At 43.2% G+C, this 144,179-nt stretch overlaps 1 protein-coding gene and 4 long non-coding RNA genes across 6 annotated transcripts in view; 1 reads left to right on the top strand and 4 right to left on the bottom strand.

The window, feature by feature from the left end:
* LOC134159673 (uncharacterized) overlaps positions 1-773 on the bottom strand; it is a 23,323-nt gene extending 22,550 nt beyond the window's left edge. Inside the window, exons 1-2 of the long non-coding RNA XR_009963246.1 lie at positions 528-773; positions 44-333 (exon numbers count right to left, since the gene is read on the bottom strand). This is a non-coding gene — a long non-coding RNA (uncharacterized LOC134159673). The remainder of the gene's footprint in view (positions 1-43; positions 334-527) is intronic.
* Positions 774-64,699: 63,926 nt separating this feature from the next.
* Positions 64,700-78,216, bottom strand: LOC134158203 (uncharacterized). Its single transcript, XR_009962645.1, has 3 exons — positions 78,013-78,216; positions 65,703-65,799; positions 64,700-65,002 (listed from the first exon to the last, which is right to left on the bottom strand). It is a non-coding gene; the product is annotated as an uncharacterized LOC134158203 (long non-coding RNA).
* A 3,687-nt stretch (positions 78,217-81,903) lies between these two features.
* Positions 81,904-103,664, bottom strand: BTBD3 (BTB domain containing 3). Of its 2 annotated transcripts, XM_062610772.1 has the most exons (5): positions 103,559-103,664; positions 91,584-91,848; positions 90,953-91,043; positions 90,363-90,481; positions 81,904-86,236 (listed from the first exon to the last, which is right to left on the bottom strand). In XM_062610772.1, exons 2-5 carry the CDS (start codon positions 91,724-91,726, stop codon positions 85,204-85,206), a joined length of 1,386 nt encoding a protein of 461 aa, XP_062466756.1. In that variant the 5' UTR covers positions 91,727-91,848; positions 103,559-103,664; the 3' UTR covers positions 81,904-85,203. The 2 variants fall into 2 exon arrangements, with proteins under 2 accessions (XP_062466756.1, XP_062466749.1); XM_062610765.1 differs by lacking the exon at positions 103,559-103,664 and having other exon boundaries at positions 91,584-93,078.
* Positions 103,665-112,080: 8,416 nt separating this feature from the next.
* Positions 112,081-113,308, top strand: LOC134158201 (uncharacterized). Its single transcript, XR_009962644.1, has 2 exons — positions 112,081-112,157; positions 113,164-113,308. It is a non-coding gene; the product is annotated as an uncharacterized LOC134158201 (long non-coding RNA).
* A 26,569-nt stretch (positions 113,309-139,877) lies between these two features.
* LOC134158198 (uncharacterized) lies at positions 139,878-142,637 on the bottom strand. The gene is made up of 2 exons (XR_009962643.1): positions 142,547-142,637; positions 139,878-141,404 (listed from the first exon to the last, which is right to left on the bottom strand). It is a non-coding gene; the product is annotated as an uncharacterized LOC134158198 (long non-coding RNA).
* Positions 142,638-144,179: the final 1,542 nt, after the last annotated feature.

The following is a 144,179-nucleotide window of genomic DNA, read 5'->3' as shown; positions in this document are numbered from 1 at the left end:
GGATTTTTACTTGTGCTAGCTAACAAATAACTCAATTACTCACCCAGCACTAACGTAAGGGCAGAGAACTGGAGCGTTCCCTGCCATTGGCACAGGGGAGATTTGGGTGGGTGATTCCATTAGCACCGTGGAAGTCCCTTCACATCAATCTCTGTGGCATTAATGAGGAAATGAGGCAGCAATAATAGAAGTTTGGGAACAGTTCCTTGGCTCCACTTCTGGATCTCAAGCAAGGACATCTCAGGTTTCCCATCTCTGCCAGGGCACAGCTTGTGCATTGCTAAATCTTCACATTGGGCTCCAATGCTGTGTTTTAGAGGTCTCACAGTGGCCCTGGAAGCAGGGAAACATAAACCAAGTAACAATAAACACTAGTGCTTTTTCCTTAGCATTCACAAATTTGGATGCCTTTAAAAGCTGTGCATTAAATGACATGGTGAAGGAAGAGAAATAGTTAAGCATTCAGGAGTGAGCAGATTTGCTCCTGCAGCAAAGGCACAAAGCACTTGACTCTGTAACATCCTCACCAAGTAATTGTGTGAAGGCTCTCGGTGTCGCAGCTATTGTTTCATCTCCTTATCGGCACTGCACACTGCCTCGGGCTCTGAAGCTCTTCCCTGAGAGGGCTCCCCCCGGGATGTTCACACACACGCAGAGCCCCATTAAGATGAAAGCGCTCCTGGCCTCTGCCCATCTTCCTGCACTGTGTCTGCAGACTCGCACGATGTGCAGCAAAGGAACAGGTTTTGCTTTTAAGTTAGGAAAGTAGCACTGCTGCTGGAAAAAAGAGAAAGGGGAAAAAAAACCCTGGCTGCTATTCCAGTGGTGGCTCTTCCCAGGAAAGCCTGGTTAGGCCAGCTAGACCTAGAGATAGGACCTGTCAGATAAATCACTTTATGTGTCCCAGCAGTTCCTGCTGCTACATAATCACACCAAACGGGTTTATAAATGAAAACTCAAGTTATTCCAAATATTGCTTTTATTTGGAAACAAAAAAATAATCTCTCTCCACCACCTAAAAGGAGGAAAATAGCAACTGCACTGGGGACAAGCACCCGCCTTTCTGAAATCACTGTGTGGCAAGGCCACAGGGATCACTGCTCATGGGGAGATGGGAGCTCACTAGACTGGAAAGGAAAGCACCTTCTCAACCAGGGCTATGGGGACAACCACAGAACACTGCACTTCTGATTGTCACAGTTTCGAATGAACTTCTGATTGAGCCTTTAATTTAATCAAGGGTTCATCAACCCCTCAGTAGCACATCACTACTAGGAGATGTATTGGCCACCTGGATCACAGATTAATACATCTACATTATCAACATACCAGCACTTTGCTGCTAGGCTGTTAACTTTAAAACTCTGATGCTCTTCTCAGTGTGAGATGCAAGGGCAGTCAACAAAGGAAAACCTCTCCCCTCTGACCAAATCAAAACCCCTTTCCTGCCAGTTAGGTATCAGTCCACATCCCAACCTGGCAGGCACAGCTTCTCCACATTGTACTAAGATCACTGAACTAAGCCAAGCAAAAAGTTGATATGATGCCTCCTTTTCTACTCAGCTGACTTTGGAGGGTGAAGACACAGCATATATGACTATTTTTGTCCTCCCAATGCTACTATTTCTTGGAAAGAAAAGCTTTTCAAGGGTCCCAGAAGATGCAACTGAAGCATTCACGGTCCATTTTTCCCCTTTCCCAACCAGGCCTTTACACTCAAGCATTAACAAAGTCCTCATGCAGCAATTACATGCCCTTTGCTTCACACAGGTAACATCCAATTACACACACTGTGGCTGTATCTGTCTTGGTCCCAGCTTGGTTAAAGACTTGGCTAAATCTGATTTGGGCAGTGCTGTGCCTCTCAGTAGATATCTAGAGCTCAGCTAAAGCAGAAGCAGTTGCAGCAACTTACACCACCTGAAAGCCTGCTCGCACAACGTACGCATTCCACCCTGGCTTTACAAACCATTTTGCAACTGTGTTGGCAGCTCAGGAATTTAATTGCGAGTCTCATGATATTGGGTGGTGGTTTTAATGAAAACTCCAGTTCCTGGGGAGCGCAGGAGTCTCAGCTTTCATTTAAAACCAATTAAGTCTCCTAATTGCAGCAGCAACCCGAGAACACCCAGCAAGAAAGTCCTAAAGGATGAAATCTGAAGGTAAATAAAAAGACCCTGTTCCTTCCCTGTACAGTTTTTATTTAAGAGAATGCTCCCAGGGTTTTCAAACAGATGACACAGGAGGCCCGACTCCTATGTACAAAGCTTCAATTCAGAAATACTAACATAGTACAATGGGCCTGCAGAAAGAGAAGATAACAATTGCTTTAAGCATTAGCAATGACTTATTTTTATACTAATAATAAGATAAAAGCACTTTCACCATAGCTTGGAAGAGGCAAACACATACATTGATAGCAGCCATTAGAAACAGGGTGACACAAGGCAGTTTAACAGCCAGGCAGAATTACCAGTTGCATCCCTTTAATGTGTATTTATCACCAGGGTGTGAATTCAGCAGGGCTCAGGGATTACAGGGCAGCTCTGGAGTGTATCTGGAATAGAAGAAAAACACAGCTGAAGTTTTAAACAAAACTAGAGCATTGTGAGTTATGTCCAGTTTAGCTCTGAAAATGTATCACAGCCTTTCCCAAATCTTGGAGCCTAGGAGCTGGAAAGGGATAAAGCCTGCAATATTTACAGGGTGGTGGGAAAGGCTGTGTCTGTTTTCACAAATCCAGCTGGCTTGCAGAGGAAGGGAATAAGGATAGCCAGAGTATTCTAACTTGTATTCTGACTGTAAATGATGATTCTTTCTTCTCACTGTTCTCTGGTTATTAAGTTCAAGTTGAAAAAGCAGCTTTCCTTATGTTTACACACCCACACAGTTAATTGGAAGTAAAAAGTATGTCTGTTTATGGCCAGAAGTGCTACCCCTGTTTGGGAGAAACAGGTTATTGTGCAAAATTCATGTAATTGGTTTCCATAGCCCAAAGCAAATCAGCAACAATTTCTTATAGTGGAGGAGCAGATTTATACTGAAGTGTCCCTTGAAATTTCTCATTCAAAGGCTGAGGGTTCTAATGACTGCCTTCAAATTGCTATCAGTAAATGTCTACGCAAAAATGAAATTCAGTGTGCAATTTGGCAAACAGCTGTACGTTCACAGCCTTCAGCGACTAATCTAATCTGGGCTCTAATTTCTCTTTGTGTAGATTCCTAAAGTGCACAGGCTTGAGCTTAATAAGGCCATTAGCACAAGTACATTTACTCAGGCCCATAAGCACCCGCAGATGAGATCCTGCTTATAGTCAGCTGGCACTGGGCCAGCCCCATCCCTGACCAGTGTTGTATAGGAGAAAGGGCTACTTGCATTTTTGCCCCTTCCCAACAGGTTTCTTATTGACCCTCATGGTAAAGACACACAGTGGGCTTGAAACCAAACCATCTCAGGGCAGCCCTATCAGAGGCACAAACCTCAGGTCCTGGATAAGCCCGGACCATGCCTGGATGGCTGCATCAAGGCAAAACAAAGACCTGCTCCCAAAGCCTGGGGAGGGTCTCCTTTTCCCAGAGCAACTAGTATTTATACTGATCCCTTCCCAACGGGATGGCAGTGCAGGAGTGAATTGCCTGCTATTTCATTCCCCCATCACCTGTGGGTGAGCCTTCTGAATTCCAAGTGAGGGACTGCCTCTGATTAAACTGAACCTAATGCGTGTGTTTATGAGACATTTTGACTGACAAACCATTTTCCCTGTCAGACCCAGATACAACAATGATGATAACTCAAATGTTTGGAGTCACATGGCTTTGGAAAGCTTTCCTGCCATTACACTCCATGAATGTCAACAGGTCTAGCTAAGTGCAAGCAAAGACTAATGGCAGCACTTTCCTCATCTCCTTTTCCCACCAGAGAAGTCTATGGAACATTGGCTGGCAGGTCTACCCCAGAGAAGGGTGAACAAAGGTGCTGTATATTATTATGATGATTTGCACTATAATGAGTTTAGCTTTGCTTCTCCCACTAAAAACAGGTTGCAAAAGATACCACTGAGAGTTAAACACTTCACTGGTTTCTTCCTGAAATAAGAAATCTCCCCGAAATATTGAGGTGCATAAAAAGCTATAATATCTTTCCAGAGTAAGTAATAATATTACCATTAAAAGAATATTCAGAACAACACCAACAACCCCCCCCCCCCCCCCAAACCTATTTTAGAAACACAACTCATTAAAGTAAATAAGTGAATACAAATCTTAACTTAAAGTCTGGTTTTCAACCTGTTGTTTTCAGGACAGGAGCCCCAAAATTCCTCTTTGTACCCCTGTGGGAAAGCCCAGGAGCTTGTCACTACTGCCTCCTTTAGCCTGCACCATCCAGAGGTCTGTACAGCTTTGATTTACACAAGCTAGAACCGGCTGGTTTTGCTGCGTGAACCCTTTTGTCCATCTTCAAATAGAGACAGAGTGGCACCTGTGCTTAGCACAAAGCAACAAAACAGGTAAGGACTGCTCAGATACTGTATGTCAAACTATCACCCAGCTTTCCCATTTCTACAAGTGTGGCCATACTGCCTCTGTTCCTGGCTCCCCCTCTGGTTATTATTTCCTTCCCAGGAGGATATCAGGGGGAAAACATGAAGAAAACAGAAAAGGAGAAGGAGCAAAGGCACAGCACAGATCACACGTGTGGTTAGGGCTCCTGAGCTGTTCTGCACGGAGGAGGAAGGAAGGGGGAGATAGGGAAAGAAAACCTGGGAAACAGCATGAGGCAGAATAACTGAATGGAAAAACCATAGCAGCTGGATTTGCTGGGTGAGAAAGCAATGAGGGAGCAGACTGAAAAATAGCCCCAAACAGCAGGTCCTGGAGGAATTTACTGGAAACTTGAGCAAACTAAATATCAATGAGAAAACAGTGTCGGCAAAGCAACAGGGTGAACAGGCAGAGCTACAGTGAGAGAACACAGATTACTCCCTATATTAAAAAATCACACCGTTTTTGCTGAAGGAAAATAACAAAGACTGTTGAAAAGCAGTTTCAGTTGAGCGCAATACTCACTGAAACCATTGGAAGCTTTTGCATTGTCTTAAATAGCCAATATACCAGATCCTCAGCCCTTAAGCAACTAATTACGGGATGAACTAGTCATGCAGACAGCCATGGGATGCTCTTATGCTCTTTAGCAATGCAAAAATCATCCACAAAGTAGAATATAAGATGCATCATTCATGCCAATCACAGCATTTGTTCACATGATGAAAACTGGCCCAAACCTACATTGTAGTCAGGAAATTAAAAGTTGGAATCAATGCCCTTACAAACAATAAGATTTGCTGCAGGGAAGGAAAACATTAGAGAAATCCAGGCTCTCTCTGGCACTGTGGTGGTAGGGGGGCTTTTCTCTTTTGTTATACCTCCAGTGCATGACTGTATAAAGCAGGCATCTGATAGATGAGCTGCTTGGCAACTGCTGGCAGGCAGATGAAGGACCAGCACAGTGCTGTATTGGTGAAGGCTGGAAACATGCAGGAAGCACTATTACTCTTCAGTAGCTATCCCTGCTTTGACTTAATTGTGTACAAAACCTTCCAAATGAGTAACCTTCCTCAGGTACCTTCTGTTTAAGGTGACCAGCAGTTTTTCCTCACCCCATCATAGCACCTATCCTTATCTGCAGTAAGAAGGGCCTAAGACAGACAGAAGGCTTTGTTAAACTATGAGTTTTTGCAAAGGGAGAAACTGGAGCTGGACAGGTGAGAGAAAACATAACAATAGCTCGTGGATCAAGGTAAGGACAGAGAGAGATCACTCAGCAGTTACTGTCATGGGCAAAACAGACTTGATTTGGGTAAATCAGTTTAAGTTATTACCAATCAAATCAGAGAAAGGTAATGAGAAAATAAAACCCAAATCTTAAAACACCTTTTCCCCTCACCCTTCTTCCCAGGCTTAACTTTACACTGATTTTGTGTACCTCCTCTCCCTCAGCAGTGCAGGGGGATGGCAAATGGGGGTTGAGGTCAATCACACACTGTCTCTGCTGCTCCTTCCTCCTCAGGGGAGGACTCCTCACACTCTTTGCCTCCTCCAGCATGGGAACCCTCCCATAGCAGACAGTATTTTCCCCTTCTTAAATATGTTAACCCAGAGGCACCACCACCACTGATGAGCTCCAAGGTCTGCCTTGGAGCCGGCTGGCGTTGGCTGTATTGGACCTGGGGGAAGCTTCTAGCAGCTTCTCACAAAAGCCACTCCTGTAGCCCCCCTGCTACAGAACCTTGCCATACAAACCCAATACATGGATCACGACCTTGATCAGCCAAGGAGGGCCCGATCTGGCCACACTGCTCATCTCCCCTCAGTGCCATAAGCCTCACTGCCTGCTCTTGAGAGCGCTTTGGGGGTCCATGATACCCTCAGTACAGAAAGTAGAATTAGAAATCAGATCCCAGGTTGAATGTTTTCTATCACTGCTGTTACAGTCTTATTTATAAAAGAGTTTTAAAAACCTTTGCCTTGAGATTTCACAAACAACAAATGCATTTGCAATGGCACAATAAGAGAAACTCTCGAGTGCTTCCAGAGCCGGAGAAATTGATGGACTTTTCCATGGTGTGTGGGACCTTCACCCTCATTAAGGTCAAGCCAAATTACCTTACGAATAATTCAGCTACAACCCACAGCTCCCTGATTCTGAACTGATAGATTATGCAGCCATTAATCAGCTCAAGGTCTGCTTCTGCTTTTGAAGGTAACCTTACTCCATGCTGGTCCTTTTATTGGGTTCCCCAGACACATTCATACTCGGAAAAATAAATCTCATTCCCTGCTAAGCATTGACGATTCCTCATGTTTCGTGAAAGACTGAATTCACCCTTTAATAAATTTGTTTGTAACGCACCAATTTCATTTTGCCTGCTCCCAAGGAAGCTGATTTCTATTCGATGGGCTAGAAGACGTGAGATATTATATATCACTGTACGTGTGCGCCTGTAGTTAGTTGCAGAGCCATAAATTTGGGAGACAGTAACTGATCTTCAGTTAATTTCCTGCAAAGTCTGAAAACTTTGTCCTGGGTGATCGCTGACAAAGATACAACAACAATAAAATAACCAGAGATGGCCAAACCCAATTTAATAGTTTCCATAAAGATAATTTTTATTAGAGCTCTGCAGGACTTCATTCACTGGTGCAATATCACTCCCCCCATGTAACTGTGATAGTGAAAATGCACTTTTATATCCTGCTTACTATTTTTTTTTGGCTAGGATTCCTATAGCTATGTTTAGCTCTCAGATCCATATCTTTAATAGCAACTACCTGTATTTCCAAGGGCTGAATTTCACCCAGTGAGGACATCCAGCGAGGTTTAATTTTGACAGATGGATTTAAGGGCATGGCTTTACCCTTCACTGCGTGCTTCAGCTCCCAATGGATGGTGGGTATACTCTTGAAATAAAGCTCTGGCTTTCCATTACTGTCATAAAGCAAGCTGTAGTACCACCCTTTCTTCATTTGTCTTAATTATAAATATATCTCCTAGCTCATGAAAAAAAGAGAACTCCTTATCATAAGTGATTAATGAACTTGCAGGCTCTCCTGCAGATACAGTCAATAGCCTTCCCGAGCTCCTTATGCTGAAAGTCCTGCTTCAAGTACTGCTTATTTACACAGTATCTACATTAGCTGTCAATTAGATACAGCTTTGGTTGGTTTAATCACTTTCCCATCTAACCAACATCAAACCTTGAATGAGCCTGCAGAACATCAGGTCCCAGGCTTGCAGCACTGCTCTGTAAGGGCATGATTTTGAGGCAGCTGTTGAGAAAACCTTTGTTAAAGACTCTCAAAATACACAAGTGTCCTGAATCAGCAGGGCACCATGTCCATTGCAGTGTCTCACCCTGCAGCCAGGAAAGGAAGAGGGCACGCTAAAGGATCAGGTTTGCATGCAATTACCTTCCTATTGAACACCAATACAGGAAATCAGAATTAATTACAGCTTTCCCTATTAAGGCCCCAAAAAATCCTATTAACCACCTCCCTCTCTTTACTTAGTACTATTACATTTACCTATCAGGTGAATGAAACCCCACATCTTGGCTTGGCACGTTTGACTGTTCTTAGAAAGATAGACTACAAAAAGCACTCATTTGTAAACTTGAGTTAGGTCAGCACATACGGTGAACTCAGCATGTAGAAGGGTTTGTTTTAAATACTATTTAATTTTAAATTACTCTTTTGTATTAAATACTACTTTAAAATACCCACAGTGCTGTCCTGCGTACTTGTGCATTAGTTACAGCAAACCAGGCAGCATGAAGCAGGGCACCTTTTACTGCTGAGTGGGTCAGTGAAATGAAGGCTTTTGGTTTCATCTGCTGCCCTTTGCACTATCAAATTTTGTGATCTTTACATTAAACCTGAAGTGTCTGACACAGAGAGGGGGTTTAGGTATTTTCTAAAGAAACAATTTTCTGCAGGACACAGGGAAAATACTTGATAGATACTTCACATACTGGGTTAAAGTATTTTATAAGAAAAACTCAAAAATAGTATTTCAATTTTTCATTTCTTAACAGACATTTCTTGTTCTGTTTGACTTGAAGAAATTAGTATTTAAGCAAGACCTTTATACTAACCCCAGCTGTTTCCTCTTCCTTCATATGGCAAACTTTCATAATAATAAGTGAAACATTACCATTTGGTTCTTGCTACTCCAATTACTCTTTTCCTTATTAGATCCAGCTCTAGCCTCACAAGACCCTTATTGTCTTCTGAAAATACATCTCACACAACTCATTGTAGGGAAAAATTCAGGCTTTTAAAGGTAAAACCGGAAGACAAAGAGCAAAAACAGGAGTGAGAAGAAGAAAGAGTTTGCTATTCTGAATTTTTTGTTATTTGGGTTTGGCCGTTTTCTCTTTTTATTAAATGAAACCCTTGTCATTTCTGAGGGAAGCTAGATGATGCAGTGCTACACTTGCCTTTGCTTGGCTCATGACTGGGAACTGCTGTACAGTGCTGACTATGTGCATTCAATATAACATCACTTGGGCACTCAGCTGCTCAAATAGCTGCAGCCCTAAGCAGCCACTCAGCTGAGGAGCTTTGCAGCTGTGGGTGTATCTCATGTATCCATATCTATCTATATGTGTCTGTATATATCTCCAAATTTGCACTACTTGTGTGCAAGGTAGATTTGCAAGACTTTAAAATCATAGAATCATGGAATCACAGAATTGTTTTGGTTGGAAAGGACCTTAAGATCATCCAGCTCCAGCCCCATGCCATGGGCAGGGACACCTCCCACTAGAACATGTTGCTCAAAGCCCCGGTCCAACCTGTCTTTGGACACTGTCAGGGATGGAGCATTTACCACTTCTTTGGGCAACCCATTCCAGTGCCTCACCCCTCTCACAATAAAGAACTTCCTCCCTATATCTAACCTGAACTTCCCCTATTTAAGTTTGAACCCATCACCCCTTGTCCTGTCACTGCAGTCCCTAATGAAGAGTCTCTCTCCAGCATCCTTGTAGCCCTCTTCAAACCCTGGAAGCTAATCTGGGGTCTCCACACAGCTTCTCTTCTTCAGGCTGAAGATCCCCAGTTTTCTTAGCCTATCTTCATAGCAGACAATGTGAGTGACACGTTTCCAGAGGAGGTTTCTGCTTCTACTGGAGAAACTCCATAAACAATAGATTTTAGCACACAGCAACACTTCCTGGGACATTTATGGCCAGACCATCAAAGCTGCTCGGCACCTGAAATAGTTTGCCTAGAAGCCCCACCACTAATTTTAGCAGCTAAATGAGAGCTGACCTCAATCATGCAAGTCAGCTCTTTGGAAAAGTCTGGCTAACAAAGCTTTCATCTAAACTGACTGCTCCCCAGGCAAGTGCTAAATATCTTCCGACATTGTCCTCCTACTTTTGTGTCCTAACATATGCAGCCTGCTTATTTATAGAATGTGTGAGCTTCATATACAGCGGGCTGAATCCCTCAGGACAAAGTCTCACTTGGCTTTGCACAGGGTGAAAAGGCTTGCTCTGCTCACCTACCTCTCACACAGGAGAGGGCAACAGGACCCACTCACCCAAGATCAAGAATATTCCTGTGAACAGTAACAACTGACTAGAACAAGAGTAGGAGGGGAGAAGCTGATGAGCAGAGTTTGAGAGCTCCAGGCCCACCACGCATAAAGGGGAGGGGAGGGAAGATCCCAACACATCATCAGCAGAAGTCATCCTTCAGCCACCTACAGGGATTGCATAATTTGGAAAGATGTGCAACATGTCCCTGCCTGGCCCGAGGGCTGGAACATGCCAGGGCTGAACAGCGGAGCCCATATCCACAGTATAGGATATTGAATGTTGGAAACACTGCCCCTAAGCCCTATACTTTTACAGTGAAACAAAGGTCCACTGATGCTCAAGTAGTAAAAACCAACAACAGCTACTGTTCAAAAAACCACTCACACCACAAACCATTTTTGTCCAGTTTAATTTAGTGAAACTAACAGATGAGTCATCAGAAACCTAAGTTGATGCTATTATATTTGGATATTGGTAATTTGCTATTTCTTTCGTACTCTATGCACAATAACATAAAGTTATGTTATCGCCCGTAGAGTTGCACGCAGTTGCGCACAACCCTCTGATGAAAATGCATCAGCCTCCAGTCTTAGGATGGACACACCACCTTTTGCAGGTGCAAAGAATTGATCTGAGATGTGTAACTACAGAGAACAGTAGCCATCATCATGCAAGCCTCCATCATCATCAGATGTAGGCAACGCAAAAAATTCCCTTCATCTAAGGCCACAGTGTATCCTGGTGGGCACTGAGCTCTCGGGCAGTTCAATCATCATATAAATAAGCCTGAATTGGCATTACCAAATGCTTTGAAATTATATTGCCTGCTGCTGGCACTCTAAAAGGTATCCTGCTGGAGACAGGAGAAAAAAAAAGACAATAAATCAAAGATCATTTGCAATTAGATGCAACAAACCCATACCTAACTGGTGTGCATCAGGGTAAAAACAGCATCAGCCAAAAGCCAAAATGGCAAATGCCTTTTGGTTTGAGAGGAATCGAATGTGTGGCACCAAGCAAGCAATTATTACAGACTCTGATCAGCGAAGCAGACAACCATTTGCCTTGTTATCTTGCTGCCTACCCATGTGAACAGCATCAAACAACTATTAAAAGACACCCCGCTCCCCCCCCAAGGGGAACACCGGTGGTGAGTATCTGAAAACCTCCTTGTTAACAAGCTAACCTTTGATACTGCTGACAAGACAAGAAAGCATTTACCAGCCACTGTATTGATAATTATGGAATAGAAAATGGTAGCTCATTGTCTGTCCCAGTGGGGAGAGAAATAAATAACACATGCATGGTTCACACCGGGCTTATGGTGACCAGCCCTTTCATGGCATGTCCCAGCCATGGGCAACAGCTGCCAAAAAGGGGTTGTTCAATGCAGGGGTGATGTGTATTTGGAGATTACTCCAAAGCCCTTCTGCTGGTAATAGGAGGCTCTGTGGCACACAACCCTCAGGGACCCCTAAACACCCTGTTCAAAAGCAACCTGAAAGGCCACACGCACGGATGGGCAGTGGTATCGTACGTCAGGGCTGAAACACTCAAACACAGTTTTTTTTGGAGCTGTGAGGTTTCCCCGAGGCCCTTCAAACATGTAATGATGGGGATCCAGCTTTAAGCAGAATATCTAATAGTAACCCAAGAGGCCTTAAATACCTAATTATGCTTCAGCATCCAGGCACCCAAGCTTGTTAGGGGTATAAACCCCTCTCCCATTTTTACCCTAACTCTGTTTTGTTCCCAGTTACATTGCAAGGAATGAGAGGGGTACACCGGATCCTGCACCAGGCTCCCAGGGGGTTGCGATCTTACTCAGGCGCAGGCTTTGCATCAAACTACCAGTTATCTTTTCAATTAATTGTAGGTATCATAGTGGTTGACAGGACAGCCTTACTACTGAGGGATAATTTAATATGACTAAACTGTAATCAAAGCGTTAATAGCCTCAGAATTTAATCTGTGCAGAGAAGAAGGATTTATAAAAGGGAAAGGACGACCAAGGCTAAGATGAATAATGTTAGTTGTAATATTACAGCTAGTTGTAATAGTATAATTAGTTGTGATATCCAGAAATAAAAATTACTCTGCTTTGAGTTCCAGGACGTGTGCCAAAAAGGAGCCGTTAGTCACAGAGCTGAGGAACAGCTACCCAGTCCATTATCTCATACACCGCAAGGCCCAGAAATGAATCCTACATGTCACAGGGAAATTAAGACTCTGCATTTTATGGCAGTATATTGCTTTTAATTTTAGCCCTTAAACCAGATCCTTTCAGATTATCAGTGTGCTGTGCTTTCCCATTTCCACCCTGAACCAAGCTTGGAGATGGGTATCCTCAGAAGCCCTCCTGGCTAACAACAGCTGCCTGGCTGAGCTCCATTCGTCCACCGGGCATGGTCCCAAGTTGTCCCTCCTGGACAGGCTGTGGCAAAGCAAGCTCAGCTCTAGCATCCCAACCTGCTTCCTTTCTCCTCCCTCGCCACAGTCTTCTGGAAGGAAAACCTTCAATCCAAACACATAAAACCCCAGCCTTATCCTGCCTTTTCCTTGCAGGGTAAGGATGCTGGGTGATGGTTTGGCTTGCCTCCGTCAACAGGTGCTGCTTCCTTCTGGGGTTAGCTATCCCCTGCTGCTCCCTGGCTCTGTGTTCAGTAACACACATAATCACTTCTAAACCCAAAGTGCAGAAGGCATCAATAAAGCCCGTATTCAGCATCATAATGTATAGTCAAGAAGCTACATGAAAGCAAAAAGTGATGTGACTGAGACTCACTCATCTTTCACTCCTAATTATGATGGCAGCCAGTTTTTACCATCCCATGGTTATTCACTCACTTGTATGACAGACACAGAAGCAATTGCTTAAGCTAGTAGGGGTCTTTCAAAAATCACTTTGAATGGCCTCTATATTATACAAGTTATTTTAAAACCATTTCCTGCTTTTAGGCAGCAATAAAGAAATTGACCGCTTTTCCAGGTTGTGCTTATCCTTTTCTCCTTCATTTCCTGCTACGTACTTTCTTTTCTTCCTGTTCTCTCAGTGCCAGCGTGCTTATGAAGGAGGAAAACAAACCAGGAAAGGAAAGAAAACTCACTCAAGGGAAAACAGACAGGAAGAAGAGAATAGAAGTAAAAAGTTGTGATCTATATGTTTTGTTTCGAAAGGGAAATCACCTGGGATTGAAGTAACGGAGACTTTTGTTCTCTTACACACCACCCCCTTTTCTTCCTGGTCCTGGCTGACTTGCACCTTCTGGCAAGCATGTAGATGCTTGTTTTGCTGCTGAGGGCTGCTGCTCCACAGGATGGAGTCACCAGAAACGACGCTCCCAGGAGATGTTTTGTGTAAGGGATAAAACAAGCACCAAACTGCGGCTCTGCCGCCCCTTCCTTTGCACACACAAAAGCGATGCTGAGGTCTTGCTAAGGCTCTGCTCTTGGTGTTGTATATAATGGGAAAGACACTGCTTAATACATCTGGGGGAGTACTTCCCCATGCACACACAGGAGCCCCGGCGCAGAGGCAATTAAACACTCCAGGCTGCACATGCTCACACAATTACCTTTTGTGACTGTCACTAAATAAACGCTGCACTGAGCCAATAAATCTTACAATGGCCTCGTTTTTCTCGCAATGACGAGGTCTGTGTGGCCCAGCAAGGAAAAAAGGTTAACTTCTGCTGAAATCCCCTAATCATGCTTATCTGCTGCTTCTCCCTAAACATCTGCCTGCTCCAGACACCTGCTATAAATACCAGTTTGCCTTGCAGTGGTTCCTGGAGTCTATCAGCAAACCAACCAATTAGTACTGTCAGCGGATCATTCATTAACTGAAGTCTTTGGTTGCAGCTAACCTCAGACTAATTGCGGGTTTAGCTCCTATCTAGCAGGATCAAATCAATCAAAAACCAGAAAGAAGCAAAAAAAGAGACCATGGGTAAATATCAAAGATCAATAGGTAATAAATTAAAACCTTAATTAAAATCTTATCGGAATGCTAACAAAAACCACGACATGAAGGAGATCATTTCCCATCAGGTTATTCTGATTCTCGTCGTGCTTTCTCCCCAGTTCAAACTTGGAACTGCTTAAATACGTGGTCAAAGAGTCAGAGTAAATTTTGGTGTCCTAAGAAAGACTCTTTCCCTCCCTCCTGGCAAAGACGCCGTGCAGGCAGCTCAATGACACTTTGAGGGTGAAGAGTGACCGCACGCAAGTGCAGGCATTTTCCCTGCATGCTTTCCCCCGTGGATCTGGAGCTGTAGGTACTGACCTTACTGGCAAGGAGGCAGTTTTACTGCTGGTTGCTCTTGCTATCTGTGCAGAAGCATCGCAGCTATTAAAGGAGGAGCAGGAGCTAGTTCCCTCTTGTGTGTCATCAGCAGAGGTAAATAACGTCTACGCATCTCTGCTGTGCAAGCCACAGAGTAATTAGGGGGAGCTGCTCAGGCCGTTAAGTTTACAAGCTGGTAGCTGTTCCTACCTTGGAGGTGCAGGGCCTGTGTTCTACTCCATTCCTACTATTGCTTTTAACACTGCTAGGCCAACAAGAATACGAGACAAAGAAGGCGAAAGAGACATGGCTAATTTTAAACTATGCTCAGGTACAACGCTGTCAACAATATCAAGACCAGATACATCAACAAGTTAATCTCTACAGAGGCCAAGAATGAAAGAGGGAAAAAAAGATCAGTAAATCAGTTTTATCAGGTTGATACATGCAATCTTAATGTGATCCATTGGGCAGGTTTTGTTCATAGAATCATAGAATAGTTAGGGTTGGAAAGGGCCTTAAGATCATTCAGTTCCAATGCCCTGCCATGAGCAGGGACACCTCACACTAAACCATGTCACCCAAGGTTCTGTCCAAACTGGCCTTGAACACTTCCAGGGATGGAGCATTCACAACCTCCCTGGGAAACCCATTCCAGTGCCTCACCACCCTAACAGGAAAGAACTTCTTCCTTATATCCAATCTAAACTTCCTTTACCCCTTGCTCTGTCACTGCAGTCTCTAATGAAGAGTCCCTCCCTAGCATCCCTATAGGCCCCCCTCAGATACTGGAAGGCTGCTATGAGGTCTCCACGCAGCCTTCTCTTCTCCAGGCTGAACAACCCCAACTTTCTCAGCCTGTCTTCATACGGGAGGTGCTCCAGTCCCCTGATCATCCTCGTGTTGGCTGGAAAGCTCATGGGCTCAGTCTGCAGGAGGTCTGCACACACCCCAACTTCAGATACTGCCGAACAATAATCTCTCCCTCCCTTTCTGCCTCCCTGCCACTAGCTATCCAGCCTCTGAACCCTCATCACCAATGCTGGTGTATGAGCACAAGCAACATGGGATGATTCAGACCCAAGATCGTTTGACTGAAGGTTTGGCTCCAAGCACTCACCTGTTACTCAAAGTGTCTGCTGCATTTGCAATGGTAATCATAACAAAGATCACTTTTAAACTGAGCCATGCAGGACATGGGTGATCCCGGAGGAACTGTAGACTGCTGCATCCTCTAGATTGGAAAATGTTCTATGGGTTACCTGATGTGCTGTCTTTATCCTAACCCCACCCTTTGCTTTGGGGGGGGGGGGGGGGCTGATGTTAAGGCAAGCAAATTTTGTTTTATGCATGTGTATGAGATATCCCAGCTCTTTGGATATCCCCTTTTGTCCTCCCAAACCCTGGATCTGATTCTTCTCACTGTGCCACACTGCAGCCAGACAGGAACCAGGTCTCCTTTTATATACTGACTTCCATAGCGCTGGGCTGGAAACCGCCAGCAAAGTGAAGGAAGGAAGGCAGAGGCATTAGCATCCTGTAGGCATCTGTTTCACTGCCCAGCTCTCAGTTGCAGGTGAGGCTGAAGCCAGAAGACCTAATGAAGCAGAGAAGAACAGCTACACTCCTGACATAAAAGGCACGGCAAGCTTTCATCTTCTGAGAGGTTAAAAATAAACAGTTTAGCTTCAGCAAAGTGGTCTGATTAGAGGCAAAGAAAACTACACTGATTTCCATGGAAATGGAATATTTTGTTGCTGCTACTTGATCTCGTTGAAATGTATTAAGAACACAAAAGAGTGCAATTCCAATATCTGGAGAGTGCTGGCATATTTTAAAATCTTAAATTAAATTGATTTCTTTTAAAAGAAAGCTGGCTGATTTTAGTTTCTTAATTACTTCATTACCACTGGAAATGGAGCGTGCTTTTGTAAGGCTATAGCAGGATATTACAGAAACAGCTGCAACCCACAACAGAAGAGATACAGACGTAGGCAATATCTCTACAGACAAATCAGGGACTTAAGATCCTCTGTGTGTGTCTTGTTTCCTCCCTAAAACCAACAAAGAACTGTTCCTTAAGTCATGAATCTTTGTAAATTTAAACCAGATACTAGTTTCTATGGAAAAAGGATCAATCCCTAAGTTTTGTTCACTTCTTTTAACGTGTAGGAATACTTCATAAGGCCTGCCTACGCATGCTTGGGAAGCAAAATAACTCAATTAGTTTGAGTTCTCATCTCATTACTGTGGTACATATCTCCATAGGGAGGTTTCTTTCAAATGAGCAGTGTCCTATTTCAGTTTAACCCATAGTAACAAAATAATCACTCAAAATAGAGCACCATTGTCATGACCTTCACTGTGATAAATACTAAAGATAGGTGTGAACAAAATGCTGCTTTGCTTTATAGCCGTACCCCAGGATGGGATCATCTCCAACATTTCCACACGTACCAATGAGATGTTGTCACAGCAAGGCCCAATTGAAATAAATTTTCTAACAAACAAATGCTAAAAAAAAAGCCCAAATCTGTGTTCTTGGTTAAAATAACACATTGTGTGATAGCGAGGAAAAAATGAACCAATTTCTCCTTCCATTTCCTCAAAGTGAAATTTCAACAGAAACAATAAACTCTTTAGGTTTTCACTTTAACAGTGTGACATTTTTTTGACAGAAATCTTATCTTATTGTAATTTTAGGTGACAGAACAACTTGGGCTTCGAACCAAAAGGCTGCTGTACTTTCTATCTGTATATTATGTTTTCCTACATGCTTGCAACTAGCACGTGCTCTGGTTCCAGTGATAAAGACCCAGGAAAGACTTCCCCACAAACCACAGACAGCCTTATCCTGATTTAGGACAGCTTACCATTCCAGACTAGTCACATTAGGTATTGATCAGTATAAATAATCATTAATACTGTGGCTCAAGGGGCTTGGCTCTTCTCACATAATGGCCTCATGAAAGCAATTCTTTGCATTACACTGAAGACCTTTTTTGGCTAAGGTTTACTATACATTTAACATGAAAGATTGTCCATGAAAACATTTGGGAGTGGATCCACACAACGATGGAGGCACTGAAATACATAATTTGTGGTGCCTACTAATTTTCACAGCCCTGACCCAGGTCCCAGAACTCCTCATTGAATGTGTGGGGAAAACCACAACAGACAGCAGGTATGGCAGATGCTCAGTGAGAAACACTGATGAGGAGAGTGGACATAAGTCCCATTCCTGTACGTGAACATACATGGCTGATGAGAAAGCAGACAGAGGCTATTAAGTGAAGAGCCTGATAAGTACAGGAGATGGGGGAACTATTTGCAAACAAAACCTGGGTAAGGGTGTACCTACCCTCTTATGGCCATTACACTCTTCCTTTTTTAGCTATTTGCTGATGATTCTCTGTTCTCAAATAGGCTACTACTGCACTTTCATAGGCTGGGTCAGCTAAAAGCTCCTCAGTGTTTGGTACTTGCAGCCACATGGATTCTCTGTGCAAACTTACTTGCATTAAGGAATGTATTTAAGAGCAGCAGATCAATGCTCCAGAGAGTTGTTAGGGTGGAATACAGAGACCTCATCCAGAGATGAAAGGAAGAGCAGCATGCAATAATGACAGAAAAGGAACTCATCAGCTGTATTTTCATTCATTGTGCTGCACCTGGCAAAAAAAAAAACCCAACCAAACAATCCCAAAATGAAAAAATGGTGTATTCAATTCCCCACTTTAGTAGTTTTGCTTTTAACAATACCTGAAGGTGTATTCAATCAGCAGATCCTAAGGGAAGTAATTTTTGGACACCTGGTGATTTCGACTGTGTATGTATTCTTCAGTTCCTGGCCAAATACATTTCTGCTTCACTGCCTGCAGGAAGATCACCTGAGGAGAGCAGAGCAGAGCCTGCCAGCCCCACATGTCCCCTAAACAGAGCTATAGGTATGCATCAGCAACTTCTATATACAGTCCTTCTTTGTGCATTAGTTTCCCCTTTATATCACATGTTCAGACCACGCTGCATTTTAGCTAGTGTGGGCTTTGCCATCCCTTGTGCTACCCACTTCATGCAGCTTAACTGAGCCTGCTGGTTGCTCCCGTGCAGTTGGACATCCTCATTTCAGTGTTACAACCAAGCTGGAAGTCATTGCCATTTGGATGTTGCTTTAAACACATAGGCAGGAGAATTGTAATGAGGCATTGACATGTAACCTCCAGCACATACAGCCAGCTCAAGCAGCAGACCATTCCTTTGTTATGCTGGGTTTCTCTTACAACCTAACCCTGTTTGAAATAAGCCCATACTTCTTTCTTCCAAAGTAATGATAATTGATCTAGACCGTCCTGAAATGAATTCAAGCTCAATAAAGGTTGTGGCCTGATGAAGAGGTGCTCCTTTGCTGTGGAGAGGAATCCAGCTTGCTTAGGAACCTGCAAAAGCCGCAGATCTGCAGGTGGGAGGTTAATTTCCAACAGCCTGATTCAGCAGTAAAGGAATACATACTAAATCCACCTCAAACCTTCCAGACGCAAGCACTTCACAGCACTGGGAATAGATTAGCTCATTATGGGCTCTTTTTAAACAGAAATCTCAAATCCAACTGTTTTGCTCGAATCAGTCTGTTTTTTACTAGTTATATGTAGCACAGAGCTATTTACATGCTTATTTAGTATAGCTGGGGGACCAGCAGGGTTTTGGGGTTGCTCAGACATGGGCAGCACCAGCATGGTTCAACAGGGGTGATAGTTTGAAGCTCCCCTGCTTCCTCCTTCCTACCCCTGGGGCAGGAAGGGACTGAGTGATGAATCCGCTGGGACACCGGGCAAGACTGGCTTTTCCTCTGCCTTTTCTGTTATGGAGGTAGGAGGAAAAGGGCTTCTCTTACCTGTGAACAATGTCTGTCCCTGCCACAATTACTGCTTTTCAGGCCACCTTCTCTGAAGCAGGAGAGAATTTGGCTTCCTATTTCTTAGCAAAAGAAGAAAACCTACAAATAAGCAGTATTTGGGTCAGCGGGATCACATTTATAAGCCATAAATCAAATCCAACCGACCTTGAACACTTATTTGTATCTTACAGACCACAGCTTTAAAAGTCCTGTGAATCCCGATGCTGAACTGCTGGATTTTGTTTCTGCAGCATGTAGAAGGCTAATCAGGAAACTCCCCTGAAGGGGTCTGTCATCCACCACAGTGATGCGCAGTGTGCTGACACATCCAGCAGCAAATAGCACATGCAGCGTTCTGTTCACAAAATCCCAGCTTCTGTCACATAAAGCTGTATAAATGATTGCATTGAGTTGCTGCTGTATTCCCTGGGTGCGGGACTTCTGGCCTTCTGCATGTAAGGCTGGCTTCATGTCTTACGTCTCTGTTTTGTCCTCATTACGTATGAGCATTTTGCTTTACTGGCTGTATTACCCTTCTCTTTGAATCCCTCAGTTCTCTCATATGATGCTTTCTGCCACTCCTAAAGATGAAGTCTGGTGAGTATCTTTTCAGTTAGAGAAAGAAGGAGGTGATCCTGCCCCTCTACTCTGCTCTTGTGAGACCTCACCTGGAGCATTGTGTGCAGTTCTGGGGTCCTCAACATAAAAAGGACATGGAACTGTTGGAACAAGTCCAGAGGAGGCCACGAGGATGATCAGGGGACTGGAGCACCTCCTGTATGAAGATAGGCTGAGAAAGTTGGGGCTGTTCAGCCTGGAGAAGAGAAGGCTGCGTGGAGACCTCATAGCAGCCTTCCAGGGTTTGAAGAGGGCTACAAGGATGCTGGAGAGAGACTCTTCATTAGGGACTGTAGTGACAGGACAAGGGGTAACGGGTTCAAACTTAAACAGGGGAAGTTTAGATTGGATATAAGGAGGACATTCTTTACTGTAAGGGTGGTGAGGCACTGGAACGGGTTGCCCAGGGAAGTTGTGAATGCTCCATCCCTGGCAGTGTTCAAGGCCAGGTTGGACAGAGCCCTGGGTGACATGGTTTAGTGTGAGGATGATCTTAAGGTCCTTTCCAACCCCAGCTATTCTATGATTGCTGCACATGATCAGATTTTCAAAACAGAAATAAATTGAGCTTCTGCGTGAGAGACAAAACAGCCTCCATGTGTGGGAAATAACAATTCTCATCAACAAAAGGATGAGAAGCTGGTCATCCTCCCTTAAAAGGTAGTGAGGTGTTTGTCCTTTGGTTAGCACAGGAAGAGATGGGCTTGAAACACATTACTGGTAAATCCACTGAAATAAACTTCCCACAGAAATCCACTACCATGCAAATGCTTACATTCAAGAGTAAATATTACTCAAAAATTACAATGTGCTCATATGCATAATGTTTTGCATAGTTTGCATGTGCTTGAGTTTCTCCTATTTGAAGACAGGCAAATCATGACCTTCAGATCTTTCCTTTCCATGTTATGCTTCACCTTCTACACAGCACTATTTCTGTCTGGGTTCTTATCAGTGCACACTGTTTTAAAGAGAACAGTAATTGCTACCTAAATGAAAAACAAAAAAAATGCACAATTATTTGCCCTTAAATGAATAAGAATGATGAAATTTGATCAATTTCTTCCTTTGAAGGAGCTTCTCAGCTGATGCTGCTTTCCTTTCGCAGTGAATCTGTGCTGATGTGCCTGTGTGAGCCATCCCCAGCTCTTCCCTTCTGTTTCTACAGAGATTATGTCACTGATAGCTACACTGTGTGCAAAAGCAACACAGCTCTGGGTACAGGCAGGTAGGGCTGCAATTCCTTCTATTCACTGCAGCAATGAACCTCACTTTTCCAGCTGTTCATTCACTATTACAGGGAGGGAAAGAGATGACTCTTGTGAGAGCTTTGCCGTGTCTGCCTGACGATCAAAAGAGGGATTTGTAGCTGCCTGGGGTTCATGAGGATGCTGGGCTGCGGTGACAAACAGCCTGGCCAAGGTACAGGTAATGGAAATGTGTTTATTTAGCCATCCACAACTTGAAATCATTGAACTTGTTGAGAAAGGGCAAGTGCACATTCAGTAATCACCCCAGTCAGGAGGAAGATCCACTTCCAAAACTCATAAGAAAGAGGAAGAGTTTGCTCTTGGGAGGTACCTGGAAAGGAATAAAACGTTCCTGTTTTACACTGCCTAAAATGTCCATGAGGTGCACAGAGATCAAGTAACAGAGGCAGCGTGTGATGGAGAGATGGGCAGAGGAAAATACACTGAAAACCCAGCACCCTTCCAAACAAACATGTATAGAAAATGGGCAGCTCACAGCCTCTCCCATGGTGTAACACAGCAGTGGGTCAGAAATAGGAGCCTGTTTGGGGACATCAACCAGCACCTTTAAAATAATGGAGAAAGAGGGATGGAAAAGGGCCCCTGCTGTGCTCTGTAGAACACGCAGGAGAATAGCAAACATGGCCCAACTGTGGATGGCAAGAACAAGAAAGGGCAATATCTCCTTGCTATCCTGCTGGTGGCTCAGCAGTTGGGGAGCTGGAAAGGTTTGGGAGGGCAGAAAGTGAATCCCAAGGGATCCGTCAGGAAATCACCGCATCTGCCTTCTTGGAAGAGGAAAGTGTAATTAGATCATTCAGGCCTTAATATATGATTGCCTTTCCTAATAGTAAGTCTAATAGAAGTTACACTGGATTTTTCACTGACAGTATCAGGTCAAAGTTGGCTGTGTCCCTGCTCTGGATAAACTTCTGTTATCAGCAAAGAAGTAAACACCAACCTCTCAAAGGGAGCTTCCAAGGAGTCTTACTTCCCTCAAAGCATAGCTGGAAAACTGGGCTTGGAAAGGCTACATACTTCAGGCACTGCAGATAATTTAGCTGAGCTATGGTTGAGGCTGCAAGTAAAGGGGGCTGGGGGTATGAGAGTGGCAGGTTGTGGAGCACATGTGATGGCAGAAACATACTGAAATACCAACTCTGCTGCCTGTAATTGCATAAGCGGCTTCTGAAAAGGATGGGGAGAAATATCCCAGGAAATTGGCTGTCTGAGGTTACCAAGATAATAAGTATTTTCAGAAATCTGCGCCAGTGCCAGAAAATAAAGTGGAAAACCTCCTCCATGGTAACTAGAGAAGGCAGAATCAGGAATGCTGGAGCAGGGAGAAAGCAGAGTGATGAGAAAGCCAGATAAATGGTAAGGGAAGACTCCTTTCATAGGACAATGTACTGTGGGGAGCGTGAAAATGAAGTTGGCTCTTGGAAGAGAGGAATCCCACCCAAAGCTTGGTTCCCTACCGCTTGTAAAGGCACAAGGGAATTTAATTAAGCATTGCTACTTTCCTAATTGTTGAGGCTATCCTCAGAGGCCTCAAAGACTTTCCAGGCTCTGCAGTGTTGGTCTGGAGATGGGATTTCTCAGTTAACAGTAAGATATGGCAAGCAGTGAGGTCTGGGACTCGGTGCCCTGGTCAAACAGCAGCTCCATCAGTTTATGAACAGCGACGTAGCTCTGCTGAGATGGAGCCAGCTGAGGGATTTATTTTGCTTGTTCTGCTCCTGCAAATTCACATGGAGTTTTCCATAGGGTATGAGCACAGGCTTTGCTTGCCCTGTGCCACAAACCATCCTGCAAGGCTGTTGGGTGTTCTGCTCTGCAGGGACCACATTTCACAGGCTATGCATCCCTTATATCTCAGCCTGTAAGTGGGAGGATGCATCAGCCAGCTCATAGGTTAACAGCTTTCAGCTCCTCCGATGGAAAAGCCAAATTATTATTAATTAAAACTAGCTTGGCACTGAATGCAGGCTTATGATCTAGTCACAATCCAAGACTTGCTGATGTTTGGGGCACCACTGGTCTGTTCCTGGGACTTGCAAGTGTACATCTCAATACATAAAAGGCATCTGATTTTTCACAGGTGTGACTTCCAATTGAAGCAAGCTGACAGAGTAAGTGCTCAGAGCTTTCAGGGCTTGTTAAAACAGTCCAGCCTTGAAATTACATAAAGAAGGGGAAAGGAAAAAGCAATTAAACCCCCCTTAGCCTCATTGCAAGCTTTTGCATTTTTCTATTCAGAAGTTCAGCCAAGTGAGCAATACAAAGTGACCACAGATCCAGGATGAGCAGAATAATAATACATCCTTATGGCAAGATGCAAGGCTTAGCCTCCTTCCCCTGCCTCCCCAGCTCCAGCTGCCCTTCTGACTCTCAGATATCGTCAAGAGAACTGTCAGCTTCTGGACTTCAGATAAGAAACAAAATACTCATGCTGAGGTTTTCATCACATCTGATGCCTTCTGCCATAGCAATGACTCTCTTTTAGCAGCGTATCACCCCAGGGGACAAGGCTAAGCATGGAGATGTCCTACCATTCAACTAAGTGGGGTAAGCAGGCTATTTGAGTTCAGGCACCTCACACTGAGGGGTGCTGTTATCCAAACCACTTAACAGCAGTGTTTTGGGTAACATAGCAGGTGAACAGATACCTGAACCCAGCAGCAAGCTCAGAACAGAGGAGATGTCACTGAGATTTATGTGCCAGCTGATGCTCATGTGTAAAATGTGTCTCAGAGGTGTGTTCTTCAGCCAAGTGGGGCTGGTGGGATGACATGGACACACTCTGGATGTTGCATCCGACACCACTGGTACTGCTCAAAGGCAGAAACACTAACACTACCCAACAAGACCACTGCAGGGTCTCTGACTTCAGTGCAATCTCACTAGTGGGTATCTACTTTTGTAAAGCAATGGGCTATTCTTGCTGAGCCCTCCTCTACCTCATTCCTCCTCCAAAATGACTCAACAACATGAAGCAAACATTTGGAACTGAAATGTCTGTTTGAACAGTAAACTTATTACAATATGAATAATAAGGGATGGAGACTGTTAGACAGATACAGGTATCCCTACGAGCCCTTGTGATAACAACAACAGATTCAGACCAGTGTACCACGTCTTACACACATACCTATATTAATAGCTTGGACCTCTTCTAGGATTTGGCAGGAGATCTAAAGTTATCTCAATATCTTTTTGTTGCCTTGTCAATACCCCCCCCCCCCCAATAACCATTAAGCAAGGTCCTAAGCTGTCATGAATTCTTACTAGATATACTGTAATTGCTACTGCAAAAGGAGCAAAGTGCAGAGACTACAACTGTAGAAAAATGAAAGAGAAGCTCTTCTGGAGATTGAAAGCAAACAATACCTGCGTTATGTCCTCTCCCCTCCACATGGCTCATGCCTGAATGGCTTTCTGCTATTGCTTTGGTTTTGCTTTTATTAGACCTGAGTAACTTACTGACTTTTTTATGGCATGACGTGATGAAATCTGAACTGATGTTACATTTCACTAATGTACAACCTCCTTGAGCCAATAGCAATTCTGTCTGCTATGGCTCTGCACGGGCAGGGGTTAGGTTGGGGGAACTTCCCTTTAGCTCTGTCACAACCCCTTGGGTTTTCAGGACAGCAGTGAGCCAGATTGTGAAGGGTTTCTCCTATCCCATGAAAAGTAGTTTTTACTGGAATGGTATTTCAATCAAAACTGATCAAGGATGACCTGATCCAGTCCTTTAATAGCAGTAGAGCAGGTATAAAGCCTGGTCAGAGTGCACTGGCTCTTTTCCAGAGTCTGGAAGCATGCTACAGCCTGTGAACTCACCCCCCATGGCTACACTCATTCAGCCATTGCCCCTACCATCAGCTTCATTTGGGACTGATTTTCCCCACATGAACCCAAAAGCCAGTGGGATTACCCCTTTCAGCACAATAACCTGACTTATAGACACCGTTTAGGGGGAAGACCATATGTATGGTGTACCTTAGCTGGCTGACCTTTCCTAACTCTCACTTCTCAGCTTTCCAGGGTAGCACAGGCTAACCTGCAGAACTAGGGTCATGGTCTTTCATCCCTTCTGGACTCCTCCATTTGGGGCAAGAAGGAAATACAACCTGGGACTTCTTGGGAAAGAGTTTGCTGCTGTGACAAACCCTCCCAGCTCCTGAGGGGGAGGCTGAGCTTCCCAGAGCCCGCCCATGAGGACAACCCACCCCAAGGACAATTTTGGCACATTAGTGTTACCACAGGACTGGGCTACACTGGCAGCTCATGGCAACTGCAAGTAACTTCCTTGGAAGGATGTCAGCCCAGGACCAGAAATCACAAACAGATTTCCATATGTTGTCAGGATGAATTTAATTTATCAGCATCTGCAGCAATGTGAATTTGAGCTCACTTATGTGATGGACTAGGTAGAAAAAGCTGTTATTGTACAAATATAGGACAGGCTAGCCCATGAACATCCCTAATCATGGTTATTATGATGTTTTACTGAGTCTGTGGACTCCCACACTTCCTTGTAGCCCACCCAAATTCTATTATCTGAGGTACTTTTCCCACACAGCATCTGCTAGTTCATCCCTAATAATGCACAAAGGTTTTAGCTTGACAGCACTCCCCTTCCTTCATTTTCTTGGCTCAGAATATGATGCAAAGCAAACCGAAGCCTTCTCTTGCTTCTGCCTCTGAAGCAAAATCATCCTTTGGAGGCAGGGCTCAGAAACAGTATTAGAGCAGGGGGGAAATGCAGACGAGCTCTTTAGCTGGGCTGTCAACAGGGCCATCAACCCCCACTACATCTACCCCCTTTTGTTTGCAACTGACAGCTCCTTCCCACTATTTCTCTATATTTATATAGGGTTAAATGAGTATATATGTGAAGCACATCTGGCACACATCCAGAGCAGCGCCTTGATGTGCATGCAGTTACAGATGCAAAATACTGTATTTCTCACCCAGAGTGACCCAGCAGAGCCAGCCTTGGGTTACATTTGCGCTGGGACAGGCCAGGAAGTCACTATATATTGCTTTCTGCCCCAAAACTATGAGGCTGAAGCCTCCAGGTAATCACCTCAACTAGAACCATGAGGTCCAGAAGAGGTCCAGCAAGATACTACAGGACAGTGTAAAGCTACATCAGGTCCAGCAGTCACCCTTTACGTGGTCAATATTCTTATAGTCTTCACTATCACTCACCCCCAAGTGAGTCTAAGAAGATGGAGAGTAGCACAGAGCACAATCCCTGTGGTCTTCCCAGAAAGGATGCTCAGAGAAGATACTTAAAAACACATCTAACAGTGTGTTTCACCAGGAGTGAAAACATTTGACCTTCCCTACACCTCTAAGTTAGAGAAATTAAAAGTATATAAAAAAATATAAAAGATATCATGATTAGGTCTTCAAGAGTAGGGAGAAAACTCCATACACTAAGCTCTGCGTTTTCTTGGGGCTTTTTTCCCTCCTCCTCCTCTCATTACTCAGCTCTAAAATGTCATGGAAACAACTTCTTTCTTCTTTTTCCACAGCCATACTTACTCATTTGAAGCTAAAGCATTATCTTAAGAAGGAAGCAGTGGGACTGACCTTGATCCTAGGCTTAAACTACCTTAAATTTAAATGCCGGTTCTCCAAGAGACCTCAAAAGCATTACTCAGGCTCTGAGAAGTTAAAAGGGGAAAAAGGTAACTTTCTACTTCTCTTGCAGTCATGAGGATTAAGACGCTGGGGATTATTCAGTTCTTCAGTAATGTCCTTCATCATCAAGATCTGGCAAGATTAGGTGACTAATTTACTTGCTGATGTGAGAAATGTTGAAGTTCAGAGGATTTTTCTTGTCCTTACCTAAACTCTCACAGAAGAGTTTTTCAACTGAGTAATGATTGATTCACAACCAAGTTACAGGTCTCGAGGGAAGGACATTTAGGGTTTTAATTCTCAACAGTCACATATAATTCCTCTGTGAAAGATGCTATGACACCGAAAGAAGGAAATCAGTTACTTCAATTAAAAACAAGCCTAAAATTTGTCAAAAAGAATAGCTTAAATAGGTGGGTAAAAAAGCCGACATGTTATAAAGTAGGAACAAACCCAGCAGCTAAGAAAGAAAAAAACCCTGAAGTCACAGATGTGTGGGATTCATTTCTCTGATAGATTTTCTGCTTCCATCCACTGCAATTAATTTTTGGTCAGATGGTTTGCATCAGGCTGATTTCACTTGATCCCCAAGAGCCTGAAAGTTATAAGGCTGGGTAATGATCTTCAGCCCCTGAGAGGCTTTAACACAGTAATGAGTAGCCCTCTCTGGGAAAGCAGCATGGGTTTCATCACTAGCTTGACTGGTTTGAATCTGCAGAGATTACTTAAAATCAGAGACCTGGAACCTCTCAGGGGTTTCTCAACAGCCTCTTCTAAGCCCATTGTTCAGCTCAAGAATGCTTGTTTTATGGGATTTCCCTTGGAAAGTCTAACTGCAGGTAACATCATGAAAGCCAATGGAGGATGTCTGAGCCCAAGAAATACCCCTTTCTCCCATGTCATGCTCGAGCATCCACACTGAACAGGAAACTAATGACTCTTCTTGAATAGCTTCTCTAGATGGGAATTAGTCATACTCTCTAATATTGCAAATGTAATAACTTTGATAAGAAATTGAATAGAGAAATATTGCTCCAAGGCATTTCCTTGTATATCCCAAGGTACTGAACTGGCCTCTGTGTGTTTCTTAGCTTTCTACCCTGTGCGTAATGGATTTGCGCACCCACAAATACCACCAAGTGACAGCTACTTTATTGTTTGGCTCACAGCACTCCATGGCACACAGAAGGACACAGCAGAGGTTGCCACTGTCTTTGTGCACCCACCTCACTGCTGCTGCTGTCTTCTTCAGCACTGTTCATCGTACCTTTTTCAAGCATGTTCTTGAAAAACTCCCCAGGGTTAGCTTTATGCAACACAGGTAAACCTTTCGGAAGTACTGCACTGATGTCAGGAGCCAGCACTCATTCCCAAAGCAGATTTGGGCCCTCATCCAAGGAGATATCTAGGTGCCAAACACCCATTTGGTGGAAGCCGTAGGCAAGTATCTTTGTGCTTGAGGCTGTAAGTGCAGCGATAGCCCTGAGTGCTCCCAAAGGATCACAGACGTGGGCTAACTCTGTCACTGCAATGTTCTCGACAAGCACGTTGCTGCAGCTTGGTGGATGAATAGCTCTCATAAGAAACCCAGGGTTATTTTGCATTACTCCTCTTTGAATAAGACTTTCATCCAATCCCAAATGTTCACTCCACTGAGATGAATCACACTCCCATTCCTTCTCTATTGTTGACAGAGCTCATTTCCCCTATTGTTCTTCTATAAATCAGGGTAATTCATTCAGAAATGAAATTCAGCCTGATACAAAGGCCCTGGCAAACCCAGATGCTCTTGAAGAGAGAATGGGAGGTGCCAGCCTTCCTAAAGAGGGAATTTCACTGTGACTTCTTTTGGCCAAGTTTCACGATGAATTTTGAAGTGAGCTCTTGAGAAACACAGAATCAGTGCTTTAGTCCAACTTAGCTATAAAGAAATACATGAAACATGATTTATTTCCTCCTTTTCCTTGCTTATTCCTTTCTGTTAATAATTTTAATTAACACCAGAATTTTTCAACAGCACGTCATCTCCTTTTTCATTACAGGTGTTAATTGCAGACTCAAATAAAAGGTGAAGAAGAAATTGAGGTAAACATCAAAAGCAGCACAACACTGTTGGATGTGTGGAAGAACAATTAATTGCACAGTTGTCTTCAGAGGGCTTTGGCTGATTTATAAGAAAGTTTTATAACCACTTTTTCTGTATCCTCCTGCCTATATGTATTTTTTTTTTAGTAATATATACATGTCAAGCTGTTTTCTTTTTTCCCCAAAGAAATTCCTTTTACTCAGATGTACCTTGCTCAGAACAGCTCAGTCAGACCCAAAGCACACTCAAAACCTAAAACCTGGTCTATGTTTTTACTTTCAATACTGATTTTCAAAGTTTTTATCAGTGAGCGCTACTGTTCGTACCAAACACTGAAAGCTTCTAAAAGCTTGACTCAAGGAATGTCAGTTATCTCTGTGTACATCCATACATAGTTACACAGATGTTGTATGCACATATAGGCACAGCAATGCTTCCCACTTCCCAGAACCAAAATACCTTATTGAAATACTTAAATATCAAAGTGAAGAATACAGAGTTCCAGACCTTTATCTCACAAAGTGAACCACCTGTAGCATCCAGTCCTAGTTCCCAATAGCAATGATTTCATATTAGTTAAAGGTCAGAAGACGCAGGCAAACAACTCAGCAAGACAAAAATCCCTGAGGCTTCCCAGGACACAGGGAGGTGGGCAAGTAGGTGTTTCTTTCCCAACAGAAAGTAGGCACGTTAGCACTGTAAGGAGGAGATGGTAACCAGGGCTGCCTGAGAGCATACAGAGAAAGGCAAGAGCAGCGCTATTCATCTCCAACACTTTCCTGCCCAGGGATTAGATAGAGTTGCAGCCCCTGGAAGCTTAACCAGCAAGGATAAGGAGGTTGCTGGTCAGCGGCAGTAGGAGCTACCACCTCTTTAGTTGATGCAGCTAAATCCACAGGCAGGTTGAGTGGCACGTCTGAGCCTTCAACCCTCGCTGCTCACAGTCCTGCACATGGACACAGCAGAAATCACTGCAACAGAAGAGCAGAGCAGACCGCTCAAGGTGAAAATCTCTCATTTTCTCAGCTTCACCTACGACAGCTTGTGGTTCAGAGCATCCCATCCTTGTCCTCAGGCATGCCAAAAGCAGGAGTACAGCATAACTTGGTTGCTGGTCTGATCCGCCTTCAGGGTGCATTATCCCCAGTGTCATCCTTCCTGCTTTCCCCCCAAACTCATAAGCTCCTTAGCTACCTCACAACCAATAGAAGGCACTGGGTGGCTTGGCCAAGAACCATTCTACCACACCAGTGCTGCATAAGACATGTCTAATGTCCTCCTCCGAAGAAGCCCTGTGCACCCTGGTGGGTTTAGGTAGGGTTTTATCTGGCCACTAGGATGAAGAAGGGCACACTCCATTTCCTGCCTGCCAGAGAGCATTGGAAGGATGGCCAAGGGTGGCCAAGGGTTGAGGACACCTATCCATGTTGTTATTAATAGAAAAGATTAAAGCCTGTAGCAGGTAAAGATATATCTTTAGGTAATAAAGAAAAACAGGCATCTGGTAGATCATAACCTGTCCTTTTTCTGCCCAGACCTGACCCATGAAGTGCATGAATATTTACAAGAGCTTTGTCCATACTAATTCTGAATGATATGGTCATCTCCATTTAATAGCTTCCATATGTCCTCCTACTGCCTTACATCACACCATCCTTATGAATTACGACAATTTAGAGAATTAAGACTTCTTTATTCTCACCTGCAGATCAGATTTTCTCTCAATAACATCCAATTGCACCCATATTGGTAGTCCTAATCCTTTTTATTCCTCTTTGAAACCCTTCCAGCTTTCATTCCTCACCTCATTCCATATCCTGGTGCAAAACAAACACGTGTAAGTCCCAACATGAGGAGCTTCCAAACAGTGCTGAGAGCTCTCCCAGCAGACGGACTGAAGCGCAGCACAAACTGTCACTTCCACAACCGCTGTCCCTGCTTCCACACAGCTCCTTGGAAAAGGCTGTCTTCACTGCTGAAGCTTAAGGCCTCTCAAACATCCTTTAGCATCTGGCGTATTCACTTGTGTTAGAGAAAGGCTCCTGCATTACAAATTCACACTTGGGCTACACGGAAATGACATGTCTCTCTAGGCCCCTCTTTTTCTATCACTGAATTGCCCCTAAAAAATTCATTGCTTCCCATTTTCCAGGTCAAGAAGTTCCTTAATAGCTTGTATATATTTGCTGATCTTTCTGGATTTTTTTGTACATCCTGATTTGTGTTACTCGATGAGTATCAGCTTCCTTTGTAGTGCATTTTTCCCCTCATTTATAGTTTCAATTAAAAATAATAAAGAGAAGACTAAAGGCTACTTCTCTTCCCAGTCCAGCTCTCCCTCCCAGAAAGAAACAGTGCAATAACTTGCTGGGCAATCCCTCAGGAGGGGCTCACTTGATATAACTACAATATCTCACAAACCTCTCCAGTTTAAGCCCTCAAAGGAGCCTCAGGAGGAACACTGCTGCACGCAGCTCCAATGCTTCATTTTTCTACAGAAGTCCTTGTTGGCCCATTAGATACTCGCTTCATATCGGTTCCGTCCCTGATTGCCCCTTTACAGCCAGCACCCTCTCCTTTCCCTCTGCGTTTCATATATAACAGCAGATTGCTTATGCCCTTCAGCTCCTTTACCACCTCCTTCAACCAGGAAAGAGGCAGGACAAAGTCAGATTTGGGGGGCAGTTTGAATGGGGCTACTCAAGCTTTCTACTGCGTTGCTTCCCTTATTTCCTTGCCAACTTCTCTCAATTCCCAGCACTTGCTTTCTCTTTCAACTCTTGCATGCTCCCCTGTGAAATGTAGCTCTCCTCTCTTGTGGATTTTCTTCTTCTTCAGGGTTTATTTTCTTTTTCTAATTTCCATTTTTACCAACAGGAACTTAGACCTGTTCTGCTTTAATTACTGCTCCCCTTCGCATCCTCCAGTCTTCTTCCAACCCCTTTCATTTTCCCTGCTTCCTCCCAGTGGACCTGGCCCACTCAATTTTATAATTCCCTATAATTTACTTTCTTAAATGTAGTGCTATGTGCATAATTCATTCATAAATGGCTTCTTTTTTTCTACCAGGATAATCACACAATCTTATGTAGCACTTTGTTTACATCTGTTTTTATTCTCTCCTTCCTGGTAATTATGTATAGAAAGATACATACTTGGGGCAGGAAGGTAGAAGACAGCAGTTCATGCTTCAAACCCACATTTCCTTCTCCTTACTTCCCCCCCCCTTTTCCCAGAACCAAACCCTGTCCATCTAATTCAACAGGGATGACATTTCTAACACAAAATAAAGCAGACATTGCTTTATGGCAAAATACAAGTGAGCCAGAGCCAGATCAGGAGCCGATGTAAATCAGAATAGATCAATTGTCTTCAGAGAAAATGCATCACTTTCTAGCAACAAAGCACATTTTAAGGAGCTCACTGGAGCTGTGCAGATACAGGACTCAGGGCTACCTTTAAATCTGTTCTTTGAGGCCGTTTTTCTTTCTTTCTCTTCAAATTATGAGCTAACTGACTTATCACATTATTTTTTGATCCATTAATAGTGTGCAGTCTAATTTAGAAGCAAAGCTAACGCACATTAAAACCAAGCAGCACAGATGACAAAATTATCACACCTTCCCTGGTACTGGCAAGCAGAATGAGGGCTGAACGCTTGCACATGTGGCTGACTTGCATTAGTGTGAAAACTAGTGTGCTTTGGGGAAAAAAATACTGTATTTTATTATTCAAATCGATTCCTTTTTCATGTCAATTCGTGACATGACATCCATTCCTGTGAGTCTTTCCTGGCAGGAGCGAAACGTGCCCACATGTATCTTTGATGTGGTTTTATTCTACGAATTATCACAGGACAAACAGTGACGAATAGCATCCATCCAAATGTGTTGCCTTTATATGTGCTTACTACGCACTGAGGAGAGAGCAAAAACCAACCCAAACAGACAGAAAAATATACAGAGCATGGCTATTTGTAACATATATGCAAAGAGTTTCATACAGCAGAGACATATCCCCGGGCTCCTTGCTGCTCCTATAATACAAATAAGAAACATATAAAGTACCTCATAAAGCAGCTTGTTGGATTTTATTGCAAGAAATCCATCAGCCATCATATTACCATGCAAATCCTCTTACTGCATTGTCTGACAACAGCATTTCAAATAAAAAAAAAAAAAAAAGGAAAAAAAACTAACAACCTGGAAATAAATTCCTTCTTTCATGCGTGTCACCAGCTCCCATTAACAGCAGTGGGAGTTTCTCTGCAGGGGCCTGCCAAGGTGAGAATGGACTGCCCACCCATCTCCCCTGCTCAGCGCACCGAGTTGTGAATTGCTGCCTATGTATTCTGTTGCCCTGAGGGATCAAAGCAGCAAGTCAGCAATAAAAGAGATTAAATCCCAAAAATCAGGATAATTTGACAAAATAAAGGTGCAGAATTAGGGATTTGCTTGCTTTTTGAATTAGTGAGACACAAACCTCCCACTTTTCTATGCCCTGTGGCTCTTAGAAGGCGCCCATCAGCCCACATCTGGGCAGCAGGACAGAGCTGCAGCTTGCGGGTTGAATATGCTGGGAAATATTAGAAAATTGCATTCATTCTTTTTCCCAGAAAATTTAATTTCCTCAAAAATGTCATTTCCTGATGAAAAATTGGAAATCTTTTCCTCCAGTACAAGCTTGCATGAACCAGATTTCTTCTGAATTCTGTATTTAAATTAGAATCAGTCAGCTCCAAGTAGCTTCAGAGGTAAAGGCTATTTGTGGTTTTTTCTTTCTATCTATCCAGAAATCCTTATAACTTCTTTCCTTCTTAAAGAATGCCTGTCAGCATTAACCCCCATCAATCAAATATGATATAAAACATCAACCCTAGAGATCCTCTGCCTTTGTTTTAAAGAAAACTACTGTCACTTTTTCATGGTTCAGGGTTTTCCTACCCTTTGCCACTACTGGAGACCCAAAAGAAGATCGACAAACTTCAGTCTGAAGAAAGAAGCTTCAATTTCACTTAATCTCATTCAAGATGACAGCAAGATCCAATGCTAAGTGCCAACATCAGTTATAACTGGTTACAAAGATTTCACGTACCTACAAACACCATGGGAAATATGCCACTAGCTGCACTGACAGGTGGTTCTTAAAATGGCTTGCCCCAAGCAAGTTTTGTGTAGCTCTTGATGCTATAGTTTCTCAGACCTTGCGTATTATCTTCACCACAGTGATGCAGCTCAGGGAAGTAATATTCTCCCTGTTTTACAAAGGCAAAAAGGGAAGTGCGCCGGCAGTTATCTGCTTCGTGCTTTTGAAAAAGCCTCCAAGGGATTTAGCCTGAGATTCCTCTGTTTCCCAAAACTCTGGCCTCCACCATCACAACAGAAATGTGTTTGGAAGCTGATCTTAGCTGAGGGAGTCCCACCACCACTCTTAGCCCATCACCTCCTCCTCCTCCAAACAGCCCTGGCCACAGATGTGTGTCACAATCAGCATCAGCCTTTCAACAGGGACCATCTCCACCTGAGCAGGACTAGGAGCAGAACTGCCCCGAGCAAAAACTCATGGCCTTCCTCTGATCCATCCCTGCGAGCACTCATCTTGACCAAGTCAGTCAAGCTGTGGCGTGGCAGCCACCCCACCAAACACCACCTCAGCAGCTCCCTTCCCTTGTATGATCAAAAGCAGCAGCACTCCCCTACCCCTGTATCATTTGATATACTGTATGTATCGAATTCATCAGTCTTTCATATTTGCCAGTTCCTTCAGATCTTTGTAAACAGGAAATAGCTTTTTAATCAACAGTGCTGAATAAACAGAAGCAAGAGAGGAAGAAACTGGCTTGCTGCCCTCCTTGAGTGCCTATGGAGCTAGGGACCGCAGAGGGAGGCTCGGTTGTCAAGTACATCACAGGGTCAAGCTGTATTTTGAATTTATCTTTCAGTAGTGGTGGGAAGATAAAAGGCAAACTTATAACGTTGTATAAGAGATAAGAAAGTTAAATGGTGCATAAACAAATCTGATGCTATGTTTGACCTGTGGAGGAGGGAAAGAGCTGGATATACCCCCTGCTGTACATCTTCTAGGAGACAAATGAATTGGTGATAGGAAACATATTCATATACTTCATAGGCTTCTGCTATTCACTAAATGGTAGGTAATAAACCTTATTGGATTTCATGTCTTGTGGGAAATGACTCTTTCATAGCCTTGTCCCTTTAATGGGTACTCATTTAGGAAAGTACTATATAGGTTTTATTGCATCAAAAGGAATCAAAGATTTTAAATGAATCTTAATGCTCTCTCAAAGTGCTAGAGTCAGGGACTTCAAGCTAAATTCACAGCTAGAACCAGATTCTTTCATAAGCTTTTAATGTACAGAAGGAAAACTTTGGGGATAGAAGTATTTTACTTTAACAAGCTTGAAGTCTCCTTTCTTTTATTTACACAGGTAGCCTCTTTCACCTTTCCTGCTTTCTCTGTCTCCAAGTTTCCCTTAAACCTCCTTACTCTCCTCCTCCTCTCCCCCTGTTCCTCTTCCCTTCTGGCCAACATACCAGCTCCTGCAACGAACATACACAGTTTTCTTCCCCTCCTGTTTCAGAGCTGTCTCTCAGGAGCTTACTGTTTGTATATTTTCATGTCTTGTATTCCCCCACAGGCCGTTTATTGACACATCTGGGAATCATAAAATAACATGGTCTTGTTTTCTGGCATTATTGCCCTGAATAGTGAAAATGCCATAAAAGCAAGAAAAACTTTCTTGCTCCCCTGCTTTCTGAGGCTCACACTTATGTACCCTGAAGCAGGTCAGATTGACAACCTCACAAAGATTTCCCACAGGTCTAAAGACATGATCTGCTCTAATACTGCTGACTACAAAGACAATCATAGCAGCCAGCATTTATTTGTGTGTTTGTTGCAAACAACCTCATTTTTTGCAGGTATATTTTACATAGGCAGCTACTTCCTGCACATCCATCCCCACCATGCCCAGCACCCTGGGAAAGACCAAGGATCCAACATGAATGAATCTTCTCCAGGTGGTGTTTACTCCTCTTAGACTACTTGGTTTTCCCCTTTAACCATTTGCAACTCATTCCCCATTCCTTCTGCAAGTTTTCCTGCAGAAAATGCAGACATTCATGGCAACAACTCCAGCTTCCTCATGCACCTACCTCCGAGAGCAGATCATGGAAAATGAAAGAGCCAGTACTTCTGAGATGCAGTCTAGGTCAATGTACGGTTGAGGAGAGCAAACCCTTTACATTAATTTCTTAGGCCTGCACTGTTATCTTACAGCATGCCAAGCACCTATGACATGAGTTAATCAGAGGTGAGCATACCCAGACCCTTGTAGAACTGGGACTAACTGTAGAGACATCTTTGAACACGCACGATGTCCCTGGGATGTAACCATACAAAATGGCATTTTTCTGTTTCAAGATATGGGTATACAACCAAGACCCGTTTAGTTAGGAAAGTGTTGCAAGTCACCACCTGTAGATGAGCCATACCTGCTAACTGAGCTGCCCTTTGAGTTGTACAATAAACCATCTGTGCTCAAATCACTGTAAAACACAAGTTCAGAGCATGCACCTCTGCCTGTATACACAACTTCACAGCTGAGCAGTTTTAAATGGCTCACATAGGCAGCAAGCAGTGAGCCTCTAACTAGGTGATAAAACTGCTGATTTCTGTTCTTATTCAAATCTTTTAATTCCAAATCAGTAAGAAACTTCCCTTTCAGTGACTCCAGGAATGATTTGCTTTGTCTCACATATCGCAGCATCTAAAGAAGCTTTGACAAGGAACATACCTAGAGTTTCTGATATAAATATATAATAAATCTAATGTTGTCAAGCGTGGTGGCATTTTTATTTTATTTTCAAAGAAAATTTAATCTAACTTCCCAGGGGATTCTTCCCTTGTGTCATAACAAAGTCTGACTTGTAATGGATTTCCCATTTTCTTTCTATCTTGAATAATGACAAAATTGCTGCACAGAGAAGTAGTGTTCTCTAATATGTCACACAACGCAAGCGGGAAGTGACAGTTGTCTTTGAAAGGCTGGGCTCAGCCCAAGTCCCCATTTCCAGATTCACAGGCACTAAATTATTCAGTATCTCCCCACAATCAGTCTTCAGCCAGACTTGGAGACAGGGTAAGTCTGAATGTAATATGGAAGAAAACAGACAACAAGAGGGAAATGATAATAAGAAATAAATAAATCAAAAAGTAGCACTTAAGGGCCAAACTTCCAGTTGCTGCAATGTTGATATAAATCAACCAAGAATCTGGCTCATAAATATCCATCTCTACATGTCATTCTAAATAAAGGACTTCTTATATTAAAGTTAAGGAAGTAAGAGGAATTCATGTATCCTTTGGGGAAAAAGGCCTCTATTACACTACATTATAAATCCTTATGTATCAAAAGACTAAAAGCCACTTCTCTCTTCATGGCCATAATTTTCTTCAACAAATTCTAGAATCCTTTCATTGCTATTGAACATCCTCATAAAAGACTAATGTTTTCTACCATAATTTGGATGACTGGACTGTCGTGGTTTAAGCCCAGCCGTAAATCAGAACCACGCAGTCTCTCCCTCACTCCCCTCCTTCCCCCCCAGCTTCCAGAGGGATGGGGAGGAGAATCAAAAGAATGTAACTCCCACTGGTTGAGACAAGAACAGCCCAGTAACTAAAGTATAACACAAATCACTGCTGCTACCACAAATAATAATAATGATAAGGGAAATAACAAGGGAAGAGAATACAACCCCTCAACACCCGCCGACCGATACCCAGCCCGACCGAGCAATGATTTCACCCTTCGGGTAACTGCACCCAGTTTTACATCCTGGGCATGACGTGCTGTGGTATGGAATACCTCTCTGGCTAGCCTGGGTCAGGTGTCCTGTCTCTGCTTCCTCCCGGCTTCCCCTCCTCCCTGGCAGAGCATGAGACGCAGAAAGCCCTTGGTCAGACTAAACGTTACTGAGCAGCAACTAAAAACATTGGTGTTATCAGCGCTGTTCCCAGGCTGAAAGTCAAAACCACAGCACTGCACCAGCTTCTAAGAAGGAGACAAATGACTGCTACTGCTGAACCCAGGACACTGGACCTATTTTGCTAGCTCATAAACTGCACTGGACCTTTCTGTCAGAAAGATCTAGTGCTCAGTATACACAAAGTTGTATTTGTCACCTAAAAAGATAAAGTAATTTTTTGCAGTATGTTTTGCATTGCAGACCTCGGGCAGGAAGTGCAGAGCACAGCAATTAGTTCGTGAGCAACCTTGCACTTACAGTACCTTGTGTTCTGTAACATTCATTGTAGTGAAAAGTCATCATGGGAACCTGGAGGTAGTAGTTCCACTCACATCCCTGATTGCATTTCACTATGCTATTACACAAATGCTAATTTGCTGCATTGGCTCTACCCTTGAACAGCACAGACCTGTTATTTAAGAGAGGTCATTCCCTGTCAAGCCTAGTCAAGACCTGAGGTTCTTTCTGTGTTACCCCCAGAGGCTGCTGTCTTTTCTCCCTACTTAAGTTTGATGATACCTGCTGGTCTTCTCTGTAGCTGATCCCAAAGCACTCTGCAAGGAGCTTGGGATCATTATTTCCTTTCAACATGTGAAGAGGCTGAGTCACAAACAGATGACTTGGCCGTGTTCTGCCACATGCTGATGACCAAGGGAGACGCGGAACTCAAGTCCCTCAAAGGTTTAGATATCCACCCCAAAGCCCATTGGGACAATGACAGGGGCTTTCTCTAATGGCTTTGGCATGTATGCCTTTAATTACAGACTTACAGAATGGTTTGGGTTGGGAGGGACCTTAAAACTCATGTAGTTCAACCCCCTGCTGTGGGCAGGGACACCTTCCACTAGTTCAGGTTGTTGCAAGCCCCATCCAACCTGTCCTTGAATACTGCCAGGGATGGGGCATTAAACATCTTGCTTTAAAAATATCTAGCCCATGCATCCCATCAATCATCTCTTATTTATTCCCTGTCTTGACTATGGTCTGCTTTGCACAGCTCCCCTCTCTCCTCCTTCCTCCACACAATTCAGTCCTACCAATCTGGTACATAAGCTCAGGGGCCATGCAGGGTGCCCCTGCTTTGCACACTGGCAGGACAGAGGCTCCCATCAGACATCCACCATGAGGTGAGGTGGATGCTGTTGAGACTCATCAGCTTCACAGCAGAGCTGCTCTTGACAGTATCCCAGAGAGAAGGAGAGGGAGTTGTGTAATTGTTCTGAAAGCCTGCCAAGCAGCTCGTTTACAGAATTAAGCAGTCTGTAGTATAATTAACACAGGGAAAATGGTATGGCCTTTTGTAGCTTGCTACACAAGATGGCTCATTTCCTCATCCTAATGTGACAGGAGGACAGGGACCATGTGGATGGGACAGCCACTGAATGCGCCTGGACCTCTGCCCTGTCTCGTACCCCCTGCTATTCAGAAGCATTTGTGTTGCTTGTATAGATGCACAATGTCTAGACAGATAACTCATGGGGCTCTAAAATAGGAGGAAAAGGGATTGCAAAGCTGATCACTGCTAAACCCAACTTCAACATATCTTGGTGCCGCAGTCCCTGTTTAAGAGACCTCTACTGTACCTTATAAGATCCTCTCCCTTCAAAAGCAGCACTGAGCCATCAATAACCACAGCCCTGGGCCAGATTTAGATACTCTCAGTTTTCAGCATCTCCTTCTGTGGTGTTTGTGGCAGATTTCTGTTCTGTACCAAGGAGCACTGAGTCCTTTTCAGAACCCAACCATCAAACTGGTTTCCCAGCTGCTACAAGAGCTGATATAAAAGCTGAGAGGGAGCTTTCCACAGCCTGTGGCAAGCACTAGGTCACTCTGAGCTCATCCACACCTATTGTTCCTTCTGCAGAGAAGGTCTGTCAGGAGGAAGGAAAGATGGTCTTACCAAAAGGGCATCCCACCACTGTGTTTGTGGTCCGCCACCGAGCAGTGAACAGAACTGTGTCTCTTCACATGACCTCACATTCACCATTCCACATTAAATTCTTTCCTTTGTCCTGCTTCTACTTTTATATTTCCCTGCTAGTTGCTCACCTTCCTTTTCCACCCCTTTACTGGGAAGCCATTCTGAGCCATGGTCCTATGCTGGGCCAGCTCAGCAGCCAAGAAGAAGTTCCTCTTGCCAGTGACTGCTGGAAGATGCTGCCACGAGTGGTTTCAAGCCCCCCTTCTTCCCATCTCTCCCACCCCTATACACCACTTTGTATTTGTGAGAGGCTGGAATATCACAGGATAAAGAGACTGCAGCTGTGTTGGGGAGAAAAAACAGTCACGCCTCAGCAATTTACGGACAATTTCCCATTAATAAGAGATAATGGAGTGCAGTTCAATGGATCTGCAATTGTACACTCGCTCTTTGAGGATATGGAGGGGAATCTGACAGCAGTTTGTTCCTCTCAGAAATGGCATTACCATTGTACACAAGAGAAGAGTTGGACAGTTTGAAATGGTTTGACAGCCTATAAAGGAAAGCACAGGTGTATCAAGCTATTGAAATGACCTCAAACACTTCTACTGAAAGGGAAACATCCGATTCAAATGACCCATGGGCTCACACTTCCCACCTGCATAGCTCAGGAGGTCAGCAAAGGTCTGTTGGATTTGTGGATGTGGGACTCAATTCAATTCTCCTTGCACAGGAGACAAGGGGATTCTCAAGGAGACACTCAAGGAGATGTGTTTAATTGCAGAGCATGCGTTGGCATGCATGTTTCATGGCAAGTCAGCTTGATTGACTTCCATACATCTCACATGAGCTTAAGGGGAGGGCTAGCCTGATCACAGGCTCTTGCTGCCCTGTCACCATGATGGCCTGAAGTTATACTTCCACTTTACGCTCTAGACCAGCACAGGAACAAGAAGACTCAATTACTGCAGGGGGACAGAGCTCTTAGGGCTGAGAAACATGGGTACTTAGCATCACAGAATAATCAGTTTACATGGCCAGATAAATCTGCTCACCTATATAAAAGGTTACTCCCTTTCAGACTTGCATACAGAGTCCTGGAGAGTCACACTGATTAATAGTGCAGACTGTTCCTCTCCATTTCAATTTGTTGTCCTCCAGGATAATTGACTCCCTCTTAATACCTTACGAGCAAGGGCAGGCAGAAGCCCATGTTCTCCATTACTCATATATCTACTCATACCCTCTGATACATCTCCGGCTTAAAATTGACTTTTCCACCCCTAAGGCTAAAGACAAGCAGAAAATTTCCATTTAAAATTCACATCTCTCTCATTCTGTAGTACTGTGCTATTTTGGAGATAAATAGCTTGAGTTCCCAATGAAGATGTATTATGAGTTTTGTTTTACAAGGGTGTGATTATACCTTCTGTTTTCTTCTAGTCTCTCACTGTACTAACATTTTGTTTGCTGCAGCTACATGACTGCTAAAGCATTTCAAGCACCACTTCAATGTGACAGCACTTAAGTGCAAGACTTACTTATTCTTCCACTTTATTCCCTTTATAGAATCATAGAATAGTTAGGGTTGGAAAGGACCTTAAGATCATCTAGGTCCAACCCCCCTGCCATGGGCAGGGACACCTCACACTAAACCATGTCACCCAAGGATCTGTCCAACCTGGCCTTGAACACTGCCAGGGATGGAGCATTCACAACCTCCCTGGGCAACCCATTCCAGTGCCTCACCACCGTAACAGGAAAGAATTTCCTTCTTATATCCAACCTGAACTTCCCCTGTTTAAGTTTTAACCCATTACCCCTTGTCCTGTCACTACAGTCCCTAATGAAGAGTCCCTCCCCAGCATCCCTAATGAAGAGTCCCTCCCCAGCATCCCTATAGGCCCCCTTCAGATACTGCAAGGCTGCTATGAGGTCTCCACGCAGCCTTCTCTTCTCTGGGCTGAACAGCCCCAACTTCCTCAGCCTGTCTTCATACAGGAGGTGCTCCAGTCCCCTGATCATCCTTGTGGCCTCCTCTGGACTTGTTCCAACAGTTCCATGTCCTTTTTATGTTGAGGACACCAGAACTGCACACAATACTCCAGGTGAGGTCTCACAAGAGCAGAGTAGAGGGGCAGGATCACCTCCTTCGACCTGCTGGTCACGCTCCTTTGGATGCAGCCCAGGATACGGTTGCTTTCTGGGCTGCAAGCGCACACTGAAGCCGGCTCATGTTCATTTTCTCATCAACCAACACCCCCGAGTCCTTCTCCGCAGGGTTGCTCTGAATCTCTTCTCTGCCCAACCTGTAGCTGTGCCTGGGATTGTTCCGACCCAGGTGTAGGACCTTGCACTTGGCATGGTTAAACTTCATGAGGTTGGCATCAGCCCACCTCACAAGTGTGTCAAGGTCCCTCTGGATGGCATAACTGATACTGACATATACTGATACAGCACTTGCTTATGAAGACAAGAGTCCAACACAGAGGGCATTAGTATCCGAAAGAAATGAGTCCCTGTTTTCCCCCTGCCACTGGACTAGCTGTATTGACAGATACCAGCTCACCCATTCCGATTTTAATGAACTGTAAGAAAGGAGTTTCAAGTCGCAAGCTTCTATAATGAACCTAAATCTCATCAAAGTCTGCAAGCCAAACTTTTTGCCAAATCCTTTAGAGTCGATTATTATTATCTAGCTTGAAATATTTTTTAAAGAAAGAAAGGAAACCATGGGAACTGAGGATCTACACCAGCTCATAACAGGACTTCCTGGAGAAATAAACCAGACACCACCAAAGCAGCACCTTTTCAGATGCAGGTATAAGTGGAGATGCGTGAATTCAGCACACGTTCATGCAAACCTTTAATCTGAAATCTCTCCTCAAAGCTCAGGACAGACTCTTTTCACAACTTCCCAACATGATCTAAGTTCAGCACAGCCTAAAATCAGTCACATTTGACGTGGTTTCCAGTTTTAGTGTAGGTCTCTCACAGTTACAGGCTCTTCCGAAGGACACAGATTATGGGCTATACCAGGAACACCTACATGCATCTCCTGTGACATCTTATCCTTAAAAATTGAAGCACAGCATTTCCTAGACAGAAACACTACTTTCCACTGGGAAAGTTAATGACCACAAATGCATTCATTTTCTCTGGCAGGCTCTCTTCCTTCTTAGTCCTACCTCCTGAGACCAAGGCAGACATTGTCCAGCCACTCGGTGGGAGACAGATCAAGCCTTTTTAAGTTTGCGTTTCCAAAAAGGACAAGGGACAACAGTATTATCTTTCATGGTTTATACAGAGCAGTTTGGTGATCTACCCATCACTCTGGAGAACTAACCCCTGTACCAGCCTTTCTCCCAGCCTGCCACACACCAGCCCATCCTTTCCCCATGCAGAAGGGGTATTTAAGAGTAGATCAGGACACTAGGGCTCCCCAGCAATGCAGATTCAAGCCCTGCTCCTTTCAGACCTAAAAAAATACCTAGCATGCACCAAAACACAAAACTAAGCCCAGAGAGGTTGAAGTCAACTGGTGGAAAACATGTGTTTTGCATTCCATAACGTATCAAAGGACATCTCCTTTACCTTTCAAACAGCCTGAATTTCAGGAGGCACCTTTATGGATTTTTAAATAGCTCAACTGAAAACCAGCTCTCTAATGAAAACCAATAGCAAATTACTCAGCTATTATTAATCTTATGCACAGATGCAATTATTTTCCGACTGAGACCTTTATATAAGAAAATACTCATCTAGATTATTTTGGAAAGACGACAAGTCTCCTTCTTGGCCTCCCTTTCTCTTGTTGTGTTTTCATTTGCATAAACATGACATTAGAAACTGAATCACTTTCTGAAACAATGACTCCATCGGCAAAACCTGACAGTGCAGAAATCAATGGCACCACAGAGATCATCTTGGTAAGAAAAGATCATTTTTCCCTTTTACTACCGCTAAAACATCTCTTGCTTTTGATAGGAGTGCGGCTCAGATTTATGTTTTGGAACCTGAATCATAACTGAACATGTGTAAACATCATGATTTTTAGTGCGCTGCAGCAGATAGTGAGGGAATAAAAATGCCCCAGTGAGTCCCCTGACAGGCCTGTTCAACCCAAGGGGGAAGGGAGGAAGGGTTATAGAAGATCCTGCCACGTTGAGAAGAAAAGAGGTAGACACCTTCCTATTATCATGCTGTGCTTGTCTCTGGGAGCTTTTGTTCCATTAGAAACTTGTTAATTGCTGCCTTAGTAACAAAGGAACAACATGCTGTGGTGGGACTATTAGGAGCCTACATGGCTTGTTCACCCTTAAGAAAGGCAGAGGGGATTAATTGGCTGTGTGTTCTTAGAAGATGCAATAAAGCAGGATAATCAATTGGTGCCAGCATCTAATAATGGAGGTTCTTTACAAAATGGAAGAGAAAAAAAACCCCAAACCTGGTTCATCAAAAGCTGTAGCATCCAGGGCTGCAAAAAAGGAACTGGATGTAGAATTTGTGAAGAAGTTATGCACAGCCAAAAAGAAACATTAAGAATTTTAGAAGGCCATCATCACTTTGTCTATCTGGTGAGGCTGTGCCTTCAGAAAAGAGCTCTGCAGACTCACATGAAACCATAAAATAACTCCGTTTACTCAGAACACCAACTGCTCTATTATATCAGCTTGCTAGTAAATAATTCCCCTACTACACCAGTACAAGGACTGAAATGCTTTTTCAGTCCTCCTTGGCAAAACAGAAGCTTTTTGTAGATCTCCTTTACCTAATGCAACATATTCATGCTATTTCTCTGGAACTGCTACTTGCTTTTCCTTTTGATTTCCTTAAGCAGCACCATACAACACACTTAAAAAGCTACACACCTAAGTATTAATCTTATGGCATGTTTTCCTGAAAAGAAATCAAGTGGGTGCCTAGTATAGCCACTTTGCATGAGGTCTGAGGTCTTCAGAGCTTTCCCCATACGTGTCCAACTCAGATACCCAGTATCAACTCCAAATGGTATATAGCAAGACTGGCTTCCTGGAGCTCAGTTTCAGTCAACCTCCATTTCCGAGTGGGAAGTTAAAAGAGTCTGTAGGCACTGGGAAGCTGCCAGTCTGTTGTGGCACTGCCAGGCAAGGAGAATTTAGCCCTTATTCAACTGGAGTAGTAAGTTTTGGGGGAAAACTGTGGGACCATAATGGAAGGAATAAAAACTCATATATGTTGTACGTAATTCTTAGATCTATTAAACCAGCCTATTAAAACACCTGACCTAAAAAAAACCAATAAATTCAACCACTTCGCCTTCCCCATGAGGTTGCCCATGATGGACAATCTTGTCTTGTAAACATGAAGTAGTCATCCTCTCATCTTTACTATCTCATAATATTCACAAAGCAAAAGAGCCCCCAGAATTAGAGTGAAACAATCAATCAGAATCATTTGTTTCTTTGTTTTTTGAAAAACTATTTTATGTTTTAAAAGTAACCAATAGCCTTTTCAACAAGAGACAGCAGACAACAGATATCATGGCCTTTTCCCCACCCTCACGGTAAGCATCCTCAAACAGAGAGCTGTCAGATGGACTCAAATTTAACCCTCATCTTGAACAAATACCCTTTGTTTATTGACAAGTGGAGTCTTTTCTTCTTCATGTATACTCCCCAATATTTGCCGTGAGGCAGAGAAGCAGAGAGGGATACAGATGACCACAAGGGCCATTCTTTTCCCACAACATAGACCCTTTGTGCAAAGTAAATGCCAACTGTAACAACAGTTATGATTGCAGCTTGCCTGCAAACCCTCTTCTTCCCTCCCAGACCCCTTTGGGTACAAAGACAAGCTGCAATATAGGTAGCTTTAGCTGTGTTTATCCTAAGAGACTCCAGCAGGACCAAAGATACTTTCCTGTTATAAGGAGTCCAAACTGTTGGTTGGAAGCAAAGGGCAGTTCAGCAGGCACAGATTTACCCTCTGGACCTTAGGCCTGGCACCTCCCATGCATTACTATGGAAGGACCATTTTCTGTTTGCATCTTCATATGAATTCAAATCAATAATGAAGTTGGGAGCATCACAGGGTTTTAGTGGTATATGGGATTAGACCAGGCTTAGATAACTGAATAAATGAACTGACTTAATTAGCTCTCCTGAAACAAATTATTATACAGTGCTCATTTCCAAGTCTTGTACGAACCCCAAAGAGTTCTAGAAATGCATTAATTCCTTGAATAATAAATCTTAGAGTTTTGCATACCTACTGCAATTATGATGGATAATGAGATTTTAATTAATCAGGCCCAGATTTTTTAATGCTGTTGAAGAATGGAGATACATTAGGGACCTATTTATTTGGTAAATCTTGGAGGGAAAAAAAGGGCAGAAGGCAGCAAGAATAACAACAAAAAAAATTCTATGTTAACCTAACCTACATCTAACAGGCTCTTTAACAACATCCATCCTGCAAACATCCCTGTATTAAATATGCACTCTGTAAACTGTCAAATCCTGGTCAAAGCATTAACTTCAGTACCTCTCTGAAGGCAAAATACAGTTATAAAACATTATGCCACCTGGAATATGCTCTTGGCTTTACACAAATAAGATCTTTTTCTAGTTTAATATGAATGTTCTATGTACAAAGATTATTTTCTTGCTCATATATTCTGTGCTTCCAGGTACTTAGGAGTGAGAGGCCCTTATTATTAACATGGCAAAGCAGCCATTAAATCTGTCTCTCATTTTTTTCGCACCCTTCTGAGGAGTTAGCTAAAGATCTCTCTTATGCAAAGGCAGTGGAATTACAGTTGTCATTAATTATAAATCAGTTTCTAATATGACTGAGAGCACAAAGATTGCAGGGGGTCTCCTTAACATCAGATTAGCATTTTTGTGAAGTGTAATTATTTTGCAGGAGAGTCTCGGGCTGGGTTTCTGACACTGTATTGCATCTCTGCACTTACAACACAGACGAGAGATTTTGTTCATCACAAGGAGAGTATCGATGCTCACCACTTCCCTTGGATGGAAATTCTAATTCCAGGTCCTCTTTCTTTTCAGCTTCTTTTTGATCTAAGGAAAGATGTTGCTGGATGTGGCAGGAAAAGCCAAGAGAGCAGCACCTTGGTAGTGCAAAGTCAACCCTTGCACACATTTGGAATGGGTGGAAAAAAGGTAGTGCTTCCAGTATAAACAGAACTGAATTTCAAGTCTTAATGTGAAACTTTGAGGTTTCGATTTTTCCCCCCTTCTTCAGTGAACCTCGTTGGATTTGACATGGTAAATGGGTTTGGGCTTCCACTCCCTTCCTCCCCCTTAAAAGAACTCTAAACCATCTCCTCTGAGAAGCCACTTTCCTTGGAAAAATAAGGTCAAAAGTATATTTTTATTAAACCTAGCTATTGGCAGTAACTTACTCAGGCTCATTTCCCCTCTCTTTGAATTGCTAACCTTTGCACCAAAAGAAAGAAAACCAACTCTTACTGAGGCACAGAGAAGGGAAGAGGGGAGCAGAGCCCTCCACAGCTTTGGCGCAGCTGCAGGAGTCTGATCTCAAAGCCTGAATTTACAGCAGCAGTTAGAAGCAGAAGTCCTTTTGGCTTGAGGAATTAGGAAACCAGGCACTTCCAGCCTAGAGGAGATTTTCTTTCCAATCTGTATCTTGAGGCTCTTGCATAACTTCAGAAACCCGGGCCCTGTAGGAAACAACCAGATGTGTTCTCCTTGGCACCTCTTTGAGGAGAGCTTAGGTTAAAGAACACATTTGCTTCTGTTCTTCATTTCCACAGAACTGCTCACAAACGAGAGCCAGCTCCCTGGTTTGAAAAGCAACCACCAAGCCCTGAGTTGCTGTCAGGTTTCCCATTGCATCGCTTCTCTTTGGCAGCTATTGCACCCATGCCAGAAAACCCGTTTCAACAGAGGACCGAAACAACAGGGACGCAGAGGATGCTAAATGTCATCTGACCCAGAGGAACTGAGGGCACAGTGGTCAAATATTGCTAGGAAACTCTGGTCTGTATTTGCAGACACAGTAATCACCTTAACAAAGTGGCCTGTCCCAAGACAATGTACGTTTTTTGCTCGATCTCTACAGGAGGAAACTTGCCATTTATTATTAGCATCCGTACTGCTGCAACCCACCTTGTTAATTCTAGGATTCATTTATAAGCCGCTTTGATATGTTGAGCTTGGCTCTTTGAGTACTGAAATGCTTTTTTGTGCAGCTCCCCTCCAAGTTTGGTTGCCCTCCCCACCACCAATCTAAATTTGCTTTTATGTGCTAGGAAAACAACAAAAAAAAGTGTGAATTTGCCACTTCTGAACATCTTGTCCTCTTAATTTGTACAGTGCTGGTTTGTTCAGCACAGAGACAGTACTAGGAACAGAATAAATTTAGCTGCAAGCAGGGTGGGGGACGGCAGAGCCAGAGAGGGTGAAGCACAGAGGGGCTCTGCAATGGTGCTGCTCTTCTCCCATTGCCCTGTGGGCGGGTTTCATCATGCCCCTGCCCTCCTTCTGCAGCCTTATCTTTGCCAGCTGCAGACACTCAGGTTGGGAATGCCAAATCCATGCACAGCCTCTGCATCGGTTTCTCTTCCTCCCTTCTCCCCACTTTCCTCATAGATTTGCCTTTCTTCAAATTAGCTTTTTCTCGTGTGTTTTTGTTCCTCCCCACTCCTTTCCTCTTTCCAGCTCTCAGTTCCCTGGATGTCACACACCCTCTTGGGGTCTCTCACCCTCCTTTGGCACCCTGTGCCCTCCTCCCAGCCCATCCTCTTCCCTCCCCTGCCCTGCTCCTCTCTTCAGGCACAGCTCCTTCACTTCCTATTGGTTTCCCCTAGACCCTTTATTTCCCATTTATTACCTCCATCCCAGTTTCCTCCCCAGACTCCTCCACTTGTCCCTTGCTACACATTGCTCATGCTCTATACAAGGAGGAAGCCAACGAAGTCACTGAGCCTTAAGACCAGCACTACTGAGACTACATAATGAATATACACGCCAGAGGCACCCAGGAAAACAACTAGGGACTGAGATGAGATGGAAAATTAACTGAAAGCAGAGAGCAAATACCTTTGTGCATCTGGGCCTAAAGGCTACCTGGGGGAACCCTGGCAAGCTGCTCTGTGCAGCATACAGGCAGCTTGGAGAAAATCAGTAATGGCAAATCCACATGTTAACCCAGGCAGCTTTAGGAACCTCTTGCGTGTTCAATTTGAACCATCATTTTGGTGGGAATAAATAGCAAGTTTTCCTCTTTTGAAATGAAAAGGGCATCAGGGAATCAGAGTTTGTTCTTTCATAATATCAAGCCTTAACATTTTATTTGTCAACATAATGAGCTCATGGCCTTCAAAAAGGAGAGAGGGAATGGCCAGCTTCATCTTTACCGCATTTATTTTATGTAACGACTTCCTTGGCTGAGAAGAAGACAGAAAAGGACAGATCAATTATTAGCCCAAGAGAGTTATGTCTCCTTACGCTTATGGAACAGAAACAGGCGTGTAAACCATGATAAGTGGTTATCTCCAGCCAGCTACAAAGCAAAAGCAGGTCAGTATCTGCAATGATAAAAGGCACCTTGCGCTATCTGATGATCAGCATCATAATTCGGGGTGTTCAATGTGTTTTCTTGGAGTGAGAGCCTGTCTGTTCTTTGGGGTCTGTGGAAGATTGTCACATTGGTAATCGGCAAATAAATATATTAATTTAGCACCAGCAATTCCAGAGCACAGCCCTTCACCCCAACAACATGAGTAAATGTCTGCCTACCACCACCTGCTGAGACCTTAAATCACCCTCCAGTGCTCTCTAGAGCCTGAGGTGCATTGCTCTGAGGTGCTCAGGTTTTGCAATCAGTCAGAATGGCACCAGGATTGCAGTAATTCATGCCTCCCCCAGGAAGACCCCAGATTGCGCCGGGGAGTCTCAGCACCAGCACCAATGAGGGGTGAATATAGAATCAAGGAATGGTTTGGGTTGGAAAGGAACTTAAGACCATCCAGTTCCAACCCCACTGCCATGGGCAGGGACACCTCACACTAAGCCATGTCACCCAAATGGGTGGCAGAGCTGTGATGCCAGCACAGCCTGATGGCTGGGGCTATCTCCAGACTTTTTCCCCAATCTTTACAGGAAAGCTGAGGACAGTCAAAGGAAAATTGCATGCAAACAAAGGGAAAATTACTTTTGATATGGTTGATGGCTGTCCAGATCAACCCCAAGCCAGAAACCCTGTATTTCATTAGCACAATGATGGCCTAATGAATCAGCGCAATTGCCAGGCATAATACTATTACAGATATTCCCGAATCTGTCCAGAAAAATATACACACTTTCTCAGTATATGTCCACAGAAAGCAGAGTTGTGAGTCAACAAATGCATTTGTGTCATCAGGCTTCTCTCATGGCAGTGAATGGTACTGGGCTTGGAACAAATGCTTTTTCTTCTGCTTTCAACATCTCCAGCACCTGTGTGAATAACGTAGTTCGCAGCTGTATTTTCACCACAACCATTCTTAAATAAGGTTTTATTGCCAAGCACCCTGAACACATTCTATTCAGATGCTGGTGAAATAATGTCTATCCAGAGATCTCTGTAACTGCTTAGGGAGACCTTGTGCATACCTGTTCACACGGGGCCACTTTGCCTGTAAAGCACCCTCTTGGTCAATCTCTCTGCTTGTGATAGATGCATCAATGTCTCCTGTCCCCACCAACCTCATGTTGATGGGTAAGAAGGTTAACCTACCAGCTAACAGCATTTGCTCATCTGCCACATGGGACCTGCTCCAGAAATTCCTACCCCAAATCACAGTCACTGACAAGCCGTGTCCCCACATATCCCTCCTGAGGAAGGCAGCTTCTCAGCCACAGGAAAACAGTTAATGACTGCATGGTCGAACATGTCTGATACTGAATAAGCCCAGGTATGGGACTTCTGGTCTATGGCAGATTGATGTCGTGATACCATTTTTTAATTTTAGCTCGATAGAGAAATAAACATATGCACAGACCATGTTTATTTCACTCTATCAAATATCATTTTAACAAACATGACACAATTTTTACCATGTAACAGAATGCCTCTGTTAAATATTATAAGTTTTGGTGCTTCGTAATTCTATTTCAATAGGCACAAGAAATATTTTGCTGCACAGTGAATGCATTTCATTAAATAGTATAAATTTGCACTTTGTTGGAAATGAATGTTCATTTTATATTGTAATTTCTTTTTACTGCAGAATGTTGCCATTTTAGCATTCGCTGTAATCACTCCACTGTGTTGCAAGCAAATGTCATTTATACGATATGTAAAAACGCAGAGGATTCAAGGGATCTCAGGCTGAAGTATAAATACATGCAAGCCACGTAACACAAATAAACTTACTCCAGATGGTTGCTTAGAGCAGATAAAATCAAATCTTGCCATCCTAAGAAATTAAATTCCCAGTACAAATATAGGCAATTGAGTACAGTTTCTGCTGACCAAAATGGCCAGAAAATTATCACTAATCCAAACATAATAAATGTAATGAAGTTTTTGACACTAATAAGAGACCAAACGTTATGTTTTCTAGGTGATTTAACAGCTTTTCCACCTGAACGTTTGAGAAACCTCAGCAATTCCCCCAACTATCTGCTGCAGAAAATACCTTATGTGTAAATATCCAGAAACTATTGGTACAATAAAACAAACGATTCTAAAAGCAACAATGCTTTATTTGCTCCTTTAGCATTACAGCTGCCCGGAGTACTTACAGGACAGCCCAAGAGCATTAACAAACAGCCAAGCTATTTCTTCTATGTTGATAGCCACCTTATTGCTTTCAGCAGCTAGCAAATTAAACCTTCAAAATAATTCTCATGTGCACTGACTGTAAAGTGAATTTAAATTAAAGTAATACATTACAAGAAAAGCGGGTACCTAGCCAGAGTTCTCAGTACCCTCCTTCTTCTTCCAAACCCATCCTCATTGCGCGCAAATATAGTTACACGGTTCACACCTGCCAACATACATCTGCACACACCATATGGTGCAGGACACACCTTATCCCAGCACTCACACACATATGTATTTGCAAACACCTCCTGCCACTGGGAGACAGATGAGTCCAGCCAAGTGCTACTAAAACCAAACAAGAGATGCCTCGCTGCCCGTTTCTCCTCTGTCAGGTACCCATACATCTTCCCCAAGGGCAGTTCAGAGCACAGAGCAAGCTTTAGAGCTGCAGTATTCACCCCAGACATGTTAAGCAGATGAAGGCTTGTGACTGTGCCTTTACAGATGAATATGAAGCCAAAGAACTGAAGTTATTCACTCAACATCACAGAACAAACCTACTGAGGACAAAGATTCAAAGAGAAAGCTTCTATAAACGTGCTGGCGCCCTTGTATTTAGTTCTTCTTGTGTTTAGTTAGGACCTGGCAGCATTCTGCAAGGCTGTCTCATACTTTTCACTTGCTGGCTGCAGCGCAGAGCTAAAAATTACACTGAGAAGTTTGCAATTGTTCTGTTTTCCTGATGTGGTGCAAAAAGGATGGAGGTGAACTGATAGATCTGAAGTGCCCTAAAACAGGCTATGCCCTCAAACACAGCTGCTTTGTTCTCAGGCTGATGGAGAGGTCCAAGCCTCAGAATGAATGGACATCATCATACTAGTAAGACAAATTACATTTATGAGAGGTAGCTATTCTTGGTAGTAATTCTGATGAAAGTCAGCTTAGATAAGAATTAGGGAACCCACTTATTACCAAAATATTCGTTAAACAGTAAATTAATAATACATTGTTTGAAAACCTGTTCCTTTGGTTCTTGTGCACATATAGCTCAGTTCTAGCTACTCCTGTACCTCTTGCTTGAACATTTTAGGTCACACTGAAGAACAATCCTCAGAATCTCTGCTCTTATCCTAGGTCAAACTCAGGTTAAAGTTAGCTACCTGCAAGTAATCCCCTGCAAGTGTCTCAAGACCATCACGTCCGAAATTGCTCCTTAAGTCATGCACTAGGCACACCCGGGTGGGGACAGGGATGTAAGCAGATTTAAGTAGGCAGAAAACACTGTGAAGCCCAATAAGCATTCAGTACAAGTATACAGCACATAGCAGGAGAGAAAGCCAGCAGCAAAATGAAAGCAGCCCTTCTCATGAGAGGTATTGCTCTTCCATAGGACCACAAAAATGCCAAGAGACATTTTCTTGTGCTGCTGCCCAGCCCCTTGGAGAGCAGGGCAAACACCATTAGGCTGCTTTATGCAGTGGAGATGCCATGAAGCTCTCCAAAGCTGCCCCAGAGCCAGCAATTCTTTGGGGATAGATAACACAACTTGCAACTCCAGAGACCCTACCTGTTAGAAGACAGTGCCTGGTCAGCATCCCAGATGTTCGCAGTTGGGTTTGTGCTGGCTGGCGACACTCAGATGGGAAAAGCTTGGGGCTCTTCCACCTCAGCTAGATCAGGATTAGTGCACTTTCACCAGCTCCATGTCTGCAGTAAAGGCCAGCTGCTATAACACTCTATTACTGATGCTCACACTTTTCCCATCCTGCAAAAGTATGTCTCACCTCTTCATTTACTTCACAGTTGAGCATGACTTCAATTATTAGCTCTTTTGGTTTGAGGTGTAGAGTAAGTAACAAGCTTTCTTCTGTAACCTCAGACACTTCAGAGGATTGGAATTCAGCCCTGCAAACCTTAACAAAACAAGGTCTGGCTTAATTCACTATTAATATTCGCTCGATGTCAAATAAGGAATTCCATCATCACAGCCAACACAAGTCCTCAAGGCTCCCTTTCATGCAAAGTTGTAGCTCATGACTCTCCTTACCCTTATCCACTAACACATATGAAGCATCAGCTCATTTTATTACCCCGTGCAGCGCAGCTTTGATTACCCAAATCTGTTCTATACATTCTTGAGAAACATCCAGTAACGTTCCTCCTGGATTATTCCTCAGCATTTTAAAGCTGCCCATGGTGCCGTCTGGTACAAGATTGGATTTACAAGCACTGCATTTCCCAACTCAGCTTTCCAGGTTGGAAGTTTCCAGCCACAGCACCTTGGAAGCCTGTCAGTTACGCATGGGTCCAGCATCGGAGCAGTTTAGGCACCCTTTCACAGAAAGAGACCGATATTGCTGGACAGGAACCGTGTTATCTGCACTGCAGGTCACCGAGTGCTCCGTGTTTGCTGCTAATTAAATTCACTGTTGGAAGCTCCTTACATCTCCACGTGATGCATAGCTGCAGAGCTGGATGTTGCCCCTAATTGCTTTTTGTAGCAAGGTTATAAAAGTCATGCTGTTATGTCCAGATATGTCAGGGCCCTGACTACAGTACATGATTATAAATGACATTAATACTACACTGTGTTGTACCAAAACTTGGTGTTAATGCAGAAGTTTCAATCCTCTCTCAGTATGTTCTTATTGTGATCATTTAAGAGCTGTATTTACACAAGTTAAAGACCATTAAAATAGAACTCAAAGTTTGGGGCTTGCTATATAATCTAAAAGACGTGTTAAGTTTAAGACACAAGATAGTTGTATGAGCAGTAGCATTAATTGCCAGGTTACATGATTTCCCTAATAGCATATTACCCTTTGTTTTCTTCAACTGAGCACTGAAGTAAACTGGATGAATGAGCACATACCAATGCAGCTTTGCTTGCAATGACTGATTACGTTACTTGGCAAGGAGCTAAGTGTCAAGCGATCACTATACACAACACAACCAGATGCCTTTTTCCCACTCAGAAAGAACTGCTGCACGGTTTGACATTTGAGCAAGATGGATAAGAGGGACAGAGCTCAAACTACACAAAACCGTCCCAGATATCACCATTTTTGGTCTCAACCATGAATGAACTGGGGAAAAAAAGCAAGTTAACCCAGCCTGAAACAAGCCTCTTGGCACCAGCATTGTTGCTATTTCCATATAAAAAACACATTCCTTGGGAACCTGACTCCTTCTCTGGGCATAATCTCTTGTGCTCCTGGGCAAAAGATTAGAGCTACTTGTCTCACCAGATGTCAGAGGCAGAATCCATCCATAGAGGTTTTGCTGTGTGAACTGGAAGTCTGGGTTTGCTTTACGTAGGGATAGGGGCTACTGGATCATGGAGTATTTTTCTAAGGTAATTGCCTAAAATTGATCTGGGAAATTGCTCCTTGCAAGTGCTTATGGCCCATATCTGAAAACAGAACACCAGCTACCAGTTCATATGGAGATACTTCCATACAAAGGGTAGAAGTGCCACGCCAAATATCGCCTGCAAAACAAGCACGCATGGCACACACTTGCCTAAGACCAATAGCAATTGATTCTTACCTAATTAACCAGTTAATGACATTCAGATATGCATTTGGCCTGGAAAATGTCCACTAGCCCTACATATGTAGCACATTTACATTAACCTTTTGGAAAGCTTAGCATCTTGCAAGTTCTTCTATGTTTGCATACAGCAGACCACCTGTATGGAAACAGTCCTAAGGAGAGGCAACTAAAATCACTTTACACATAACTTACTTGCTGCTATCTCAGCAATAAATAAAGATATAATGAGTCAATAAAATCCAATTTTGTCAAGCATTTTAAACAAAAAATAAAGGACATGGGGCAGTCTTTTCCCAAATGGCTTCCTATTTAGACATGATCTTGTCCAGGCCAGGGTAATAAAACACGTTAGCCCTTTCCAACAGCCAGGTCTCAACAGAATTGAAACCGTCAGCAGCACATCTCTAACTAAAAAGCACCGTGGAACAAAGCTTGCCTTGCTCAGGAGCAGCAGCTCACACAACATTACATCAAGCTTTTCAGCTTACAGACAGAAGAAAAGATTAGGTTATCCTGTCTCTTCCAGTCCCTTACATTCCCACCAGGAATCCAGGTAGGGCTCCAATGGCTTTGGTTTGTCTGAAGCCTGTTTTTAAAGAAGGCATTCAGTCTCAATGTGATCATGAGAGTGAGGCCAAAGAGGAAACATTCCCACAACTCACTGAGTGCTCCTGTTTCAAATGCATGGCAGAAACTTGTTAAATGATTTCTCAGATGGCAAAAAGAAAACCTTGGGGGATCAAGGCATTATTTGTTGCTCTGTGCCTGGAACATCTGAGAATTCCCTGTAATGGAAGAGGAGACCATGGGGAGCTGCAGATGTTCCCAGCAGCATCTCTCTGCAGCAGCAAAGGCAGTCCCTTCTGGCAGCTCCCAGCATGACAGCTATGTCACAGAGGCCTCAGTAATACTAAAGCGTTAAGATCCTAGTTAAGCTGCACTGGTATTCACCAGTAGATGAGGGGAGATGATACCCAGCTGCATATTCATGTTCTTATAAGATAGTTGCAAAAACAGTAAGCACTTGACAACACCAGCAGCTTAGCACCATTCCTTAGACCACTACTAGTTTCTTATCATAATATAAAAGATAGTAACTGGTTGTATACAGGTGCAATGGAGACTTGCCGTCAGTGATTGTGCTGATAGGAAAGCAGAGCATCTGTTTCCAGAGCGTCTACAAGTCAAAAAGCACCATTTTACTGGATGAATTACATACAGTTTCACACATTCTCACATTTGCTTACAAGCAGTATAGAAAAACGCAACAAAAACTAAAAGTGAGAAAGATTTCAGCATGTACATTATGAAAAGAGTCACATGAGAATGACATTAGAGGGCTGCAGGAAGCTCAGCAGAGCATCATTAGAGGTTTGTGGGAACATATTTTCCGAGCTGGTTGCTGATTCTTATTTGCAATTCAAGAAGTCTGTGATTGATCAGACCATTGTTCCTTCTCCTCTGACTAAAGTCCTTTCCACCCTCAGGGAAATACCAAAGAACACTTAGTGAATAACCTGTGGCATTTGGGGGCTATTTGAACCAATGCTGGCATTTCCTTTAATGATATCAAATAAAGAATGATACCGCTTGATTTCCCTCGTACCACTCCAATCAGCAGCAGTTGCAGTCTGGGTCTTGGGTTGAAGATTATATTTGCAAATTCGATTTTGGGGGGGTGGGGGAAATAAATCTGTTAGTTCATGGTTTGATCAGAAGTTTGAAAGCTAGTCTTCTAATGAAAGGGTGAAATCTTGGCTGCGAAGTCAACACGAGCCTCATACAGAATTTCTCACAGCTCTTTTAATAGCATAAATGTTTCAGGCTAGTACATCTGGGTCCCTGAAACAGTGGCAGCAGTATTTCAAATATTCTCAAAGCCAGCTACTTGGATGGGCTTGAATTGGTGACAATAATGGTGAAGATTAGCTTCTCAGGCCAAATAGAAACAAGCCAGGGCCACGCAGGCAGGCTTAGTTCTCTCACAGGAAACACTTGAGTGAAGCAGGATGCCAGGGCTCCAACGGGGAGAAGCTGGAGTGTGTACCAGCACACGTGCTGAGTGGCAGAAAATTAACAGTTTTGATACTGCAGCTACTCTGAAACACGTATCGCTGACTACATAAAGGAGAAGAAGAGAATCGCAGAAATCAGGGCAAAACTAGAAAGTATCTGGCATGTTTTGGCCATCAAAGAATCAAGATTTGTTCCCCAAATTGTAACTGCTGCACCAAAACTTCATTTAGGCCACAGGAGGCACCACAAGGGATGCATTCAACAAAGCAGCACATTCCAGACCTTTCCCATCAACATCAACAGGATTCTCCAAACGGATCATTTAAGGCAGGTCACAAAATGGCAAGGTACCAGCTGTTTGCATTTACTTCTTTCTACTTACTTTTGTAACACAAACTTCTTCTTAAGACAAATCTGACTGAATTAAGAGACCATGATGCCTCTTGCTCCAACCATTTTAATTTGATAAGCAAGCCAGATTGTATGCCAGTGCTTCCAACAATTAACTTGCAAGAAATGCTGTGTTGAACCTTAGTCTCTTTCACACTGATTTTATTATACTGCAGCTCTTTGCACTTGTTCATATACAATTTGAAAGTAAAACACTGCCAGGCTAGCAGGCAAATCGGTGACCTAAATGTTCTAGAAAATAAAGCAATATATGCCTTAGCCATCCTGCAAGGCTTGCAGAAGCAGGAAGAAGAATCACCAGATAACTGGAATTCAATAATTCCCCAGAAGCACCGGTTTCCCTGACCTTAGGATATTCTGATGCAGCTACTAAGGACGAAGTCATTTCTCTAGCAACTCACTACAAAAGGAGAAAGGGGGATGCTCAGGAAAAAGCAGACTCTGAAAACAAGATTTAATACACTAGAAACTATTTAGGAAGAGAAAGGGCAGAAGAATTCTTCTCTGCCAAGCAGTACCCCAGGCCAGAGGGTTACAGATCCCTCCTCTGCTGATGCTTCCTTTCTGCTTTGATCACGACCACCTTGATTTTTGTATTTGTTTTAACTACTGGCTTTGAAGTTGTTGGCTATGGGAATGAAATAAAAGGATTTGTTACAAAACATCTTGTGATTAGCCATTTGGTCTGACCAGCTGAGCTTCTTCTGAAGTTAGGCAAGAGAAGCTGAGCAGGCCCTCAAGCACAGGATGTTTGTGGCCTCAACTAGACCAAAGGCAAATCATTGTCTTCCATTGAAAGATGAAGTCTTGTAACCCTGCTACTGAAATGGTGCTTTGATAATACCCTGTGGAACACTGGGAAGAGCAACCATTTAATGACATGTTTCTACCTTTATGTACAGCTCTTATTACTTCATATACATTAAAAATGCATAGCTACTTATAAAACTTTGACTACACTACAGACTAGAACAGTTACATTTTTCAACTCCTTTCCAGGATAAACTCTATAGGATGCATATATGCCATACAGGACATGGTATACTTAGCAAACAGACACACTGGCATTCATTCAGTGGAGAGCAGCAGCTGTTCCCAGGATTGGTACCAAAAGCAGGAAGGCAGAATTTGCCCTATTCAGCAAATCATTATGTTGGAATTGTGAGAGGCAGCCTCAGTGTTACAGGGTGGTGTGTAAGAAGCCCTCTTTCTCTTTTCATTGCTCCTTCTCTTACAGCCCTGCTGTGAGACAGAGCATGACCAGAGACTTCTTAGGAGCTGATATGATTGTGGTTTTACAGCTCCAGGCATGAGGGGATCATACCTGACAGGATAGCAGTTTCCTAAAAAACTGAAACAGTAGCCTACAAACCTACCTGTTAGTTGGAAGGCATTGCTCATAAAAGATGCATAGCAGCTATTGACTAAATGCATTGATCCAGCCTCCTAAACCAGCTACTCTTGACAAAGCCACCCATATATTGCCCTATTTACAAGCATTCTCCACCTCACATGCCCTTAAAAGCCCTAAGCTTAATATCTTCTCCTGCAGCCCCACTTCTATGTAGCCATCAGAGTCCTTAACAATCAAGCATTACCATCACAATACCTGCTGGTAAGGCCAGTCAGCCTGTATGAAACTTGCTGCAGAAGCAAGAACACCCCTGAGGAATCTCTTTACTCTCTGGGAAATGAGAAGTACAAATCATTCCAAGGACCATGATGCTGCAGAGGCATCCTAAAAACAGAGTTTGGTTAGCCAAGACCTTAGCAAGGGCAATGCTGAGAAGAGGAAAAAGCAGAAATAAGTATCAACACATAAAGCAAAGATTTTGGAGGTATACCTCACACTGCCTGAAAGAGATCCCATCGTAGTTCTCGCCACGCTTTGAGACTTACCACGATAAAGTGGATGTGCTGCCTTTCTGTTTAAAGCTGGTTTTGGAAGGAAGTATTTCCCTGCCCATATGCTTTTCCAAGAGGGGCAGCTTTACTGCACTTAGGAGTCTGAAATCACAAGGCAAAGAAACCCCCGTGACTTAAAGGAAGGGGTGGTGAAGAATTCCTCACTCAGGTGATGGTGAGGGGAGATTTGGACCCATTACTCTGCAGTAGGTCCTTGTGAAAATGCACCACTCTGCTCTTAACCCTTGCAGCACCAGCATTCCTCCAGGCCCTCTTGGTGCCATCTCCTTGCTGGCTGTTTCACCAGCCTAACACACACACACACTGCTGCATTACATGCCTTGAAATAATCTCCTAGTACTTAGGTATTGTGCAGATAACAGCTAGCAGGCTCTATCGTTTTTCAGCCTCTTTTCATTTCCAAGGCAGTATCAGGACAGCTGCTCTTTGGAACTGCCTGTTCCATGTATCAGGAGATTATGAAGAAAATGTGTTATTGCCATGAGGGCTGACACAGCCATTTTTTCCATCTATACTTACTGATATTTTTTCCCCCTGATGCGCTGCATTATATGAGCTCCTCTCTCAGTTTCATTTTTTTTACAGCCATTTTTTAATATCCTTTCAAAAATGCATGCATTATTTAGCATGCTGCAGAGTGAGGGTAGGCCAGGTGTGAATCATTTGACATTGCAGGAAAACAAGTTCTCTTTGCTGTATAATTACCAAATCTGCTTCGACAGAGAGCTTTTCTCCACACATACGCTATAACACTCACTCACCTTGTGTCACTCCATACTCCAACAAAGGTCACCACACCAGGATTTCCTCTAAAAGGCAGAGCCCTTAGAAATAGGGGGCTAGTCAAAATTAGGGGAAAGAGTCATATGTGAAGCTTGGAAGATCAGAATTTCTCAATAGAGCTGAACACTGAGAAAAGGAAAAGCTTTGATTTCAGTTCCAACACTATCTGAGGAATACTGACTATCAAAAAAGGAGAAATAGACAATTTTACCAGGAGTGATGATGTGTTTTAAAGCGACAAATACTTCCTTTTTTTTGTTGGGAGGAGGGACTTGGTGAAACATAGCAGATACAGAAACCATTTGGATGGTAGGTGATACTATGCAATGTTACTATGCAGGCACAGTATTACCCCACCCATGCCAAATTCACCTTAGATGCCATCTCCTTTTCACCAAGGCTCAGAAGCTTTTCCCTTCAAAACCCACTTTTTCACGTTTTCCTTTCATTTAGACCCCAGTTAGCTTTTCCAAGAGAGTTAAACTGGAGGCTAATCCCTTCAATTTGAAGGTTGTCTACATGAGGGTACTTGAGAGCAATCAATTCAAACTAATTAAGCGTTTAAATTGAAGGCAGCAGAGTCAACCTCCATGAGTCCACCTTATGGATACCTGCTCACAGCAGCCTCACCACAATTAAGCAGTTCGTTTCCACAGTGGATGATGTAGGCTGTGTATGTAGGATGCATTCAATTCGTCCGGGTGCATTAGCTGTCAAACTTCCATGAAACCTGAAATAACGTTAGCTCAGGACATCCTCCCAGTGATAACACAAAACCCCTCCAACCACTGCTTTGTGCACTCAATGCAGGCACATAATTCAATTACTTCTAAACCTAAATCAAACTGCAATTACTTTAGCTCCCAATGAGCATCTACTCAGAGCGCTGCTTTACTACAGTGTAAGACTTAATTCAGACAAAGCATCTCTGAGCAGCCAGGCTATGCTCTCAGGTGTCACTACCTAATGTGATCAGGAGCAGCTGGGTTGCAAACTGCTGCTTCTCATTCTCCTAAGCAAGGACACAGGCTGTGAGTGCAAACTGATCTAGAAGTTCAGATTGACAGGGCTAAGAAGGGAAATAAGTGTGTGTGTGTTTTAAAGGACAGATTTAAGCTGCTGGTCTGTTTTCCTTGACCACAAAAAAGCCCTCACAAACTGTTTCAAAATGCCACTCCATTATTTGCACAGAGGAACCAAGATCACATGCACTACCTAAAGCTTTCCTGCACAGTTCTGCTTTTGGGACATTCCAGTGCCACAGATCACAGAACAGTTTGGATTGGAAAGGACCTTTAAGATCATCTAGTTCCAACCACCCTGCCATGGGCAGGGACACCTCCCACTAGACCAGGTTACTCATATGATGACCATATGAGCTCATGAAGACTATATATAAGGTGTCTTCCAACCATCACCCTTTCTTCCCTTTACTGGGGGGGGGGGCTCATCCCTGCCCACTGTAGCTGGTCTTTGCAGACCACCCTGTTACAAACACCCCATCGCCTGTTTCCTTCCCTAAGGAACTTGGCTTTCAGGCTCTGCTCACAGCACTGCTTCCCTGATAGTGCTGAGCGATGCAGACATGAGCAGACTGCTTACACATCCTGTCCTGCCCCAGTAAGCGTCTTAGCTGCCAGGTTACAGAATCACACACCAGCTTGTGCCCTAGTTTTGGCCTGGCGTACCTGGCTTTCCTGTACAGGAACTGAGCTTGCACAAGAGGAGGCCAGAGCTTGCACACAGCCTGGGCACCTGACTCACAGAGACAAGTTCCTCTAGACAGGAAGGGAGCTGAACGCAGGTCCTCTATCTCCTTGGAAAGAGCACTGAGCACCAGGATATTTTATTTGGAAGTACTACCCCCTCCATCACCCTCAGCAAATAATAATGCAGTTACATGTAATAATTTAGTGTTGTAACAGGAAACATTAAACCTGCCAACTCCTGTTCATGCAACACCTCCTAAAAAGAACTCCTGTGCTTTTAAAAATCAACAACCCGAAAACTAAATGGGATGTTACTGTGATCCTCTCTGTGCAGTTGTGTTTGGTCCATATGCAAGTGCTGTGTGTCAGCTTTCCGTAGCAGCATCAGCATACGGCATCAGGCACAGATGAGGAGTTCTGACCTGTCCTGCAGACAGATGAATGAATTCAAGCTGAAGCAGCAGCACAGATCTTGCCCTAGCCAGCCTCAAAATGGTAAAGAAACCAGTTTTCTACATTTACCTCTGTGTGGAAGGGTTTGTGTGTTCATTGGTGAGCTCCTAGGCTAAACTTTCATTAGAGCTATAGCTCTTTATTTCTACAGTCAAAAGGATGTAGGACTTTTGAATATTAGCATGATATTATCTTCCTTTTTGCTTTCACTGCATTCAGCAAGGCTGGCTCCACTAAATAGCACATAAATCTTAATTGTCTGTAATCTGTAATAGAAAGATGTTTTTGTAAAAGGATTCCTTGGCAGACTACTATCCATTCTGTACCACTTTTTCTTCCCTTGTTCTCTCTCTTTTTTCTTCTATGAGAAGGAAACAGAGATTTTTCCCTTTCTTTTTATTCTTTGGCCTGATCTTATTCTTGTAGCTGATGTGTAAGAGCACTGGTACAATGTAGTTTTTCATTTGGGCACCTTTTTAAAGATGGATTCCATTGCATGATCAGACCAGTGAGAAATGACCCAGTACTTCCCCTTGGAATACTAACACCGAATTATCTGGCTTCCTGGGGCCTGATGGAGATGCAGGGAGAATTAAAAAAGATGACTGCACAAGAGCAGTGGTAGCTGATGTAGGGTCTGCCTGCTGAGCTTTTGACCTCAGCCGTTTCTACAGTAACTGCACGATGTATTGTGCTTTCTATTCTCAGACTCACATTGGAAGCCAATTAAATTAAAAGGCTATTCATTTCATTACATTTGTCTCCAGGACGCTCAAATAAAAATGCAAACGATTCCTATTCAAAGTTTCCCACATCAGAGAAAGTGATATTGTACTGCTAATTTGTGATAACAATATAAACCAATATGCAATCTGCACTGATTTAAAAGATGTGCATAGGATGTACATTGAACCTACAAAACACTGATTAGGGAGATCATGAAATTAAATCTTGCAAAGGGCACCTCTTTTAAACCCTCAAGGCAGCTCTTTTTCTTGCTTTAATCAGATAGCTAATCATTGTAGCTCACACTTTCCAAGAGCCAGATTCATCAATACTAGGAAACACGGATTTGCAATATTGAACACTTACAGTCTCGGGAAAGCTTGGTGAAAATGAAAGCTGTAAAAAGGTGGTTGGTAAGCACTTTGCTGCTTTAAAAAAGGCAGTGGAAGAAATGAGAGAATAGTTCCTACTAAAAATAAAGCAAAAATCATTTGAGGAATGATCCCCCAATTTGAACAATGAAGAAACATATTCTGGAACACGCTGTTTTCTTAAGATCTGGTTGTAACTCCAGCTCAGTAAGAAATTAACATCACAGGAAAAGGATTGACACGGAACATTATTCTACTGCCTGTATTTTTATTCTACATAAAGGCGTTGGTATGGTTCCCTGTGTCACTTAGAGTGATAGTAATTTCTGATCTGGAGGAATGACCTTCACATTGAAGGGAAGAGAGAAGACTTGAACACCACCATGCAGGATACAAAATAACAGCCTGCAACATGCCATTTACAGATCGTTTTTGCAGGCTAGCAACTCCAAATTGAAACTTGCCTATCATCAATGGCAGATCAGATCTTAGGGCTTCTAGAATGGTCATGGTACTGAAGGCTTGTTGATAGAGTAGATGTGGCTTATAATGGAGGCAGCAGCCTTCATTGCGGCTTATCTAGACATGGTTGGCAGGACATAATAAGCTAAAAGAGGTTGAAATGACAAAAATGTCTCGAGGTTTATGAAAACCTGGAACACTATTTAAAGGAAAACCTGGCAGTTTAGATACAACTGACACACACTTAACTCCCCTTTCAGGTGGATGAAATAGTTCTGGGCCAGAAGCATTCACCTGCAGTGCTGAAACTCATGGACCTTCCACCACGGGTGAGCTTAAAGGCAGCTCTCTGGGTTGAGAAAATGAATTTGTTTCTCCCTGATATGAATAAATCAATTTTGTTTTCTTCCTTTCCTGCCTCTCAAGACGATTTCAATCAGTTGTTGAAGTACTCAAGACAGAAAATTTGGAAATGAAAAACTTAAAAGTAAAATAAAGGTTTCTTAAAATGCCTTGGAAATAGAAGCGAATATGAAAATTTCATGAAGGTCACACAATCAGGTCTAAGTCATCCTCTACTACAGTAAGTAGAAGGCACTCGATAAAATGAAAGGCAACTGCTTTAGAAAACACTGAAGGAGAGGCTCTTTTCAACAGTGTGTTTATTATTAGCCTGAGGATTTTATGCTGCACAGGAGCAAACAGGTCAGCAGCTTAGCTGCCTTCCAAAAAGCCTGAAAAATACCCAATAGTGTACTGCAAGCCAAAACACCTAGAGGGGGTTTTGTGCGTGCACGCATGCATATGTATCCAGTGTAACAGGTAGAACAGCAGAAAGCAAGCTTTATAGAATAAGGGCCATAAACTCTGTGCAGGCACATTTTTCTATAGATTACCCTGCTGTAAAGTTTCTTGAACCATCTTCTGATATGGCTGGAATGGGCCTTGCTGAAAGAGACGATAATGAATTAGAAAATGCATAGGTCTGTCAGATATGGAGCTTCCAATCTTTCTGTATCCTCTGTTGCCCAATTTCCTTTCTTTGAGGTAGTTTTCCTTATTATTGCAATTCCTTTGAAGAACACTGACCTTGAATTGGATGCAACAGTGATGGGGCAATATTTTTCACTCCTGTCCCAGTTTGGCAACTTGGATGATGATGAGGTCTTCAACAAGCAAGCTCTGTCTTTGGTGATTTATTTTTGTTTGCTTCTCTAACAACCTAAGGTTCTAATAAAAAGAGCAATAGCTCTTCAAACATTTATCTTTCTGTATGACATCTTCCAAACTAAGCCTTTCCTGAATGTGAGTTCATTTGAAAAGATAGAAAAGAAGTCTATCCTGGAATTTTTAATCCATTTTTCTTAAATGAAAAAGCTGTTTAAAAATGCAAAATTTTCTTTTTCAAAAAAAAGGTATTTTTGGTGATTAAAGAAAAAATGAGGGAGAAACCTTAAGTAGAACTCATTGCTGCAATGTAATTGTGGTCAAAGGCTCAGCCAGATTCGAAGGAATACTTGGCTTTATAAAAGAAACATTTAATTACAATAGCTAATGATAAAGAGAGTATAAGGGGAAGGAAAGAAAACTTATTTCATAGGAGGACTTGACAATGCATTCAGGACAAGACCCAATTAGGACAGATTACCTCATTTCTTTCTTTTTATGAAGTGTTCTGCACAATCACTTCAGGCATGTTTACCTGTCCAGTGGTATGAGAAGACCTAAGATCTGGAAGTCTGTTCCTGTGAAAGTAACAGAGAAAATACACTATTAAATATGAAAAAGTATCTGACCATCCTGATGATGGTGGATGTCGATGGTGTTTGCAGATACTGTACCAGGCACATATTCTGTTATGTTACTCTCCTTTGGTTTTTTGTTGGGACAGAAAACTGAGTACTTTTTGCATGAGAGTGCTGAGAAAAAAAGAAAGTGAAAAATAGATTTGATTTTCTCTGCAAACTTGAACAGTTTTAAAATGTAGCTCTTTCCAAAAATAAAAAGCATTATAAAGAAAACAATTTTTTGGTGAAGAATAAATCAATGTGAGTTTTTCCTGGCACACTCCAGCAGAGTGGCTCACGTGCCCCAACCATGAACAGACATTCAATGCAAGATACCAACTAGCCTACAGGAAACCACTGTGAATCCCAACATCATGGATATGGGGTTCCCAGCACTGCCACAGTCTCACTCCACCCAAATACTTCTGCTGCACTTCAGGACTTGCTAGGCACAGCTAAAGGTGACTAAGGAGTTTCCATGGTAAGGGCAGATGGGAGAGAAATTGAGGATGGGACACCCCAGCCCCACAGAATTTAATAGAACCAGAAAATCCACAAGGCAATCTTGTGCTTATTTGTTTCTTGTGGGTTTGTTGTGGTTTTCTCCCCACTCCCTTCTTTCATCACCGCTGAGTGGCTTGAAACTCAGTATTGTGGGGCTTGTATCATTGGTATCCAGGTAACATTAGGATATTCAGAGCAACATCTTGATTCAAAATTAAGTTGGATCACATCTCTAGGTGCACTCTTCTGCCCTCACCCTGATTTCCACCTGCAGCAAAACCAAACCCAGATGAAGAGGAAACCAGCAGTGAGAATGCACCTTCTCCGTGGTTTATTACTTCCACTGAGAATGAGGTGGAGACCACTTATTCTGCACGTGTCCCAAAGATGTTCCACTGCCTTTGTATATATGGCATAAAGGCAACTGTGAAAACCAGGACCTGAACTGCAGGACAAGCGGAAGCAATCAGGGGGATGCAATACATCTGGGGAGGGCAGAATGCAAGACCCTTTAAAACCGTTAGGAGATAAGTACAAACATAACCACAACATGGTAAACTTAGATTCTGAAGGGCAACTATTCCTCTGGATGCTTCCAGCTACTAAAAAACACCCCCAAACCCCCTAATTTTATGCATAATATGGTGCCAATAGAGACAACCTATTTCTCACTAAGAGTAAATTCAGCAGACTAAGTTGTCCAAAACACCAATGTTCAGTGCTACAGAAGTAGGACATCTCTAAAATAAGCCTTCTTGTAAGGAACATTAAATAAATATATAAATAAGTAGAATCTCAGAGTCACATTTTCAATAAAGCTTACCTAAGGAAAGAAATAAGTCCTCTGAGACTTAAACCTTCTGGTGTAAGCTTATACTGAGGCCTTTCTTATTAAAGTTATGGTGCTTTCCAAGGAAAGCCATGGAGAAAAAAAGGAGTATCACTGTAAAGAGACTTTTATTAGTTCATTTATATAATTAGAAGTTTAAGCCATGAGGATCAGCCATGCTGTGACTAGAAAGGTCAAATGTGAAGGTCTTGAGTATTCAGATTTTAGGAATTAGGCCAAAAGAAAGTTTCAAGATTAGAGGGTATTTTGACTGAACCTTTAGTTTAAAGTCTCTCTCAAGTAAACCTAAGTGAATTACATGTAATTTTTCATGACTGATTAGAGGGTACATTTGACAATCAGTTGCATCTCACATTCTGCTACCTGCCAGCTGGAACATTGATGAGCCTTTTTATAACTTCATTAAAGCTACCTTGTGGAGCCATTCAATCCTATAAAGTCTTATAATACAGATGCACAAGTAAAACAATACCAACTGCTGGCTTCTGGTCTTGTCATGTTGCTTTACCCCTTTACTTCTCCCCATACCATAAAGCACATCCCCAGTGCATAGAGCCCATCTTGAAGGATGCTAGCTGCAGGAACAAGCTGATTAGCTGATTCTTTTCTCCCTAACATCCAAGATCCAGCGCCCCTGAAGGAGCAGCAGGGCTTCATAGGGCCAGATCTTACTGAGGGACCCTCCTGAACAAAGAGGTCCTCTGATAATGTAGAGGGTGTTGTGGGTTTAGGGTTTTTTGTGAACAGGTAAGTTAACATGGACAGTATCCACCTATCTAGCTGCTTGAAGTGATTCTCCTTCTCAAAGAGGAATTCTGTGAAGCTCTGGCACAGAGCTGTCCTCTTTAGCTCAATAGCAGAACAACCCTTGTCTAAATTAAGAGTTTGGATTTTGGGGATAAAATGGCTTAATGTCATCTTTGTCATTGGCTCTACAGCAAAACAATGGAAGATGAAAAAGCATCACGACCAGGCAAGATGACGCAGCTCATCAACATGCAGCACTTCTTACCATGCGGCAGACTTGCAAGTGCATCACATTTCAGTGGTACCATTTATCTTTATATCCTTTTCTTGATAGACTGTATTTCATTTCTTTCTTTGTCTGACCTCCAACTCCTCTGCCAGAAAATAAGCAGCAGCAATGAGAAAGAGAGCAGGGAGAAGTTAGCAATTTATACCAGACTTTGTGACTAACTGCTGAGTAGCATCTCTTCAGAATTAACATAATCTCTGAAAGGTTCCCATATGTTGGAGGCTGACTGTGTGCATGTATGCTAATCAGCTTCAAATTATAATCAAGGTATTAGAACACAACTTTGCTAAGGCAATGGCTGAGAAGATCAGCAAATTTTCCTCGGTGAGAAGAAAACAGAGCTTTGAAGGGGAAAATCTGATTCCTATCAGCTTCTGGCTGATCAGTGCACAGCCTGGGGAGGGAAAGAGCCCTTGCAGGGGGACCACCCTCATGTCCAAGGAGTGTAGTAGCTAGGCTACGTCCCTCCTGTTTCTCTCCAATAACAATGCAAAGAATTACCTGCAATGCAGAATGGATGTTGTCTAGATTAAGCCTCCTTGCCACGGCTGGTGAGAGGATTGCATTGAACCGTACAAGTAGCCTTAGAAAGCAGCAAGGTGCTGAGTGATTCAGCTCTTCTGCACAACAGCAGGTCAGTGTGCTTCAGTCCTAACAGGGGGGCATCAGTCTGTCTTCTCCACCTCTAGGCCTGAGGACTTTTCTTCTTGCCTCCAGCAGCCCATCCTGCCGTGGGCATACAACAACACAGATAAAAGTGCATGCATGTTGTTCGGGCTCTGTTTGCAACAGCAGCTGTATGCAGCCTCTCTCACACGTGCATGCCTTACATGACACAAACAGAGTTAATGATGATCATTTAAACCTCACATTGGTTCTCTCCATTTGCTCCCTTTCTTTGATATACAGCCTGGAGGCCTCTGCATAGGAAAGAGCAGGTGTGCAAGCTGTAATAAGATATTCATTAAGACCAGATTTTGATAGAGATGACAAGCCAAATCACCCCTACACTTCTGTTTCTCAGCATCCAGCTCTAAGAATCACTTTATTTACAGCTAGAAAAATCACCTGCAGCAGTATTGCTGGAGAACGAAAGCCTACAGTAACGTTTAGTTTCCATTTCAGCTACTCTGACACTGAATATTCCCTTTGGAAATTCAGAGAGCAGTTACATTGCCTGGTACATGTGTTATATAGAGACAATCAGAATGAGATATTTGGGCACTGACCTGCCTGATTATTTTTGGGCATCCTCTCCTTCCCACCCCGAACATACTTTTGTGAAGCATGAAATGCGTTTGCCCTTCCTGACTCAGTTCTATTCTGTTTCAATCCTGACAGAACACTTGAGGTTGGCAAGTGAACTGTGCTAGGCTGGGTCATGTTTTCAAATGAAGACAAAAAACCCACAGCCCTGGAGTAGATTGATGTAATTTTGGTTTCATAGCTGACAATCATTTTTCATCATTGTTTCGAGCATGAAAGATTTAGCAATGGCTGCATAAAACTTTAGTGGCACAAACCTTTGATGTTCTGTCAGGCAGCTTTGCTTTTCTCCCCATCACACACACTGCAACCACAAATTACTCCCTGGCAATCCTGGGTGAGGATTATGAAGATTATTAAATAGAAAGCTGAGGTTTAAGGAGTTATTAAAAGTACTTTTGCGTTTCAGCAACAACAGCGAACAAGCAATTGTGTCTTTCACAAAAAGCCCGATTCTCTTATTTTAATGTGCTGCTGATTTTTCTCTCTCTCAACTGGTCTCTTTGGCTGGGCATTTTCACCTCAAATTCCAAGTAAACTCTCATGAGCATTGCCTACTAAGAGAAAGCACCGAAACAAACAAACCAGGAGCATCAGCAATCTGCTTGTGAGCTGCAAACACAGGCACCGAAGCTGAGCAGAGCGCATGTTTGTCTGAAAGCCCACTGGTGCTTCTTGGAGTGTGAACCCTGCAGAAGAAAGCTACATGGCAGTATGGAATTAGAACATAGAAATCTGTTCTATTTTAAACTGCCTTCATAAATGGAGGTACCATCTATTTCACTACTAATAAAAGAAAGCAAAGCCAAGTTCTCTGAATTCAGGACTATTTCTGCCCTGGCTCAAGGTCAATGGGGCTCTCCAGAGGTTCACTTCATGACTACAAGTGATATCATCCAAGCAGGCTTTAGCTGCAAGATGGAGATAAAACTTCTCTAAGCAATTGATCTGCCTCAGGTTACAGAAGGTGGGGAGGTTAAAGAGTATCAGCATCTTCGTGAGAGCCTTGGAAATTAATACTAAAGATCATTATTAAGATCTTTAAATATGAGAATGATGCTTAGGCTCTATTGCAAATATTTTATTGGAACTGCCTTTTTGAATGAGCTCTAAGGCAATCTAGGAGGAGCACGGTTTAATGAAGGGATGGGAAGGAAGTAACAGTAGTAATAAGTCAATGAAATAGGCTTAGCTGTCTGTATAAGATTTGCAGATGAGGGTTTTACACATAGAATCACGTGCAGGCAGATAGGCATTCAGATCCCCAAAACCTGGGTTTATCCAGTAATGATAGGACTAGGTAATTCACTCCAAATGCCTAAAATTTCATTGCTTTCAAGATTTAAAGTGACCTCTTCAGAGGCAGTGAAGGAAGATCAACTCTAACAAGCTTTCCCACTCTTACATCTTAAGAGTCAATGAGACCATGCACACACAATATATGGGATAACTTTTTGGTGTGCTAGTACCACTTCTTCCTCAGAATTCAATCATCAAATGCCCAAATGAACTCCTCAGGATACAGCTACAACTCCAAAATGATTCACTGAAAAGAGCTGGTAAATAGCATTCGATACGCACACACACAAAACTATTTGTAGATAATCCCCAATCAGCAAAATCGATTGACTAAATTATACGTGGTCAATTATTCACCCATCCCTCACCACACAAGTTTCTCCCTCTCCCCCTTTGACAAATGATCAAATTGCTGCTCACAGCCCAACAGTTTATCCAGCCTCTTGCCTTTATGTCTCTTTTCCAGTTTGCTCCCTCTGGTCCTTTAGTAAGCAAAAGCCTTCTGGTTCAGTAATTTGGCAAACCAGTGAAATTTTTACTTGCAATTATATAAGTGCTGCAAGGCATTCCAGTCAGCAGGAATGCCATCCAGGAGATTCACAGCTGTAAGAATGCATAAACAGCCATCGTTCCCTACCACAGAGCTTTCATTGGGTATGCAGTCTGCAGTTCGGAACACTTTGATTTATTGGAGTGAGAGGCAATGTGAAAACAGTCAGGCTTCTGGAGCTACTGGGATATTAGACTGCTCTATTCACGTACATGAGAAGGACAGGAATCTGGTGGGATATAAATTAGAAGATCCTGGAGGTGTGGGGTGGGAGGAGGAATGATGTGGGCAAACTTCGCTTGTGATTAGCTCTAAATCCTGAGAAACATTAAACAAATTCTGGCTGTTTCCTGACTTACACTTTCCCTTTCCCACTGTATTTGTAATTTTCCAGCAGAAGTGCAGACCCATGTTCCCCCCCAGCTCCTGGCCACTTGGGCCAGCAGGATCTGCCTGCTCTGTTGAGACCTTTTTGCTACATCTTCTTTACACACCACTTACTAAGGTCTTTGACCTGATGCGTTTGTAATTCTGCTGCTAAGGCCTTACTTACAGAAGATGCTGCTTTGGGTAACAAGGCCTTCCACCCAGCTGTGGCTTTGTACTGCTCTCCTTTCTTCCCCTTACAGCTACTGTAATCTCAATCTCAATTCTGAGGAATCTCTTTTAGGCAAGAGAAATGAGCCTTTTCCCACCCATTCTGCACAGTCCCTGATTTATACTATTCATGTGGTGGCTCTCTTAACTATTAAAGGTTAAACTGCAGCTACCCAATTCATGCTGCACAGATTTCTTAACCTGAATTAGCCTTCTATCACTAGTGACAATTCGTATTAAATCCCCTGGGCTTTGTAGGCAGTTTTCAGTCCTGAACTAGTCCCATAACTTACTTCATATCTGATACCCTATTTCTGGAGTATAAGATTCTGTATATTATACATCCTCCTCAATTCTAATCCTGTTTGCAGGTGATCTTCCTCTGCACTGACTCATTGCAATTAGCCTGAGAAAAGCCAGCCCCCGTTTTTGCTCACATCCTGCACAGAAACAAGGAACCACTGACATTACCCTGCTTTCCTATCCCCATTCCTGCAGGCGTTACACAGCCAGATACGAGATTTCCTTTCAGCTTCCCGAATTCAATGTTAAATCCAGCTGGTCCTCTTGCAGTAGCACCAGAGGAGCCAAACCAAAGTCAGAGCGTAGAGCCAGGATGCTCTACTACAGTCACTGCTTACATAAACTGATATAGCAAGGCAGGCTATAAGAACATAAAAATCCATATCAGTAAAACATCTTTTTACCTCATTTCCTTCTGACTTGTTTTAGAGGTTTCTCCAGCAAACATTATGAGCTAGTTAATCCTTGTTTATTGCAGCTATAGAATATTGTTAGAGCATTTTTCTTACTCTCTTTTTTTTTTTGCATGAATATCACTATTCCTAGCTTCTAGCTCCTCAGACAAAAGGACCCTTTCAACAGAGCACATTGCACTAGGACTCCTTACTGCAGGGTTGCCCTTTTAAAGTATTTTTTTGGGCTCACTCCTGGGTTGATGAGGGAAGGGAAAGCAGGTGAGCCTGCAGTTTTGGGACGGGCAATGGGCTGCAGCCCTGAACTAGTCATTTTGCAGCTAAACCCTCTGTAAGGCAGCTCGCTTCCACGTGGTGAACAGACTTATTTATTCTTCTCACATCTCATACCTAATGTTTTCAATGTATCCTAAATAGAAAAGCAACCAGCTTCTGTCCTTGGATAGCAGCCCAGTTCTCCTTGACTCCACCAGCATGCAGGGACTATCCAAGTAAAGAATTCACATCAGTATTTACACTACATGCTAGTCATTAAAACAGCCACCAGGTCCTGCTTCATGACCAAAAATATAAATTCCAGGTCATTACATAAACCAGCTTTACAGTGCATTTGCAGAGGCCATTAACTCAGCTACAGCCTTCTGCTCACCCTTCAGAGGAGGAACGGGGATGAAATGCTGAAACACCAACACCTTCCTCTCCGCTCCTGCAGAGATGCTGGTACGAACCCGCAGAAACATTGCACATGTCACTCCCTGCCTGGTCCCCAGTGGGAACTTGACCTAAATTCTGTGGCACACCAGGAAAACCAATTTGAGATCTTGCAGCTAATCCAGCTAACATGAAAAGCTGAGCTAGTGCCTTCTTGTGAGTAAGACTATGTAGCAGTCATTTCCAGGACTGCCTCAGATGTCCTGTGCCTCATTTCCCTATCTCTAAAATAGGGCTAATTCTTCTCCCTCACTCACAGGTGATAACGAGAAGAAAGATCTCAAAGATTACATATGGTCCATAAAAACAGTTTAATTTGGTATAAATTGGCTGCAACTTTAAAGTTTCAAGAGCAATTCAATTCACAGTTTTTTAGTGCTGTTTCAAAATGCTGCTGTCTGTTCTGCTACTGCAGTTTGCTTTGCAAATCCACAGCTGTCAAATACAAGTCATTAGGGAAAGGGGGAAGAAGGTGGAAGGTTTTGTAAGGAATGATCAGGAGCAAATTAATTCATGTTGGCTATGAATTTTGCATCAGTAGCTTTCAGTGCAAATCCAGTTGTAGTAAACAGTTTATATTCCTCCTTTAGGTGTTGTTTTGAGCTACCTTCAGATGCATGTTGACCTCCTTGAATCGTTTTATAGGCTGTTCACACTGCAGAGATTTTCTTCATAGCTGATACCCCATGGCTGGTATCTTCAGGCTAAAAGCTGACACTGCGCAGAGCTCAAGTATAATAGCTATGAGGAGCTGGGCTGACTGATTGCTGAGGGTCTGATTTGTAATTAAAGAGTACAAAACTTGCCTTCTGAACACAGTTCTGGGATGAAGGTGTAGCCTGCTATGAACGCCATGGCTCTAGACTTTCAGACAACAGCTTTTAACATCTTCTGTGCAGAGAAACAGCTGGCGAGAGGTATGTTTCATCGCATAACCAGTCACAACTCACTGCCTACAGACCTGGGCCACCCAACAGGATCATAGAGTGATCCTATACATGAAATCAGTAAAATATTCCAAGCTGAAATGAAATTATTCTATGTAATTTAGTTAATCCAGTTACAGGCTGTCTTTGGGGGAAAAAACCACTTTGGGTGGTTTTCCCAGCAGCCAGTCCTCACTGCTGCCACCAAGAAGCAATTGACGAGAGCCTTTAGCGTAGCAGTAACCGGTTTAAAAGAAGGAAAAACCCCAAAGGGAAGGCATAATAGAGGCCCTCCTGATGACACTCTTCAGGGCTGCATGTCCATCGTTGATAGCCAACAAAAAATTCCTTCCAGGAATCCTTTGTGCCATTTCCACTGTCCCTCACAGTGCTGGTTGGTGTCACCTGAAGAACTCTTCTTGCCAGAGCTTTAAACAATGCAGACATCACTTCAGCTCAGATTTGACACTTTTCCTCAGGATTAAATAGGCCACTCGCAGACAGACAACTCACTAACTTCAAAGCATCCTGTCTTAGCTAACAAGAAACAAATTGCTTCCCCAGTGACTCCTCTCAAGGGAGTAACGCAGGATAAACCTGTGATATTTGCATTAACTCATCTTTAAACATAAAGCGGAATAGATTTTGTTTCTTTAATATATTTCCACGTTATTTAAATGGACTTGTTTTAAAAGGCAGTAACATGTTTGCTTTGGGGATACTTTGCGTTTTTATTTACCTTTTGGCTGGCAGTTCATTTCATGGGAAGAGCTGTCGGAACTAAAGCAGTTGAGGATTACACAGGTTTTAGAAAGCATTTACATCAGAGGCCACTTTCATCCCGATTTTCAGTAATGCCACTTTTCTCAGTTTAGTGACATTTAAGGCTATTGGAAATCTTTCAGCGACAGAGCACACCAGCGGTCTCAGCTGCCTGAGGAAAGCAGGGGCTTCACTGAGCTTGTCCTGATACCTGCTGCCTATAGAGCAGTTTTGATGAGCAGATATCAAAGCACTTTGCAGAGGCGCTTGATTTTATCCTCCCATTTTTGCCGCAGGGGAAATGGAGATATGGAGGAGAGAAGGGAAAAGTACTGTTTGAAGGGGAACAGAAGAATGGGTACTTGTTTTTCCTTTTTACTCACAAAACAAACACCATAGATTACAAGGTGCTCACTCACTGTCCTCTCCAGTCAAGTCAAAGTACTTTGAGACCATTCTTAAGGTATTTGTATGTTACCTGGCCTTGTTTCAGGACTCACTGTCCAGTTACCTACAGTTCCCTTTGCTGCTGGAGGAACTCTGTAGCAGATCAGATATAAAAGGAGACTACACATCACCCCAGTGCACAGTCAGCATCTTTTGCTGACAGTAAAAATGGACTTCAGTAAAACGCTGCCAACAGAAGGACCAAGAACAACTCAATTCTGGATGGAAAAGTGCATGTATGTGCAAATCTGTAAGACTCTAAGTTCAGACATATATCAAAGCAAAGAAAAACCTTTCTGGGGCTCAGCCACCAGCTCCTCTTCAGCCCAAAGAGCTTCCAGGCTCCAGGCACACACGGGACTGCTGCCCTGAGAAGACAGAGCTGTTGTGCTGTTTTCATTGCTGATCTAGCCCAGAGCAGTGTCACGCAGTGTCAGCAATGACGCCCCGTTGCCTGAACAGCTGCATCACCCCAAGCCTTTGTTTTATCTTCTGATTAGCTGCAAGAAATCAGCTGTCACACAGAAATCAGACTGATTCTGATGTAATTTACACTGCATTGTTTGGGACCAGTATTTGTGCAAAGATTCTCTTAAGGCAGACACGAGGGTCTGTATTTTTTAATGAAGTTCACAGCTGAATACTATGAAGTGCTGGGGAAGGGGAATCAACACCTTGATCTCTAGGTAAATATGTTTGAGTTCTTCACTGGTTTTGGGATTTACTGTTTAGCCGCTCCAATTCCTATCACGTGCAAATGTTTCCTATATTAACAGGAGAAGAGTGATTTGTGGGCAGTGAATGGGAAACAGGACATCAATTTAAAGGGGCCATTTGGGGTTAGCACAAAATGACAGAGCAGCAGGAAGCGGTTAAAAGCTTCCCCCTCGGCAATCAAAGCCCTGCAATTTGAAGTCTTTTCCTCCGATCAAGCAGTATATCGATGAGAAACCAGTTCTGATAATGACCTTTGAAAGACCTCGTTCTGGCCTTCTGGGGTCGCTCCTTTCTCTTACTTTGGTGTCCTAGCAGGAGCTAGGCAAAAGCACATAATCTACACAATCACTTGAGCAGCATGACAACGGCAGAAACCAAGGGAGGGAGATTTCTTCGTCCTTAACTTGGCTGACTTTTCTTCCTTTGAAGGGTCCTGATCTTACCCTGACTGTGCTGAGAGTACTTTCAATGTGCACATCTTCCTCTCCCTTACCTGCCTGTGCCAACACATTGAAATTATGGATAGCTTATCCTTACTAATTCATCAGTCCTACTGTAATCCAATGCACTAGTTCCGTCCTGTGCTGCCTATATTTAAATTGCAGTCTGTAAGCCTGCCTCCCAGATCAGCTCACGCATCTCATTCCAAGCTCTAGGTCACTTAATTCCACTCTTTTTTGGCGTTGCTGAAGTGAAACCCTCCTTCTTACAAAGGCAGACATGGAGTACTGAATGACAGCTTCCCTTGATGGGGAACAGGAGGTGTCTGCTCTCAGCCCTCCTAACGCTGGGAGTCACGCTTCATCACCTGAAAATACCCCTCCAACCAGTGACAACAAGCCTGCCAGTGCAGCCTGCACTGCTAGAAAGTGCTAGGAAGGAATCAGAACACCACAGTATCTTTCAGCTGATTATAGTGACCATTCCACAACTCACCTTCAGGGCTCTGCCTTTCCCCCGTACTCAGAGCTAGTGATACCCATGATTACTGTGACTGCTCTGTTGGGGAGCATTGCGTGTAAAATGGGGAGAAAAGTAACTGCCATTAGCTGGTAGGAACCCCAACTTTTACATATCTCATGTTGCACTTCAATGATTTCTAAAGCTCCCAATACCAGCTCAGAAATGCCATGAAATGCTGACCCAGTATGAACTCACTCTGCCACTTCATATTCGCTCGGAACACCAACAGGCTTCACGCCGGATATGGGATCATCCATCTCCCCCCCACAGCTGGCAGAAAGGTGACACAGGAATCACAGAACTTGCAAAGGCCATCCTGTGTGCTCCAGGCTAATTCACCAGAAAGGCACCATGTTGAGCCCCCGCTCAATTCACATTAAATCTGTATAAGTATTTGGTAAGCGAACACAGCACCCTGCTACTGCCATCCTTGGAAACACCGGGGTGCAGGGAAAGCTTCCTCACCCAACTGTGTCTTAGGACTCCTGCTCTCTGCCATCTTATTACATGCCAACAAAGACAGTGCATGGAGGGATGAAGGAGAGTGCTTGATATGACAATTACAGGTTACATTTGAAAACTGTTTCCTTAAGCAGGGTCAGTCAGCCTGCTCATGCCCTAGCACTGAGGAGGAAAACCAGCTTATATAACACATATATAAGTAGTAAAGAAACTACTGTATGAAGCATGAAGGACAAAGGCAAAAACTTGTACAGGCTTTATTCTAAGGCAGCAAAACAACTTCTCCCTTTGTAGGGTTGAGGAAAGTCTCAAGCATAAGCAAATCTAAAACCCCATTTAAACAGTTGTCATGACTGTATTCCTACCTGAGGTCTGTTGATTTGTCTCCCATGATGCCTGAATAGTTCTGAAGCCAGTTTACCATCTATTGTCTGTGCCCGATGGGAGCTGTGATTTCTGATTAGACAATGTTCCTCTGTATTCCAGATCTCTGACCTTCATCTCTCTCCCTCACCATCACTTCTCCCTAAGCACTAATGGTGTCTCATGCAAGTACCACTACCAGCATGCCTTGGTGGGGAAGAAGAAAAGCAAGAACAGGTCACACCATAGCTTAAGACTACAACCAAAGGGAAATCTGGAAGTGTCTTTGTATTGCGATACCTCCACACTCTGGACATTACACAGGATTTAGTATTTCTAAACTAAATACAGTCCCTTGGTTCTTTTGTTCATAAAAAGTCCCTTTACAGAAACAAGCCAGACACGCCAAGCTCCAGCTCACTACGTATTTATTTTATTGCATCACAACTTCCTAAGAACAAGGTGTTAGAGAAGAAAGCAGGTGTTTGCATGTATGCTTTTAAGGTAGTCATTGAGTCCTGTCCCCTGCCACCTCCCCTGAGCCCATTGGGACTGTTGACTTTGTAAAGACAGAAGCATGAATTAGCCTTTGCAGAATCTCAGTTCTTATACCCTAAAAAAGTGAATTAATGCTCATTTTCCATTTCAAGCACAATTGGCTGGAGAAAGTGAGGCTAGGGAACACTGAAATACATATACACATATAAATGTGTAAAAATTATCCTGCCCTCTCCTGCCATGCTAGTTCAGCATGTCCAGGAGAGCTTGCAAGCAGCTCACCAAAGCACTGCTAGGATATCCACCCTCACTCAGACAGTCCTTTCAATGAGGTGCTCCAAGTCCCCCCATTCTCAGCACACAGGGACTTTGTTCTTGCTCTGGGCCAGAGGTTTGCATGTGATCAAACAGCCCAGGGTACCGGAAAGGTGGACAGTCTCCCAGAACAGTAAAATGCAGAATGGGATTCACAGTTGGGAAAAATCACAACCACATGCCATTCAGCAGCCCAGCTATAACCTTCCATCACTGAGAGCATTGTGTTACAGGATCCCAGTTCTTTGGCTCATGAAATCAGCTTACTCACAACAGCCCTGGGACCTTCCACTGCTGCCTTCACACAGTGGTCCCTCATTGCATGTTATGCCTTCAAATTCTACATGGGGCCTGAATTGTTAGACATGATGTTCAGCATGTGGTTGCTATCACATTAAGGCAAGACAAGGTGTTTCCCCCTCAAGGAAATGGAAACCCTTCCTCTGTACTCAACCACAGCATCACTGCTGACAGTATCTCTCCATGCAAGCCCTTGTTTGTTGTTAGGCTAAAACCAGACACTACGATTTTTGAAATGCTGATGCTCCCCAAGCAGCACTTAACATCACTGTGAAGCTTTAAAACGAGATCTAGAAAATTGCATTTGCTAGTATCTGCTGAAATGCAAACCCCATTGGAGCAGGATAGAGGATCCCTGAAGGCCAACTATGTTATCTTTGCCCATAGAAAACAATTAGAAAGCTGATTTTAAAATGCTACAATTAAAGGCTTAATATAAATGCGTTTCTGATGCTATCAACAAGCTCGAAGACTTCAAGAAGCTCCTTCAAAATACCAGTGCCTTCAAGCAAAATAGCTGTGTCTGTTTTTGCTTTGTGCTGAACAGACAATGGACAATTTACACACACTTTCTAATCTTAAAAACACTTCATCCATGCTATGCATTTTATGTGCTATGAATTCCATACACAGACTGTAAAAATCTACATAAAACCTCACACAGATTTACTGTTCTGCCTATAGATTCATGGCTGAAGATAAAGCATATAAAACCTGATGAGCAGGAGTTTGGTAAGATTTAATAGAAAGGTTTCCACCTGTATTTTAGATAATCAGATTACAGAGGGATTTCAAAATTAATTTCCCTTTCTTGGGCAGTTTTATGTTGTGTTTTGGGAATAATCACACAAATGGAACATTGCAAATGAAAATCCTGGGTTTACTGAGGTCACTGGGGCAACTCCTACTGATTTCAATTGGGCCAGGGCCTCACGTTATGGGGAAGTCTTGGGGAGAAAAATAAATCCAGACTTCTGGAAACAGAGCAGCATGCCAAAAGGCTTTTTAATTTTATTTTGAACACGGTCACAGTGCCATGTGAGAAAGCAGCTCCTTTCATTGCCCCCAGGAAATCAGCAGGTATTCCTGCTCCCACTGATTGCTTACATGCATGGTGGAATAGGCGGGCTTAAAAGCTACTGCTTTCCAGGGGCCAAATCCTGCTGGTGGGCTGAAGTCCCCATCTCACCCCTGTGCCAGGATCTTCCGTGGAATGCAGAGCTTGGGAGGTCCAAAAAGACCCCCCTGCTTACAGCAGTCCCAGTCAGATTCCTTAAGGAGGTACAGACTTGTCCTGGGCTGCAGGGTAAGCAGTTTTGCCTATCAGAGGCCAAGAAATTTTGGGTTCCTGCTCCCAAGAGCTGAGCACTTGCAAGGAGCCTGTTTCAGATGGGCCCTTGCCTTTGTGAGAGGCAGTGGCTGTCAGCTCCTGAGGATTTTCCAACTGCGTGGGACCAGAAAGCCCTTCTCCACCAAGCAGGATTTTACCTGTGAGACAACTAAGTTCAGCTCTTGAAGTCGTCTTCCTCCCAAACCCAGAAATACACTATCTCTTTTTCTTTCCACTCCAAACTCCATTTTTTTTCTGGTGTAAATACACACATGCTTCTCCGCATCACTGAACACAGTGCAAGAGACAGCTGTACCTAACATCAGTTTCCAGAGTAAGTGTCATAGAGCTTCTGTCAGATTTCAGCCAGAAATAAAGAATGTCCCTTAGGATGAGATTTGCCATCCTTTGTTAATCTTGTCCACTTAATTCTTACTTATTTACCAGAGGTAATAGGACCTTAAGCACCAACCGTCTCTAAGATATCTAGCTAGACTAACGCCATTGTGGTCCTTCCTGCACCAAATCACACCGATAGGTACCACACATTTATGAGCTGGTATAATTAGTACAGAACAGGGCATACACAGCTCCTGTCTGAAGCCAGCTCCAGCTAATGAGAAGCACTGGACACATAAGAGAATTTGGATCAAGAACATAGCAATGTGGTACCAAGTAATTCTAGAAGAACAACTTACCAAAAGTGACAAGTCTGATGCCTGTAAACATACTTTCATCAGAATCTTGGATGAAGTCTGAAGGTATTGTTTGTACTGGGAAAGACCTCCTCAATTAAATTTCCATGTTTCTATATCACACTGTGAAGTATTTCTTATCGTTAGCTAGTAATACCCAAAAGGTCCTGGAGCTGGACATCATGGAAGTGGGGCTTCAGCTTCACTGACCATGAAGCATATTTAAAATGAAGTTTGAAATGTCCTGGAATAAAATCATTAAGTAAGAGAATAGTCAGAATTTGGAATAATATTACATAATTAACTTTTCAGCACAGAACAGGCTCTTGGCACTAACCATGTCCTTTATTCTGATCCATCAGAGACTGAAAACCATGGCCTTTCCTGTGCCAACTGTCTTCTGGAATAAACATGAGACCCTCCCCCTTCATCTTCACATACTTAATAATATTAATAGAACATTGAAATATTAATGCTCATAGACAAGGTCTTTCATAAAGCACATAAATGAATTCATTCACTCTGGCTCATTAGCTTAATCGCCAACCTTTTTACAATGTAACTGATTAACATTTTCATTGTTCTTCCTTGTTTTTTCCTTAGACTTCTACTTCTTTGGGGATCAAAAGATCTCTGAATACACAAGCTCAACAAATATCTGTGCACAACTGTACAACAATAGAAATCGGATGAAAGGGATAATGAAGCAAAGGCTTTCACAATTCATGCTTCAAAGATACTGCAGGAAACAACAGTTTAAGAACCATTTTTATTTGTATGTTTAATGCAATTATACACATTCATGAGTCCAACAAGATCTGCACTGTGACATTAAAGATACAGTACAATAACATTCAACATGAGGTACTTCATATTTATATATATCTGTCCTTTATAAATAATGCTGTAAGCCTGCTATGGTCAAACACTGCTCCAGCACAAATGGGCATTGGGACCTGAAGTTAGCTGAGTTTATCACAAAAAACCCCAACAAAAACAAAACCCCCAAACATTTCAGTGCAATAAGTATGTAGAAATCAAAATGTTTACTTAAATACTATTTTAGATAGGCAGAAAGTATATTACATTATACTCTCTTATCACAGATTCCCCTCACCAGGAAAATCAAGCATACAAGTAGCAAAGATGGCCAGGAACAGTTTAAGACAGAATCTATGAAAGGATCTCTATTGACATGATGTTTACATTCCAGGTTGATACAGCTGATGCTTTCAAAACGTCAATCAACATATTCAAGCTTAGATGCTGATGCTAAACCAACCAAATCCACATTTAGACACCTACTTGAGTGCCCTCATGTGCCAAGGCAACTGGTGCTAGCACCTTCTTAAATACCAGTACTTGTTAGCATCAAGCAGTGCTTAGAATCAAGTCACGCTGTAAACATCGATAGGTGTTTTGGGGGCTTACATTTATTCACCCATATTGAAAAACTTTACATGCCCCAGCTCCTAAAACCTGGAATGGATTCAGAGGAATCGTTTTCATCCTACTTCGTCAAAAAGATTTCAGAAAAGTAGCAGGTAAAATAATAATTAAGTAACAGCTCACTTTCTACATATTACAGCTACACAGGATTCTGATCTCCCAACTTCTGCTGCAGCCAGTGAATGCAGTGGATACCTCACCTTTATTTGCAGAGAAGTAAAAACCAAAAGATAACTTAAAAGTGAGCACCCAAGCCTAGTTCTAGAATGCATTACTCGCCAATTCATCTCACCAGCTGAGGCACCTGATTTTTTTCCAAACAATTCAGAATGCAGCTTGCTACTGCAAGCAACTTGTCAATCTGATCATCACTCAGAGTAATTACATCTACATCAACTGCTCGCTGCAAGAAAACTTAATCAGTTGATTAGCATCTTTTTCTGCTTTCAAATGTATTTAAATAAATGGAACTGCTGCTCAGAGGTTGTCTAAAAGCAGATGACCATTACCTCATCACAATCTTAAATTCCTTTTAGCAGTTTCTCCAGCAACTTTTCCTGCAGTCCATACAGTTTATACTCTTTGTCTATTTTAGGCTGCGGATCTAAATATAATTAACTGGAGGTTTTTTAAATCTCTCTCTCTGGGAATTTTTCATGGAGCATTCTGTTTAGATCTCACTAACAGTCTGGATTATGTACATCTGTTACAAAAAAAAACAAAACATTTTTCTATATATTTTGAGGGTATTTACATTTCAGAAAGAATGTCACTTATACACACACGTGTGTTATGCATGTATATAAAACATTAAACACTAACATGGGTGAAAAGCATAGATCTTGCAGGGAAGTTTTTTACCTGGCTCTCCTTTTATTACCTAGAGAGAAGATCTGGGCTTTGGCCATAAAGTGTTTGATGCCTATGCTCCAGTTTTCCTTACTTCAGATGGCATTTTGGACACTGCAAAGATGTACTGGCACTTTACAATGGCCAGGGGCCAGGATTCCAACTGTCAAGAAACACTCAGAGTAATAGTATTAAAATGGTAAGAAATCATATGAAAAAAACATTTTTATTACAAAACTGGCAAGTGAATTTAAGGTTATGCTACATTAATGCGTTGATATACTGTTACATTAATCTGCAGTCTGACTAAAGAATCATTTGGTCCTCTCATTTCATTAAAACGTATGTAACAAACAGAACCCACTTCAGAAGTGAAATAAGAATGAGATGCTTTACAACAGGTAATGTGCCTCTCTCTGAGAGGCAACTGTCCCAATACAATGGTGAAAGAATTTATGTTTCTACAGTACCTATACTTCTTGTTTATACTGGTTTCCTTCCCTGATAAAAGGAGTCATGATCCCTAATACTTTACTAAAAACGATACAGACGTATAACAGGAAACTTGGGAAAAATAAAAGAATATAGGAAAAGGTTCTGTACCACATAATCCTCTGATTGACGTGTAACCATAAGCAGTTGCAAGAGATCCAACATTAACACATTAGAGAAGACTTCCTCCTCCTCACTTCTATCTGATGATACATTAAGTGTAATATGACCACAGTTGGGAATCTTTTGTCTTTGTTTAAATTTCCACTCATAATGTATAGTAAGAAAAAGAAGCAATCTCATATTACAGAAAAAAGTCCAAGTCAGGATTGCTGCATTCTTTTGCTCCTCTATAATCCGTCTCTACCATGTTTAGGAGGAAGAAAAATAACCCACCCAAAACAAACAAAAAATCACCCTGCATCAGAGGATAGCTATTAATTCTCGTTTACTTAGCAAGGGTTCAAAGAAAAGCCATTTAAATAGCAAATCAACTTAAATGTAGTAAAAACTAGGTCATGGGAGTAGGATTTCAAGAGCTGCATACACAATTCGAACATGTGCAAGTACTTCCTTGCCTGTGAGGTGAGATTCCTAGAAAATGAACTTTCAGGGATTTTGCCAAGCCCACATCCCCACCGCACTGTAAAAACGCCTGTGCACTGTGGAGTCAACATACTGCATAGCTTCCTGAAGGTTGTTTGCTTCTCTCCATCTTCCCCTGCAGCCATCCCAAACAGCTGGCCACAGGAGAGTCTCACAAGATGAAGGTTTAAACCTGTGATTTTTCTGCTTACAACTGAAGCACTTCTTTCAGCTCCCATGATCAAAAGCAGCTCAGTTTATTGAAAAGCAGACAGAAGAGTGAACTATAAAACAAGGCTCTTAATCTTCTACCCCAACTTCCCCAAATAATTACAAGCAGAAAATGGAGAAGGAGAAAATGGATCAATGAAGACAATGTTTAGTGAGATACAAGAGGACATCCTCTGGTGATTCACAGGTGCATCAAAGAAAGGGTCAGCATCACCAGCAAACAAGCACCCCTTTTACAAAGCCTATAAAACTTGCTTAAGAGCTTCCAGTTTTAATATTACACTTAAACTTTATCACCAACAATGGTAGAAGTATAGCAAGCCAGTAACTTGCCCACAGCGTTTAGTTATGTATTACCTGTACTGACCACGTATCTGCAGATAAAAAGCTAAGCATCAGTAGGCCTGAACCAGACAGACTCTTCATAGCAAAATGCTTTTTGCTTTCATTCAAGCATAAAATATGAGTTCGGGAATTTGCCCTCCCTGTACCCCAGTGCCATTTGTACTGTCCGAAGAACACTGAAACTGAACAGTCACCTTCCCACACTGAACTTCTGTCATTCCTTCTTGTCCAAAATAGCTGAGTTCATTGCCATCCAGAATCACGCTGGCTGTGTAAAAGGTGTCAGGCTCAATCTGCACTGGATATTCAAACCACACGGGAAAAGTGTTACTAGAACCGTCTGAGAAGTATTTACTCAAGTTTTGGCCTAGGATAACTCCTTGTCGTTTGAGTTCAATCTTGGCACTGTACTCTGCCGATCCACAGCTGGACCCGTACAGCCCAAAGCCAGCAATAAACACTCTCTTATCAACAGCAAACTGGATGCTGTCACACCGGCCCCGGTAGCGCCACTGGTTGCTGCGGTAAGCGCAGGACTGGAAACGGTGGCATCGTTGGGGAACGAGGCCTTTCCGGGGCTTGCTCACAAACTGCAGCTCTGGCTTCTTAGCAGCCGTGTACCAGAGGAAGATATCATTGGTTTCGTTGAGAGTCAGAATCCCAGACTGAGCAGCACCGTTGGCAAAGTCATCGAGTGCCATGGTGGGGATGCGTATCAAGTACAGAGCCTTCCCGAGGACTTTGCGCTTGTTCTCTATGGTAGCTGTTAGCTCTTGTCTCTGACACTCCACTTCAGCCCAGTTTAGAGCTGCTTCGAAAACAACAATTTCTTTGGCATTCAGAGTCTCCCTTCGGAGAATGCTTTCAAGTGTCTGAAAATCAATGTCACAGAAACCCTCAGACTTCAAAGCTAGCTCGGCTTGGGCATCAATCACTTCCCAACAGCGCTGGGTCAGGTCAGGTTCCTCGAATAAGCAGCTCTGGGAAAGCAGCACACAGGCATTCTTTGCACTTAGACTTGTCTCTAGAAAGTTGACGCAGGCGCGGGCAAGATGAGGGACGATATACTTCTTGGCAGCATAAAGAGTGGCCAGTACGGTATCTGCAGCCAAATCAATTTCATCGCAATATATGTATCTGAAATAAAACACATGGGTGTAACAATGCTGCTTAATGCAAACACGTAATTTGTCAACAACATCTGAAAATTTGGAACAAAGAATATTTAACTGGCTCCACACGAAAACTAAGCAGTGCTTTTGGAAAATATTGATTAAATCAACAGAGAAAGTACAAACCAAATTCATCACTCATGTTAGGACCAGTAAGACCATGGAAAAAAACAGGCTTAAATCTACAGTGAATAACACTTCACATTTGGGGTACATGCTATGTATGGTAATGTTTACAAACTGTGGCCCGTCCAGCTCTTCATTCCTTCCATGCATGCTTTGGCTAATGAGAGGCTGCCTGCCCCAGGCAGTAGCTCCTCAAGGGCTACCTCACTTGCCTAACACAACAGTCTGTAACACCTGCTACAAAGGGTACTTGAATGGGTGTCATGTGATGGTGAATGGAAACTTATTGAGGTGTATAGATAAATACATAAATGAAAACAAGTTTGCTGGGAATAATTAGGTAGTCTAAGCAAAGAAATGCCATCAAAGTATATTAGGTGCTATCTATTTTGCATAACTACTGGGTTGGGGCTTTTTAGGATAGGGTAGGGTAGGGTTTACACAGGGTGATGAAGCATACAGGAAAAGGAAAAGGCACAGAATTATAATTTTAGGTTTCTTAATGCTTGCAGCATCCTAGCTCCACTAGCACAGTGGAGCTGGAGTCTGAGAGCACTCAGTCTAGAAACCAAGTGCTCTCAATCTCATTGCATAAGGAGGAAAAAAGCTTTACTGCTCTGCTACTGCGGTGGAAGAGATGAAGGTGGAATTCTATTTATGTGACTAAACTGCTGGGGTTCCTGCTCAGAGAAATGAAGCATTGTGCAGTTTGTTCTTTTTAATAGCTCATGCTCCAGGGCCCCTCTGCAGCTGGTGAATGCAATGTGCTAAAACCATGCCAAATACAATTTTCCTCTTCATAGGGATAAGCAAGTCTTGATGGTTATGGTTGATAAAGTGACTTCCTCCAGTAAAGCTGCAGTTGTATGCAACCCTGTAGTAATTATATTTTTCTAGATAGCAGGTTTCCCAACACAATGAATTTTGTGCAGAACAGATGAGCTTATAAAGTGGAATTAGTACCCACACTGTTCACAAACCATGTAAACAACACCCTTAGTGACATGGTTTAGTGGCGGCCTTGCCAGCGTGGGGGAACGGTTGGACTTGATTATCTTAAAGGTCTGTTACAACCTGGTTGATTCTATTATTCTGGTTGTAAATATCTTTGTATTTTTGCAGGTGTAGGGTACTATTCTCCGAGCCACAGTTAGCAATAATTCTTGAGCAGGTACTGCTCAAGCAATAGAATAACATCTAAGAGGTTTCAGAGAAAAAGAAAAACTTGCACAGACCCAAACCTTCTTTTTTTTCCTTTATTACTTCATTTCAGCTGGGCTATTGTAATAACAAAGAGTACATCTATATATCACTGGTTACAGGCTTAGTTCCTTAGTCCAAAAAAATTTCAATGTAACAATTCATTCGTTTTTATGATTCTCCTCACTGTTCTCCAGCTCTTTTCTCCTCTCTATTGCATCTCTTTGCCTGCTAATACAGTGGAGAATGATGACATCTGTTTTAAACTGAAACAGTACAAAAGTAGCTAGTTTAATATTCATGAAAGCAAAGAACTAATATCACTGATTTACAACAGACACAGCACAGATTGGCTGTCAGCACTACCCCACACTTCTCACTCTGCCAGTGCACCTCCACTCTGGTCTGCAACTACTGATATCCCAGTTTCACCCCGTTCTTAAAGGGGAGTCTGCCAGACCACAGGGTTTGATGGTTTAGTAACACATTCATCCTCAGATGAGACCATGGTTCTAACCTGAACGGTCAAGATTAGGATAAAATACAATAAAGACAGGAATTCAGTCTGTCAACTAGACTATGTCTTTAACCCTATTTTTAAAACTGGAGAGAACAGCCAAAGCAATTTTACTGGGAGAATACGAAGTATCTACCAGTTACTTATGTTAAACATGGCAATACCTCATCTGGTATTTGTTGGCAGCCTGCCCGCTATATAGAACAAGTCAAAAAGCATTTACGTTAAGAACTTACTGTCCAGGGAAACTAAGCAAAAAAGCTTCAAAACCAAACCCCCAAAACCAAAGTCAAAGTGTTTTCTGACAAAGATTATGATGCATCCCTCCTGACTGAGGAAAGAAGCACATGAAGGACAGGGCTGCTTTGGGATAGGTACAAAGTCTCTTCCTTCTGTATAGCAGGAGCATCAGGAGCCTTCTGTCATCCACTGCTCACAGCAGTTGCAAGCAACACTCATGGGGCTGAGAAGTTAAGGAGACCATGGCTCCCCCCAAAATGCAGCACATGCACTGGCTCCTGTGATGAGAGGAATGCTGCACTGCTGAGCAACATCCCTTTCCCTTCCCTGCACCATCCCTGGCATTTGCAGACAGGGGAGCACTCTGCAGGTTCAGGCACACTGCATCAGTGGAAGTTAGCACTGGCAAGGTCAACTCAACATCCACACAGACTTTTTGCGTTTTTCCTTAAACTGGGTTGTTGGTTTCTTGTTTTTTTTTAATAAAAGCTGAGAAGATGAAAACTTCCATGGTTCCAGCCACGCTCTCAAAGAGTTTCCTAAATTGCCATGGGCTAAGTAACATGTCAAGACCTAGATGTCAGTACTGATACTCAATTTTCTAGATTTCCTCTCTGAACACATTTTTTAATGATAAATTCAGAAAGCATTCACGTTTTCTATGGCAAATCATGTTTAGCTACAGTGAACTAGATTTGCTGTTCAAAAAGAAAGGGGGGTCAGGGGAATCTAAGTATCTTAGATTTATGCCTTTGTAAAATTCTGCATGAAAGTAAAGCTCAAGTCTGAGTTCTGCAGAAAACACCTGCAAAACCAGAAAGGCCCAAAGCAAGGATCCATAATGCAGATACCTACATAATGTCACATCTAACTTCATATTCCAGGTCTATAGAACACCTGTGTGACTTCAGCTTTTCATGGCAGTTACTGACATTTGCACAGCACATTTCTGATGCTCATGTATAAAAACTCCGCACAACAAACTCTTCATACAACTTTGAGCATTCATCTATAGTGCCACTGAAATGTAAACGAAAAAAAGGAAACCATTCTGTAATCACAAGCTAGTCAAAACAATCTATGAAATACATAAAATTGCTAGACAGTGATTATACCTTTACCTGCAAGAAAATCTGCAGCATATTAAAAGGATCATTATTAGATACTAATGTATATTCGTTATCAGAAAGCAATGGCAGTTGCTAAAGCTGAAGGCAAAAAACCCTCAAAGCCACAGCATTTCTGTGATGGGGCATTTCACTTTAATAATTAATTTATAGATAAATTCAAAGACAATTCAGCAGGAGAGCTGCTTCATTATGCTCATTGAGGAAAATCATGGCATTTCTTATCTTTGCAAGAAGAAAAATAATGATCATGTAAACTGACTGTTCTTCTTCCATTAGAATAAAAACCCTACTCATATAAACAGCCTTTTTATCATTTTCCAAATGCATTAATATGATAGATGAGGAGAAATTTAATTTGCAGAGGCTATATTCAATAACTTAAGGTCATTTTTCTAAGACAAGACCTGAACATAGCAAGTTTATATTAGAGCTGGAACAACATCAATAGACAAACCCAGCAATTCTAGGTTTGAAGAGCGGTTTTTGGTGTGTTTTTAACTTCTCCCTATGCTTGCAAAGTAGAACAGGGTTTTTTTTTGTTACAGCTGCCAATTCTTTTTAGTAATTCCATTCCTTTGTGTAACGTGTGTAGTGACAAATCAGATCAATAGGCATTACAGTATACAATGTGCCCAAAGATCCCCTGTCAAAGTCATTATTTATAACTGCCTACATTAGTCTAATATATGCGTGCCTGGAAGTAGAGGGGGAGAGCAAAATGAGGTAAAAGTTTAAAACACTTCAAACACAAAAAGAGGAATCTTTTACACAACAGTTTCCTTTTTGTTTACATGCAAGTCTAATAGTTTAGCTATGATATTACCAGTGAATGTATACATCAGAAAGGAAAACACATCCAGGAGATGGATGATGCTTACTTCAGCATTGCGAGAAAAGCAGCAGGCTCAACATCTGGTATACGGATTTCATCTTTGTCCTCAGCAAGCTCTCCGTAAAACATTGCGTGGAATACAGAGCTCCCAACAGCCAGGACGTACTGTTGAGAAAGGGAAATCTTATTTCATGCTTTAAACTGAAAGCACTGCCAACAAAAACAATGTGGGAGAGCCACACTGAGCATACTGGGCTTCACTGACAGACTCTATAGACACACTTCAGTAAGTAATGAAGTCAAAGTTACGAACAGAATTACACGTTTTCCCTGCATTAGCTACTGGAAAACCATCATATCCACCACAGAAGTTAACTATTTCTAGAAAATCTCAGGAGTAATACAAATCAACAGCATAAAGCAGCACACCTAACTTTACAATGACAGCATTAGCCCAACAAGTGTACTGTTTAACTGAAAACACAAAGAAAAGCAAGGGATAGACTATTCCATTGCATGTAGCCTCTTAAAATACAGAATTAGGGCTGAGCCAGACTTCCATGCTATGTCCTGGTGTAACCGTGGGAGCTCTCCCTCGCTATCCCTGCCCAAGCTGATACTGCAGCTGTTGCTTACTTTGTGTCCTGGCAGCCGCTGGGTCCCACCTGGTGGCCCGACCACAAAATGAACATCTGCCATCAAGTCATTGTTGAACATCACTGCATTTCTACAAACAGAGGTAGCGTGTTAATTCAGGGCATCCAGTAACTTCGTGCTTTCCCCAGACCCATGACATTGAATTTCTTAACAACTTAAAGTTGCATGTCAGTAAAGACAAGCAGGTCACGCTTTGTTTTAAGCTCCTTTCCACATCATCACACAAATATACTAGAGAAAAAACTAAGAGGGGGCTGCAGAATGTGTGTTGTATGTTTGTGCAATAAAAAAAAACGCCCAAAGAACCCAAACTTATGAGAACTTTTCAAAGTCAGGAGCACGTATCACTGAAAATCCCTACAAAGGTCTAAAAGCAAATCTGCTGCAGCTTCCAGCAGCATTTTATTTACTCAAGATAAACAGCTGCACTGTCTGGAAAAGAGATACTAAGATATTTTCCATTACCAAAATGCTTGTTTCACACACACAGGAAAAGAAAGAGAATCTATGTTTTCTTCAGCAAATAAAGGAATAACTAAATATTTGCACTACAAACATTTTGCTACTTTTTCACCATTTAAACAGTAAAAATCAACTGCCTTGCACTTACCTCTCTCTGATGGTTGGATAAAGTCCTTGCCAATTAGGTGCTGGAATAGTGTTGTTGTTATTGAGATTTTGCTGGTGGTACTGCTGGACAGCAGTTGTATTAGTGTTGGCTGGTTTCTTTCGGGGGAAAATATCAGCAGCCATCTTCTTCTTCTTTTTGGTCTTCAAAGTAATGATTTCATAGCAAACTGGAGGCAATTTGCTGCTGCTACTGCTGCTGCTATTTCCCTTCTTAGAGCTCTTCTTGGACCTGTTCTTGACCGTCTCTGGAAGCATCAAGAAGAAGGTGAGACATTTCATGTTCTTTCCTTTCTCATCTACCATGAGTATACTTGTCTGTAAAGCTAGACAGCCTAACTAGCTAAGAACATTAAGAAATGCACACAGAAGCTGTTAAACAGAGAGCAGCAGAGCTGAGAGTTTACTTCTTTTCCGGCAAGACAAGGTGACCTTTTCAGCGCACCGAGCAAGAAACTGGCTTTAAGTTTGATCCAGTACTTGAATTGTTAAATACATCCCCATCATTCCAGCCAGTTTTATTTCTCTCTAGATCTCCTGATCAGGAAAGAGCTACAGCCTGTGAAGAGGGTTCGTGCGTGGCTGCAGCATCGGCTTTCTGAAGGGGGCTAAGCCAGACGTGCACAACAGCACTGCTAGTCTGCTCGGCAAGCTGAACTTGTGCCTTGAACTGCTCAGAGCAGAGTAGGTATTGCAGCCCTGCAGATGGAGTCAGGCAGCATTCGGTGGGAGCCAATAGCTGAAGTCACCGATAAGGATTGGAGCCAGCCGCACAGTGACACCTATTGTAACGTACGCCACTCTGACATTAAAGCGACAGCAATTGCACTCCTCGTTTCATACGCAGCGCTGAGTAATAAAGTAATAAATGGCACACGCAGTTGCGTAAGTGCATGACTGGCCAGAAGCGGGTGCGTTTTAGCTCTCCTTGATGCTGCTTGGATTTTCACGGGGGAAGCAATAAAAAGTTGAACTCGGGTAGAAAGACGTATTTGAGTCTAAATATTTCCGTGGGAGCTATTTCCACATGCAGTCAGTGTTAGCGTGACTTCATTTGTTTCCAGTATTCCCACAAAACCCTACTATTAACAGTTGTTCAGCAAAAGCGTGCTATAGATATCAGAACCAAATTAAAGCAATCAACTAGCAGCAGTAAAGACAGCGAGGCAGTTAAACAATCCCTTTCAGCACAGCTTCTAGTCTAGTGTAACATGAATAGAGATGAGGTCACAGCTTTAGCTTTAACTCCTTATGTTTCTAGATAACGCAATCGCCGTTGACAGGGGTCCCAAATCACTAAGCAGTGCTAATTAAACCAGCTTGCACCAGTCATGGCTGCACCACATCAGAAGAAAACTTCGAGATGTGCAATCAGATTAAAGCAAACGTGGGTGAATATACTTAATCAATATTTCAAAGCATTAAATGAAGAAGTCGGAATGATTTAGTCTCAGGCAGAAAACACTCCTTGCCTTGCAAACATACTCTGATTTTATTCACACATTCTGAAATAAACAGGATATAAGGTATGCCAACCAAACCCATGTAAATAGGAAAGAAATAGGAAAGAAGATTAATTTTCAATCATCAGTTTGCTCAGAACTTAAATTTAGATCAGATTTCCTTAATAGTAGGTCAAGTGTATAAAACACCCACGCAAGCACAGCAGAGGAATAAAAATATTAGGTATTTGGTGTCAGTATTTCACACCTTAAAATATCAGAGGCAGATAATTCAAATACAAATACGTAATTATCTTCAAGTCTTTAAGAAAAAAAATCCTCATTGCTTTTAAAGCAAATTTAACCACTTTTAACCATAATTACTTTTGCTGGACAAGAGCACAATAGTGAAATTAAAGTGATCAAAGGTTGGTGGAGAAACAGTTGATCTTGCTGAAATCCCTGACATCTGAAATCTGCCCCCACATTCAACAGGAGCACAGAAATGTCACTGGGGCTATTTACTGAAACACCATCACAATGGCTTGAATAAGCAATTGCTTTGGCTTTGTAATGCAGTCTCAGAATCTCTTTAGCTTTAAATGAACTGTGCAGGTATTTCAAAGATTATCAGGTCTCCTTGGGAGCCACTCTGTATTTAAGCACTAACATAACCCCCTGGCAGTTGGCCATCTAGAGACTTTGCTGCAGTGGTTTGAGATGACACCATTCCCAGACACACACCTGCCCTCTCTGCCTGAAGTCTCTGCTTATGGAAGGGAGAAACAGAAGGATACGCATCCATGCCTCAGCTGCTACATTTCACAACCCAACATCTTAGTGCAGAATCGCCTTCACTAGTAATTTAATAGGAAATGGTGGGTGTTGCTGAAAGGCAGACACATTCCTAAACACATTGAGAGGCAGGTTATGTAATCTTCAAAGAATTAATTTCTAACAAGCTTTTCTCCCCTCACACATCCCTTTTTTCTTCTTTATCTGCAACAGATTGATTTGGAAGGAAAACTAACAATCTCAGCCACATTGAACTGTAGAGAGGTAAAGGAAGGGGGTCAAGATTAAAAAACTCATCCCACAGATGGGATGTTTATAAGTGCTTGTAACTGAGAATTTAGAACAGGAACACAGCAGGTATTCTTTGCACAAAATCTGAGCTTGTTGAGTTTACATGAGCGTTTTTCCTCTCCTTATGTAAATTTCTCAGCCCTTCTAGTTGCAAAAATAACCCTTTTGCCACTGCACAGGACAGACATGTCAAAAGGAAGAAGTTGTAAAAAAAAACCCTTAAAGATACAAAAATCCATGCACTCTTCAGAAAATCTGATTCTCAGCATTGCAGCTGGCAAAAGGTGAAAGATAACAGGGGTTAGGGGATTCATACGAGAGACTGGGTTTTCATTCCATAAATCCATTTCATAGACTACCAAAGAACATAAAAATCAAGGTCCTTGAACACTTTTTCAAATCATTTGACCAGTACAAAACCAAAGATGATACACACAGCACAAAAAGATCACTGGGAGGCTACAGAAGAGAATGACAGAGACTGACTGGTCAGCTCAGGCTGGGAAAGAGATGGTAATGAACCTGTGGGAGTCCACCATTCTTTTGACTTCTGTAAAACACAATGCATGTATAGAATGTTGTGCTCTCCTGGAAAAGGAAGGAGGGAGAAACTGCAGCTGAAGCATGTTCTGCCTAAATCTAGATGTCAGACAGACCCCCCAGTAGACAAGAAGTATCTGTGTGACAGGATAAAAACCCACCGCAGTAAACAAAAAGCCTGACTGCCAACTCTGCCTGTTCTTACACCACCCACCAAAACCTGTGGTCTGTTATAACCAGAAAATAGCGTCAATTCCACAACGTATTCTGAAAGTTCCTTTGGAAAACTACAAACCTGTTACAGGCTTTATACCACCATCTTCCACTGCACTTTATCAGCTCAGAAACCAGGTCTCCTAAACCAATCTTTAGATGTGTGAAATGGGAGAAAACCCCAAAGAAACAGTGCTGGTTGCACTTACTATTCTTCCCGTTTTGGCAGCAACTTCCATTAATTTTCTTACAACACTATTTCCTTCTTTTACTCTACAAACATTGTTAATGAATTTACAGATCAATGTTAGCAGTCAGTAAAAGCAAACTATGAGCTACTCCCTGGTGAAAGACTAGGAAAAATCCCAAGTTCAAATGAGTTTATCTCAGGCAAGAAGACCAAGGAAATTGACCTTCTCTCACCCAATATCCATTTCTGAAAGGTTATTACAAAGTGTTTCTTATCTTCTTCAGCAATTCTCATTTTTCTTCATTAATTATATATTAACGGAACCAAACTTGATATACACAACTTAGAAAAACGGAAAGAGGTCTTCAAAGGAACATTAATCTTTATTTCATATGCAATGTAGTCAAACCAGAAACATTTTAACTCAGAAGGCGTAGGAAATTCCATGCTTCAATCTTAACACTGGCCTAATGAAAATCCAAAACGACAGAGGTGAAGAATTAAGCAAAGTGCCACAGACTGAGGCCAAGATACTACATATTAAGTTACATGCCCCTTTCAAATTATCAGGAGCAAGTTATAAGCCTTTGGAAACTAGCTCTTGATTAAACACTGGGAACAACCAAAGCACAATTTTTGCTGTTCAAATCCAAATATGCGCAATATACCTGTGATCCCAGTTTCATTTAATCTTTAAGACCGTAACATATCTTGACACCATTGTGAGGGTTGGTATAGGAGTAGTATTACAGCACAATTCTTGGTACAACTTTTAGCAGTACAGTACTACTATAATTACACCTCTCTAAAGGCAAGTTCAAATCTAGAGATCATTTAATTTCCAGGTTGATGGGAGCACTCTTCCTCATTCTACATCAGTCTTGCCTGCTGCAATAGCAAGTATACCCAAGTTTTCATTCGATTTTTTTTCCCTTCTAGTAAGTTGTGGTTTTCTCTCTCTCTCTCATTTACAGGTCAGTTCTTCATGTGGAAATGTGAACTGGACAATTCTATAGGCAACAAGTTTTCATCAAAATTCCCAATTGTCTGTTATAACCAGATCATGAATAAAGGAGTAAATTCCATGTAGGCAATGAGAAAATGCATATATTTCTTTTCTGTAAAGTTGCCAAGTCTCTCCCTTGGCAGTTATTACGCCTATGCATTATTAAAATTCTTTGTTTAAACTCTGAATTTACCCTTACAAGGAAGCAAATTTCAGATGATACGACTTGATTAACCAAAATAAACATGCCATGTTACTGTTTAACAAACGTACCTGTCCACTGCTAATTTTCATTGAATTTGATGTTAAACAGTCCTTTAAAAATGGAAAGCACAAGTTCAAAAACAAATAAACAAGCAAACCCCTCAACAAAACCAACCCACACAGCTGAGAAGCTCCGGTCTGTTTACCTATCTATGAATTATTCAGTCACTTGGAAGAATCCTCAATCACCATTCCAACCCTGCTGTTTATCAAAACACTCATTTGGAAAGGGGACTGATAGATCTACTCTTGATTTTAACAAGTAAAAAATCCATTACAGTTGACAAAATCTTCCAGCCTGATTGACAGCACTGAAAGTAACTTAAGAATGCATCCACTTCTGGCTATTGCATGGGAAAGCTGGCCCTGAAGTCTTACTTGGTAATGTCTTCTATAGGGGAAACAAAAACCAACCAAAAAAACAAAAGCAAACAGCAACAAAAACCAACCAACCAACCATCAAAAAAAAATGAGACAACTTAAAGCAGGGAGAAAGTGGGGCAAAATCGTAAGCTTTGACAAGCCAGAATATAGGATAAAAACCCCAAATATTTATTTTCTGTATGAGCCAAAAGCAGAGAATCAGAGTAGAACTGCATCTTGAACCGACACTAGAGACTTTAAGCTGAAGTTCAACTTGGCTGAATTGAGTATTTCTATACTAGCAACATACGTGTTGGCAAATATTGTTAACTGCTTAGTTTTTAAGCTATGAGGATTTAAACACTTTGCACTATATTACCCACTAAGATAATTTTTACATTTTTTTCCTAAATGTCCTTAATGCTTTAAAGAAAACTAAAGCAGAAAGCCCTAAATAGCCCAAGTCAACAGGTAAATACAAACGTATATGATAGAAGCTTAATGAACGAGTGTTCAGATGTCTTTTACTCTTTCATTCTTGTATTATTCTCTGTCTCTGCATGGCACTTTTTTCAGTCTCCCTACCAAAGCAGCTTTAATCTTTCTAATATGTCCTTTTTGAATCTGGTCATTTTCACTTGTTTTTTTGTTTTTTTTTTTACAGCAATATCCTTTTTGAGACAAAGCAACCAAAACAAAACATTACATTTAAGGGTAACATTTAGCCCTATGTTTACTTGCAAATAAACATCCACTTCACTTTTGTGTGGATTTCAGTTGGCTCTACACAAACCTGTTCCTACACCAAGTGCAACAACTCCTACTGTTATTTTTTCCCCAGTGAGTTTCATAACTGTCTATTTATGCCCCAAACACAATGTACCACAAACGACTCCTCTACACTGTTGAGTTCTGCTACTGAAGTTAAAGGTTTTGTTCCCAGTTGGGTCAAAATAAATATAGCTAATGTACTAAAGTGAGGAATAAAATAAATATTAAAAATTATCTTGTATTTTCATTATTATTTCCATACCATGCTTGCTGCAGAAATGGTAGTCCATATAAACCACAACCATGTAATGAAAGGCTTATGTTTTAACAGCCTACGGTGAATGTGTTCGATCCCACTACAGTGAATTATCACACAAATGTTCCTTTCTGTGTGTATGGCAAGAAATAATGTGAAATGCTTCATTACAACATGAAATATATGATTTTATCAGCCTGTTGAGACATATTCTCCAGTCTCATAGTTTGGGAACCGCAGGTAGAAAATATCCCAGAGCAGAATCTGCTATTTATTCTATAAGCATAAATTCGCTTCTTGATAGTTCAAAGTAAAACCAAGAATTATGAACTTACTCTGAGATGAGAAAACCTGCAACTACAAAATGAGAATTCAATTCAAGGTTACAGGAGATAAACTGTTTTTCTTCTAATTTAAAAGGGACAAATTATGCATTTGTCCTCCACCACCACTACTCCTGCCTGTCCATTTCATTTCATGTTGAGTTTTGCTCTTGACAATCTGTAGGGTCACAAAATAAGTCCTTTCTTAGTAGTTGCCATTTTTTCAAATTTATTTCTAAACATGATATTGCAAACCTGAAAGCATTCAACCGTTTTTCAAAGACAGAGGTCAACTTTAATTTTGCTCTGCCTCTTACCAAAACCGACTTACAAAGGAAAGATCAGATAGCTCAGGAAATTGGTAAAGAGATACAGTGGTTTTCGTCTCTAGGTCACTAATTCTAAATTGACCAAGGTCAACAGTAATCAAAAGTCATTAGCATTTAATGATCGTTCAGTGCCCTGTGAGAAAGAAGCTAGTGATCCTAGTGCACTTCAGAAAAAACACCGCTACAATTAGTACTCACATACTGCCTATTTCAAGGGAGAGATCAGGATCAGATGACTACAGACAGAACTTCCTATGTTACAGACAGATCTTGCCTGTGTAGACAAACCTTTATTCTAATTCTAACCTGGCTCAGAATCTAAGGGTCTATAAAGTCTGGTCCTGCTCCCAAAAGAGAAGACATTTTCCCAGTGAGTCCTCACTTGTGAGAGCCAATGACACTATAAGGGTAACTACCCCACGAGGATCTACAGGGAGACTGTATTACAGTTGGCATATAATTCAAGGACTACATTTTTCATGATGATCTACATTCACCACCAGAGTGTTGATGCACCCTGTGGGACAAAGTAGTAGGAAAGGATATTGTTACAACCCACACCATGCCTCTTCTGTGGCCTGCAAACTTCAGTCCCCTGGGAGTGCTGTGCTCCCAGCACCTTCCAACAAGATTCAGAAAAACAGGGGGGAACTACTGGAAAGCTTGGTTAGGTGTTGCAGTGTAAATGTCCTTAGGGTCTGTCATGGGAAAAGTACATTGTGCTCATCTACAGTTTTATATCCAGTAAACTTTATGGGACATGTGGCTTGAAAGCCACAAAGCAGATCAGCAGCTTGGCACCCTTGTGTTTACAGCAGAAGAATGTACCTTGAAGCAGTCGGTGTCTTATATGGGAAAAAACTGGTATAACTTCTTGTTCCCACTGCATTTTAAGTGAGAAAAGAGGAACGTTACCCCAGTCAGTGAAACAGGAATGGGTCAGCCCATTGGCAAGCCAAGCATTTGATAAGAAATGCATTCTCAAACACAGTGGCTTTCACTTCTCTAAAAGTGAGAATCAAAACCCATGAGTAACAACCCTTGCAGTGCTTTTACAATTGTTTACTAACTGCAATTTTTAGATATGAGAGACTGATTGCTGCTGACCTAAGCTACATCCAAATAGCTCACGGAATGGAACCAAACATAAATCCATTAAATGGCACTGTTCTGAATTAATCTTCCTTTGCCACAAGTTGGAAGCTGTGGATCTTGTTGCCTGCCCTTAACTTTGTTTCCAGACTCTCACAGCACATGCAGCCTCTGTTTCAGTGGCCATTCCAAAGGGGAATTAAGATGCTGCCAAATTTTTTATCTTATCAACTGTTTTACAAACAGATTTACTTTGCTGAAGACATTTCAGTCACACCTATGCCTACTACATTGCCTATTATAATGCCTATTACATTGATTGTGCTTTAGTATTTCAACCAGTTTCTCCTCCTCTTTACAAGTGAATGGCAGCTACTTTGCAGTAATGAATTTTCAAGACAAACATACAAACACTCCTGAAATTCTTTCAGAATATGATTTTAATCATTAAGATGTAGTTGTCTAGAAATGCTAGGATACCCTAAATGCCTGATCTCCTTCACAATAACTCTGTTTCAGAGACCCTAGGATATGCTAGAATTTTAGTAGAGAAAAAGAAAAAAAACCACAAGGAAGGTGCAGTAATAAAGCATAAAGGCATAATAAAGAAACCGGGCAAGGTAAGCATACACGCACATTAGTGTTATGTATTACAAAGTTTTATATAGAATGAAAACCTTTACTTTTTCTTGGTATACATGCAGTAGTATCAACTTGGTCTGACAGGAGAGTATTACAGACGATAAGAATCAAACAGCACTAGGAAATTGAACACCCGTAGGTGCACTTTGTACACCTATAAGTGTACTGTATCACCCTAACATTACACAGTATTTCTCTGTGCTACATTCCTCCACAGAAACTGAGCAAGCTGTCCAATACGGCAGAGCTTTCTTCCATCTCCAAGTTGAACTGTATGCTAAGAACTCCAGAGGAAGGCAAATACTGCAACAAAGGGATAGTGTAAGCTACTGCATACATTTCTGTTGTAAGCAATACATAGCTAGCTTCATCTCCTTCCCAGCATTAAACAATATGCCTTGCACTTCCCTCCCCTGCTAAGTGGGCAAAGTGACAAACCTTTAAATAATGTGGCATATTATGGATCAGATTTTAAAGGGACTTTGTTCCATCAACTATTGCAAGCCTGCATATAAAATATCACACCTACAAAGCACAAGCAAACACACGACCTGACTGAAGAGTTGTTTTCTTTTCATACTCTCAGAAACCCCTTGTACACTCTGAACAAACAGGGAGGCAACAAAGTCACAATTCCAGAGTTAGTTTCTGAAGAAAATTACTCCTTCAAATTGCTTTCGATATGAAGAGTAGAAACTGCAGATAGGGTGGATACAGAGTGTAACCCGGTACGCAAATATCCTGACACAGGAGGATGTTATCAACAAGCCATTCAGCTCTGCACTGAAGGGTACATGATCCTCTGGTGAAATATTTATTCAGGATATCAGGTAATCTCAGGATACAGGTAACAGGGATGGACAAGGTGATGTCTCAAGATACTTTCTAAATCTGTTTTCTGCGATTCTATACCCTACCTACCCAGGACAGGCAGCACACATTCACCCATCACCAATCATTCACCAGTGTTTTAAAAATGCACTCTCCAGACATTGGACTCACTTGGTTTTTTGTTACTCTAGCTTGTGGAGTTATCAAACTCGGGCAAGGCAGCAGGATCAGAAAACAGAGAAGCCAGACCTAGCAAACGGGAAGTGTGCAAATGCAAATGACATGATCCTTCACTTCAGCTTCCCCCCAGCTCTGTTCTCTGACATACATACATACAATGTGGTTTTGTAATTAAGGTGCAGGATTGGAATTCAACTTTATGGCAGAAAACAGAAGACAACTTCCACCACACAAAGCTTTTAATCTTTTCCTTCCAAGACTCCCATCTTTTATTTACTTCCTCTTCCTTACCTATCAGCTCTTTGAGATAGAAACTGTAGCTTATCACTCATTTATATAGTGCCTCACAAGATACAGCTTCCATGCCAGCTCAGGTATCTGAACATTTGCTCATGTGAAACAAAGTAAGAGCTGGCAAGGTGTGAAGAATTAATGGAGAGAGTATCACAGGAGAACTACCTTGAATTACCAGAGAAAGCTAATGCTGGGCACAAGTGATATTCTGCTGCAAAACTATTGTCATTTGCGCACCACAAGGGAATACCTAAACTTCTTCTGACAACATAACATACAGCCTTTCATTGAGCCTAACCCAGCACTGATGCTTTCATCCCATGAATAACAACTATTGGGTAACTTCAAAAACAAATATTTGCTTACAAGCTCTAACAAGTGTCCAAAATAATAAAAATTACTGTTGCAACTTGCACCTTTTGTCTCAGCCTTAAAGGGCAGGCTAAAGAAACTACATATTGCTTCTGAAAGGTGTTTCCTCCAGGGCAAAGCTGAGGATCTCTGGAAGGGAAACACAAGGGAAGTTATTGTGCGCTTAGCTGCAGGGTACTTACTGCTGAGGATTTAAAGAGTAAAAAAAAAGAATGAGTCCTGCACTCTACATTCAACTTTGGCAATCCTGCAGAACTTATTTCAAATGAATAAGGCTCTGAGACATTTGATTTGCCAAGTTATATTACCCAAAATACTAATACTATGCATTGCAACGTATGCACGTACTTTCTGTGCACAATGATCAGACCAGCTCTTTTCAACCAAAATAAAGCCATTTTGAGCTTGACCCCAGCATAAATGTTAGAGCAGCATCAAATATAGCACTGTACACCTATAACCCATGATCATCTCTCTCTATAAAAGACAAGCAAAAAGACCAGGACAGGGACTGAAGGTTGACATACAGATTACACGCTGAAAACAAAGTATGGTGAAGACCAACAACAATGTAGAAAACCTGCACCAGCACTCTTCAGGTGAGACACAATCTGTCATTTTAATTAGGTATGTTAGTAATCATCATTTTAGGAACACTTAAACATTGGACAGAGCCTTGGGTGACATGGTTTAGTGTGAGGTGTCCCTGCCCATGGCAGGGGGGTTGGAACTTGATGATCTTATGGTCCTTTCCAACCCTAACTATTCTATGATTCTATGGTAACTTGAATTCAAACTTTTCCTCACTTCAAGTGACAACGACCCACTACTCCTTGATGATTTTAAATGCATGATCTCTCAGGAAAAAGTACAGGCAAATGAATTTATAAATCTGAAGGTTACCACAGGTGCACTTTCTCAAAACAAACACTGTAAAGGTGTGGACCATTAACTGAAACTATTCTGACTCCAGAAGGAAGTTTGGCCAACAACGTGGGGAAGAGGAGGTGGTATTTATGTGAAACCGGGTGCAATTATTAATTGTCCCTCTAGCAAGTTTATTGAATTGGTACTTAAATTACTTATCCTTTAAGAGCAGCATTACTTGAGGGAGGGAAAAAAGCCCTAAATCCCAGTTTTTCGCTTTGGGTAACTCCGAATAGGTCCAAGAGGCAGCGCTCCCGCACACCCCCCCCTTAGCCGCGTTGGCACTGCCAGGTCCCAACTCCGGCGCCCCTCGCACCTCACGTCTGACCCCGTAACACCGCACCAGCAAAGCGGTTTATCACCGCCGGCACCGCGACGAAGCCAACCCGCTCCTGCACAAAAGGCAGCTGCATACACTTGGAGGGGAGGGAGGCGAGAAGGAACCCTCTCAAGCGGCTGCAGACACACACACACAGACACACCACAGGACTTTGACCCAAGGGGCTCTTTGTGCCGGGGCACCGCTCCCCACACGAACTCCCCCGCTTCCCAAGTTTCGCGGCGGGCAGCGCTCAGGTGCGGCCGCTCCGCTCCGCCCCTCACGGAGGCGTCCCCTCAGGGAGGCCGGGGACCAGCGGCCGCTTGCCTGCTCCTGCTCCGCTTCCCCCGCCGATACCACCTCAGCTCAGCGCAGCGCGGCCCGGCCCACCCACCAGCGGTAACGTGCGGTGCCACCGCCCCGAACGCGCCCCTTCACCCTGCTCAGCGGCGGCTCCCTCACCCGGTGCCCCCCGCCCGGCCACGGCCGCCTCCCGCTCCCTCCCTCCCTCCACCGACCTGAGGACGGCCCCGCTCCCGGGGCGGCTCGGCCCCTCACAGCGGCACCCGCGGCCCCGCCCCGCAGCCGCGCACGCGCGCACGCGCACGGCCTTTACACTCCCCCCCCCCCTTCCCTCCTCACACCGCCCTCTCCGTGCGGGGGGGGCTGAGCCCTCCAGCGCCTCGGTCCGGGTCATGGCGGCGATGGGGATGAGCCCTGGAGCAACGGGACGGGGTTAATCCCGCACCCCCGGTTCACGTTTCCCGTGGGGCCGTCCTGTGCCCGCAATGGGCCCCGCCAGCCGCCTTCCTCCCATCGGGTGGGGTTTTTACCTCAGAAAGAAGGCCCCCGCCGCACTACCGCCCGCTGAGGTGTTGGGGGGTCCGTGAGGGCGAACGCTGCAGTTCACCACCAAAACCAGGCCTTTGGCACCGAAAGAAAGTTTAGAAAAGGTGGGAGACAAATGATTGCCTTTTTCTTCAATTAAAAATCGTTTAATTAAAAATGATTTCTTCAATTAAAAATCATAGTGCCCAAAATGCCCATGGCAGGGGGATTGGAATTAGATGATTTTAAGGTCTTTTCCAATCCTATTCTATGAAATAGAAGCATATTCTTGGCTTTCTGCATGCAGGCAGTTTGAGGATTTGCCCTCTAAAAAAAGAAAAAAGTTGTATTTTTGGTGTGCAGCAATAGTTGGCTGCTCCTTTAGACAACAGCTTTTTGATTTCAGTATCTGAAGGGGGCTACAGTGATGCTGGAGAGGGACTCTGCATCAGGGACTGCAGTGATAGGGTAGGGGTAATGGGTTTAAACTTAAACAGGGGATGTTCAGGTTGGATATAAGGAAGAAGTTCTTTACTGAGACGGTGGTGAGGCACTGGAATGGGTTGCCCAAAGTAGTTGTGAATTCTCCATCCCTGGCAGTGTTCAAGGCCAGGTTGGACAGCGCCTTGGATGGCATGGTTTAGTGTGAGGTGTCCTTGCCCACGGCAGGGGGTTGGAACTGGATGATCTTAAGGTCCTTTCCAACCCAAACCATTCTGTGATCCTGTGATTTGCAAAATTACAATGACCAAATGTTTTTCCTTATAAAACACTGTATTTGCTCATCCACTCTTACTTCTCCCACATCTAAGCAAGGAAAGCAATAAAAACAAACCCTACAGCAGAAACTTCATCCACAGTATCCAGGGTCCATCCCAAGGCCAGCAACAGGCAGCCTAAGGGAGAAGCACCTTTCCCCCCTCACATTTTTGGGGGTTTATTTGGAAATAAACCCAATCACAAAATAAGCCATTAATGCTGTACATCCTTGCTTGTGTGAGCTGTTTCCATCCTGCAGAGTTAAAGTCAAAATGCTTCTTATTTTTTAAGAAATAATTAACAGGGATAGAGGCACTTCCAGGATCAGAGCCTGGTTTTATCCGGGAGCTTCATAAATAAGGGATTTCTCATAATGCTGCTATGTTGAACCACGTGGGAAATTAAAATGCATTGCTAGCATTTATTTTTAAAAGCATAGCAAAAGGCTTTATTTGAAGCTTTAGGGTGGGTTGTTCGGTTTTTCGTCTCTCCTGAAGAAACAATTATTTCTGGGATCACTGCTGTGTTCCAGCTTTAGCCTCCCATGAACATTCATTTACCTATATTATGTACATGTTATTTTAGCAGATACCTTCACAGTGTTAAATTAGGCGTATCTGTGGATAATCAGTACTCTCTTTTCCCATTCTAATATTTTAGCTATTAAAATAGATAAGAAACTAAATAGCAACAATAATAACTGTATACACAACACACACTTTATAGCTGTTATGGATTTTAGCGGCAGAGTATATGCTTTAAATTGTAGTGTATAAATGATGATTTAATTGGGACTTGGGAAACCAACAAAATACTCATTGTCTGAGGGTACTTACAGCGTGTTGTATATAACCACTGTAATTTTCCATCCTGTTTTCAGACTGAAGGTAAAAGACCCTTTTGCTACTGGGGTAATTTATTTGGTCAAGTGGTGGGGAAAAACCCTTTTCTCCAGTTTAGAGGAGGTTGTTTTGCAACCTGAATTTGAAATCCCATACTGGGAAAGCATCATCTGGACAGAAACCCAAAACATCCAGGAATTAGAAGACCAAGTCCTCTGATATCTCCCACACATGCACTTTTGACTGAGAGGCAGCAGGGGCTGCCCAAATTAGAGGCTCCATTCAACATTTGCTTTGGGGTTTTTGGGCTCCTTAAAGCTCTTCTGCATTTTGAGCCTGGTTCATTCATCTGTGCACAGGGATTTGGACCATGACCACCTTTTATCCCCCAAAGATCTTCTGATAGCAACACAGAATTAAACTGAAGCAGTGACCACCACCCTGCAGCAGATGTTGCTCCACTGCAGCTGGTAGTGCAGGAGGCCACACACAGCACTGGAGCATCAGTCCCATCCCACCTCACCCTCAGCCCTCTTTACTCGTGGGGACTTACAGACACAGGATGATGGGTTACACCTCGCCTGCATGGTCCAGCTCAAACACACACTCAATAGCACAGCTCAGCTACTTGGCATCAGAGCACTGGTGTTCAGAGCTGTAGTCTCTCCTCTTGCTCCTGCAATTGCACACCCAGTATTAGTTACCTGCTTTTAAGCACACAGATGTGTGGTTACCCGAGTTAAGCAGACATCCATGCAGCTCGCTGCATTTTTTAGGGATGTGTTTTATTGCCTAGCACTGCAGTTCACTGACAAGTTTCAGCTCAACTCCAGAGCAAATGAGCCGTCAGATAAGCCAGACCTGGCCAGAGCTGCAGTACTGGGCCACCAAAGCTATCTTGCAACAGGAGATGAAAAGTGCAAAGCTCCTGGTGCTGCTGGGATGTCCTCTGTCCTCGTGCTGTCACCCTCCAGGGTAACTATATATAAAGTGCGTATTAAAAAACTCATGAGGAAGAGGAGCCACAGCCTAAGAGCAGCTGAAAAGGTCTTTGGAGATGCTCCTTTGGGGGTTCAGAAACTTGCTCCCAGCCCAGGTTTCTGGGCAAGCTCCAGCCTTCCCTATTGCAAACCAAGAGCTGCACTACCAGGAAAAGTAAAGCTGAACTGGCTGTGTGTTGTGGAGAGCTCATAGTATTTTAGTTGGTGTTTGCAAAGCCATTTTAACTGGGATATGTTCTGCTCCGTGTGGTGGCCAAATGTGTGCCGAGTCAGATTCAGGCTCATCTGTTCTCGTGTCACAGGCATATTTTCCAGGTATTGAGCAGTGCTTTCCAAAGACGTACTAACTTGAAGAACCATTTAAATATTAATTTTCCAGTTCAACTTGCATGCTGGGAAGTACTCTTCCAAGTACTCCAGGGTATAATTAGTTTCACAAAAAGCATCTTCCCACGAGGCACTTTGCTAGCGCTGTCCACATTTCCCTTCCACATCTCCCCTCCTCTCCAGCCTCTTAAAGCTTCACTGAATTGCTGCACACAGCCTCCCGCAAAGGGTTATCATCTTATGTTTAACAGGGGGGAAAAAGGCAACGTAAGAGATTTACTGCAAATGGAAGCCATTACTGAAACAGTTATCAAATGAAAGAACAATATAATAATGTCTAGTCATAAAGATATGAGGAGTTGCCTGTCAGAAGCAAACACCCAAGTTGTAAAATTAGCCTGGGCAGCTGCTGCAAGCTTTTGGCAGGCAGGACAAGACCCTTGAAACACATTAAAAACACCCACGTTTTGCAGCTATACAGGCTGCAAATCAAGCACCCAAACTGGGGCTAGTCAGAGGGAGATGCATCAGCATCCCAGCCATGGAAGGTTCATGTGAAGCAGAGATGGGGCGGGGGGAGGGTGTCAGCTCAGCACTATCCCAAACATCCCCAGAGTTTTAGTCAGGCTTTGGATGCATCCCAAAGCTAAACCCATTATCTCCAGCACAGTTGTCGCTCACTGAGGCTGCCAACCCCAACTTTTAGGTTAAATATTAACTAAATAATAGTATACAGTGTTGAATTTTGTCTGCTCCTTGACTTACAAGGTCATGTCACACAGGCTATGAAACTACTGCTAGAAGACTGTGATTCCCAGTCCAGTGTATTGGCACAGACAGTTTTCCTCATCTCTCCTATTTCTGCCCTTCTGCCAAGAGTTGGGGCAGAAAACCCTTTCAAGCTTAACCAAATGACTATTAACCTTTCCAAGAAATAAACCCATAGCCAAGTGGATACCAGTGTCTATCACAAGGGAGGAAAATATTATATTAGCAGAGGGATCTTTGACTTCTACCTGAGAGCCAACATCTCCTATCGAGGACTGCCTAGCCTCTCAGACCACAAACACCATACCCCAGTAACAGCACGTCAGCTCTTTCCCCCAAAAAAATCACTTACTTTCAGCAGCACAGGCAGTTCTCACACCTTCTTTCCCACTAGACACATGCATTCCATGTGTCAAGGAAACCCTAGGACCCAGCTCCAAGTTTCCATTTCAAGAATCTGTGCTCCTCCTGCAGCCTTTTATAGCTGGAGCTTATCATCATTAGGCCCCAGGTGCAATAGTCCTAGGTGTCTTTTAACCTTCCCCGCCAGTCTCAGAAGGGCTAGTGATACCAGTGCAGCTACTGGTGCTGTTTCTATTTTGTGTATGCAGTGCCACTTGTTTTGGTGTTTGGATGTGAAAATGTTTGCCACTGTAAAACAGTTTCAGAAATGGAAAAACATTTGATTGGGAGCCTTCCTAATGTTGGATGATAACTGAGCCTAGCTTGAATGCAGATAAAATCCCATCACAGCCTTACCAGCAATACCTGCTTTTAAACAGTCTGCTGACTTTAGCCATAGCTTTAGAGCTTGAGAAGGAGCTGAAGCCCCTGGGGTGTCCGCAGGAATATCTGCTTTTCTGAAACACACCAGAATAAGGCATTTGATGTAAGCCAAGGATCCACCCCCCCCCCCCCCCCCCCCCAAGCTGCTGTTTGAAATTGTCTTTTGGAGGCAGAGCACAAGGGTTATTTCAGAGGGAGCCATGATATCCCCAGAGACAGAAAGGCATGGAGGAAGGTTTCTCTTAACGTGAAATTTTGGCTCAACCGTCCAAATTACAGAAAGACAGCATCGCCTGACAGCTGCAGGTGAGAACCTTCTGCTTTCATCAGTAAAGAATATAAATAAGAGCCACATTTTTATTGTAGACAAAATCAAGGAACCACAGTCCATGGTCAAGTTTTTCTTCCTAACAGGATTGTCCATTGAAGAAGGGAAAGATGGAAAACTAAGGGTTTCTCTTTAAAGGCAGGTTGCAGCTTGTGGCTATGTCAGACCAGTGAGTTTCCTCCTGATTTGGGGAACACAAAGAATCATAAAACCTTTTCCACTGTGGAGGTGTGACTCTGATTTTTGCCTGTGCACCACCATGTGTTGGCACCGTGCTGGACATGTGCAATGCAGCTGCGGGCAGAACGCTTCCCAGTCCATGGGTGCCCACATCCCAGTAAGCTGGTGGTGTGCCTATGTGCTGGGGAGGCCAACAGATGACTCCAACAAGTCTGCTCCACTGCTGAACTAGTCAAGCCTCCCACAATCTGTGGGTCTTAAAACCTACCTGAAAGTCCTCAGAGGCTTCTGTTAACTGGGACGGTCTCTGATAGCAGCTGCTTGTGAGAAGTGATGAAAGAGGTGCAGAAGTTCCACTGTTTTCTGACTGGTCTATCACCCCCGAGCAGGGAGAAGTGCTAACAGCGGATGAGTTTGCATGGGATTAACCTGCTTCTCAGCTCTGATGGTGAAAGAAGATGGTGCTTTAGTAGAAAAATTAGAAAGGAAAATGGTTATTCAATTTTACTACAAAACCCCAAGGCATGATGAGGAGTAGGATGTAAAAATGTTAGAGAAAATTAAACTGGCAATAGGGAAGGGCAGAGTGTTAATAACAGCAGCCTTAATCATCCTAACTTACAATGGGTGCACCCTGTAATAATTTTCATGTATCATCCAAGTGATCACAACAGGTTTGACCTACTGCTTCTTAACTAAACTGCTGTAATTATTAACATGCATGTATTATCAGGAGCTGACAGGAGCAACATCTCAAGTCTGTTATTGTGGAGCAAAACATGTGGGGACAAATCTCACCCTTGGTAATTTTTTGTGCATGGGTGATGGACCAGGTAGAGGGTGTACAAGAAGATGATGCACACAGCATCTATACACACTGGGAGTGCACAGGCAGGGGGCATATATGAATCTTCACATCCTTTAGAGTGACTGAAGAGATCAAACACACATTGTTTCTGTTCCAGACAGATTACTTTTCTGATTACTTTTCCCCATCCATCCCTCTGCATGGTTTTTGATGACAGTGTATGAACAGGGTGGATAATCCAACCTCAGCTCCATGGGGAGAGCTGGTCACAGTGGTATTCACCAGCTTTGCCTCCTGCTGACTATGTATTTTTTAATCCTGTCTTTTCAGTGCCTGGAGGAAGAGGACTGACTCCCTCTGCTCCTTGCTTCTGCACAGCAGAGAGCACGGATTAGCCCTGAGTGAGGCATCTTGAGAGCTGCAACCATCTGGTTGTCATTAGTTTGATTTGATGGAAACGGACAAATGTAACAATTAGTATAGCAAAACCTCCTAATTTAAGAAAAAAATAAATAGAAAAAAGATGATGGTGATTGAGGCTGGATGGGTTTTTAATTTTGTGCATGAATGAAAGAACACGTTAATTAAAATCCAGAGTTTATTGGTTAGGCTTGTTTTGTAGCAAGCTGCTCCAAGGTCCCTGAACCTGCCTGACAGCTCATGTCTTTGTCACACAGCTCTTGAAATCCTCCACACTGGATTTCCCCCTACATTCCTCTCCTTCATCCCTCCACTCATCTCTGCTCCTGTATCTCCTTCCTGACAGCCCACAGCCCCTCACTGGAGGGTGGGTTGTTGCCTGCAATGGGAGCAGTGTGGGGACAGTAAGGTACAGGGAAGACCCTGGTGGGGGTATTTCAGGAATGTTATACTGAAGTGCCAGTGTTTCAGCTACAAGTGTTGTGAAAGCAAGAGGCATTCAGCCTTTGACATTAACCATCACTGGAGATGTCTGTGTTAGCAATTTAACAAGCTCAATAGGTAGTCTAGAAGAAGCTTCAAATGGCAACTAAATATACTACATGATAATGACTACAATTCCTGAAATGCAGAAAAAATGCCAGCAACAAATTTATTCCCTGATGGCAGAGGATGCTTTGACCCAGTCTGGGAAACCACAGGATGGCAAAAGCTTTGGATGTGATGGTCCCATCACTGCATGGCAGATGATAGTGCCACCAGCTTGCTGGGTCTCAGGGTGACCACCACTAGAGCAAGGCAGGCATAGCATCACTGCTGTAATAGTTCTTCCTCTGAAATATTTTTGTTCTGAATAAGTACTTGGCTTTAGGAAAGCTGGCTGACCAGCAGGTAGCCCGGTAAGCTGGAAAAGGGCACATCAGTCCTAGCCAAACCCTGTGTGTTTCCAGGAGTCACGACTGGAAAGAACAGTCTTGTTTTGTGAGTAAGTAATCGCTTGTAGGAAAGCTGTTTTCAGCATGGTCACATTAGAGAACTCACAGAGTCTGAAAATCCAGCACTCGTAAGAATACCACTGTGACAAGTTCAATACAATTATGGGAGGAAATGGTGGTTTTGGTGTGTGTTGGCCTCACATTTATGTCTGCCCTGGTTCTGCTTGGCAAAATGCATATTCAGAGCTGATATGGTGCATGTTTGGGCATAAGTCACCCAAAAGCCTAACTGGAGGTATGCCCAAATGCTGCATTTTAACCTTTTCCCCCTCCTCCAGATTAGCTTTAGGAATTAAATACTTCAGCTTTTCCTTCTGAAACTACATTTTTTTTTATCCATTTTATAATAAGACCTACAAAAATAGTTTTAAAAGGCCTCATGCAAAGAGGATTAAAGAACCTGAAAATGAAACCACTTTATGTTTTTTCTCCTCTATTCTCCTTTGGTTCAGCCAGTGAACCAAATAAACCCCCCCATTATTCATACAGCTGAAACGAGTTGTATCAGCGTTCAAGAATTAAATGCAATTAAATATGTGTACGCAGCCTAACAGCAAGGTGATTTCTCTGTGAGCTGTCTGGTTGTGTATTAAGAGCTGCTGTTGGTGGGCTTGTTGCTGAGTTACGTTATTTCCCCTGAGATCAAAACAAATCAACATTTCCCTGCTCAGTGTTTCTGAAGATGATTTTTCAGTAACAGCTGAACAGCAGGATCTGGAAGCGAACTGGTTTATAGACAGAATATTAAAGTGGAGGAAAAGATCAAAGACTACGTGAACTCAAGGAGAGGAGATGGGAGAAATCACTATTTTTTTAACCTAATTTGGGCTTTAATAATGCAGTGTGTGATTTCTCACAGGTCAGAAATCTCATGCAACTGCATCGGTGCCCTTGCAAATCACCAACCCTGATGTGATTTGATAAAACCAGACCATAATGGTGATGGGACAAAAGAAGTGCTGGTGTTTCAGAAATAAGAGGACCCACCTCTAAGCATGCCACATTTCCTGTTCTGTAGGAAAAAAAAAACACAAGAAAAATACAACTGCAGGCTCTCAGGGTGGGATACCATGCAGTGAGTACAGCACTCCCATCTAGGAAATAACCAGGACATTATATTGCTGGTTTTATTTTAACTACGCACGCTTCCATGCGAGGTCAACATCTTAAGATTACTTTTTCTGCGCACTGTTCTGGGAGCTCTTTTGCTGTTTCTTTCCTCTGTCAATCTGCAGCTTTTCTCTCCTGACAGCTGCCGGCTTTGCTAAATGAAGGACAGATATTTCAGTGAAAGATGCTTTTCTTTATTGGGGGCAAAAAGCAGGTGGGGGATGTAATTGTCTTCATCACCTGCAGGCAGATACATTGCAATTTTTATTTGTTTTTTTCAAGGAGATGATGAAAAGTCTGTTTTGCTCATCGGGGTTTAGTGGAAGAAATTGAGCTGGTTTGTGGCAGAGGCATGAGAAACTGCATGAATAAAAACCCCCACAGTGTTCAACTGGACTGATACCCAGAGGAGATATCCCTCCTTGCTCAGGATGGTCTCCCATCACTTACACTACCCAATCCCCATAAGGGATGTGCCCCCAGGTTTGTACAGGGCTGCAGGAGGCAATGGAGCAGGTTCTTCACTGGTACAGACAGTGAGGTCCCTCTCAGTTTTTAGGGTGATCACTGCTCACACTGTACAAATAACAGCCCTATTTAACTGCATTAGGAGCAGAACAGGTCTTAGGGTCAGTAAAAGCCTGGGGATGCTGTGCTGACAACACAAGCCTGATACATGATTTAATAAAAAGTGGTCATATGCATGAATTTTGCCATCTTTAATGCTCCTACTTGCAAATCTCTGTGTCAGAATTGATGTGAGACGCAAACATCCTTTAATTTGATCTAATAAGCAATAAAATCCAGCTGGCTCAGCTGGCACCAGCACCCTCCAGCCAGAGCAGCTGTACTGCTTTACACCTATGGAGATTTTGGCCAAAGCTTTGCTATAGCTGAGCTCCAGTCAGTAAATCTAACATTGATTTTCAATCCTCCAAGTAACACAAAAAGGATTATTTTTTTCCTTGCAGGCAAGCAGAAGATCATTACCACCAGCACATCTTTTCTTAGCATCAAACTGGGCTAATCGACCTGTGTGGTAAAGAACATGCTTCCACAGAAATGAGTATTTGTTCTGCTTTGCTTTGTTTTTAATAAAAATAAAATAACAATTTATATAGCTCTTTAATAAATTATTACTTGCATTTAGACCATCATAGTAGGAGAGAGACAAACCAAAAGAACACCCAATGAAGGGCAGCAAATGTCCTAAATAGGTATAAAAACACCCATGGCAGTTCAGGATTTCTCCTCCCAAATCAGGGGGCTACTGTTTTTGATCCCCCCAGCATCACCACTCTGTATCCTTTGCATCTCTGTTGCCAAGTCATTTCTGCATGAGCATGGCAAAGATTTTGAGACAATACTTCTTAGTCTACAAAGGGGTAAATCTCGTTTTATATACATATATAAGGAAGAAGTTCTTTACTGTGAGGGTGGTAAGGCACTGGAACAGGCTACTGAAGGAAGTTGTGAATGCTCCATCTCTGACAGGCTCAAGACCAGGCCTTCAGCAACCTGGTCTAGTGGAAGGTGTCCCTGCCCATGGTAGGGGGTTGGAACTAGATGATCTTAATGTCCTTTCTATAGAATTACAATCAGTTCTGTGATTCTATGAAAAACTGACCAGGGGGAAGCATGGATTTGAAAGAGCATACCAAAAACTGTTAGAGAAAGAGAAAAGGAAACGGGATGGGATGCCAGTCAAAGCGCTTTCAGGTATTACATACTCATAGCTGTAGTTGTGTTTAAAAACAGTGGGCCACTAGCAGCCTGCAACAAGCAGCAGATGGCTATGCTGTAGGAACCATCCGTTCCCTTTGAAAGCAGTGGTGCCTGTTTGTAAGAATAAAATTACCCATTTGGCATAGGTGAGTGTGCTGACAAAAGGAGTGAAATTAGAAGAGAGAAAAAAAACCACATTCAATGGAAATCATAGAATCATAGAATAGTTAGGGTTGGAAATGTATCCTCATATGTAGAAATGCCATTGATTTGCATCTATCTTGGACCTAGCATGGGACTTGATAGGAAAAGGTCCATCACTGGTGTTTTCCTTGAATGAAAGAGGCTGCATTTCAAGCTACTTTGCCCCTATATGTGCATCCCACCTGGGAACACATGGAAAATGAGTTACCTGCCATTCCTTGTTTCTGTACCTTAAACATTCTAAGGCTTAAAAATGACCAAGATCCAGTACAATGGCAGGAAATACCAGATAAGGGCATCATCATCTCCAGACTTGTGCTTTTTCTGATATTATAAACCATTGTGTTTAGTTAAAGACTCTCCTCAAGCTCACAGTGTGAGCCTATTTTTAGATGGTGGGGGAAGGAGAAGCTCCTGTAGCAATCTTGTGCATCTCTTTCACTTCCCTCAAGATCTCCTCACAAGTGTTTATCCTACTGCATGTTGAAGCAGTCTATTTTTGATCTTTTCTGATAGTGGGGTCTTATTAATTTAATGAAAAGAGTGCAATAAATAATAGCAATGAATGCCATCAGCTAGCATCTGCTGTGCAGGAGCCATGCCTGCAGTCACCAGCTCCAGGTTGAAACATCTCAGCTTCTCATCAGCTTTTGCAATATGAGGAGAAAAGTCTTGTCTCATTGCAAGCAGGACTGGAGTGAGGCAGCACATACCTGTCTAAAGGAACACTTAAAACAGGGCGTCAGCACTGAGACGTCTCATCTTGCAGAAGAACCACCCAGATCTCCAGTGCCTGAGGCAAAAGGCAGTGTGGTGCACCTTGGGGCGTCCTCAGGGCTCCCCATCCCAGCTCCTTGCCATGGGTTTTCCTTCCCAGGCTGGGCTGTGGCTGCTCAGCTGTTGTTTTGTAAGTGGAAAACCAAGGTGGAAGATGACAAAAGATGGTAGAAGTGTAGCTGAAGGAAGTACTAAAGCCTTGCCAACATAAGCCCAGGGTGACATCTCCAGCCAGCAGTGACTTCCTTCCCGGGTTGTGTGGTCTGCTGGTCTGGTATGAATTCAAATAGGAAAAGTCTATGACATAGTGAGTAAAAGTGACTACCTGCTTCCTCGTGACAAATTCGGCTTAGAGGTCTCCCACCAGATTACTAATCAGGTCCTTCACTTTAATTAGCCATATCTGAAAGGAGCAAAGCCCTACTGTGCACAGCTGCCAGCTCGGCAGGAGACACGAATCTCCAGGGAAAACATTCACATCATCAGGATAAACCTGAAATTGAATCTTATTCATATAATCAAAACATCTCTGATGATTCACTTCCCATCATTCCTGTACAGCATTCAGGATATAAATAGCTGTGTTTTAGGTATAAAAGACATGCAAACCATCCTCCTGGTAGTCTTCAGTGTGACAGAACAAGTCCAGCAGGTTTAATGGCTGCTGTTCCAGAGTATAAAGGGAATATCAGTCATAGTTCATTTATCATCAGGTACCTGAGGTGGACACATGCTCTGTATAGCAGGACTGATGGACTTGTCAGGATGCATGGGGATCAGTTACCAAGAAGGACCCTTTCATTCAGAAACAAGACACTTAGGGTGAAGACAGAGAATAATTGTGTAATGACCTATGAAGTACTTCTTAAATGGTCACCCAGGGACAAGTAGTAACAGAAATGGAGCTGGAGCTTTCCTTTGCCAAATACTAATTAGAAGGAATGAAGCAAAAGAAATGTGCAGGGAAAAGCCTTTCTAAAATGGTGATGTACCTTGCATAATCTTTATAAATGTGCTGGCTAAAAAAACCTGATTTCCTCTAAGTGTGTGATAATGGAAAAGTACCAGAGGTTTCAAATGAAGGGTAGGTGAGTTCTAGTTCATGCAAAGATTAACTCAGTTACAGCTGGGAGCATTTCATGAAGCATCTCCCATTAAAGAGGGCAGATGCTAGACTCAGCAGAAGTTTTGTCACCCTCACTGCTTCAGACATGAGCCCAGGCATGCGGTGCAAAGCCTTAGACAACCCATGATACATCTGCAGCAATAGCATAGTCCTGGTGGCCAAGGCCTTTGCTAAAGAAAGGTAAAAGGTGCCACCGTGATCCTGCTGCTTCCCAGGCGATAGCTGTGTGTCTAAGACCACTGGGAAAAACAAAGCTTCATGGAGGATCAAGGCATATGTCAATAACTACTGACTCGTAATAGCCATGGGAGACAGATATCCATTGTATTGCCTAGCCCCAAGTATGCAAAACACAACTGCAATGCTAATCATGCTTTTAAGTAGAGGACATCATACTGCACAACACTGTGGTCACTGAAGTGCTGGTATTAGATGTCTCACCATTATTTTCATGTATTGCTCACCCTCAATGAGTTTTGGCAGCCTGAACCTTTGGGAGAAAAGAAGTCCTAGGTGTAACATGGATGCTCTGCAGGGCTTATCAGAACTGTCCTGGGTTCAGCAGTAGCAGTCATTTTTCTCCTTCTTAGTAGCTGGTGCAGTGCAGTGTTTTGACTTTCGGCCTGGGAACAGAGCTGATAACACTGATGTTTTAGCCTGACCAAGGACTTTGTGAGCCTCATGCTCTGCCAGGGAGGAGGGAAGCCAGGAGGAAGCAGAGACAGGACACCTGACCCAAACTAGCCAAAGAGGTATTCCATACCACAGCACGTCATGCCCAGGAGGTAACTAAGAGTTACCCGGAAGGGAGGACAGTGGGGTTGGACGAGGTATTGGTCGGTGCTTGGTCGGGCTGGGGGGGGCAAGTTATCAGTCGGCTGGTGCTGAGGTGTTGTATTCTCTTCCCTTGCTATTTCCCTTATCATTGTTATTATTGGTGGTAGCAGCAGTGTTTTGTGTTATACCTTAGTTATTAAACTGTTCTTATCTCAACTTATACCTTAGTTACTAAACTGTTCTTATCTCAACTTATACCTTAGTTACTAAACTGTTCTTATCTCAACCCATGCATTCTTTTTGATTCTCCTCTCCGTCCCTCCAGGAGTAGGGGGAGGGCAAGAAGGAATGAGTGAACGAGCTGCCTGAGTGGTTTTAAACCATGACAAGAACCCAGCTGCAGCAAAGAAATTTAGCCCAGTCCCCAGGAGCTGGATTTACTGGGAACACTGGGGTGATACAGAGCACGTATGGTATCTACAGGAGAGTGCGCTGCTGACTAGATTCCAAAATGCTTTCACTGTGCTTTTTGCTTTTAATTACCAGTGTTTGAAGAAATAAACCCCACAATTCAGATAACAACAATGTTCAGGAAGACTTCAAATGCACGACCTCTGAGTTGGAACTGCCTTGCATCGAGAGAAAGAATGGAGCAACATGGGCTGTGCTGATGGTGGGGGCTACGCATGGTTTATCATAGCCTGTAACATGGACATCCCGTTGTCACCTTTCATCTGGGTTTCTCCTCACACTGCCAAGCTGTCTGCCAGGATGCTGGGAACAGCCATAAGCACCAAGCGAGCTCTTGCAATGTGCCTAATGAGTGTTCGCCAGCAGAAGATGAATGTGAAGGAGAAATCTGCAGAGAGATTAGTGAAGGGATGCGGACACCAGACAAGGCAACTTCAGTCGCTCTTTAAGGAATACATTTGTACCTAAGCTAACAACTCTGCTAGTTTCATACGTCATTAGGCTAATGATCTGTTTAAATAGAGTCATCAGTCATTTTGTTATTAAACCCCTTTGTGCCTGGCAACAAATGGATGGGAAATGAAAGCATTGGTAGGTTGTTTGAGGATTATAAAATGGTACTTGTAAAGATCCCACTGCTTCTGTGCAAGGTGGAAAAGCGCAGAGGAGCTAATTGATTGTGCCAAAACAAGCCTCCAAAAGTGCTGCAACTTAAATAGGAATAATCAATCCAGTTGCCTTTTATTTGTTCTGACATGCTTCAGCCTTCCAAGTGTACATTTGGGTCACATTTTCAGCTTTTTTCTCCCACAAGTCCCAAAACTTGTGTTTCTCTTTTATTTACTAAAAAGAAAGGAAAAAAAGAAGAAGGAAAAATAGAAGGAAAGTTGAGTCTCATGAAACCTGTAGTTCCAGCATCTTATTACCGTAAGGAAGATGTGAACTGATACTAGAATCCTTATTTTGGAATTAAAATACTATACTCCTACTCAGAAGTTATTAAATATCTTAAAATCAATTTCAGAATTTGTTCTTGGATGTCTTTATTTTAGCAATTGGTTGCAGGGAGATACCATAATAGTTCTCTTCTTTATTCTGTATTGAAGTTTTGCACTTAAGCCATGAGTAAACCCCTTCCATTTCACAACTGTGTTGCTAAGTTTAACTTCTGTATTACTGCCATGGGTTTTGCAAGGAAACCACATTTTGTGCATCACATCCTGTATGAAACACATCTTTACTTTTCCCAGGAAGCAGTTAAAACCTATGTTTATTAGCCCCGCCAACAGCAGCTGTTGAAATGCTATAGCTGTGCCTGTTCTTCATTTCCACAGCTGTAGTTCCTTGAAGAAAACAATGAAAGGTCAAAGGCAATAGCAGCTTATTTTCCTGCACCAAGGGCTAAGTCTTTCTCCAGCCCTCATCAATTACAAGAGCACAACCCCAAGTGGCAGGTGAAGAGATATCGGTTGTTCACTCTGCTTTCTACACAAGAAGGAGGTGCCTTTGAATGACACTAGTAAGAGCTAGATTCAAAAAGGGGGAAGAAAAGATGGTTCTTCACATGATGGGGAGAAGATCTGGGGCCTCCCTACCCAAGGATGCTGAGATGCAGGTGCTCGCTTTGATTCAGGAGCAGCACTTGGGCTACACAAGCACTTGGAAATCCCAAGAGGGTTAACGGACAGGCAAAGCACTTCAAACCTCTTAGGGCAGAGGGGGAAAAGAGCTTGTTCCTGCCTGCAGGCTTCAGTGTAGGGATGAACTGCAAGATGGGAGTAGACTCCTCCTTCTTCTACCAAGGAAGTTCTGAATATCCACCTTGTGTTATTGACACTGACTGGTCCAAAAGCCAGTCGTATCTGCTCCCTGCTATGAAGGGGCTTTTCTACTTACACAACAGCAGATTCTTGCCTGCTTCCTAAGCCCCACCAAATGATTATCTTTTGCCCTCAGCTCCTATTGCACTGCAGATAGCATAGCAATGGCCACCTGGCAGAGTGCCTGGGGAGGGTTATGACTGGTCACTTTGTCATGACATGCATCAGACCATGGCCTTGCAGAGCAAACAGACCATCATTCTACACTGGGAGGACAAAAGAGCAAATTGAAAGGCTCTGCAAAGCAACACAGGCAACATAAGTCTTCTGACCATCTACTGTATGCTCTAAAGACAAAACAGCTCCCTAAGCCTTTAAATGTTATAAAAATGCCAAAAGCAGAAAAAAGACAACTATTGCACCATTATCCACAACATTTTTATGTCTTCATCCTCTGCGTATGAATTTTTCATGTTTTCTTTAATAAGTATTGGCACACCAGAGAATATTGTGAAAGAGAGCATAAGGGATATAGAAAGTTAGTCCCACAATCTGGAAAGTGAGCTTATTTTCAGATATTTGAGGCTGAAAACAACTTTTGTTTTAAATTCCTGATTGAAGCCAACAGCCTTAATTCTTCCTTCATGACAAATTAGACAAGGAACCGTGACCAAGTCAATTTAGTTGGAAGCTAACTAATGAAAGAGAATGAACCCAAATTAACATTTCCACTTGTAACATTACTTGAGGGCAGGGTTAAAGTGGCTTGGGTGCTTATTTTTACATTTCTATGTCCTAACATCTTTGTGCTTCTCTTTAAGAAGTTAGTAACTTAAATTCGGGTTTGAATTTAAATTCCTGAGCGTGCGTTTTCTTGGGGCAGGAGCATCCCTATGGTGTGCTTTACCCATAAACCCAACTCTAATTCCCTCTTCATATTTTCTAGAGTGGTAGTCAAATAGATGGTGTTAATAATACATGCTCGCACTGCATGTTGCATGCCGCTGCTGCATCCTAACAGCGAAATCCTTTACTTTTAATGCAAATAAGTATGTTATCAAATTGATATATTTCCCCATTTGTTTCGATTTTGAGAGGAATATGGATTAGAGCTGCCTTTTGGGTGCACGAAGGAAGCAGATGCAGGAGCATTTAGGGGAGCACGTGGGACACTGGCTGGTTTAATCTGCCACGAAGTCACCGCTCACTCATGTCCTCTGAAATATTCATTGGCTGCTGTGCTGACAGTGCCACTGCTGACTCCACACCGAGCTCAGTCCTGCCCTGACCTCCTCCTCAAGGAGGTGGCACTGCCCTGCCAGCACAGCAATTTCATGAAGTGGCACCAGGGGCGAGCTGTGTCTGATGCCAAAGCAGATGTGAATTTATGGCCCTCTTCTTTCTTGTGGACTCTTAAAGCTCAAATATAATTAGTTAAAAGCCTTTCTAATAACACCATCCTCCCAGTGAGGTGCCTTTCTGAAAGTTCAAGGTAAAACCTTAGCTGATAAGGGACTGAAGCTATAAGCAAGGCGTAGGGTGAGCAGATGTTAGCAAACAGCTAAACCCACATGCTTAGTTCCAGCTCCATGGCAGCCAGGTGTTGCCACCTTTGCCAGCAGTACTTTCATAACTCAATGCTGCTAAAAGCCTTTAGATTATAGTAAGAAGGCAGGCATATACCATAGCTCTGTGGGCTGCTTTTAGCCAGATGGTTGAACTCCTGACACACTGGCACCATTATTTTTGTTAACAATATGAAAGACGATAATGTTAGAGCAGGGCCCGGGGCGAGTGTGCAGAAAGCACTGCAATCACTTGCAGGTGACTTATCTCTGTAATGTGGCAAGTCAAACTTCAGGCGGATGCTCTTTCTATTAAAGCAAGATGAGAAAAAGACCCCTCGGCATCAGACTGCCAGCAACTAGTGCTGTGAATCAGCAGTCATCTTGTTAGCCAAGCTCCTCTCCGTGGAAAAGCCTTTTTTCCTCTCTACAGACTTCCTTGGGCTTATTCCTTGCTCGCACACCTGCATCTCAGCAGCATCTCCAGGCAAAGGGACCAGGGTCCCTCACTAAGCAGGACACTTTCAGAAGCCTGTTTATAGGACAGAAAGCTCCCACAACCCAACCCAGCTATCAGGGTATCAAACAGAGCAGGCCAGACCCCAGCAGAAACCCCCCCCCAGTGGACTTGCATCCACCAGCCCAACCTGCAGAACATTTGGGCCAGAAGTCTCTCCTGTTAAAGATTTATAGCATAATTAAGGGTTTGTTAGACCAGAATGAGAGGGGAAATATGTACAAGATATTGCAGCTTTGGGGCACCAGAAGTAGCTCCAAAATATGATACAACGTGCTTTTGATGGAGTGAACCTGAGACCCAGAGCTTCTGAATTCCTGGGGAGTGCTCAAACCTCAGGAGATCACAAGTTAAAACAGGATGTGGAAGCAGCACCCATGGACAGAAATGTGGAGGTCTTGCTGGGGCTCAGACATGGGATTGACCTTTTTTAGTCTCTCGAGGGCAGCAGCAATTTGGGGTACATACCTAAGCAGCCATTTCCGATGCTCTGAAATTACAGTATTGCTTGCATGCTTAAATAGAATAGAATTAAGACAAATACCTGATTGTCACAAAAATGCTGCAGCAGTTCCAAATACAATTAGAGAAATTTGGTTTAATAGGAAGCCTCCACCACCATTTCATGCATTAAGACCTCAGAATCAGCATAACTGCTTTAGGAGTGCCAAGGACAAATTAAGGAGGAAAGCAACAAAATCTCTTCTAAGTTTGTATCATAAAAAAGTCTCTAAAACAATAAGTTATGCTACCAAAATGCATATTAAAGTACTTAAAAAGCCCTCAAAATAATTACAGAAAATAAAGACCAATGGAATTTGCTGCCTAATGAAGTCATTACTGGAGATACCTTACACAAACCCAAATGCCTTATGTTCCTCTTGCCAGATTTGGAAGGGAAAGTCTTCTGTTTTCCATTATGAATAGGCTAAAGTTAGCTCCATCCTTAGCCTTTGACACTGTCCACATCAGACTTCTTTTCATCAGCAAGGTTAAATATGGAGAGACACCCTAAAGAGTCACATTTGCAAAGCCTGAAAATCAGCCATATGCAAACATAACTTCATTAAAATGCACAAAGAGTGGTTCAGCAATCATGTAAATTGTTAAGAGGCAGAATAAACAGCACAAGGGACATGGGTAGTGTTACGGGAAGAACCAACCTCTTTGAGGACTAGGGCTTGTTGTAGAATGGTTTGGGGTCGGAAAGGACCTTAAGATCATCCAGTTCCAGCCCCCTGGCCATGGGCAGGGACACCTCACACTAAACCATGTCACCCAAGGCTCTGTCCTACCTGGCCTGAACACTGCCAGGGATGGAGTATTTACCACCTCTTTGGGCAACACATTCCAGTGCCTCACCACCGTTACAGTAAAGAATTTCTTCCTTACATCTAACCTGAACTTCCCCTGTTTAAGTTTGAACACATCACCCCTGGTTCTATTGCTACAGCCCATGATGAAGTGAATGTTTTTAAAACGGAGATGCTAGTTTGGTTATGAAGAATATTCCTACCTGCAGCGCAGGGCTGGGAAGAGTTAAACACCCCCAGGCTGCACAACAGCACAGATTTTCCAGTCCTTTGCCTTTTTTTCCCTTTTCCTTTGAGTGGGTTTGTTTGTTTCCCTTGGAGCCCAGCACTCACACACAATAGGCAGATTTTTCAATTAAGCCATTTTTTTCCACTTTTAGTCTTCAATGGAGCCCAGGTGCCAATTGTTTGCTGCTTGGTGTCTGCCTTCCCCTTCCTGCTGACAGTTTAACCCCTTTCTCTCATCCCTGCATTTGGGGGTGTCATTTGATCAAATACACTCCTACTGCAGATGGCCAATAAGGGATTACCAAATGGCTTCTTAATGCTCTGTATCAGGTATAAGCGACATTAAACAAGGCAGTATGTGCACCTTCCACCTATTAATTTAGTGACAGTAAGACAAATATTAACTAGTCATCTATCCTTTGAAACCCTTTTCATAGCATATTTATTTATAAAGTGAGAATATTTTGCTCTTCTTAAAAAACCCAAATCACCAGCAGCCAGCTTAGGCGAGCCTCTCTTCTGAGTTATTTAAGTCAAGCTAACAAAGACATTGCAATGATTTCTCTTCTAAATCCCTCATCAACCCATCACTTGCTGGAGAGGCAGCTCAGCAAGCTTTAGCACACACCATGCTTGTCAAGAGCAACCTCTTTGACTGCCCCAGCCTCCGGAAAGCATACATAAATGTTTTACACAGAGCAGGGATTAAGTTAGGCCCAGGCTGGGGCTCAGCTCAGTTGCAGTGTCACTGCTAGAGGTATTAAACCCTTCCATAGACCAGATTGATTCTGGTTGTCATGTAGCCACTGTGTGGCTGTCAACATGCTCTGTTGCGGCTTACCCTGACGTTGTGATCAAGTGCTCGGGGTTCTGCCTCATGTATTAAACATCAAACTGTGTGAGCAGATGAAATCCTCGCCCCGCCATGCGTCTCACCCCGTGTGCTGTTCTGCATCATTATCAGAGAAGGGAAAGAGACGTGGCCAGTTTTAATGCTGTCATGTCAAGAGTTGCATCTTCAGCTGAAGAGCACCTGAACTGCATCACCTGCAGCCATCATGCCAGCAGGACAATGTCAGCAGGGAAAGGCTGGCGAAAAGGGGGGAAAAGAGGGGGATTTAATAAGAAAACTGTAGAAGAACCATGACTGGAGAACATGAGAATGAATTTAAAACCATACTCTGAAGAGTTGAAAGGGAACGTTTTAAAGAACAAGACATCCAACCTGGGATGAAGGACTTGCTGTCTTTCCATATCTTCACAGTACCAGAATCCATCAATAAGCCACCTGTGGAGAATGGATACTCCCTTCAGCCTTGCAGAGGGCCTTCTCCAGCACCATGCACCAGCTGTTGCTCTTCCTGTCCCACATATAGCCATTTGCCTCTTTTTTATACTAAACTCAGGATAAATAATTCAGTATCAAAAATTAACAAAAGAATCCTCAAAGATATGGGGAAAATGAGTATAAATATCCAAATAGAACAAGACTGAACTACTAAGAGACAGATCACACTCCTGAACAGCAGTGGTGGTGTAGGAGGGGAGAAATATAGAGGGACAAAGCTAATACCATTTAGGGATTTGTGCACGATGCTGCCATCCCAAGCAGCATTTGGAAGTGAAGATTTACTGATTTATCACATCCCGATTCACTCCTCCCCTGCAAAAGGAATAGGAGAACCAGCAGAGTGGGACTCTGGACCTGCTAATTGCCAAAACAACATCGCCTACAAGCCCAGAAGAGCTTCACCCCGGCAAACACTGTCCCTTTGGAGCTTGAAGAGATGGGATTTAGAAGGAGGCCTTGCGGGGGAACAGTTTCAAATGTCAGAGGTATTTAAAAATACATAAAGGCTGTGAAACCTGATGAGACCTGGAATGAATTGAATGGGCAGGTGTCTCAGCAGAGGATCCTTGGCCAGTGAACCCAGGTAAGCCTCTAAAAATCAGTTACGAGGAGCAGTGAGTGAAGCCCAGCAGGAGATGCTGGTGGCATGATCTGCCCCAGGCAGGGGGGTCCCCAGAGAGCCCAAAAGCACATGTCCCCATGCTCAGCAGGCAGAATCTGACTGGGACCATAGCACCTGCCTTGGGCTAAGCCTGTCCTTTATTTTTCATAAACCATTCAAGTATGCTGTATTTATCATTATTGCTCTCTAGGTAGACTTGTTGAAATCAGCACTTGGTCCCAAAACTGAAGCAAGAGGCATGCACCCCTGCCCATGGCAGGGTGGTTGGAACTAGATGATCTGAAGGTCCTTTCCAACCCAAACCATTCTATGATTCTATAGAGAGATTCTTCAAGACTCAGCTCTGATACCAGGGTAAAAACCCATCACATGTGCATTTGGCAGGGATTATTGTATCAAGTGAAAGAACATTTCAGGTTTCTCTCAGCTGGCTTTTTAGGAACTTATACTAAGCTTCCTCCCCAAGAGAGGCTTCAATTATACCTCTGCACAAAGGAGCAAAAATTAGTACAGTGTTAAGACAGCTCAGCACTGAGAGCAGCACACGCAGCCTGAGCTGCTCCAGGTGCTGCTTGGTGAGAGACAGCTTTCTCCAGCAGAGCAGCACCCCAGACATTGATAGAGAGGGGAAAACTGGGAAAAGAACTAGAAAACACAGACCTGCAGAAAGCCACTGATGTTACGGTGATATCCAAACCTAGGTATTAGGAATTCTTCAACGACAAAGTTGTGAAGTTCCCAATGACAACTATAATATTCCCCTTGCAAATTGGCCCGCTGGACACATGTTGTGCCCCCTGCAACACAACTCTGTTGTATGAAGGGGCTCCTCACCCCTTTGGCTGCGTGACTGTAGAGGGACAGCAAGGGACACATTCACACTGGGTCCTCCCCAGCAGTTCTAAGCGATAGAAATAATTTCTCCTTAAAGGAGCAGTTTTAAGATTGCAATTTGCATAATGAAACAAAAATCCCAGCTGACATCATAAGAACAAGGTGCACACAGGTGAGAATCGCCCTCTGGCTTTGCTTTCCATGCAGGTTTCAGGCTGACCTGGTTTGCCTTCAGACTCCTGCCTGGCTCCAGGCATTATGCAGCAGTAGTGATTAATTACAGCATGTTACAACTGAGATTTAAGTAGCTTCTGTTGAATTTGTGAGCTTTTATTTACCCAGCATAATCAACTTGTGTAATCCACGGATTTGGGAACCATCAGTAAAATGGTTCATGAAAGTATTAAAGGCTCCCATTCCCAATGACATTGGTGGGACAGCTGTGGGAGCCGAACTGCTACTTGGGTAAATTATGCCTTCCAAGCAAAAAATGGGGTGCATAATAGCTTTGGATCTTAAGTGGACAATGTATTTTGGAAATAGGCTAACATACATCTTTCTGAAGACTCTACATCCACGCATGGATTTGGAATCAATTTAATGCACAGTGCTTTATGCAATTATACCTACAGATGCCTAAGTGAGAATTTAAATTAGCATTAACTTGATAGCTTTTGCTAAAGGCAGAGAAACAGGAATGGGCACTGGGCAGATTTCCCTGTAAAGCTCTGCCGATCCCCATCAGTCCCTGAGGCACTGCTCCAAATGTAAACCCTCGTGATCTCCTTAGCAATTAGGCCCTCTCCAGCAAGAGCCTCTATGCCCAAGTGGATTCAAAAATGAGACCCAATCGCTGCACAAATCACAGCTCTGCAGTGCAAAGTATCACCATTTGGTCAACAGAAGGAATGCCACTCAAACAGAAGGACCCCACAGGCCCATAAGGATGCTTCTTACCCAGAAAGTTAACAGATCGATATATACTTGTCCAAGGACTTAGGCATTACAGACAAGTCAATGAAAATCACTTATTAACACATTATTGACAGAATATGTGTGAAAATTCACCAGTAGCCTCCAGCAAACAGGTTACTTTGCTTCTGAGAACTGTCAAGCTCACTGCAGAGGCATTTCACAGTTGGTCTGTGGACAGGTTGAGTTTCAGGCATGTTGCACTTACTGCATGTGGTTTGTTCCTGCGATACCCCCACACAGAAAACACTGACTGTTCTTCTGTCCAGATGCCCTAAAACAGCTCTAAATTAGCACAAATAAGTGTCTCCACTTTAGTGTATAGCACACTTATGTTAGGATTTGGGAAAAAGATGTTCCACCTCATGAACAGGACAAGAGAGACCAAAAAGTCTCCTTGGATGTGCAGCTATAGGAGAATGACTGAATAATAAGATCCAGCCTGAGCACCTGCATTTCTCACTCTCCCATCCAAGCCCCTCTAATGTTTGAGTCGACATGACCAGGTACAGTAGCAGTTCCAACCACCTATCCAGAAACCTAACTTACCAATGCAGCTTAACTTCACACTCAGGTCCCTTTTATGAATCCCAATCCATAGGGGTGAAAAGTTGAGCTGTCAAGCCACACTGAAAAAGTACCATTGACAATGCAATTAGGGTAATAACATCAGAAACCTTCTCTACCATTATTCTGATGGAGGAGTTGCATGCAAATCCATAGCCATTCAGCTACATTTATTAGGAGATGCTCACCATTACATCTAGTACCAATTGAATTCACCCAAAAAGCTTTTGAGAACTAGGAGGCCTTGGAGGGTTCCTCAAAGCTGACATGACAAGCTATGTTTGCAATCACCATGCTGGGTGATTCGGTTGATACGCTGGAGGGAAGGAATGCCATCCAGAGGGACCTTGACACACTTGTGAGGTGGGCTGATGCCAACCTCATGAGGTTTAACCATGACAAGTGCAAGGTCCTACACCTGGGTCAGAGCAATCCCAGGCACAGCTGCAGGTTGGGCAGAGAAGAGATTCAGAGCAGCCCTGCGGAGAAGGACTTGGGGTGTTGGTCGATGAGAAAATGAACATGAGCCAGCTTCAGTGTGCACTCGCAGCCCAGAAAGCAACCGTATCCTGGGCTGCATCCAAAGGAGCGTGACCAGCAGGTCGAAGGAGGTGATCCTGCCCCTCTACTCTGCTCTTGTGACACCTCACCTGGAGTATTGTGTGCAGTTCTGGTGTCCTCAACATAAAAAGGACATGGAACTGTTGGAACAAGTCCAGAGGAGGCCATGAGGATGAGCAGGGACTGGAGCACCTCCCGTATGAAGATAGGCTGAGAAAGTTGGGGCTGTTCAGCTTGGAGAAGAGAAGGCTGCGTGGAGACCTCATAGCAGCCTTCCAGTATCTGAAGGGGGCCTATAGGGATGCTGGGGAGGGACTCTTCATTAGGGACTGTAGTGACAGGACAAGGGGTAATGGGTTCAAACTGAAACAGGGGAAGTTTCGATTGGATATAAGGAGGAAATTCTTTACTGAAAGGGTGGTGAGGCACTGGAATGGGTTGCCCAGGGAAGTTGTGAATGCTTCATCCCTGGCAGTGTTCAAGGCCAGGTTGGACAGAGCCTTGGGTGACATGGTTTAGTGTGAGGTGTCCCTGCCCATGGCAGGGGGGTTGGAACTGGATGATCTTAAGGTCCTTTCCAACCCTAACTATTCTATGATTCTATCATTCTATGATCATACATTTTCATATGCTTTCAAATTATGTGTGTGGTTATACTATTAGTGTCCAAGAGCGAGAAGAGCAAAGTGTGCTCCGCTGCTCTGTGCTGGGAAGGCTCCCGAAGAGCCCAGGTTTCTCCAAAAATGGCAAGAGTCTAGATCCGAGGAGTATTGAACATGGTTTTGGCTATTCTATTACTGAGCATGGAGGTGAGCTGCACTTTACATGTACTCCTCTGACTTGACAAATCCTCAAGTAACAAGTGGACAAAAGCAGGAGAGTAAGTGTCTCATGGTTCTGCACTGAACCACAAAAGCTTTTAATGCTTTTTAGATGGGCAGCAGCTGAAACCCAGGAGGATTAAAGGACTGCAGAGGATGTCTCTGTTAAACACCGAGGTTTGCAGACATGGCTCACTGCAGCTTCAAAGCTACCTATACCCCAAAAGCAACCTTTACTCTGTGATCTCAATAAAAACCAATAGATCTCAATGATACACCAAACTTGTCAGCTACTCAAAGGGAAATTCTGATCTGTGCAAACCAAATAAGTGTTTTTGTCTGACTGTGGTAACTACAGGAGACCACAGAGGCAGAGAGGTTTTTACCCTGTTACTAAGGAATGTTAGGAGGGCTGGCTTCCTGATGAGCCAGAAGAGTTGGAAGCAAACACACAACATAAAAATGATTCAGAAACAACCCGATACCCTGATTTTATAAAAAAAACAAAGCCAGAAGACACAAACAGCTGAAGCAGGGAATTATCAGGTAGGATAGCACCATTTGTTCACTGCAGATGCAGCAGTAGACTCAGATCCTTCCCTCCTGGAGGGAGATGCAGGCAGGGTAAAATGAGATGTGCAAGGGCACTGCATCTCTTGAGCACCTCAGTGGTGGTAGGAAAGCAGACTGACACCAGAGGATTGGACTCTGCTTGTGAAACTGCAGATTTCAGTTTCCCCGCTTCACTGCAAGGAAGCATATTCTGATGACTAAATCTAAGCTGTGCACATTCTCACCTTGGCAATCCACTGCTTGGAGCAGCTTATCCCTTTGGTAGCTCTCAGAACCGGCATTGAAAGGCTGATCGGTTTTTAGAACACCTGGGAAACATTTTTGGACCTCTCACGTGCCTGAGAAAGTGCCCAGATGAGCACACACCGTTGCTCCCGTGATCGGGAGGCTGAATTTCCTCGTTGGCATGGATAGGATAAAGAGGCACCATTGCTTTGTATGAAAAACAGCTTGTGAGCTATTTCTAAAGGGGACATAATTAAGACAAGCTTTTCTGCTGTACGCAGAGAGGGGACAGAGGGGATGATTCCCCCCTTTCCTGGAATCTTCTGCAGGATTCTCCATGGCTGTAGAAGTCCCTGCAGCTTGCGTGGGTCAGGCTGTAACTCTTAGACTCCTATGCAGAAGTTCAAGCAGCAATAGTGAAGCTACATCTTTCAGCAAGACCCTTATCTCAAGGCTTGAAGCCTCGCATACCAAAATGCACAACACTCAATTCTCAAGCACACTAAAAGGCTTCATGCCTCTTCATTTCCCTACTGTAAATGAATAACATGACCTTGGGGTGCTGCTTTGTGGCTTGGTTTTCTTTTCTTGTTGGTTGAACAATAAAGGAACAGCTGTTGAGATTTTTTTTTGGTTGTCCTTCATTGCAAGGATTTGTGTGGTAAGTATTTAGGTTGTGCTCTCTAAAAAATACTGTTATTAAAGCAGCTTACAAGACACACACAATGTCTCAGCACCACTCCATACAGGTAGTCCTGATGCTTTGGGTCTTGCTAACCTGCCATCCACCATTGCAGCTTCTTTTAGGTGTCAGCATGGCAGAGTTATAAATCCCAGCTCTATTTGGCTTTGCAGCTACGTGGTGAGTTTCTAATTCACGTTACTATGACCAGGAAGGTGGGATGATGCTGGTTGGGATGCCTGTTGGAGGAAGATGCTGCAGTAGGCAGCTGGATGGGAAAGCCTTGCTCAGACCCTGAAAGGCTGCAGCACTGAAGTGACTCAATTTCCTTAACACTGCAGTGCTCCACTGGCTAATAGTAGTTTTCCTGAATGTCTCATTTCTTTCACCATTAAACTCCCAGATAGGAAAGCATTAACAGTGAAATGGACTTTTACCTGCTGACCCTGATCCTCACTTAACGCCATCTTTCTGCTTTGCTCTGTTCTCCAGTCCACCTCACCTTCTCCAAGGTGACTTGCTTAAGGACATATTCCTATAGCAGGCAAAGCAAGGATCCTGAAGGCAGAGAAAGCCTTACACAGCAGAACTTCAGCTAAGACAGACCAAAGCTCTTCTCCAAGTTGAACAGGCTTCATAACAGGTTTCAAATGCCACATGATTTGCTGCTAGCTGGAAGGAGCAGCTCCCGGAAACTCCAGCTAGTTTAAAAGGCAGACAAGCTTGTTCCTTTGTAATTAGAAATAAGTGCAAGAAAATACTTTTCCAAGAGTTATTCTACATCTGTGGCCAACAAGTCTGCCAAGTAACAAGCCACCAGCCTCAGCCTAACCTTTGCTATTTGAGTATGATGTCCCTGGTTTCAGCTATACGTCCCAGATGTTTTCAGCTGCCAACACAGCTCACCGTCAGCAACTGGACAAGAAGCTTGGTCTGAAAGGCTCTTGATACCAGAGTATTCCTATTTGCTCATGTTCCTGCTGTTCTCCAGGTCTGTAACCAAAAGCAACCACCATCCAACAAGCTGTAGCTACAGCTACAAAACATGCTGACTGCATTGGCGGAAAGCAGTCAGCCTCAGCACAGAAAGAACACCTATATGCCTATACCGCTTATAAATCAGGACACCCAAAAAGTGCTCAAAACACAAGGTCTATTATAGACAACTGTTTATATTTTTTAAAGTATTATTGCAAGGAAAATGTGCAAAAGAAATTTAAAAGTTCAGGAACCCAAAAGATCTAATAATAAACCAAATTGGGGCCTAATGTATAACATACTAATTTGTAACTATAAAGTGCAAAAGCTCAATTTGACTCAATAAGATTCTCTGACATTTCCTTTAATTGTAATGGTATTATAATTAATAGAGTGGAAAAAAACATGAGGCTATACAATCATTTCCTTACTGGATATGGTGTCAAGGCTGTAAGAAAAATGAAACAAGACACAATAGCCTGGGGCAACCCAGCCACTGCTCAGGCACATGGTGGGGGCTGACATCATTTCCCCAGGTGCTCAGCCTTTGCATGCATCCTATGGATCCTTAGGCTCCAACACCTACTTGTGTGCATTAAAACATTCCTTGAGTATTTATACAAGGTGAAACAGCAGCCAAAATGGAACAGACAAAATAAATGCTATCGATGAGATGGGAAAAGTTCAGAGCATCAAACACCACATGGTCTGAATTGCCTTGTGTGAGTCTACAGCCTCACTCTTGGCCCAGTTTGTGTCTATCCAAATTAAGCATTTCGTGACCATTTTTTATTTTTATTCTTTAATGTATACTCATTCCTATCTATTTTCTGCCAAACTTGCCTCTTCCAGAATCATTTGAAGCTTTTGTGTATTACATAGTCTGCAGCAGAAACGACACAGGCTGGGGCTCACTACCACCACTCCACAGTTGCTTGCAGAGACAGTTTTGCCCTACTGTTCCTCACTGACAGCACCTGACTTGGGACTTACCACAACTCCTGGGGTGTCTTATCTGGTGTGATGCAAAGTAGAGAGAAGCTGAGGATGATGAGAAATGAGTAATCCAGCCCTCCAGGCTCTGCACCTTTTCTTTTCCCCTCTAAAACAGGAAAGGCTGTACCAGGCTCTTCTGTGACAGTCAGCAAGAGCATCACTGAGGAGCATGTTTGGAAACCAATCACCTGTGTGTGACCTGACTCCCAGTGGTTTTATTGCACTGAGCAGCTACTTATCAAGAAGGAAGAAACTAGTTTTGAAACTGAGGTTTCAAGTTACTCAGGACAAACACCTCTTGGTTTCTTAAACATTTTCATGCCTATTTTAATTCAATTAAAGCTGACCCTGATTTGAGTGACAGCTAAAGTCACTTGGGAGATTTCATTTAAACAAAATCCACTTCTGTTTTGTTTATCTCACAGGTTTGCAGCAGTTGGGGAGGATTTACACTCCAGTCAATAAAACCTCCTGCTGTGCAAAGGGTGCCAGACCGTAACAGCATAAGCCAGCGATGGGGCCCCAGTGAGGGCTACAAAAGGAAAGTCCTCCATAGTGAGCTGCAAGCTGCGTTCTTCAGCTTGGTGCATTCCCATGTTAGTTCCATCAGCTGTGCAGAGCTGATACACATGGGCTTTAAGGAAGATGGAAGAACAAAAAGCAGTGTTCAAGAGGCAATGTTGCTGATGCTGTCCCTAAGTCAACACTGAAGGTGCTGCTCCCTGTCCTCAGCGACTGCTGACCAGTTTGACAGTGCTGTAAATCACAGCACACAATTAAACCCAAAGTTCCTCATCCTGTAATTATTAAAACGAGAGTCCAGAACCCTGACTGCTGCGCTGGGTCTGGTCTCTTTGATACCCTTCATTTCTGCTTGATATACACCACTAAGCCAGGGAATGGCAGTCTGGAATTGCGAGGCAGAAGATGAAGTTTCCCTACACTGAAGCACTTTGCTCCTTGCTTTCACATGCAAAGGGCTGCAGCAGAGCATGGGACACCTTTTAGAAGGGCTATACCCAGCTCCTCTCCCAGCCTATGTGTTTTTTCCCCCGACTATAAAGTACAGCACCCCATTACAGGAAAACATTTTGGCCTCCTTTCACCAAGCTGGAAACCTGAGGGCATTTTGCGAGGTGAGGGGGGAAGTGTTTCATGGTGATTTTAGAAGCCCTCAAACCTCACGTGGCCTTTGCCTCCTGTATGCTGCCATGAGTTATCCAACCCGTCACAGGAGCTGGAGGCTGCAGCGCAGCCCCTAATGAAAGGGGACCTCACACCCAAAGAATGGCACAGCAAAGCTCAAAAACCCTTTGGAAAAGAGAGAAAAAGGCAGAGGGAGAGATAAATGCACAACGGGCACCACCCGCGAGCAGAGTCAGAGCTCCCACTCCTCCTCCTCTCCTCCGGAAAAGCTCTCCTCAATAGGTGAAAAACATGTTTCTATATTTAACTCACTGGCTGAGCAGAAAATATGCCCCTGACCCAGCTTGATTTACCCAGGACATCCAATTGAGGGTTTTTTCAATCCAAACACAGTGCTTAAAATAGGATGGATGATAAAAAGCTGACATAGCACCCTATTTGTGTCTCTAAAGGTTGAGAGTAATGTTCTGCATCTCATAATTGCTCTGTCTAACCCTTTTTGCCTTTTGCAGAGTATTTACTGCTTCTCCTCTTGCCTCAGCTTTCTAAATAAAGCCTCTTATTGATTATGGACTTTCTGCTCACTCCAGATGAGCATCACTAAGGCAGAGAAATTGGTCAGCAAGGCTCCCCCCTCACTCCCCTGCTATATATTTTGTGGTTTTGAGTTAAATATACTGTAAATACAGGATGGAAACATAAGACTTGCTGCCTCACACACAATGCCAGTATCAATGGTCTGATCCAAACAAGGGCACCAAGAAATTGGTCCTGACACACTGCAATGTTATGCATCTTCAGAATAAAAACCAAGCCAGACTCTAAGGATTGGAGTCTACAAGCCAAAACACAGCTCCCCTCAACAGCAACTATTGGTAAGAAATTGTCGTGGGTTTAAGGCTTAACATCATTGCTGATGCAGTCACCTGGTGCTGTCCTGGTACAGGATAAGCTTTTCCACCTCCATATTTCAGACTGCCATCCCCTGGACTAATTGCCCTGCACCTAGCAATGTCTTTGACCAAGGTCCCCATGTTACTGTAGAACACCACACCATGTGGGTTTACAGACACACACACACACAGTTCCAGGCAAGACCTCACTAGTTTTAGGCACCTTTTGATCTTTCCAGCCAGGCTGCATCCATGGGACCAAGCACACCCCACTGCAGCACCTCAAATTGAGCCATAAAGGGTAAAGGGGTCTCTGTGACCTCCATTCCTGTAGTTCCATCACCCAAACAAGACCAGTCCAGGATGGAGTACCAACCTCAGCTATGAGCTTCCTTGCTTACAGTCACTTGTAAATTACAAGTCTCAGCCTTGATATTATTAAATGGGGTTTCTTGTCCATGAATAGTAATAGTACACCTTGAACTGGCTGCAGACCATGCCCGTAAGCAGCTTTGGTTTACAGGACAGGTTTCCTGCTTGCCAATGGAGGCTTATAACAAACTATACATACATTTCTATAGCCACTTGGGTCACTGTGACCTTGGTTCACACCGATTTTCATTGAGCCCATCTTTGCTATCATGGGACTACTTTGGCCCCCAAGTTAGACTCTCCCATTAGGATAGAAGACCAGCAGACAGACAGCATCCCAAGCATCTGGTATGGTACTTGGGTCTCGTTGAATCTGTTTTTCTTACTCCCTCCGCAGTGAGTCTATTGGCCAATTTCCATATACACTTCTATAGATTAGACTAGTAGCTTTACACAAAGCCTTTGTCCATAGAGTTCACCCAATAAACAGAAAGTTAAGGTTACTGGTTACAATTTGGACATAGCTTTGCTTTATCCAGCTTTTCAACAGGCAAGAGGTTCGCTTGTCTGCTTCAGAGCTACTGGATTTTTACATACCCTTTCCCCCACAGCCAAAACCTGAGGTACAAGATCTCAGTAAGGAACTGTTTACAGAGGGATTTGAGCATTTATGTGCAGTTGTTTTGTCAGTAGTGAACAAACAAGGCATTAGGTCTGTTCCTGATCAGCAAGGCTTACTTTAAAACAGCAGTTGAGGCTGCTCTGGAAGGATGGAGAGCTCAGAGCTGGGGCAAGGCAGAAAGAGCCCTGCAGATCCTTACCAAAACCCAAAGCAGATACTTTCCAAGGACTTTGAGAGCTGAAGCTGTTTAAGCATCCACGTAACCCTGCATACCAATCTCTAACAAAGCCAAAAGCAGATCCCCCCTGGGGAAAGGTATAAGACTAGAGTAAACATAGATCTATACTTCTTGCAGATACTCCTCCAGCCTCAACTATTTGCCATTTATGGAGCTCATGAGAGGACGTTTCTGCATCTTGTGGTGGGAAAAAAGCCATGAGTGCAATCTCTACCCACCTCCCCACGTTACCATATAGACAAAGGTAGGTTTTGTGCCTCCCCAGTGTGACTGAGGAGGAATAAGCAGTCTGGCCACTGGTAGAGCCAGTGAACAGCTGAAGAGGGGGCTGTATATCCATCAGGATTTGCAGGCTTCAGGCAAGCTGGGCTGAACTGATGTTTTAGTAGAAACACTGAATATAAGCCCTCCAAAACAAAACAGCAGTGAGTGGCAATGCTTAGCATTAGTACCACTTTCTCTCACACACTGATGCCTGAATAAGCTTCATTTCTGCACTTGATGAGCTAGCATTTTGCAAGTACAGCCAGGATACCTCCTTGCTGTTCAAAGCACAGAAAGAGATTGGTTTTGCATCTTCAGCGTTCATCAATCATCATCATCATCATCATCCATTTTCATCCTCAGCAATCTGGTGTTTTGCAGATGTAGCCAGAAGATTCCCTTTCCTTTGGTATCCATGAAAGAGGACCTTCATCTCTGAGCTCTTTTGCCTCTGCTTCTATTAAATGCCCAGGAAAGGACAGGGTCTCTCTGCCAGCAACAGGCAACAAAACACCTCACAGGCACATCGACACAAGCCCCAAGATGGACCACAGCAACTGGACTGGCAAATTGCTATTATCTCTGCATTAAAACAGGGCTTTTAGCTGTCATATTAGAACACCATAAAAGCTTTGCTTTATCATCTGAGTAATTAAAATACACGAAGCACAGAAACTAACTGACAAGATCCAAATAAAACCTCTCAACCAGTAACAGGGCTCAGGAGAAAGGGGTTTCTTACACATCCCTGCAAAGCCCAGCGCTCAGGAGCATCCCACCCGGCACTGCTGTCACCAGGGAGGTCCCCTCTGGAGCCAGAGCTCTGCAGCCCTAACATCACACCCCACCAAGAGCTGGGTTTGGTGAAGGGTGAAAAGTGGTGCTGCTGCATAGCACAATGAGAGGATAAAGTCATCCCACCTTCCTGCAGGAGGAAGCACCCCACAATCATCATTGTATGGCAGAGAATACCCTCAAGACAAGCTGACAGTTCTGACCATCTGCATGAAACCCTCCCAAGCATCAAATAAAGATTTTTCTTTCATTGCGAGCTTAAATGGATGCTGTTTACCAGCTTTCTTCCCATGTTTCACTGTTTCTGTCACAGCACCACCCAAGGCATTACAGCACTGCAAATATTTGCTGGGTTTAACTGTCTTTTACATAATTGCTTTCTTCACAGAAAGAAAACCTGACTGGGTAGTGCTGATAGTGCCTAAAATTAAGCCTTCATAGGGGCAGTTCAACATCTCTCCAAAAATCAGCGTCTTCTGGGCTCGGCTTTGTGTCAGTAGTGGAGATGTTTCTATCTGTTAGCATCTATCTGTTCTTCCTTTCTCATTAAAGCTGAGAAAGGATTACTCTTCCCTCCTCCCCCTCTGCAGCAGCTTTATCTTCGAGTGGGATAAATAAGCAGCACTGACAGCAAGGATTCATTGCACTCACTGGCCTCTCATTTCCCATTTCAGCCTATCATTCCTTCCCGTGCGCAGTCTTAACTTGCAAATAGTTGTGTTCTGCCAAAAGCACTGCGAGACCTTGAATTAGCACATGGTGAAAGTCAGGATTAGGAGGCAGTCATTAACAATAGCTGCATACCCTGAAAGCCTCTCATTTAATGGAGTGGTAAGGGACTATTTACACTGTAACATGAAGAATCCTGATATCCGAATGTCTCATCGGCTTAAGATGTGCCCTTTAATTCCTGTTACCTTGCTGAAAACCTCATGTCAAACCTGCGTGGACTCTGCTTGCATCAAAAATGAATCACTCCTAGCTGCTGGAAGCCAATTTTTCCTGGTTAGATTGATGTGTGTGGGTAATGGGGTGTAATAGAAAGGTGGTTGGGATTCTCACGTCATCTTAGATGAAAGGATTAGCGCTTTAAAAGAGCAGATTAATCTTTGTGAGAGCCAAAACCACCCCCCCCGGCTCCTGCCACAGACGCCTGCTGCACCAAACAACTATAAAACTCGAGAGACTTAATTTATGGAACTAAAACTTGCTAAAATAAAATGGACACATGGTGCGATGCATGCAGACCCATAGATCATCTCTGCAAACCGTGGACCCTGCGCTTAATTAGGCGTTGAGAACATGAGGCCATGTGCAAGGCGCTTTGGTGCCTTTCAGAAATACTGAAGCAATTACCGTGGCTGGGCATTGCCCGGATGAGTGTGTGCCAGGGCACCACCACCTCCACCTTCCCTCCCTCCCCATCCACCAGGACACACAGGACTGACTTCACCTGACCCTGTGCTGAGCAGTTTTATTTCTTTAATGCATTAGTAATATCATTAACTTTGACGCTTTGGCCATTTACTTGTTACCAAACCCAGTCTAAAGCCAAGATCAGCTTATGGAGGAGATAATTACTCTCTACTCACACAGGAAGACAAATAAGGGGACCATTCTGATCCTCTTGTCTGATCTCTTGCCATCTTCCAATAAGGTCTGAGTAGTCTGCAGTAAATAAAGGCTAATCTTAACTCCTAAGAGCGTCTGTCCTAAGAGGACAGGACCTTGACAAGGGCTCACCTCCTTTCTGGTATGGATGCCCAAGGGATGGCAGTCAGTGCCAGAACAGCAGTGTCTCCATTTTAATTTCCTTTTAAAATATTAGTAGGCTTGAAAAGCCAACATTCCATATGCATTAAGTTTGTTTCAGAGACTTAGGTTTTGGTTTTAAAGAGTTAATCCCAACTGCCATTGAATGGCCACAAGAAGGCAGGAACAACAGGAGCCAAGGCCAGATTGTTGATGGAGTTACAGCAATTACAGCTGAGAACAGATAGGCTAAGCTACTGAGTCGATTCTGGTAAACACCTTTCTATCCCAGGCACTCCAGCATTTTTGTCCCTGTACTAGTTTTCCAGACTAAGTGCATGGAAACCAGTTTTTACATTTCTTTCCCCCTTCACCCCTTTACTTGCAGCACCATACCTTGCCTCCTTACCCCAATCTCACACTTGTATCTTGTTTTCAGTATTGTCCCTTCAACAGTGTCGACCCATGGTTCTATTCACAGAATCATGGAATAGCTTGAGTTGGAAGGGATCTTAAAATCATCCAGTTCCCACCCCCTGCCGTGGGCAGGGACACCTCAGATTAGACCAAGGCTCTGTCCAACCTGGCCTTGAACACTGCCAGGGATGGAGCATTCACAACTTCCATGGGCAACCCATTCCAGTGCCTCACCACCCTCACAGTAAAGAACTTCCTTATATCCAACCTGAACATCCCCTGTTTAAGTTTTAACCTATTGCCCCTTGTCCTATCACTACAGTCCCTGCTGAGGAGTCCCTCCCCAGCATCTCTATAGGCCCCCTTCAGATACTGGAAGCTGCTAGGAGGTCTCCATGCAGCCTTCTCTTCTCCAGGCTGAACAGCCCCAACTTCCTCAGCCTGTCTTCATACAGGAGGTGCTCCAGTCCCCTGATCATCCTCGTGGCCTCCTCTGGACTTGTTCCAACAGTTCCATGTCCTTTTTATGTTGAGGACACCAGAACTGCACACAATACTCCAGGTGAGGTCTCACGAGAGCAGAGTAGAGGGGCAGGATCACCTCCTTCGACCTGCTGGTCACGCTCCTTTTGATGCAGCCCAGGATACGGTTGCTTTCTGGGCTGCAAGCTCACACTGAAGCCAGCTCATGTTCATTTTCTCATCAACCAACACCCCCAAGTCCTTCCCCACAGGGCTGCTCTGAATCACGTCCCAGACTGGTATTTAAATATATATATATAGCATTTTTAATTATTTTTGCCATGCAGTGCCCCTCTCCACCCAACCCTTGTTTGCTGAGGGCATTGCTTCCTCTTGCAGGGAGCCGACTGCCACCAAGGAAGCTCTGAAACCACCAGAGCTATCCCCTGCTCTAATTTCCCAGTTCAGAACTATTTGTCATTGCAACAAATATGAGCATCAAATAAACTTTACAGAGATCTTCTGCTTCGTAGGTTACAGCATGCTTGGTCAGATGATTTAGCAGACAAAAAGTCAGCCTTTAAAACACAAAACTGGCCAGAATTGCAGGCCAAAGGGCTAAACCTTGGCACTTCATAACAACGGTAAAAGGGTCTTATAATTGGAAAGATTTGAGTGTTCTGGACAAGGATGACTCGGAATTCCTGGTAATAAAGCTATGCTAGTAAAGAAGATATCTCTTTCTTTTGGCGGAAATGCATGCAGATTACTTCATGTTGCAAACTGAAATACATACAGCAAACCTCTACTCCTCTTCAATGAGTTATTTGCTCAATCATATCAAATGGGCAACCCCACACTCAAACAGATTGCTCCAGCCCTGACCCTGGAGCATGCTTGCAGTAGGAATTGTAGATAATTCAATGATAATTCTTTGTGCTGGCTCAGCTCAAGGCTTCTCTTGAGCAAAGAGTTCAGTGCTATGAAATCTGCATCCCAATAAAATAGCACTACGATATATAACACCCATTTTCTCTTGGCTGGAACCAACGTGTTCATTAATCTCAGCACCTCAGGATGGACCCGGTCGGACTTGCCACAGAGGAAAGGTCACTGCTTTGTCAGCGTTGCTCCTCAGCCTCCTCTCATTAAATTTCCATCTCAATGCCACATACTTTGCTTGTTAAAATGCAAGGATATTTGTAGGATTAGCTTAAGGTTTGCCAGACCAAACAGCCCGAGGGGCTGAGGGCTCAAGAAATGAGACCAGCGTGCATCCCCGGAGCATAACGCTGCCAAGCAGTTCAATTCAGTTTGGCATCTAGTAGGAGCCAACACAAGATAATCTTCTTTTAGGTCTAGTGAGTGCTGGCTGTTCATTTATGGTTAGGTCAAGGAAGGAAGATGCTTTGCTTGGATGATTGACTTTGCTAGAGCAAACCTGCCTCATTAGGTACCATCTTGGGGGCTCAAAATCTGCTTCTCTATGATCCTGAGCTAGAAATTCAGCTACAAACAGCAAGATGGAGGAAGAGTCTGAAATGACACCAGAATGAAAATACTGGGAAAGAAACAACCTTGTTATCAGCCAAAGCACCCACATGAGATATCCCTGCAACTGGTTTTTGGAAAGCAGCTGGCTAAGGAAGGCTATCGACAGCCTTGTCTCTGGATCATTCCCAGCTTTTCAACTAGATGCTAGTTCATTTTCCCGAGCCAGCAGAGAAAGATCACTTATGGACTCAGCTGTTACGTACTTCCAAGAGCTGGAGGTGGCACTGCCAGCTTTGTGCCACCCCAAGCCTGCCCAAAGCAAGAGATGTGCCGTTTTGGGGAGCATTAGGCTTTATAAGCAGTTAAGCACTGCAAAACCTATCCATTCCCTGCAGTCTTCAGCTGCAAGAGCAACTCTGAGGCAGTATGATAGAAACGTGCCCCATCTGCCACTGTTTCTATCCATACACAAGCATTAGGGATCCCAAGGCAATGGGGATGTGACCGTGATGTTTTTAGCTTTTACCTCATAATAAATGAGAGGGCAGCAAGACAGGCTCCAGAAACAGCCTCTTCAAACCTAGAGAAAAACTGGGCTGTCCAAAGTAAAACATTACATACATTCTCTTCCTCCTGAGAGGAGGAGCAATGAGGGAAGGTATCACAAGCGAGAGGCATGAGTCACATTGCCAGCAGAGACGGACAGTTGATACCTCAGATTATTACATTTCTCTCTTCACCAGATCTCTTAAGCAGCGATGAAATATTCATTTCATGATGAAAACCCTTTGTCAAGCTCCCTTCTTTGCAGAGTCAGTACTATAACCCAGTCTGCTTAACACAGTGCATGCCTTAAAGTGACCGCAGGAGATAGCTCTTGATGTGAGTCATGGTTTGCAAGCAGAATAGCACAAACTGTGTTGTTCCAATTAACTTTTCCTTTGGAATCATGTTTTTGATCGAAGAGATAAAATGGAGCCTTCAGGAATGCAACCTTCCCACCACACACATCCCATTACACTGTCACCAGTGGCAATACCTGCAGACAATACCTTAGGAAAACCAAGATTTAAGCAGTGAGCTGGAGAATGATTCAGACTCTATTCAACAGTTATTACTGTTTGTTCACCCCTGAGCTTCACAGCCTTATTTCTGCTCTATGCTGCTCTGTATCTGCTGCAGATTCTCCTGGTTCAGGGTAATTTGGCATTCGTAAGGCACTAACTTCACAAATCTGCTGCTGCTGGCAGGTAGGAGCACGCTCTGCTCTGCAGCTGCTTGCTGTGCATCTACTTAGAGCATTCAGAAGACACAGGAGTAAGTGAAGCACGGAAAACTGCATTTCATCCTGTCCATCATTACTGCAGTGGGACAAATAAGCATGGGATCCTCCACCTTGCCACACCACCTGCTTTGCACTTTATCCACCCAATTCAGCCCAGACCATAATGACCATGTTATTTGAGGCTGCCCATGCAAATTCTCCACATTTCAACAACTAAATTGAGGTTTTTACCCTAATGACTATTCCAAAGGGCTTCTAGCTTCCCCACTGCCTTCTGCATTCAGCCTAATCCAGCCAATCTGTATGAGCCCCCCTCCTTTTTCAGGAATATCTGCACCAAGACAAAGGAATTCTTAATGCTCCATCCACACCCTTCCCACCTCTCCACAGCCACCCTCCTAGCAAGTTTTTGCTGCTGGCCCAACATGATCATAGAGCAGGTTTATCAAGACTCCTCTTACACAGGAGGAGGTGCTCAGGGGTAGAACTGGTGCTGCACGCTATAGCATTGTGGGCAAGCCTGAGGCAGGGAAGGTGAGGAGAAGGGAAAGCAAACACTTACCCAGCCACACCACAGCCTTTTCTCTTCCCAGCACATCACATTTCTCCAAGGCAGCACCTCCCCAAGGTGACATACAAAAAAAGCCATGGAAGAAGCTGGCAACAAAACAAACAAAGAACTGCTCTAAGCCCAAGGACCCTTTGGGAAACTCCTCTCTGGGGCAGCAAGTGCTGCTAAAGGACCACGTTGCTAGTGGGCTTTGCAGGGAAGGCTGAGAAGCCCAAGCTCTCCCATGGCATTAGGTAGGCCAGGCCATCACCTTGAACTTCACTACCCTCCCACAGACAGGGATGGATCCTTAGCTCTAGAACTGCACTCAGAAAACCACAAAACACTCTGAAGGGTACCTGGAGATGAGGGGGAAAAGAACAGCAAAGAGTTTCTCTACAAGTAAAATTAACCATACAGGAAACCAGAAACCCCATACCAGCACCTCACAAAGCCATACTGCTGGGGGAACACTTCTATCCACTCTTTATATCCATTCTCCCTACATTTTCATTAGCAGCATCACCTGGGCAAGCCAAATGCCCCACCTGGAGGGTGGTGAGGACTGTGCTTTACCCAGCAGCATCGCAAACCCAGCTGATACCATTTGCCCATGAGATGTGCCCGGATCTCCGCAGACGAAGAATTTTAGCAGTAGAAACAACTGCAAAATGACTATTTGATGTTCGAACAAAGGCTGATGATGCCGGGAGGAAGGTGACTCAGATGCATCTACACGTTCCTCCTCATGAGCTCACGTCATCCTGCGTCAGCCATCAAACCAGCTCTGCTTTACCACTGCAGAAACCTGTTTTTCGTGTCCTTATTTCCTGCCTGATGGTTTCTTGCGTAGGTGGCAGCAGAAAGGCTATGGCATAACATTGTAGGGCCTGTCTGATGAGAGGTGATTTCATTTGTCTGAACTGACACTTATCTTACCAAGGAGATGGGCAGTTTATCCCAAATGGCTTTTTTTTTTTCCAGCTCACATCCCAAAATGAATGAAGAAAACAGCTCAAAGGGGTTTCTGAAATAAAAAGATGTCAGCAAATTAACAGTGGCTTTATGTTCATGCCTTGAGTTTCTGAAGATGAAACCTCTGTATCAAACACTTAGGCTACCTTGGGCTCATCACTTGTGCTTCCTGTGATTCTCACTGTCCCTCAGAAGCACACTATGAAAGTATAATTGACCCACCAACCCCAAATTTGTCTCAGTCCTACTTCCTGCACCATCCTTCAGGTATATTTTCTCTAGAATGAAATTCAAGTAGGAAGTGCTTTAGGAAATGCTCTGCAGCTTCTCCCTCCCCAAAGGCCCAATCTGCTTTAATAGGGAACATACTCGAAGCACAGGATTTGGATGCAGACAGTGAAACTCGCATTTCAGAAGGTCCATAACTGGTCTGGTAAAGACATACCACTTTCAATCAGGCTACTGGGACTTAAGAAGATATTTGAAATCTGTTGATATACAATTCTAGTAGTTGTTAGACACGTCTGCTCCCAAAATCACCTTTGCCTGCATTCATCTGGCCTGCAATGAAAGTTACTGCCTTTCTCTTTACTGCACTCTGCTCAGGATCAGTCCAGATCCAGTGCATTTCAATTCCCATAAGACAAAGGGCAGCTGATGGACCTCAAATGTGGTCTCTCAAAGTGGCTGCTGATGCTGTTGCTTCCAGGCAGAACTTTACCAGGAGATGGCAGTTTCCTCAATGGGTTTTTGTGTCCTCTCTGTGATGACGCGCAGGAGAGATGCCATGCATGGTACAGCTCCATCTTCGCAGTCAGTCCAAGGCAGGGCCCTGGTGAGGACATAGTGAAGCTCTCTCCTTGTACTAATACCAGTGCTGGCAGTGATGAGATGCTGACCTTAGTGACCTGATGCTGTGTTTGCCATTGTGTCATCTATGGCTTGGAGCCGGTCTCAGCAGCACCATGGGAAAAGCTACTGCAGCCTTGCTCTGCCTGTAGGCTTAATGATACAATA

Source organism: Pezoporus occidentalis, unplaced genomic scaffold (genome assembly GCF_034315485.1).
Source record: "Pezoporus occidentalis ecotype Australia unplaced genomic scaffold, CSIRO_AGI_Poc_V1 ctg10, whole genome shotgun sequence".
NCBI classification, from domain to species: Eukaryota; Metazoa; Chordata; class Aves; order Psittaciformes; family Psittacidae; genus Pezoporus; species Pezoporus occidentalis.
The sequence above is the reverse complement of the archived record's forward strand: the minus strand, read 5'-3'. Positions and strand labels throughout refer to the sequence as shown.

What these genes read in the sequence shown, in the direction of transcription:
- BTBD3 (XM_062610765.1), bottom strand. Translation starts at nt 91,906, where the DNA reads ATGGTAGATGAGAAAGGAAAGAACATGAAATGTCTCACCTTCTTCTTG. An exon ending in AGCGGCTGCCAGGACACAAA is followed by an intron (nt 90,482 to 90,952) that starts GTAAGCAACAGC and finishes CTTTCTCAACAG; the next exon opens with TACGTCCTGGCTGTTGGGAG. An exon ending in GCTTTTCTCGCAATGCTGAA is followed by an intron (nt 86,237 to 90,362) that starts GTAAGCATCATC and finishes GTTTTATTTCAG; the next exon opens with ATACATATATTGCGATGAAA.